Source organism: Pelodiscus sinensis, chromosome 3, assembly GCF_049634645.1.
Source record: "Pelodiscus sinensis isolate JC-2024 chromosome 3, ASM4963464v1, whole genome shotgun sequence".
Classification (NCBI taxonomy): Eukaryota; Metazoa; Chordata; order Testudines; family Trionychidae; genus Pelodiscus; species Pelodiscus sinensis.
The window spans coordinates 99,828,575-99,972,753 of record NC_134713.1 but is presented as its reverse complement, the minus strand read 5'-3'; positions in this window follow the sequence as shown (position 1 = coordinate 99,972,753).

The following is a 144,179-nucleotide window of genomic DNA, read 5'->3' as shown; positions in this document are numbered from 1 at the left end:
GGCCCACTACTTGTAATGAATCTAAGTGGTATAATCTAGTGCTGTATTCTTGTCAAATGCTGGGAGGAATTGCAAATTATAAGAAAATGTGTGTAAAGACCATTAATGATGGAGAAACTGTTTAAATTGTGGCTTTCCAAAATGGAGTCCAAAACTCCATTTTGTATTTAGAACTTTGCAGAGTTGCTTTTGCAGTTGAGTATGGCATCAAATGTGCAGGTAGAATGTTTGAGTTTAAACCTTAAGCTACCTGACAGTTAACTTGGCATAAGTATGAATATGCATGAGCATTCATATCAGCCAATCAAATCATACCACGCTGCAAGAGCATCTTTGTTATATCCAATCAATTTAAACCATCCTTGTCCTAATGAATATGTATGAACCTACCTTATATAAGGTGTGACCAAACGTCAGTTCGTGCTGGTTCCCGGACCTAGCTGGGGCCTGCAGCGTCGGGGCGTCGGGCTTAGGGATAGGCTTAGCTTAGGTTACAGAGAGAGTGAGTCATCCTTGTCCTAGGTGTATGAAAGAAGTCCTGTAGAGATATTCTTCTAGAGAAGCTAGCGGAAGGCTATGCTACCTCTATTTTATATAATATAGTATTTTTCTTGAGTCAGGCTGGCGGAAGGCCAGACCTCCTCAAATAGATTAGTTAGGTTAGTTAGTTTAGTATTTTAGATAGATTAGCTATCGTCCTCGAGTTTGTACAGCAGGTTGCGTCGGTCCACGCATGTCGGCCGTCATCGTGCTTGTTCGTCGGGCTCGTCGCGATTTAGATAAGGTTTTATTTTAGGATAGAATTAGAGTAGATAGAACAGAGTCATCAATCGCCTGATCCTGCTGCACCGAAGCACAGGAAGAGGATCCGGAGACCAGAGGCTTCATGGAAGGTGAACCGACTGTCACCGAACTCAACCGGCACTTCGAGGGATCACCTTGGCTGTTCCTCTCCTGCGGCTTCCAATTAGCCAAAGGATTGTAGGTCGCCAAGCGACAGGATCACCCAACAAGGGACGCCTGGAAGTTCCTCCCTGAAGGCTTTCAATTAGCCCAAAGGTCGTAGGTCGCCAGCATCGCATCAATCGGCTGCAGCGCCGCTGACTCTGTTGTAGGTATAGGGACCTTGAGGGACTTCCCCTCCTGGTTCATTTAATGTAAAGAGGGGACTGCCCCCTTGTGTGTTCATTAGAGGTATTGCTGTTAAAATTTCTGTGAAACAATATAGTCCTGTGGTTTCCAGTTTTAAACCAGACTTACGTTTTAATTTACGCGCCTTATAAACTAAGATCTGACACTCTCCGGTGAATAGATACGGAGTAGGGGGTCGTTACCTTAAGTACCATCCCTTGCGGATTGGTCAAGCTGTTAAATTAACCTTCGGAAGGTTGTCCTTAAGACATCCTTTCTAATTCTGTTGATATACAGGTAACATGTTCATCACCTTCAACAATGCACACAAGACTCCTTTTCCTCCCTCTCCAACCTATCATATCCAGTTCATCAATACACATATATTCTTCTCTGCTCTAAAGTCCTCTTCTCTGTCTCCTGTCTTCTCACTACTTCACTGACTCAGATTTTAGGCTCTTCTTTCTCCATTTTCCACACCCCTGGGGTATGACTACACTACAGCGCTAATTCGAACTAAGCTAGTTCGAATTAGTTAATTCAAACTAAGATAATTCGAATTAGCGCAGCTAGACTTAAAAACTAGTTCAAATTAGCGTTTTGCTAATTCGAACTAGCATGTCCACACAGAGTAGACCCTGAACTGGGGTTAAGGATGGCCGGAAGCAGTGCCGGCAGGGCATCAGATAAGGACTTAGAGCGTGGAGCTGCTGTCTCAGGCTAGCCGAGGGCTGTGCTTAAAGGGACCCGACCCCCACCCCGGACAGACAGTTCTCAGGGGTGCCCCACTTGCAAAGCAGTCCTGGCTTGGATTGCCCGGAGTACCCACACTGGGGGGCATCGGGTGGCTGGCTCGAGGCGGTCCAGGTGCAGGGTCTGCTGGCTGGGTGCTGGCAGGCTTGTATCTGGCACGGGCACCGTAGCCAGCCCGTGCCCCTTTAAGGGCTCCGGGGCCAGGAGGGGGACAATAGAGTTTCCCTGGTGTTGGCCAGAGTGGCCACCAGGGAAATCTGGGGAGGGCTAGCCTCCTACTAGTTCGAATTAAGGGGCTACACAGCCCTTAATTCGAACTAGTAAGTTCGAACTAGGCTTAGTCCTCGTACAATGAGGTTTACCTAGTTCGAACTAAGCGCTCCGCTAGTTCGAATTAACTTTGTAGTGTAGATATACCCCTGGGCTACGTCTACACTGGCCCCTTTTCCGGAAGGGGCATGTAAATTTCAGCAGTCGTCGTAGGGAAATCCGCGGGGGATTTAAATATCCCCCGCGGCATTTAAATAAAAATGTCCGCCGCTTTTTTCCGGCTTTTAAAAAAGCCGGAAAAGAGCGTCTAGACTGGCCCCGATCCTCCGGAAAAAGTGCCCTTTTCCGGAGGCTCTTATTCTTACTTTGAAGTAAGAATAAGAGCCTCCGGAAAAGGGCACTTTTTCCGGAGGATCGGGGCCAGTCTAGACGCTCTTTTCCGGCTTTTTTAAAAGCCGGAAAAAAGCGGCGGACATTTTTATTTAAATGCCGCGGGGGATATTTAAATCCCCCGCGGATTTCCCTACGACGACTGCTGAAATTTACATGCCCCTTCCGGAAAAGGGGCCAGTGTAGACGTAGCCCAGGGGTATATCTACACTACAAAGTTAATTCGAACTAGCGGAGCGCTTAGTTCGAACTAGGTAAACCTCATTGTACGAGGACATTATTCTTACTTTGAAGTAAGAATAAGAGCCTCCGGAAAAGGGCACTTTTTCCGGAGGATCGGGGCCAGTCTAGACGCTCTTTTCCGGCTTTTTTAAAAGCCGGAAAAAAGCGGCGGACATTTTTATTTAAATGCCGCGGGGGATATTTAAATCCCCCGCGGATTTCCCTACGACGACTGCTGAAATTTACATGCCCCTTCCGGAAAAGGGGCCAGTGTAGACGTAGCCCTGGAGTTCTTAACTCTTTCATCCACCAAAGGGTCTCCCCAGCCATGCTCAGAACTGATTCATCCTTTTCATCTGCTGCTTATTTTACTAAACATTTCACTTCATATGCACCTTATCCTCTTCCCTCTCCTGATGAAATTTATTCACTTGTCCTCTGCTCACACACTAAAGGGTAAACTCCTTGGAATAAGACTGTCTTTTTATAATTACATGCTTTCAGCATTTGGCACAACAAGGACCTGATTGGGGCCTCAAGGCACAACTGTAATATAAATATTTTTCTTATATAACAAGTTTTGAGAGTCATAGGATGGTGAAAGGCCAGAAGTCATGAGAATACAGCAATCTTTTTGAAAAAAGCCAGTGCTGGTTATGGAGCTTTTTACAGACTGCATCACATATCACTTATGGTACAAACAAGACTGCCATCCCTAGTTATCCCAGGCCTCTCTTTGAATGTCCTGTGTGTTGCTAACTCCCATAAGTTTCCCCCTAAGTATTTTTTTCCAGAGTGATAATTGTGGTTGGCCCATTTTCAGTGTTGTGCCAGCTGTCCAATGGTACACTTGCCATACCATAAGAGAAATTTAGGACTTCAATCAATTACCAGGTCCAGTCCTCTGCACTGAAGTAGGACTGCGCATTGTCTTGATAAGTGGTTTTCAATTTTTTTTTTCATTTTCAGACCCATAAAAAATTCAAATGGAGGTGCAGACACTTTTGGAAATCATAGTCTATGGACTCTCAGGTGTCTATAGACGAGAGGTTGAAAACAACTTATCTAAATCATCCCCAACATGTGCTTGTCTAACCTGTTCCTAGAAATCTCCAATGATGGAGATTCCACAACCTCACTCAATAATATGTTCCAGTGTTCAACATTTAGGAAGTTTTTTCTAACCTAAATCTCTCTGGCTACAGTTTAAGCCCATTACTTGTTGTCCTGGCCTCAGTGGATAAAGTGAATTATTTATCACTTTTTTATAGTAACCTTTTATGTACTTGAAGACTATAGGTCATGTTTTCTAGATATTTAATATTTTTGTTGCTCTCCTCTTGACTTTCTCCAATTTGTTCACCGCTTTCCTGAAGAGAGATGCCCAGAACTGAGTAGAATCATTCCTGAGTAGAGTGGAAGAATTATTTCTTGTGTCTTGCTTACAACACTCAGAAAGAGGTTTGCTTTTTTGGGAGAAGATTGCATAGTTAACTTACATTTAATTTGCGATCCAGTACAGTCTCTAGAATATCTGCAGAACTTCATCCTGAGCAGTCATTCCCTACTTCATAGTTTATTCTTTTCCAAGTCTAGTACTTCACATTTGTCCTTATTGAATTTCATTGTGTTTCTTTCAGACCATTTCTTCAGTTTTTTAGACCATTTTGAATTCTAATTTTGTCCTCTACAGTGCTCACAATCCCTCCCAGCTTGGTATCATCCACAAATTGCATAAGTGTACTCTTTCTGTCATTTTCCAACTCATTTATGAAGATTTTGAGTAGAACTGGACCTAGGACTGACCCCAGAGGACTCCACTCAAAAAACCCTTTCAGTTTGACTATGAATCATTAATAACTAGTCTTCAAGTACAGTTCTCTAACCTGTTGTGAATCTACTGCTTGTTATGCTGTCTACAAGTCTATTTCTACCCTGCATGGCTATTTCGGGATATTGGAGGTATCCCAAAATAGCTACCCTGCATCTACACAAGCTGCTCATTATTTCAAAATATTTTTTGAAATAATGGTCGCACTATTTCACCATCCCGGAAAACCTTGTTTCACAAGGGATAAGGAATGGCTTGAAATAGTGCGTTATTTTGAAATTTGGTGCTGAATAGATGCACCAAATTTCAAATTTCGAAACAGTTTCAAAAATAAGATACACAATTTGTGTCGCGCAAATTGCATATCAAATTTCGAACTAAGGGTGCAGTGTACATGCACCCTCAAGTTGGTGTGACATGCTTTGTTCTTAATCTGTGTTGACTGTTACTTATCACTTTATTATCTACAAAGTGCTTAAAAACTGAATGTTTGATTAGTTGTTCCATTATCATTCCAGGCAACAAAGTTAAGGACTGACCTACAATTTCCTGGGTTGTCCTTCCCCTTTTTATAAATAGATACTATATTTTTCTGTCTTCTGAGATCTCACCTATCCTTCATGGCTACGTCTAGACTACATCCCTTTTTCGGAAAAGGGATGTAAATTAGACGTATCGCAATTGCTAATGAAGCAGGGATTTAAATCTCCCACACTTCATTAGCATAAAAATGGCTGCCACTTTTTTTCAGCACAGAGCGTTGCTGGGCAAAAGCGCCAGTCTAGACGCTGATCTTTCGGAAAATAAAGCCTTTTCCAAAAGATCCCTTATCCCTCTTGAGGTTTTTTGCTCTCCCCTGGTTCCTTTCCAGTTTGGCCTAAAGTTAGAATGAAGAAATGGACACAGTCCAGCAGCTTAAATCTCACCTGTGCCAAGTTGAGTGGGACAATTGCCTATGATATCTTCCTTGTAGTAGTCTTGTTATTACATCCCAGAATGATATTAACTTTTTTCATACATGCATCTCACTATTAACTCATTTAATTTGTGGTATTCTCTAAACTCCGGATCATGTTCAGCAGTAGTGCCACTCATCCACAACAACAAAATGGAAAATGACTGGCTATGATTACCTCTTCCTAAGTGAAATACTTTGCATTTATCTTTATTGAATTTCATTTTGATGATTTCAAACCAAATCTCCAATTTGTCAAGGTAATTTTGAATTCTAATCCACTCCTCCAAAGTGCTAGCTACCCCTCTCTTCTTGGTGTTATTTGCAAATATTATAAACATTCTCCACTCCCTTCTCAAATTCATAAATGAAAAAAATTAAATTGTACCAAATCCACTATTGACACCTGCAAGACCCCACAAGATCCATCCACCCAGTTTGACAATGAACTATTGATAATTGTTCCTAAGTCTTTCAACCAATTGTGCATCCACCTTATATTAATTTCAACCAGACTATATTTCCCTAGTTTACATATGAAAATGTTATGAGATGCTATATAAAAAACCTTACTAACATCAGACTATATCACATTTACCACCAGGCCGGCAACCACTAGGTTAGTAACCATGTCAAAAAAGGACATTAGGTTGGTTTGGCATAATTTTTATTTGACGTAGACTATTCCTTGTCTTTATTATCCTTCAAGTGCTTAAAAATTGTTTTTTTAACAATAATTTGTTCCTTTATCTTTCCAGGTATTGAAGTTAGTAAAAATTGAAGGAAAATAGGCATTATATGCCTTAGAAATTTTGATATAATCAACTATTAGCTCTTCTTCCCCACTAATAGACAGCCTACACTTTTCCTCTTCCTTCTCTTAGTACTAATGTATTCATAGAACCAGTTCTTATTGTTTTTATGTCCCTTGCTAGATGTAATTCATTTTATGCCTTAACCTTTCTGATTTTTGTCCCTAAATGCTTGTGCTACTTCTATTCCCATTTAGCAATTCATCCATTTCCCTCCATTTTCTATAGTATTACTTTTAATTGTTCAGATAATTTAAAAAACTCCTGATGCAAAAATATTGGCCTCTTATCATTCTTCTGATGTGAGTCTTTCATATACATTGGGACAGCATTGCAATTGTGTCTTTAATACTGTCTCCTTAAGAAACTGCTTTCCTGTCCTCCTTTATCCCTTAAATTATCTTCCCTTTCAAAATCCATTGTTCTTATTCCTCTGTTCTCACTTGTCCCTTTTCTTTGAATCATGAAATATGTCCTTTCATGATCACTTTAATCCAAACAGCCTTCTTTCAGATTCATGACTAATTCCTCTGCTAGTCAGAACACTAAATACTATATTCCACAATAGTTCAAAGTCTCCCTTTGTCTGGTTATTCTGCAGGGTCTACTGCTCCCCTTTCAGCTCCATACTCAGACAGCCCCAAAATGAAACCAAAAGTAATGTTGGGAAACAGGGCCTTCAGCAGAGCCATTATGGAATCAGAGCTAGCAGTGGATTCCAAAGCAGTTTCAACCAAAGTGAAAGGTACAGCTGATCTGAAGTAGGCTGCCTGACTGGCTATATTGCCTTATTGGTTGGAAGTGCAAGCAGACTTCCTCTAAGCCCAGAAGCAACAGTTCTGAGGCAGCTTAAAAGTTTTGCCCATAACCATAGTTACTGGAACTAGAGGTACTGCTGCACTTCCTGGTTGAAGTCATTTCCATCATATACAGGGTGTATAGTTTGGTTCAATAGTTATGCAAATTATTCCAGCACTCCTGCCCATGACAGCCATACATAGCTCATATACCTGCTTGTTCCCTCCCATCCTCACCTCCAGTTCTACTCCTGCCTTACCTTACTTTAGATAACCTGGTTCTGATCTTTGGCTCTATTTCCTGATCTTTGGCTTCAGCTCTGGCATCTCACCCCTAGGCTCTGTCTCCTCTTCTTACCACTAGACCTCTCTCCTGCTCTGATCGTTAGACACAACTGCCCACATTCTAGTAAAGAGATAAGTGGCCCCTTTGTTTCTAAGACATGCTGCATTCTCACACTGAGGAACTAAGCAGTCTGTGTTACAGATCATTTTCCCTCTCCCTAATGGCTTTTCTAGGCCTTTTCAAGTGTATTCTGTCTGCATCCAGACCCTAAGCATTCTGGGAAATGGTTACCCAGAGGCCCTGGAGCCAGTATTGCTGTATTCCAGAGGACAAGATTTCTAGAGGCTCACTTCAGTGTTTGAGAAGCTAGCAAATTTCAAAGGGGTGGTATGTTACTTGCTATAAATACATTCCATTTAATACCTGTTTTCCTCAGGGATTTCCTTTAGAAAGCATTTAAAAACCTTCTAAACTACTGGATGATCTCCAGCTTTCACATCCTTGTGTTAAAGTGGAAAGAACACCTGAGTTGAAGATACATATATAAATAACATTTGTTGTGATTTAATGGAAACAAGTCCATTAAATATGTTATAATAATGTAAAAGGCTTTGAACACAAAATCAATTTAGCTAATCAAAAGAAGAACAAGAGGTGACTGGATTACAATGAGCAAGTACTTTCAGAAAGAGATACTAAAGGGTTCTTATATTTAGTAAAGAAATGTATAACAATGACCCATGGCTGGAAATAAAAACCAGACAAGTTTAAATTAGAAATCAGACACATTAAAAAATATTTGATGATTAAGCATTGAAACATGATGGATTCTCCATCTCTTGCTGTCTTCAGTCAAGACCACATATTTCTCTGGAAGATATGTTTTAGTCGAACATTAGTTATTGGATTGAATACAGGAGTACCAAGCTGAAAGTCTATGACCTATGTTGTACAGATGGTGAGCCTAGATGACATCATACACCCCACAGGTCTTAAAATCTACTAATATGAAAGATCTATTAAACAAAGGTCTCCTAGATACTTATGCAAAGCATCTGTACTTTTGATGAGCTCTCTCAAAACATCCTAAACAGAAAATTATAGAGGGAGTATCTGAACTTGGCATTAACAGTCAAGATGCCATTACAGGCATCTTTGGCCATGATGTGTCTGCTCTTTGTTTGAAAATATCCTTTACTGAAACTGTTTTTTTTTTTTTTAAGCATTCTGAGATGACCTGCTGTTACAATAAAGCTTTTTGGCTGGTTGATTTAAAATATAGGCTCCAGTTTCTAATTGAATAATATTCCAATGTCTACAAATGGAAATACACAGTTAATAGGCCTTCTATTCAATATGCCTGCCCCCTCAAAATGCACAAATACTTTCCATTCTCCAGTTTTAAATTATCTGTATCATCTCCATTTGTAGTTTCTTATAATTTAATTAACATAAAACAGAACAGCATAGACAAAGTATAATATTACCAGAGAGTTAATGCAAGAGAACTAACTAGGGGTATGTCTACACTACAAAGTTAATTAATTCGAACTAACAGCTATTAGTTTGAATTAACTTTGATAGGTGCTACACATACAAACCGCTAGTTTGAACTTAATTCGAACTAGCGGAGCGCTTAATTCGAACTAGGTAAACCTCATTCTACGAGGACTAACACCTAGTTCGAATTAAGCAGTTCGAATTAAGGGCTGTGTAGCCACTTAATTCAAACTAGTGGGAGGCTAGCCCTTCCCAGCTTGCCCTGGTGGCCACTTTGGGCACCACCAGGGAAACTCGTCTGCCCCCCTCCCGGTCCCGGAGCCCTTAAAGGGCCACGATCTGGCTACAGTCCCCGTGCCAGTTGCAAGCCTGCCAGCAGCCAGCCAGCAGTCCCTGCACCTGGCACGGCACGAGCCAGCCACCCACTGCCACCCAGCCCTCCGCCTCTTCCCGGGACCAGGCTGGCGGCTCCCAAGAGCCTGCCCGGGGCTGCAAGAGGTGGGTGACTGCCTGGTCTAGTGTGGACATCATGGCCCTCATCCACGACCTCAACACTAGGCACAGGAAAGTGGCCGTCTAGGGCAGGATAGCTGCCAGCCTGGCCATCCAGGATCAGGTGTGCAAGAAAATCAAGGTGGTCCAGTGAGACCCCCAACCCTGAGCCCTGAGCTTAGAACATAAAGCATAAGAACGGCCATACTGGGTCAGACCAAAGGTCCATCTAGCCCAGTAGCCTGTCTGCTGACAGCGGCCAACACTAGGTACCCTGGAGGGGATGGACCGAAGACAATGATAAAGCCATTTGTCTCGTGCCATCCATCTTCAGCCTTCCACAAACAGAGGCCAGGGACAACATTTCTACCCCCTGGCTAATAGCACTCCATAGAACCAACCTCCATGACTTTATCTAACTTCTCTTTAAACTCTGTTATAGTTCTAGCCTTCACAGCCTCCTGAGGCTAGGAGTTTCACAGGTTGACTATTTGCTTTGTGAAGAAGAACTTTCTGTTATTAGTTTGAAGCCTGCAACCCATTCATTTCATTTGGTGTCCTCTAGTCCTTCTATTATGGGAACTAATGAAGAACTTTTCTTTATGCACCCTCTCAACACCACTCATGATTTTATAGACCACTATCGTTTCCCCCCCCAGTCTCGTCTTTTCTAAGGTCCCTTTAAGCACAGCCCTCGGCTAGCCTGAGACAGCAGCTCCACGCTCTAAGTCCTAATCTGATGCGCTGCCGGCACTGCTTCTGGCCATCCTGAACCTCGGTTCAGGGTCCACTCAATGTGGACATGCTAGTTCGAATTAGCAAAATGCTAATTCGAACTAGTTTTTAGGTCTAGATGCACTAGTTCGAATTAGCTTAGTTCGAATTAACTAATTCGAATTAAGTTAGTTCGAATTAATGCTGTAGTGTAGACATCCCCTAGGAGACTCTGAATGCCATACTTTTACATTGCTATTTTGGAAGAAAGACATTTTACCAAAACCTTAAGAAATCTTGCACAATCCCTCTCCTCCACCATTCCCCCCACCCCAAGAAAAACCCCTCATTGTTATACTTAGTGTTTCTAAACAGTTAGAAAACAACAGCAGTATTTTAATATTTAAAAGTTAAAAGAAAATCTTGTAAAGTAAAATGAAAGACCTATGGGCCAACATTTTTATAATAGGAAGTATTTTAGAAGCCACTAAGCCAGAGGCCTAGAGCCAGTATCATTTTGAGTTACCCAACAATGTTTTTGTTACAAACCATTTTAGATTACTGAATCACATAACTAAAATGTACAGATCTTGTGGGCCAAATTACCCCCAAACATTCTGTTAACTGATTTGCATATTGAATTTGCAGTCAAATTATATTTGCAAATGCAATCTGATTAGTAAATGTTTGTTCAATTTGCATATACAAATACTGATGTGAATGTGCAAAGATTCAGGTATGCACGTTTTAGGCACATTAAGGCCCACCTTTGAAAAATACATTATTTTAATAATTCCTGTAAATTATATACTATATTTCATTATTTAGAAACACTGAAATTCTGGCTTCACTAAGACAATGCTAAAAATCCTAACAGAGCCAAAATGTCAGTCTTTATACTGTACATTGGAATTAATAATACCACAGTTACCTCCTTATTTGAGGGAATTTCACATATCTGAAGTATGAGTTTAAATTAGTTCCTCTAATATTCTTACATTTTTTAAATGAAACGTATATGTAAATATAAACAGAAATAGGTATAAGTGCTTAATGTTTTAATTATTGATAATACTCATTTTCTGTAATTATGACTAAGTTCTTCTGTCCAAGAAAAGAACATAAACAGCTTTGTTAAGAAAAAAGAAGGATATATAAAGCAACCATTAGCTACATTTCAGCTCACATAAGGCTCTGTCATCCTCTCTGTTTTGTTTTGTGTTTGAATGTGCAACTTTTTCTTAATTTAATACAGATACACTTTTGTCTTCCTATGAATTCTAGACAAATGTAGTTAATATGTCCATAGAAGACCATTCTTGAAACTGGAAGAGGAACAATGCACAATGCATCCCCTCCCCCCTCCTGAGTCATTTCAGAATCCCACAAAGGGCTGTTTTTGTTGTTTCTTTTTCTTCTGGGAGCAAGTAGCATCAGAAACGTTGCAAAAATGTCAGTTTTCATGAAATTTCTGAACTAGTTTTACAGACTTGACTGGCTTTCACAGCTCAGATATGCATTTACACTCAATATTTCTAATTTATATACTGAGTTAGTTTTCAGTGTTTGACATTCAGTTGCTCAATTACACAAAGGTTGGGTGCTGTTTTATTGTAACTAGAGAATTAGACCTTCTGCGGTCACCCTATCCGTATCATCAATTATTCTAATTTTCAAATAGGCCCTCATCCCAACACATTTTAGGCCTGTTTTAATGTAATATATTGCTGTCATTCTGTTGGATGTCAGCAATTCTGAATTCTCTCAAGAGATGTCTGTTCCTTCCTTTGAAGACCCAGGCAATTCCCACATCTCAGCTACTCCACTGAAATGTTCTCAAATAAGTGTCATGTTTTTCCTTCCTTAGAGACTGAATGAAGTTACATTAATTCATAACACAGGTGTAGGGATCAGATGGCTTGTTTAAGATTGTTAATGCTAGTGCTTCCCTTGAGAAACAGTTTTAAAACTGGCCCTAGGATTGTGGAACTATCAATGTCTCCTGGTTGCTGTCCTATTCCTTAATTCAGCGGCAGTTAGAGGAAGCTGAGTACATCTGAGGAGGGCAAATGAGAGTGGAACTGGTAGATCAACTGTTAGGTGGATCCTTTCATCCATAGTGGATAATTTATCTCCCTCCCTCATCCCCCATACATAAACCTACCCAGTCCGGGTAGTCATACTAAGTGTAGAGCTAAAGAGTGTTTGCATGTTTACATAATGTGAGATACAGAGGCGTTATGAAAATACAAAGGCTGTAAATAAGTAGATATTTTTCCAGGACTTATAATTACATTCTGATAATCAATATCTCTGTCCTATTATCTGTTGTTTATATTTATTAAAACTTTATAACTGTAAGCAGGTAAAGCATGAGCAGCTGCATTAAAATCTTCTCTGTAGCCTCTTCTCTTGCTATGAATGTGTCCAAGTCCAGGAGGGATCATCTCTGTGAGTCCTTGCTTTCTGTGTTTAGACAGTCAACAAGGATACTGAATACTGCAATTTTGGTAGTCATGTCTGTGATCAGGACATCTGTCCAGTCATAACTGGATGAAAACAGAAACTTCTCCTAATGGTCTTTGTGCAACTATCTGATTGTATTCACTTTCATTCACGGCAGACCAGGGTTAGATTCAAGCTAACAACCTAACAGGGAATTTTAAAAATCTGTTTAATAGTAATACATCTAGTTTAATCTAAACTTCTTCTTAAAATAAACCAATATCTGATTTACTGAGTTTTAATAAATAACAGGTATAAATTGTTACTATAAATAATAACACTGATTATCCTGTGTAATCAAACCCTTCACCTGCTGTGAGATGCACCATATTTATGCAGATCAGCTATAGGCCTTTCATCCATGAAATTATAGAATTTATAAAGAGATGGGCCATGATATATTTAGTGTACTGAAATTGCTTATTTATAAAAAAAAAAAAAAAAAAAAAGCTACCAGCAGGCCACTTTAAATAAATTCAGAAATCACTGTAGGGCATTTAGAAATGAATATTTTATATGGCATTTTTAAAAGATTATGAGCATTTCTTTGAATGGTAAAATTAATGGCTTATTTTCTGTTTAAAGTCATCCTGTGTAGATTCAGGATAACAGCAAATAAACTAATTACTGTATTTGGGTTTTAATTAGGAATATAATCATCTGCCTACCTACTGCTGCAATTTTCTAAAAATTATATTAGGAAAAAAGAAAAACCAACAATATTTCAAATGATTTTATTTACTCATGAAACAATTGTAGCAAAGTTAGACACGTAGGATCTATATACTTGCAACTAATTTCTAGCCAGTGTAAATTCTTTAAGGTCATTTGGTTTATTTTGTTTTGAGTCACATAGAATGATCTTCACACACTCTGGTAAGAAGTCTACTGTGGCAGTTTTAGATATCTATTTTGCCTATCTACCAAGCTCTCCTGCTTCTGTTCAAAGATATCCATATTTGTTATTTAGGGAACAATCCTTTCCTGGCAATAGGAAACACTAAAGGATGTAATAAAGGGATCTAAAACATACAGAACTCCCCATGACCTGAAGGTAAAATAGTTTCCTATTTATTTCCATAGATAGATGAGTGTGTGATTTCATAGCTTTTAATGAGCATCACCATTTATGTATAAATATTTCTCAGATTAATGTTATTAATAACAATGGTAAATCTTGGAGCAATTAATTTAAAGTACTCCTCAGAGACACACTTTTGTTTTACCTATTCCTATGATGATTATACAATTTGCCTGAAGCCTGTAGACAGAGCTTGCAGCAATGGAAAGTTCAAGGTCCCAAGCTAGTGTGTTATCTTCATTAAGGATGGCAAACCTAAAAAATAAGAGGTCCACCTAGGTGAAAGTTATCTTAAATTTAACCAAACTATTTGAAACTTCTGAGTCTGCAAAACCATCTTGACATTTCATAAAAATAGGCTCTTTTATGAGACTTCTAATAAATCGGTAGTCCAGAAAAGGATTGTTATTTTGGCACTTCTGCTTCTAGACCTAGCCAGGACCGAGATACACAGGAAAAACAAAACAAATGGAAATTATTAGAAATGTTTCAAATTCCAAGCAAGGTGCAGTTGAGCTTTAGTTCAAGATTTGGGAAAACGTATAAAGGTGATTTCTCTTTTATCTAAACTGGCTTATCTGACCCAACCTTCTTTTATTGAAATGAGTTTTTCAGATGTTTTCCCACACACAATCAAGCATTGTGTCATTCCATTAATGAGTAAAACCTATTTTTTCCCCTTTAACATTAACAATCATCACTCATTGGCAATCCCTCAATTTGAGTATAATGTCTACCACAAATTTACATATGGGCCCTGAGGTGACTCAGGAGTCTGATCCTGGAACCGTAATTCTGCCTGCAATCAGTACAGATGGCATTTTGAGGCAGGCCATCTGCCTGCTGGGAGAAGTTCTTTCTTTTTCCTTCCTTTTCTTTCTCTTTTCCGTGTTGAGGGCACGGTGCTTCTCCTCGAAGCAAGCCACTACCTGATTACAGATATGGTATCATTGGGGTTGATTGATGGCCCTCTCCTCCCAGCTTGTGATGTCCACATCAGTTTTCTTAAGATACAAACACACTGAAAGTGTAACTTTTCCTCTGACCACCATAGGATCTCTGCCAATGGGTGAGCTAAGTATAGAGGACATGTTTGGGAGGCAAGAGGCCTGGCATTCACATGCAATATCCAGCCCATTGAAGTTGTTGCATGAGGGTCATTGTTTCAATGCCTGTAACACTGGTTTCAGTGAGGATGTTGGGATTAGTACAGTGATCTTGCAACATGAGGCATCATTGATGCTACCTCTCTAAGCTCTTGAGGTGCTGCCACCCAGGTTTTGCTTCCACAGAGAAGTGTAGGAACAACAGATGTCTTGTAGACCTGGATCTTGATGTCTTGACAAAGTCACAGTCCGTAAAGACACATTGTAGCTAATTCCCAAAGGAAGTACTTGCACACTGGATCCTGTCCTGGACTTCTCTGTTGATTTTTGCATTTTGAGAAAGTTGGGTCTCAATGTAGCAAAAGTGCTCAACTGTCTCCAAAGTCTAACCCTGATGGTGTTTTGTGGTAGGTCATGTGCAAGGCCTGAAGCAGGTTGATGAAGTACTTTAGTTTTCTCATTATTGAGTGAGAGTTCAGTAAGCTCGTGTGATGAAATCCAGATTGGACTAAAGGTAATTCTCAGTGACAATGTTAGCAATAATTATACACTTATAGAATAATTAAAGAACAGCTATACATATAAGAGGCAGAAGGAAACCCAATATGCCTTGAACCATTGTTCTATCATTTCTGCATTACAGAGCAAGCCAATATGCTGCCATGATTCTTGAATGATGATGTGGATTTCACAGTGGATCTACTCAAAGCTGTTTCACCCAGATGACTCTTGAACTGCTATGACTTGCAGAGATTTCAGAATACCACAAACCCATGTTTAATACTGAATTTCATCTCTCATTTTGTTGCCCAATCACCCCATTTTTGTAAAATATCTTTGTAATTCTTTGCAAACAGTTTTGGATTTAACTATGTTCAGTAATTTAGCTTCATATGAAAATTTTACCACCTCACTGCTTACCGTGTTTTCAGATCATTTGAGTATTTTGAATAATATGGGTCCTTAAGGATCTCTGCTATTTATCACGTTCTATTGTGAAAGCTATTTTTTCTACCCTCAGTGTCCGATCTTTTAAGTAGTTACTTGTCCATGATAAAATCTTCCTTCTTATCCCATAAATGCTTTTTTTACCCACAGTACAGCTAGACTGCGGGAGGTTTTCAGGGTACCTCTGTTATCCCCAAAAAAGTCCGCCGCATCCAGGGAACACGTATGCTCTTCTGCTTTTTTTTTGCAGAATAGCAAACGCACTCTTTCAGAAGTCCCTGTATTCCTCATTCCACAAGGAAGAAGGGGCCTTTTGAAAGACGGGTTTCTTCCGAAATTTGGCCCGGTCTAGATGGGTCAAATTTCAGAAAAGCCTCTTCTGACAAAAGTATCAGAAAAAGATATGCAAATTGCAGAGCGCATTTGGTGTATCTTTTTCCGATAGATCCTCTCAGTCTAGCCGTACCTCTATAGTCTTTGATATGAGAGCTTGTCAAAGGCTTTCTGAAAGTCATAGAATATTATATAATCTTTGTCCACATGCTTGTTGACCTCCTCAAATAATTCTGATATCTTGGGGAGATATTTTTCCCTTTATAAATACATGTTGATCCCTCGCAAACATAATGGTCATCAGTGTGTCTGATAATTATGTACTCTACTATAGTTTCAACCTCATTTGCCTGGTACTTAGTTAGGCTTACTTGTATGTAGTGGCCAGGAGTAGCCATGGAGCATTTTTTGAACATTTGTGTTACAATAGCTATCCTCTAGTTCAGTGGTCGCCAACATTTTTATGCCCAAGATCACTTTCTGAATTTCAGGGAAACCAAAGCTCTACCCTGCCTCTAACCTGAGACTCTATCCCTTCCCTCGAAAACCTGCCCAACTCACTCCATCCCCTTTCTCTCTGTAGTTCACTCTCCCACACTCTTGCTTACTTTTACTGGGCTGGAGCAGAGGGTTGGGGTTCAGGAGGGGATGATGTCTCTGGGTCAGGACTGGTGCAGGTGCTTGGGATACAGGCAGGCCCACAGACAAGGGAGTAAAGGAGGCAGTTGCCCTGGGAATTTGCAATTTAAAAGGTCCCGGCTCCTGGCTGCTGCTGCCTTGGGTGCAGGAATGGTGGCAGCCAGAGCCCCAAGATCTTTACGGCATGCTCCAGGAAGCTCTCAGGGCTGGCCAGCCAGTAGGCTGGCCAGTAGGAGATCCAGCGTGACACATTCTGGGTGGTGCTGAGTGCTGGTCCAGTGCCTGCTCGGTGACCATTGCTCTAGCCACCTGGTATAGTGTCTGATTTAAGCAATACATTATGTAAAATAGTCAGCAATTCTGCAATTTCATATCCTATTTCCTTCAGAACTCTTCAATGAATACCATCTGGCCCTGCTAACTTTAATGTTTAATTTATCAATCTGTTCCAAAGCATCCTCTATTGACACCTCAATCTGGGACACTTTCTGAGCTGTCACCTAAAAATAATGACTCAAGCCTGGGAATCATCTTCACATTCTCTGCAGTAAAGACCAAGTAAAGAATTCAGTTAGCTTCTCCACAAGAGCCTTGTCTTCCTTGAGAGCTCCTTTAGTAGCCTGATAATTGAGTGGGCCCACTGATTGTTTGGCAGGCATCCTGCTTCTGATGTACTTTAAACAAATGCTGTTAGTTCTTCTGACTTGCTAGTTGTTCTTGCAGTCTTTTTGGGGGGCTGCCTAGTTATATTTTTACACCTGACCTGTCAGCATAAAAGCTTCTTTCTATTTTCCTCCATAAGATTTGACTTCTAGTTTTTAAAAGGATGCCTCTTTTACTCTGCTGCTAACAATGATGACAATTCTTTTTCTGGAGCAAAATGCAGGACAATGTAGCACTTTAAAGACTAACAAGATGGTTTATTAGATGATGAGCTTTCGTGGGCCAGACCCACTTCCTCAGATCAAATAGACAAATCAAATAATAGACTATTTGATCTGAGGAAGTGGGTCTGGCCCACGAAAGCTCATCATCTAATAAACCATCTTGTTAGTCTTTAAAGTGCTACATTGTCCTGCATTTTGCTTTAACTACCCCAGACTAACACGGCTACATTTCTATCACAATTCTTTTTCTGTTCCTTTTACTTTATTATTTGTAGTGTAGGTGTAGTTTTAAAATGGTTTCCATGCAGCTTGCAGGCATTTCATGGTTATGACAATTCTTTAAAATTTTTGTTTAACTAGTTTCCTCATTTTTGTGTAGTTCCCATTTTTGAAGTTAAATCCTGTTGTGGGGGTGGGAGGAGGTGAGGGTTATTTCTCCCCTCCTTCCCCCTTCCCCCCAAGGATGCTAATTTTAATTATATTATGGTTACTATTACTGAACTGTTCAACATTTTGGACAAATTCCGGTACTCTGCTCAGGAGTAAATAAAAAAAATGACTTTCCCTTTATGTGTTCCAGGCCCAGCTGCTCCAAGAAAAAGCCATTAACACTGGCTTGACAGTGTCGGAGCTTTTTCTCTGACCTACAGAATTAGTTGCTACAAATTGTTACACATTGTTCCTCAAAACAATGTTCACTGCCAACTGTAGTGAACCAATAAGAAGCAAACAAATTGTGCCAGAATGTACCCTTGTATCTACACCCTGCACATTATTGTAATAATCTTGGGATAAAGTATTCCTGGCAAGGCATTATTTGAAGACTCAGTGTTCTGGTCATTATTGTCCTAGTAAAATGTGCGGCATAATTGTATGAGAAATTATATGTGGGGTATCAGCACATGCTCCAAACTGAAATTGGTACACAGGTCTGTCTTTAAAAAGGAATATGCTCTGCTTAATTTACATGTAAACAGTAAAATAGTCATCAAGCACAATGGAAAACAAAGAGCCCACAGCTGAGGGAAAAAAACAGCAGGGAATGTCTTTCCACAAACTTTGTCTCCTAAGGTGGGGTTCATCTTGAATTGTTTTTTTCAAAAGGGGGACTGAAACTATAAAAAAGGATGAATAAATACTCCAAGGCACCCCCATCTCTTTTCCTGTCCATTGTAGTCATGGTACCTGTAGCAATCAAGGAAGCATTCTGCTGACCTAGAGGATTTGTCCAGTAAGACTACTGACAGCATATGGTGAAAAACTTCATCTGAATTTGTTAGTTTATTAAGCTAGGCAACAGTAGCATGTTAACTCCTGGGGAAAGGGAGATAGGAAGGGGAAGGAAGGAGGCAGTGGTAACTATTTATGACTTTCATGCCTCATTACTTTTATCTACTTAATATTTTTGTAGCTTATTAAGTGTGTCTAACCTAATGTGTTTAAACTGAAGTGTTTGGAAAACTCCATTTAGGGTTGCAAGCTGTGTTCATACTATTTCTATTAAATAATGGTCTTTATATATACTTTTATTGTATAGGAGAAGACTTGGCAAAACAAGTGTTAAATCTCTGGTGTAAAAATTTTAAGACTGGGAAAGCAGTGCAATCATCCTGCACTGTAGCCAAGGCTTGTGAGAGCCCACTACTCAACTGCTGAGAGAATCTCTCAATGATTTCTTAAGATACCTTTTAAGTGGCGGTCCTCCAGATTTACAACAGGAACTCCACTGACTTCAGTGGATTTATTCCTGATTTACACAGGACAATGAGGGCCCAGTTACTCCACCAATAACAATGGTAGAGATTGCATAAAACCAAAATCGAAAAAAATTAAGCAGAAGAAGAAAATAAAAAAGGAAAAGATGGTAGATACATATTATAGGGGGAAAGAAGTAGCAATAAGACAAAAAAGTAAAAGTTCTCTTAACCTGTAAGGGTATGTCTACACTACAAAGTTAATTCTATCTAACAGTCGTTAGTTCGAATTAACTTTAATAGGGGCTGCACATGCAAACTGCTATTTCAAATTTAATTCGAACTAGTGGAGCGCTTAATTTGAACTAGGTAAATCTCATTCTACGAGGAGTAACGCCTAGTTCGAATTAAGTAGTTTGAATTAAGGGCTGTGTAGCCACTTACTTCGAACTAGTTGGAGGCTAGCCCTCCCCAGGTTGCCCTGGTGGCCACTCTGGGCCAAACCAGGGAAATTCTTCTGCCCCCCCCTCCCAGCCCCAGAGCACTTAAAGGGGCACGGTCTGCCCACGGTGCCCGTGCCAGTTGCAAGCCTGTCAGCATCCAGTCAGCAGACCCTGCACCTGGTATGAGATGAGCCAGCCACCAACTGCCACCCAGCCCTCCACCTCTTCCCAGGACCAGGCTGGTGGCTCACGGGAGCCTGCCCGGGATCGCAAAAGACAGGCACCTGCCTGGTCTAGTGAGGAGATCATGGACCTTATCGAGGCTTGGAGGGAGGCCTCCAACGTCCATGATCTCCGCACTAGACACAGGAACACAGCCATCTATAGCCACATAGCTGCCAGCCTGGCCACCAGAGGCCACATGTGGATCCAGAAGCAGGTCCACTGCAAGGTTAAAGATCTGTGGCAGGTCTACTCCAGGGCCTCCCAGACAGGGGATGACCCGGAGGCATGCACTCATTACGAGGCCCTGGACCACATCCTGGGGGCTCATGCAGTCCATGCCCCCCAGATGGTGATTGACCCCGGGGCAGAGGGACCTGTCCCTGACACAGAGGAGGAGGAGGATGCCGAGAGCCAGGAGCCTGCAAGGAGCCTACCCAGGACCCCCGAGGCACCCCACAGAGCACATCGGCTGCATCATCCGATGCCGGGGAGGGCTTCACAAGTGAGTGCTATCATGATCCCCTTATCTGTATGGGGGCGGGGAGTAGGGCGAAAGGGAGCCCAGGAACCATGCGCCTGGGCATTGCCCACCATGGAACAGCAGCTGGGTGTCATGCAGGGGCCCTGGCCCATTCCCCACATGCCGACCTCGCCTTGCAGAGTGGGGCTGGGTTTCACCCACTGTGTCCCCAGGGAGAACTGACCACTGCTCTTGTTTCACCACAGCCGCAGCACCTGGGCCTGCAGGATGCACCACCCCGCCTGCAACAGCCACCCGCACCCAGGCCAGCAGGCGCACCCAGAACCTGGAGGACTACCAGTGGTGGCACCTGCAGCTACTGGAGCACCAGCTCCGCACCCAGGACCACTGGGTCCAGGAGATTCTGCGGCTGTGGCAGCGGAGCTTGAAGGCGCTGGAGGAGCAGGGCTGTGCCCTCCATGGCCACCTCCAGACCTTGGTGGTCAGGTTCCGGCCTCCTTCTGCTCCAGCCCCTGTGGCCGCCCCATCTCTCACTCCTCCTACCACCCCTGCTCCCACTCCCGCTTCCTCCGCACGCCCCCCATCACTCCTGCCCCACCCTCCACACCCACTCCCCCCCGACGCCCCCACACCCGCAGTGCTGTGAGACGGGAGACCCAGCAGGACCCACAACCCTGAGCTTCCCCTTCCCTTCTTCCCCTTCCTCCTCCTTCCTGCAGCAGGGGACAGGGTTCTGCAGCAGGGGACAGGGTGCCAGTGGGGACATAGTTCAGGGAGTGGGGACAGGAATGGGGACAGAGTTACCAACCCACACAGGCGCCTACCCTGGGGCCAAAACCCCTTCCCGCGGCGCAGCCCAGCCCGGACCAGCCAACTCCCTCCCCTCCCGTAGCGCGGCCAAACCCTGGGGCCGACCCTGGGCTCAACTCACCCCTCCAGTGCTGGCGGCACATGGAAGCCTCCACACTCCTCCTTCAGGGCCGACGCCCCCTTCCCCAGCATGCAACAAAGCTGTGGGAAGGGAGCAGCCCGTGCACTTCCGGAACCCCCGGAAGTGACGCGAGCTTCAGACAGGACTTCCGTCCACTCCGTGGGAAGCCGGCTTCTCGGGGGTGGGGGTGAAATTAGGGAGTGAGGTTGCCCGAATGCCTCGTGATTGACTGGTCGAGGCCTCACGATCGACCAGTCGGTGACCACGGCCCTAGGAGATGGTGCATACCACTTCCCGGGAGCTAGTTGCTGCCCTGGCATGCACCGGCTCCTGCCTATAACTCCACTCCCAGAAGCTGTCTTCCACCCCCACGCTGATATAGATGCAGCAGCATGAGTGGTGGTTGACTCCCCAGGAGTGGGACAGGTTTACACAGTTATATACTCACATTCCTAGCTGGAAAACATGTTGGGTGAGATGAGTTTCTTCAATGGTCCATTGTGAGTATGTAGTGTCCTTGATGGACCATCAACACATAGCTCTCTAGCTTTAATGTATATCTCTCTGTGGGATGTCATCTAGGAATACAAAAAAGGAAAAGAATGAAAGATACAAGTACACAGCCAAAATTCATAACTTCAGATATAAAGATGACACATGCATATAAAAAAGATCATACAAAGCAAATCATAACTTTTCCATTTATACTTTTCATGATTTAGTGCCAGATTTATGGAAACTATAACAATAGTAATAAGTGGTCACCTTTCTTATACACATCATCACAGCCTTGGCTAGCTATTATAAGCAACATTTCTTTGGAGTACTACACCTTCATTTTTGCTCTTCTTGCCTATATTACACACACATTTTGCAAGAAAACAGAGGTATTTTTAAGACCATTTAAAGAGATCAATATTCATCTTCATGGCTGTTCTTCAGTTACTTTGGAAAAATATTGCCATTTTCCTTGCTACAGTCTGTTGCATGGAAAGTCCCAACAAGGAAAGGTAGTGTTGCATATGAAAAATGTAAGTAATATAAGCAGTATGATGAACCATTAATAAACTTTGCAGAGTTCCTCCCTGTGTATCTGGAAAATATGTCATGACTGTATGATAGTTAAGATCTTAAAGGATTAGCTTAATGGTCTGTCACTTTATGTATTTTTTATTGCTGTTTGACCATTCAGTTTTTTCAAGTTATATAAAATTGCACTCAGCACGTGATATAGTTGTAAGCCCCACATTTTCATGTGTCTACAGTTGGTCTATTTCAGAAAGACATGGAAACTAAACTTAGCATATAAATAAGCAGCCCAAATGCAAATTAGCCTATATGTTATGGTCAAGGATTCTCACAATTGGCAAACATTTTGAGAGCTGCCCATCATACAAAGCCAATTTCACTTACATAAATGGAACAAGCAGCACAGACATTAATATATTTTAGGCCTATACAGATTTATCTTACTCAATTCACACACAGAGAGGCTAAAAATACACGTTAGGGTACAAGCATCTATCTTGTAGGAAGTGAGAAGTCTTTTATTGTCTTATGTAGATGAAGACTCTGTTTTTATTTAAAAGAAAAAGAAAAAGGGCCATGCTTAATAGGTAAGAAACAGTGCTGTAAGATTTCCATTTCATTTTGGATATTACTATAGAACTACTTAATGTTAATGCTATGTTTGTACAAAATCTCTTGATTTGTAACAGCTACATAATCGAAGTTCTTAGACTAACTTTTGGGAGGAGGGAGGCACAATTTTTTAAAAAACATTTCTTCCTCTTAAGTCCATTTGCAGCTTTGTTTAATTTTATTTTATTAGTATAACTTAGTATAATGTTATTTTAGTTCACCAAGATCTCACACTAGCTTTGGTCTTCAGAATTTACAGTATACATTCATGGAGGATAAGAACCACATCCCCTTCAAATACTGTAGCTGGTATTTGCAGGACTGGGAAAGCAATAGTATCCCCACTTCCCCTATGTAGCAGCCAAACAGCAACTCCACATATGTTCCTGCTGCCCCCTACCTATGTCTCAGTAGGCTTTCAATTAATGGATCTATGTAATTCATAGACTCACTGGCAAACTATAGTCCCACTTCCCTACCATGTACCCCATGCACTGTTAGCAGAAAAGTTGGCATGGAACATAAGAACATAAGAATGGCCGTACTGGGTCAGACCAAAGGTCCTTCTAGCCCAGTATCCTGTCTGCCAACAGTGGCCAGCACCAGATGCCACAGAGAGGGTGGATCGAAGACAATGATCAAGCGATTTGTCTCCTGCCATCTCTCTCCAGCCTCTGACAAACAGAGGCCAAGGACACCATTTTATCCCCTGGCTAATAGCCTTTTATGGACCTAACCTCCATGAAATGATCTAGCTTCTCTTTAAACTCTATGGCTACATCTACACTGGCCCCATAAAACGGAATAGTCATGCAAAGCAGGTAAGTCAGAATAGGGAAATCCGCGGGGGATTTAAATATCCCCCGTGGATTTAAATGTCATGTCCGCCGCTTTTTTTCCGGCTTGGGGAAAAGCTGAAAAAAGCGTCTAGACTGGCGCGATCCTCCGGAATAAAGCCCTTTTCCGGAGGATCTCTTATTTAGGAATAAGAGATCCTCCGGAAAAGGGCTTTATTCCGGAGGATCGCGCCAGTCTAGACGCTTTTTTCCGGCTTTTCCCCAAGCCGGAAAAAAAGCGGCGGACATGTTTATTTAAATCCGCAGGGGATATTTAAATCCCCCGCAGATTTCCCTATTCTGACTTACCTGCTTTGCATGACTATTCCGTTTTATAGGGCCAGTGTAGACGTAGCCTATTATAGTCCTAGCCTTCACAGCCTCCTCTGGCAAGGAGTTCCACAGGTTGACTACACACTGTGTGAAGAAGAACTTTCTTTTATTAGTTTTAAACCTACTACCTATTAATTTCATTTGGTGTCCTCTAGTTCATCTATTTAGGGAACTAATAAATAACTTTTCTTTATCGGCCCTCTCCACACCACTCATGATTTTATAGACCACCTCAGTCTCCTCTTTTCTAAACTGAAAAGTCCCAGTCGCTTTAACCTCTCCTCATATGGGACCCGTTCCAAACCCCTAATCATTTTAGTTGCCCTATTCTGAACCCTTTCCAAGACCAAAATATCTTTTTTGAGGTGAGGAGATCACATCTGTACACAGTATTCAAGATGTAGGCGTACCATAGTTTTATACAGGGGCAGTAAGATTTTCTGGGTCTTATTTTCTATCCCTTTCCTAATAATTCCTAGCATCCTATTTGCCTTTTTGACTGCTGCTGCACACTGTGTGGAAGTTTTCAAAGAACTGTCCATGATAACTCCAAAATCTCTTTCCTGATTTGTCGTAGCCAAATTAGTCCCCATCATACTGTACGTATAGTTGGGGTTATTTTTCCCGATGTGCATTAATTTACACTTATCCACATTAAATTTCATTTGCCATTTTGTTGCCCAATCACTCAGGGTATGTCTACACTACAAAGTTAATTCAAACAAACAGACGTTAGTTCGAATTAACTTTGATGGGGCAACACTAGCAATCCGCTAGTTCGAACTTAATTCGAACTAGCGGAGCGCTTAATTTGAACTAGGTAAACCTCATTCCACGAGGACTAACGCCTAGTTCAAATTAACTAGTTCGAATTAAGGGCTGTGTAGCCACTTAATTCGAAGTAGTGGGAGGCTAGCCCTCCCCAGCTTGCCCTGGTGGCCACTCTGGGAACCACCAGGGAAACTCTTCTGCCCCCCTCCCAGCCCCGGAGCCCTTAAAGGGGCATGGTCTGGCTACGGTGCCCATGCCAGGTGCAAGCCTGCCAGCACCCAGCCAGCAGACCCTGTACCTAGCACAGCTCGAGCCAGCCACCCACTGCTACCCAGCCCTCCGCCTCTTCCCAGGCCAGGCTGGCGGCTCCCGGGAGCCTGCCCGGGTCTGTAAGAGGCGGGCGCCTGCCTGGTCTAGTGCAGACATCGTGGACCTCATCCACGATCTCTGCACTAGGCACAGGAAAGTGGCCTTCTAGGGCAGGATAGCTGCCAGCCTGGCCACCCAGGAGCAGGTTTGCATGAAAATCAAGGTGGTCCAGTGAGACCCCCAACCCTGAGCCCTGAGCTTACAATGGCCATACTGGGTCAGACCAAATGTCCATCTAACCCAGTAGCATGTCTGTCAACAGTGGCCAACACTAGGTACCCTAGAGGGGATGGACCGAAGACAATGACAAAGCCATTTGTCTCGTGCCATCCATCTCCAGCCTTCCACAAACAGAGGACAGGGACACCATTTCTACCCCCTGGCTAATAGCACTCCATGGACCCAACCTCCATGACTTTATCTCATTTCTCTTTAAATTCTGTTCTAGTTCTAGCCTTCACAGCCTCCTGCAGCAAGGAGTTCCACAGGTTGACTATTTGCTTTGTGAAGAAGAACTTTCTGTTGTTAGTTTGAAGCCTGCTACCCATTCATTTCATTTGGTGTCCTCTAGTCCTTCTATTATGGGAACTAATGAAGAACTTTTCTTTATGCACCCTCTCCACACCACTCATGTTTTTATAGACCTCTAACATATCCCACCTCAGTCTCCTCTTTTCTAAGCTGAAAAGTCCCAGCCTCTTTAGCCGCTCTTCATATGGGACCTGTTCCAAACCCCTGATCATTTTAGTTGCCCTCCCCTCTCCCACCCTCTCTCTTCCCCTCTCCCACCTCCTTTTCTCAGTCTCCCCCAGTTTTGTTCAATAAAGAGAGTTTCTTTTTTTGAACACACGTGTCCTTTATTTTGTACATCAGGAAGGGAGGCTAGGGAGGGATAAGTGGAAGGAGGTGAGGGAGGAATGGGGTACGAGCCCCCGATGGGGAGGACTGGGCTGGCTCTGCGGGCTCCTCGGGGTAGAAGCTCTCCTGAAGCCCCTTGATTGACCCCCCCCCCACTTCCAGATGGCAGCCTGCGGCAAGTGCAGCCGGGTTGATGGCCAAGTGCTGTGATGTGCCGAATGTGGGCACTCAGGGTACTCCAAGCCAGCCCTGCTTTGCAAGTGGGGAACCCCTGAGAACTGTCTGTCCAGGGTGGGGGTCGGGATCCTTTAAGCACAGCTCTCGGCTAGCCTGAGACAGCAGCTCCATGCTCTAAGTCCTAATCTGATGCCCTGCCGGCACTGCTTCCGGCCATCCTTAACCTCAGTTCAGGGTCCACTCAGTTTGGACATGCTAGTTCGAATTAGCAAAATGCTAATTCGATCTAGTTTTTAAGTCTAGATGTGCTAATTCGAATTAGCTTAGTTCGAATTAACTAACTCGAACTAAGTTAGTTCGAATTAGTGCTGTAGTATAGACATACCCTCAGTTTGGTGAGATCTTCTTAGAGTCTCTCACCATCTGCTTCTGTTTTGACTATCCTAAACAGTTTTTTATCATCTGCAAACTTTACTACCTCACTGCTTACCCCTTTCTCCAGATCATTTATGAATAAGTTGAAAAGGATTGGTGCCAGGACTGACCCTTGGGAGACACCACTAGTTACCCCTCTCCAATCTGAAAATTTACCATTTATTCCTACCCTTTGTTTCCTGTCTTTTAACCAGTTCTCAATCCAAGAAATGACCTTCTCTCTTATCCCATGGCCATGTAATTTACACAAGAGTCTTTGGTGAGGGAACTTGTCAAAGACTTTCTGAAAATCCAGGTATACTATATCTACTGAATCCCCCTTATCCGCATGTTTGTTAACCCCTTCAAAGAACTCTAATAGATTAGTAAGACAGGATTTCCCTTTACAGAAACCATGTTGACTTTTGTCCAACAAATTATGTTCTTCTACATGCTTCACAATTTTATTATTTACTATTGTTTCGACTAATTTGCCCGGTACTGAAGTTAGACTTACTGGTCTGTAATTGCCAGGATCGCCTCTAGAGCCCTTTTTAAATATTGCTGTCACGTTGGCTACCTTCCAGTCATTAGGTACAGAAGCCGATTTAAAGGATAGGTTACAAACCACAGATAATAGCTCAGCAATTTCCCATTTGAGTTCTTTTAGAACCCTTGGATGAATGCCATCCGGTCCCGGAGATTTGTTAACATTAAATTTTTCAATTTGTTCCAAAACCTCCTCTAATGACACTTCAATCCGGGACAGTACCTCAGATTAATCACCCACAAAGGACAGTGCAGATTCAGGAATCTCCCCAACGTCCTCAGCCATGAAGACTGAAGCAAAGAAATCATTTAGTTTCTCCACAATGGCTTTATCGTCCTTGATTGCTCCTTTTATAACTCGATCATCTAGGGGACCCACAGGTTTTTTAGCAGCCTTCCTGCTTCTAATGTACTTAAAAAACATTTTGTTATTTCTTTTTGAGTTTTTGGCTAGCTGTTCCTCAAAATCTTTTTTTGCTTTTCTTATTACATGTTTACACTTGATTTGACAGTGTTTATATTCCTTTCTATTTATCTCACTAGGATTGGACTTCCACTTTTCTTAAAAGATACCTTTCTGTCCTTCACTGCTTCTTTTACATGGTGGTTAAGCCACGGTGACACTTTTTTAGGTCTCTTGCTAGGTTTTTTAATGTGGGGTATACACTTAAGTTGGGCCTCTATTATGGTGTCTTTAAAAAGTTTCCATGCAGCTTTCAGGGATTTGGCTCTAGTCACTGTGCCTTTTAATTTCTGTTTATCTAACCTCCTCATTTTTGTGTAATTCCCCTTTTTGAAATTAATTGCCAGGGCGCTGGACTGCTGAGGCGTTCTTCCACCACATGAATGTTGAATGTTATTATATTATGGTCACTATTCCCAAGCGGCCCTGTAACGGTTATTTCCTGGACCTGATCCTGAACTCCACTCAGGACAAGAATTGCCTCTCCCCTTGTGGGTTCCTGCACCAGTTGCTCCAAGAAGCAGTCATTTAAGCCATTGAGAAATTTTATCTCCGCTTCTCTTCTTGAGGTGACATGTATCCTCAATGTGGGGGTAATTAAAATCCCCCATTATTATAGAGTTCTCTATTTTGGTAGCCTCTCTAATCTCCCTCAGCATTTCAATGTCAGTATTGCTGTCCTGGTCAGGTGGTCGGTAATATATCCTACTGCTAATTTCTTATTATTGGAGCATGCAATTACTATCCGTAGCGATTCTATGGAACATGTTGATTCACTTAATATTTTTATTTCATTTGATTCTACATTATCTTTCACATACAGTGCCACTCCGCCACCTACCTGGCCTACTCTATCCTTTCTATATATTTTATAGCCCGGTATGATTGTGTCCCACAGATTTTCCTCATTCCACCAAGTTTCAGTGATGCCTATTATGTCAATCTCCTCATTTAATACGAGGTACTCTAGTTCACCCATCTTATTAGTCAGACTCCTAGCATTTGTGTACAAGCACTTTAAAAATTTGCCACTGGTTATCTGTCTGCCCTTCCCTGATGCATTGGATTCCTTTGTATGCGGTTGTTTGTCTGCTCTGGCCCATAGTTTGCCCTCTCCCCTCCTCTCTTTCTGACTACAGCTTAGAGAGTCTCTATCAATGGCTTCTCCTCTAAGAGAAGTCTCCCTCCAATTTACTTGTATCTCCGCACCAATCGGCTTCCCCCCATCTCTTAGTTTAAAAACTGCTCTACGGCCTTTTTAATGTTTAGTGCCAGCAGTCTGGTTCCATCCTGGTTTAGGTGGAGCCCATCCTTCCTGTATAGGCTCCCCCTCTCCCAAAAGTGTCCCCAGTTCCTAATAAATCTAAACCCCTCTTCCCTACACCATCGTCTCATCCACGCATTGAGACTCTGGAGCTCTGCCTGCCTACCTGGGCCTGCGCGTGGAACTAGAAGCATTTCCGAGAATGCCACCATAGAGGTCCTGGATTTCAGTCTCTTTCCTGGCAGCCTAAATTTGGCCTCCAGGACATCTCTCCTACCCTTCCCTATGTCATTGGTACCTACATGTAGCACAAACACCGGCTCCTCCCCAACACTACACATAAGTCTATCTAGATGCCTCGAGAGATCCGCAACCTTCACACCAGGCAGGCAAGTGACCATACGGTTCTCCCGGTCATCACAAACCCAAGTATCTATGTTTCTAATGATCGAATCACCCACTACCAACACCTGCATCTTCTTAACTGGCATTCCCTCCCCCTCAGAGGTATCCTCAGTGCGAGAGGATACAGCAACATCCTCTGTGAGGAGGGTCCCAACTACGGGATGGTTTCCCTCTACTCCCATTGAATGCTCTGTTCCCTTAAGACTTTCATCCTCCTTAAGAGCACTGCGGCTCTCAGACTGGAGGTGGGACAGTACTACAGTGTCCCGGAAAGTATCATCAACATAGCTCTCTACCTCCCTTAGCTCCTCCAGTTCAGCCACCCTGGCCTCCAAAACCCGAACTCAGTCTCTGAGGGTCAGGAGCTCCTTGCAACGGGTGCACACATACGCCACCCGCCCACAGGGCAGGTAATCATACATGTTACACTCAACGCAATAAACAGGATAGCCCCCACTCTGCTGCTGGGCTTCTGTCTCCATTTTTCTAATGAATAAGTTTAAGTATAAACTGGGATTCTTTTTAAATCTCTGGAGTATAGATTATTCTAAGAGTTATGTTTTAAAGAAGGTCAGAAGTCACTAGTGCCCTCTACACTCCCTCTCTAAACTCTCCTGTTAGCTGTTCCTGTTCGCAAACATCTTTGGCATACAGGGAGATGCAGATACACCCCTACTGAAGAACAGCCTAAATCCTCCCAGCGGAGTTGTGATGCTTGTCCTGTTTCTCAGGCTTCACATGTGTGCCAGGGACTTGAATTGGGATCCCACCCTTACCCAAGTCAAAAATAACCAGTAAAGGAGCCTTTCTGTCCAATTACTCAGAGCTAATGTTATAATTAGCAGAAAAGTCAAAGCTTCAAAAATGACTATATAATTGTTTCAAATATGTATTACATAAGTGACACACTGTAGGCAAGTGGGGTGGGAGAGCCATAACAAACTGTGCAATGTTCCTTTCATTTTCTCCCTTTGTTTATTGTAACACTCTGTTAACTGTACTTTGCCATTTATACAATCTCCTTTTGTACATGTTCCGATCCATTTTATACCTGGCTTCTGACTTTTTCAAAGACCTTATTACAGGTTGGCATTTTTGTTCATGTCTATTGGACATTGTTATGTTTCAGCCTATTTCTTGCAATTAGGGAGGTAAAAAAGAGTAGTCAAATAGTCAACTACTTGATAAGCCTAGGATTATTGGGTAGTCAAGTCTACTATTTGCATTTCCCCTCTCCTTGCTACCTCTCTATCAGAGCAGGAGCCAGTGCTTGCGAGCCTTTGGGATGTGCCGGAGGGAGGAGAAGGAACGAGCAGGGGAGAAGGTTGGCAGGGACTTGGGCTGGAACAGAGCAGACAAGGATGGAGCAAGGTTTGGACAGAGAGAAGGTCTGCTACATACATGGAACACACTGAGCAGTCACTTGGCTGCTGTTGCTACAGAGCTTACATGGTAATATGTTGGTTCTTTTGGTCAGAGAACACAGTCACTTACACAGGTTCAGCCAAGCTCATTGGGTTGCTAGTTAACCAAGTTGGAGACAGCTGAGTTCCTACATTCCAAATAGGACAAATTCTTCTTACATTAATTAGCACCTTATCCCATGAGTTGACCCACTGAAAACAATGAGCCTATTCAGGGCACGCATGTAAGGGTGGCCAATTTGATGTTAAATAAGGTCTGGGAGGGATAAGTGTTTGTGTTAGATGAATTTTATGGATACCAGTACTCCAGCTGCCACTGAGAAGATTGCTAGTCAAATATCTCTTGCTGTGTATTCATTACCACTGGGTGAGAAACATCTTTCAATTCATCTCATCATTGCCTCTCCAAATTCCATGTCACAATTAACTAAGTCCATTTGTCAGGTGGGCTTTTCAAGCTCCCGGGGCTCCAGAAATAATGTAGTCATTAAAAGTAGGCAAACGGTTGGGGGTGCAGAAGTATTTATGTCTGTCTTCTGGTAATGCACTTACAGTAGAAGAATAAAATGAGCACTGATAAGGAAGCTGGCAGATTGATTATAAATCCACAAAAATACACAGACAATGCAGTGAGGGTGCCAATAAGCTACAGTTTTGTTTCTATGTAAGATAAGCAAAGGGAGGATTTGTTTCAGTACTTAAATTATTGCAATGAAATGTCTAAGTAAGCCTAAGTAAAGAGGTGTTAAAGAAAAGCTTTCATGGTTGTTGTCATTTTGGCATGGCAAAATAATGTAATGAGTTCATGTTCAAGTATTTATAGGCTCTCCTTAGGGTATTAAACAATATATCTAAAATTCACAGCTAGTTCTCTGACCAAATTTACATGGCGTCTGATCCTAATTCATGTCTTCCATGTTGTAGAGAACAGGATACAGGTGGAGATTTGAAGTGAAAGTGCAGTTATTAATTTAATATAAAACATTTCAGAGGATTCAATATCTGGCAAGTATCATGGCCCCAAATCTCCATCACATCTGAGTTGTGTTCCGACTTAGAGAGGGGCAGTTGCAAGGGGTTGTCTTCAGCTCCCTAATTACAGGGCTCTCTGCCAGATGGTGAGTTTCCTTAGATCAGTGGATGGCTGATATAGAGGAATTCAGTTATACCACATACACCCACGTCTTTGCCCATGAAAGCTTATGCTCCTACGCTTCAGTTAGTCTATAAGGTACCACAGGACTCCTCGCCACTTTTGCACATACACCTTTCCACTCTCAGCGGCTACGTCTATACTGCAGGCTTTTTGCACAAGAACAGTCATTCTTGTGCAAAAACTTGCGGTGCGTCTACACTGTACGCATGTTCTTGCACAAGTAAATTTACAGTAAAGCATCGGAAGCTTCAAGGGGTAGCTGAGATAGTTTGTTACAGAAAAAAACAACAAATGGTTTGGTAGCACTTTATAGACTAACAAAACATGTAGATGGTATCATGAGCTTTCGCGGGCACAGCCCACTTCTTCAGATGACTGGAGTTATGAGTTTAGGATGTGTACACTCAAAATAAATAGGAGAGGGGAGGGATAGGGAAGAAAAATGGAGGGGAGTGGGAGACAGAGCATCAGTAAGTATCTGAAGATTGGGTAGTTAAACTGAAGCAGAATCAGTTTCAAAGGTATATTCATCTACCAGAACAGGAGGAGGGAAAAAGCTGAAGCTCAAGTGATAAGTAATTGAATGAACAGATTGGCTGCATCTAGATTGCATCCCTTTTTCGTAAAAGGGATGCAAATTAGACGTATCGCAATTGCTAATGAAGCGGGGATTTAAATCTCCCCTGCTTCATTAGCATAAAAATGGCTGCCGCTTTTTTCGGCATGGAGCTTTGCCAGAAAAAACGCCAGTCTAGACGTGGATCTTTCGGAAAATAAAGCCTTTTAAAATAAGGGCTAAGAGATCTTTCGGAAAAAGCTTTATTTTCCAAAAGATCCACATCTAGACTGGCGCTTTTTTCCGGCAAAGCTCCATGCCGAAAAAAAGAAGCAGCCATTTTTATGCTAATGAAGCGGGGGAGATTTAAATCCCCGCTTCATTAGCAATTGCGATACGTCTAATTTGCATCCCTTTTACGAAAAAGGGATGCAATCTAGATGTAGCCCAAGTGTATAATTATTACTATATTATGAAAGTGCATAGTGAGGTCTTCTCTGGCACACAGGTATATATATATATATATATATATATATATATATATATATAAAATTGTGAAATGTATATAGTACTAATACTATTTGAAGAAGTATGGATACCTACTGATATGTTTTAAAGTCTGTGGACAGGACAGAAGGCACAGATTTATCTGTATCTTATGTAAACTAAGCCTGGTGTAAACAAAACAATAGCAGCCCTATTTATATACACAGGGACGGAAAGCCCACAAGAAGAAAAAGCAACATGAGGTTAATCTGTCTCTTGAAACAACCTAATTCAACTTTGGGAGGAGTCCTGTAGCACCTTAGAAACTAACAATATGACTACGTCTACACTGGCATGATTATCCGGAAATACTTTTAACGGAAATGTTTTCCGTTAAAAGCATTTTCAGAAAAGCGCGTCTAGATTGGCAGGACGCTTTTCTGCAAAAGCACTTTCTGCGGAAAAGTGTCCATGGCGAATCTAGATGCGCTTTTCCGCAAAAAAGCCCCGATCGCCATTTTTGCAATCGTGGCTTTTTTGCGGAAAACAAATCTCTTCTGTCTACATTGGCCCTTTTGCGCAAAAGTTTTTCAGAAAAAGACTTTTGCCCGAACGAGAGCAGCATAGTATTTCCGCAAAAGCACTGACAATCTTACATGAGATAGTCAGTGCTTTTGTGGAAATTCAAGCGGCCAGTGTAGACAGCTGGCAAGTTATTCCGCAAAAGCAGATGATTTTGCGGAAAAACTTGCCAGTCTAGACACAGCCTATATGTATATATATGGTATCATGAGCATTCATAGGCAAAATCCACTCTCTCAATTTTGCCCATAAAAACTCATGATATGACTATATATTTGTGAATCCTAAGGTTCTATAGGACTACTCTTTTTTTTTAAGTTACAGACTAACATGGCAACCCCTCTGAGATTTTGGGAAATATAAACAAGAATAGAAACCACCTTTAACACTAGACAGACATAGCAGGCCAGAGCTTCTGCAAACTTAGAAAGACTCGTCTTTCAACCAATAGGAAGAGGTTCAAAGTCTCTGGAACTTGATACAAGCAAAGTCTGCTTACACAAAGATCTTTCTCTTTATTTCCACTAGGAAATAAAAGGGAAATCAGCCCCTTGTGCTTTTTGTGGAAGGTCTTGATTGAAATTCAACCATGGCTGTGAAGAAAATAAATGAGAGAGAAAACAGCTTGAACAAAGTGTGTACCTTGCTAAGTTAAGTTTTAGCATTTTAGATGCTTATTCAGTGAGGAGTCCTGTGGCAGTTTACAGACTAACTGAAGTGTTGGAGCATAAGCTTTCGTGGGCAAAGACCCATTTCGTCAGATGACATGCATCTGACGAAGTGTGTCTTTGCCTACGAAAGCTTATGTTAGTCTATAAGGTGCCACAGGACTCCTTGTTGCTTTTGCAGATTCAGACTAACACAGCTACCCCTCTGACACTAGATGCTTATTTGTACTTTAATTTGCTTGTAAATCTAACTATTCCTTTTACTTTGCATTAGGACATAGATTGTTCTATTTTTATTTTAAAAAAACCCCTCAGTGCTGGGTTTAAATGAGAGAGTATATTTATTCCAGTTAAGTTCATAAGCTGTGATATGGTTTGGGTCCCTAGAAAAAGAAAATCATATTTCTTTTAAGTGTCTAGAAGCAAGCTAGATATCACAGAGCACAATCTAGGGGAAAAAAATCTAGTACTTAGAGTGTGTTGAGGTCACCTTGAAAGCAGTGACCAAGGCTTGCAGAAACCAGAGTAAGGCTGTAGACAGGCTGCTAAGGCCAGAGCTGTTGAACCGGGGCTGGTTCCATTGACATACATTCAAAGCATGATCTGCACACTTGTAGGCTGGTTCTGAGCATCACAGCTTGGAAGCTATGGCAGCAAAGCACTGGAGGCACATAGGGTTAAGGGCCAAGTGGTGACAATCTCCTGCTGGTCTGGACTGCACGCAGACTGCACAAGATTGGCACCAGACAAGATTCCCCATACATGAGGGCTACGTCTAGACTACATCCCTTTTTCGGAAAAGGGATGTAAATTAGACGTATCGCAATTGCTAATGAAGTGGGGATTTAAATCTCCCTCGCTTCATTAGCATAAAAATGGCTGCCGCTTGTTTTAGGCACGGAGCTTTGCCGGAGAAAAGCGCCAGTCTAGACGCCGATCTTTCGGAAAATAAAGCTTTTTCCAAAAGATCCCTTATCCCTCTTGAAATAAGCGATAAGGGATCTTTTGGAAAAGGCTTTATTTTCCGAAAGATCAGCGTCTAGACTGGTGCTTTTCTCCAGCAAAGCTCCGTGCCAAAAAAAAGCGGCAGCCATTTTTATGCTAATGAAGCGCGGGAGATTTAAATCCCTGCTTCATTAGCAATTGCGATACGTCTAATTTACATCCCTTTTCCGAAAAAGGGATGTAGTCTAGACGTAGCCGAGGAGTAATTATCTGTGGATAGCTCTGGCCCACTTATGGCCTTACAAAAAAAGCTGAGCCTATGTATACAGTATATGTGTGTTGCCCAAGGTCCAGTGTTCTTCAGGAGCAGCCCTTGGAACTACAAGTTGTGGACTACAAACTGTGGCAGTTTGGGAGAACTTCCTGGTTCCTACTAGGATGTGCCCTCTGCTCTCCCAGCAGGGACTCAGCACTGACTGCAAGCAGAGAAGAAGCTGCTGAACTGTAATCCTGTTCTATATTCTTTACAGAATAAAGCTTGTTCTTGGCGGTTTGTCTGAAGTGAACACACACTGACACACAATGCAGCGCACACAAAGCAACCTCAGGCTTAGTCTCTCAGAGTTGTGTAAAAAGTCACAAGGCTTCCTCTATGTTGAATAATCTCATGCTGGGTTAGTGAACAGGAGGAGCTTCATGTGCATATACAAGTTCATACATAGAAAGTATATTGTGGTGTAGAGTAGCATAAAGACTTTATTAGGAGTCTTAAACACTAACACTCATGAGTAGGGAAATCACACACAAATTATGCAGCACTGTTGCCAGCAAGAGTAAGTCTCAGGTCCAACACTGGGTTCTCAAAGTACAAAGACATGCTACACAGGTATCTGTCAAACACAAGCAGTTTATTTCCTGACAGCTATCATCTGTGCCCCGTAACTAAAAGAACAACATGACAGGAAAAGTGGCATTTCTTACATCCTTTCTAGCCAAGGAACTAATTTTGGCTGTGGATAAAGTGGGAGACTGTCTCGGCTTCCGAGGTGCTGGTACCCAAAGCCCATTGGTGAGGTCCAAATTTCTGTGCTCTGGTGCAGCTTTAAATATGGGGTGTCTACCTGGTTTGTGGCAGTTTGGAAATTTTCAGTGGTTACTCATTGCTTGTTACATTATGGCTCAGCTGTACTGCTTGTCCTTTGACTTTGTTTACATGATCAGTACATTTAGGTAAACAAGATTGTCATGTTCCCGCCCTTATCTACAATTCGCTCTTGCTACAATGGCGTATGTTCCTAGAGGCTTGCTTCTGGCTCATCAGTAGTAGGGAAAGAGAGGAGGGATAATGGAAAAGGCGGGGGGATGCAGGCCTCACCACCCCTATACTTCACACGTACATAGTTCTTCCACAATTGACCCCTACAAGCACCTTCCAACCAATAGGAAAATAAATCCGGTCATTGTGTGGCTCTGTCACCCTCTTTGATTAGACCTTTGGTAGAATATTGCATCTGTACAGCTTTCACACCAACAGAGCTAAGTCTTTTAACCCAGTCAGTATAAGCTCCTACCTTTAGACCTAGAGATCTGGGGTTCAGTCCCCATCACCAGTTACAAATGGCATCACTTCTCTCTTTAAATGGCAGCTGTTTCAAGTTTTAGAATGTTAAAAGTTGCTAGTAATGAGGATTAATAGGAGGTGAGATTGTGAAAGGTGCATAATAAACGCAATTTATCTTGTGGTTCTATTATATGAACAACAGCTACATATGGTGTCTAATTCATGCATATTGTGAAGACTGCATGATATCTTTATATAAAAAAGCACACTTTAAAAGAAAACTATTTCAGCCTCTGAAACTTTGAAAGCTCTGATTTCACTGTACTTACTGGAAAATGAAGGGGAACACGCTTTCTTGATTTTTCTAAATAAAACCATTTTATTAACTAAGAAAATTAAAAATAAAATTTAAAATAACTTCACCTTCCATTTTTATTCTATTTTAAGAAAAGATGCCTTAATTATTTATGTTGAAAATAAGTCATTACGTCAATTTTGAGTTTTCAAACCTGGAACAGAATTATTTAGTTAAATGTTACACAGGTTGTAGCTCCACATTAAAGAATTTCCAGAATGTATTTTTATTGTACAGTGGGACTCTAATACAATATGCACTTTATATAACAAGCATGTATAACAAGCTTGCATTATAACATTGTGACTAAAGAGGCAAAAAACCATAGAGTCACAATCACTTTCAGCAGCATCCTACATAGGTTTAATTGTTTGGATCAGAGGGGGACAGAATATACAAAACATAACCATCCCAGGTACAATTTACACTATTTATTGGGCAGCCACCAAAGACCTTATGGCTGTTCAATACCCCTTGTGAAATGAAGTTGAATGAAGTCCAAGTTAAGTATTTTTTCCTAAACAATCACCATCATAATTGGCACTGATGGTGTTTGGCTGTTGGCTTTATCAGCATAGAGGCCAAGGACTGAGGGGGAGCGGAGATTGAGTTCTCTCATTTACAGAGATGGGGCCTTTCAAGGTCATTCTTACAGGATATTGGTGGGGTAGTGTAGAGAAGCTTGCCACCTGTCCTGTGAAGAAACAGATTACTTTAATTTCCAATGCCATCAATCTGACACCTTGTGAGGAGAAACCGTGGCTTTAAGAAGCACTGCCTTTATTGCAAGTGCCCTTAGCTAAACCTCAAGCTGAATTTGCCATACAAAAAATAATGTTTTCTAGAGAACAGACAAATTGTTCCAATCTCCAAAACTTCAACCCTTTCCTACTCACTGTTATACCACAAAGCCCTATTTAATCAACCCATCCAGGTAGCCCAAGAGAATGTTTAAGCTTTGAAGAGTGATCTGAAGGTCACTCAAAGACTCTGGTAAACCAAAGAATGTGGAAGCACAGTCCAAAGACAAGGACCCACCACTAACACCACCTGCTTTTCCCCCTCCTTTTTATATCCAAGAGGATTAGAACAGATATGAGAAACATGGCACAATGAAAGAAACTGATCACAACAGCTGTGACATGACACTGAGGTAACCAAACCAGGTAGCAGTTTTAGAAGTCAAAACATTAAGGCTGTGTCTACATTGGAAAGATTTTGCTGCCATAGTTCTTGCTGCCTGTCTACACTGGCCATGAGTTCTTGCACAAGAACACTGAAGTTCTAATGCATGAAATCAGTGCTTCTTGCACAAGAACTATGATGCTCCCGCTCAGGAATAAGCCCTCTTGTGCAACTGTTCTTGCGCAAGAGGCCAGTGTATACAGGCAAGATGAATTTCTTGCACAAGAAAGCCCTATGATTAAAATGGCCATCGGAGCTTTCTTGCGCAAGACAGCATCTACACTGGCATGGATGTCCTTGCGCAAAAGCACATCTCTTGTGCAAAGGCACATACCAGTGTAGACGCTCTCTTCTGGAAGAGTGTTTTCTCCCTTCCATGGTAATGAAGTCCCTTCTCTCTATCACTGCTAGGCAGTCTTCCTTCTCCTTGCCCCTTTAATGCCAGTCCCTCAGTAGCTGGTAAGGGGAACCCAGGCCCACCCTCTACTGTAGGTTCCAGTCCAGGGACCCTCAGGTAGCACTTCTGTATCTTCCTCTCTCAGCCCTCACTGCTCTTTCCCTGGATTGATTCCAGGCTCATCTAGCTTCCCTTTTCCTACTGAGCATACAAACTCCATGACCTTCTTCCTAGAGAATGACTCCCCCCTGCAATCTTTTGCCTATAGGGCCCACCTGCAGGGAGCTCTCTGGCTTTATACAGGCTCTGCCTGTTCCTGCACAGCTTGAACCTGTTTCCTACTAGCTCCTTGCACTTTCAGGTGCAGCCTGTGAAGATAATTGACCTGCCTGGCCACCTTAACCTCTTTCAATCTTGTGTGTGGTTACCCCATCACAGGCCAATTATTTTTCCCAATTTTTGTTACTTCTCCACTTTATCAAGCATTAGTTCACTGTAATCTGGAGCTCGCCTGAGATAATTATTCTCCAGGCAGATCCCAGTTTGAGTCAAATACTGAGTAAGTTGCTCAGCTGCATAGAGAAAAAATCAGATGAGATGGAGACATAGAACAGATATCATGTACTAAAGACACTGCTGTTTATGTACTGCCCCACAGTCTGAACAGGAGCAGTCCCAAAGCTGAACTTGTGGAACCCAACATAGGAGTGATCTTGAGACAATGGAATAAATGCCTCATATTACCCCACTAGCCAGAAAGCCCATCATAAGACGGGATTTTCAGGGCTCTTCTCCAGGTCAGTCTTCTCTCCTGAGCCTCCAGTCTCTCTCTCTCTCTCTCTCTCTCTCTCTCCTCCTCCTTCTGCCTCCCCCCCCTCAACTCTCCTCCACCTCCTGCCTCTCTCTTTGTCTCCCTCTTTCCCTTCTCCTCCCCCTCCTTCCTCTCACGTGGGGGACCCAAACGGCTGCTTGCTCCCCCATGGCGGCCTGGCTGAGCGGTGCAGAAGTCAGCCGAGTGCCACGGCGGGAGGGGAAGGGGGGCGGGATGGTGATGTACACCACCAGGGGGTGGGGCCTGTCCGTGTACATCACTGCCCTGACCCCTTCACGCCCCCCTTCACCTCCCGCCATGGCACTCAGCTGACCTCTGCACCGCTCAGCCAGGCCGCTGCGGGGGGAAAAGTGGCCGTTTGGGCTCTCACGCAGCAGCCTGGCTGAGTGGTGCAGAAGTCAGCCAAGCCCTGCGGCGGGACTTCTTCTTGGGCCCCACACTCTCTATGCAGCACGGGCCGCCCAGAGGGAACAGCCAGCATTTCAGCAACAGCACTGCCCAGAGGGAACAGCCAGCATTTTGGCATTACAGACTCACAGACACTGGGCTACTATATATATGATGAGGTAGCTGACAAAGCATCAAGTGATCCATGTAAGAATGATTCATCTACCCTGCTATGGAGACTGCAGGTTATCAACAACAAAGACAGTAATAGAGAATCAGCTTGGTGAATTTTATCCATTGCCAAAGGCAGATCTTCAACCAATATAGCCAGCACACTCTCCGCTTACAAGGCTTTAAATCAAACTGACTGGAATTCAGAAAGACCTGGAGGCCCAACATGTTGCCTGACTGCAAACTTCTGGATCAGAAGTGGGGAGCCTATGGCCCGTAGGCCAGATTTGGCCCCCAGCTTACATGGATCCAACCCATACTGAGGGTCAGGGCTTGCTCTTTAGCCCTGCAGCAAGTCTCTGATCCATGGTGCACACACCCTGTGGGACTGCAGTCTCTGAGCTTGTTGACAGCCAGGTCAGAGAGTTCTGGTTTTGTTTTGTTTTTGTGTTTTGCTTGTTGGGAACCAGGTCAGTGAGTTTTGCTTTGTTTTTTGCTCCTCACTTCCCCACTCCTGCTATATAGGCTCCTCCTTTGCACAGTTCCCAATAAACCTAAAACCCATCTCCCTGAAGCATTGGCTCATCCATGCACTGAGATTCTGCAGCTCTGCCTAACTGTGCTCTGTGTATAGAACTGGAAACATTTCAGAGAACGCTACCAGGGAGGGCTTGGCCTTTAATCTCTTACCTAACAGCAAAAATTTGGCATCCAGGTCCTCTCTACTATTTTCCTCTGTCAGGGGAGAGGCAATTTGGCTTGGGGCTTCCTCCTCCCCACAGTGGCATGAGCTGCCACTGGTACTCCAGCCACATGGGGGCACCATGACTGAATAATCAGTGTGACGGAGAAACTTCCAGCTTCACAGGTCCAAGCAACAGGCCAGATCTGAAAGCAGTTCTGCATGACTCTGAACACTGCAGAGAAGTGCTCTGTGCTGACACCACCGTGGTCACTCCCATTGGCAGGAATCAGTCAATGGGAGTGGCGGGGGCTGGTGCCTGCACAGTACACAGTAGCCATGCAAGACACTTCCAGCCTCCTCCCTCCGAGCTGACCCATTCCCTACTCACACTCTTCCAGACCCTGCACTCCCAACTTGCTCCTGCACTGTCCTCCAACTCAGATCCCACACCTTTTATTCAATGTCGTTGAGGACAACATAGTATCAACTCTAATCCATTGATAGAATGACCTAGTTGCAATGCAGTATTCTTCCCTGGAGCTCTTTTTTAAAATCAATTGCTCCTTTAGTCTAAATGAGCTGGGAATACATTGTGTCTACGCTGGCGCGATCTTGCGCCAAAGTGGCCGCTCTTGCGCAAAAGCTTGCTGCCTGTCTACACTGGCCGCGAGTTCTTGCACAAGTAAACTGACGTTCTACTGTGTAAAATCAGGGCTTCTTGTGCAAGAACTCTGATTCTCCCACTCAGGAATAAGCCCTCTAGTGCAAGAGCTCTTTCAGAAGAGGACAGTGTAGACAGGCAACATGAATTTCTTGTGCAAGAAAGCCCTAATGGCTATCAGAGTTTTCTTGCGCAAGAGAGCGTCTACAGTGGCATGGATGCTCTTGTGCAAAAGCACATCTCTTGAGCAAAAGCACATGCCAGTGTAGATGATCTCTTCTGGAAGAGTTTTTGCATAAGGACTCTTCCTCAAAAGAGTTTTTGCTCAAGATCATGCCAGTGTAGACGTAGCCTTATTTTACAAAGCATCTATAAGTAGTAATAAAATACAATGCATGCTCATATAGTAATTTAAGTACACTTCTAAATATTTACTAGTTCATTACACAATACAGTTGTCTCTACAATATAACAAATAATTTAAAACAAATTAGTATGCCACTCTCACAAAAGTATGGTTTCTTAAAGACAATATTGTAGAAAATGCAACTTATAGAACAAGAACATTTAATAGTAAAAAAAAAAGCCATTTAAGAAGGATCTATTTTGTTAGAAATACATTTTGCTTTAGTATGCACAAATGATATTAATTGAATGGAGTTTTAAATAGGCCGACATTCAATTGTATTTTACCTTCAGGGACAATAGGAATTTATTTTTTCTAATGAGCTGTATTCTGTTCATTTATATAAGATTCATTTTTGTTGCATGTAGCATTATTTTTCCTGTTTAGAAAATGTGTTTGTTTGAGAAATCTTTTCTTTTCTGAGACATTCTGTTAACTATATAAGATCATTTCTGAAGCACTTACAGTTGCTAATGATTTATAAGAAATATATAGTGTTTTCGGTGAGTCTTTTTAAAGTAAGCTATCTCATCCCTTACCTCAAGATTGTCTCCTCTGGTGTGCTCCATCTTGTGATGTAGTACTATCTGATCAATATTTATTTAGTGACACTACAGGAAAAAAAAGTCATAATATCAACAAATCTCATTTAGGCAAAGAGGTATTTCATAACTCCTGGAATACTATTTCCTGAAAACAAAAGACAATTTCAGTAGTTTGAATGCTGTCATTTAATATATGGAAATAATTGCTCCATGAAACTGGGCAGTTTAGCCTTCTCTGATGTGCCTCTGTACTAAACTTATTCTAAATTCCACTAGAATACAGGGCTCCCTTACTTTTTCAAATATAACTTTTCTTTGCTTCTGATCTTATCTAGAAAGAATGATTTGTTCCAAAGTTTGGATCTGATCCAAATTTCTACAAAGTTCAGGTGTTTTGAGAGCCAGAGGACTGTTTTGGCTTGGACCCATCTTTCATGTTATCTTTTAATGTTAATATTTATTATAATGCAGAAAACATACATGACTGGTGCCAAAACTAAAGTAAACAGAAGATAATCCTTTTCAGGGATGCAAGTTCATTATACATACTATTCAGATCAGTTCCATGTTTTTTAAACAGATAAGATGAAATTCTATATTAGTGACAGCCATGAATTACTGTTGGAACTTATAGGGTGTGTCTAGACTACAGGGTTTTGTCGACAAAAGTTGGCTTTTGTTGACAAAACTATACCTGCGTCTACACTATCGCCGCGTTCTGTCGACAGAATGTGGCAGTTTTGTCGTCAGCGGTAAACCTCATTTTATGAAGAATAACACCTTTTTTCATAAGTACTCTTTTGAAAAAAGGCGCTATTGCATGCAAACTGTGCTTTTTCGAAAGAGTGTCTAGACTCTCTTTCAAAAAAATGGCTTGCTTTGTTGACAATACTGATTGTAGTCTAGATGCTTTTTTTCAACAGAGGCTTTGTCGACAGTATCTGTCGACAAAGCCTCTGTCGAAAAAGGCGTGCAGTCTAGATGTAGCCCCAGTGAACAAGGATATTTGCTGAATTTTGAATCTGTTCAAACATTGTGGCTGTGTCTACACTGGCATGAATTTACGGAAATGCTTAAAACGGAATACTATTCCGTTTTCAGTTTTTCCGGAAAAGGAGCGTCTACTTTGGCAGGCTGCTTTTCCGGAAAAGCCCTTTTTCCGGAAAAGCGTCTGTGGCCAATGTAGACGCGCTTTTCCGGAAAAGACTACTGGGCTGTCTACACTGGCCCTTTTCCAGAACAGTGTTCCGGAATAAGGACTTATGTCCGAGCGGGAGCAGAATAGTTTTTCCGGAAGAGTGGCTGATTTTGTACAGTAGAGCGTCGTTGCTTTTCCAGAAATTCAAGGGCCAGTGTAGACAGCTCGCAGCTTATTCCGGAAAAGCGGCTGATTTTTCGGAATAAGTGGCCCAGTGTAGACACAACCTGTGGGTTTGAAATAAGGAACAGATCTCTAATATTTAGGGTACTGTATTCCCCTAGTCCCTAGCAGCTACCAGTTTATGTCTACTGATGCTAACAGTCCCCCAAATCATAAGTCTGTGCAGTCTAAATTGAGGCATGACCCTCCTCTTTTTTCTAAACAGTGCAGGAGAGAACACCCTGCTCTAGGTAAGAGAGAGGTGATTCCTCTGCACAACCCCATCTTGCTCAATTCCTATAGAAAAGTTGAGATACTCAAAGCCTCTGAGTGGGGTTTAATTCAGTATGTTTGTTTCATTTCTGCCCCCACAGCATTTAAAGGTACGGTGGAGTGCCCTAAGAGGTGTTTCCTTAATCTGCTGCTGGCAGATGGACTGAGGATGGATAAGAGGAGTAGCAGGTTACCAGATCTCAGAAAACCCTTTCTTTGCAGAGAGGGCCCCTTGCTTGTATACTTTGAAGAGAGTAGCTGGAGAGGAAATAGAGCACTCCAAGATGTTCCTGGGAGACAGCAAAAAGAGCAAGGGAAATGGTACTTCTCTACTCACTTCTCCTGGATGGAAGGAAGATAAAGCTTGGGATTCATAGATTCCAGGCCAGAAGGGACCATTGTGGTCATATCATCTGACCTGTATAACACAAGCCATAGAACTTCCCCAAAATAATTTCTTTTGAACTACAGCATAGTAACTTCCAAAAATTGCAATTTTGATTTAAAAATTGCCAATGACTGTGACTTCATCACAATCCTTGGTACACTATTCCAATTGTTCTGAGGGTATATTTCTAAAACATTTGCATATCACTAGCTGGTCCATGTAGACTTTGCTGGTGCACACAGAAGTTTAATGTAGTATGATTTCAAACAGCATTCCATTGAAATGTGCCAATAATGTATACATGGATCATACAGTACATTACCCTTCCCTTCCATGTAGGCAAACCTTAAATCCCACATCCTGAAGTTAATGGTATGTATTTCTGCCAATTGAGAGACCTAAATTTTAGTAACCCTGACTGATGACATGAAACTGTGACCATGAAGTAAATGTGAGTCTTTTGCTAACACTCCTGGGTGTAGCAACTTGAATACACACACACACACACACACACACACACACACACACACACACTTCTGACAGGGTCTAGGACACAGAGGCTAGTAGGAACTTGGACACAAGCCTTCAGTCTCTTTTTTTCAAAATCTGATTTTTACAAAGCCTCAGACACCAGGAGGTTCAACCAGATTTAGAACTGTTTCATGTTTTTCCAAGCTCTCTCTTCATACTTCTCTCGGCTTCCCCATCAAATATTCGACACAGCAGGCAGATCCTGGAAAAAACAACAATGTAACATTGGGCAACCAAATGCATCAAAGCCACCCACTGTCATTAAAAGCAACCTGGGTCTCATCCAGAACTAATATGTAGGCAAGTGCTGCCAGCCAGAAGCATCCATGAGGTGACCATTAGTCATTACAAAGGATATTCTGATCAGAATGATCAGAGAGTATAGTGAATTTCGGTATATGTTGATTATTGAACATGGTGGTGTCATTCAGAAATGTATTCCCATTAGCGCTATGCTTTTCAATAATCATACACGTCATTTGTCTCCCCTCATGAGAACAAATTCTCTCTATATTACATACACCCTAAAATTTCAAGACAAATTCAGTTAGGCATTCCCATAATAAATGCCATTAACCTCTAAGATGTCACTGTTTACTGTATTTGACAGACACTATATATAAATATGATGAAGTGCAACATTCCATCCACTGCATCTGCTGTTATGTAGGGCTGTTGGCTGCATTTTTTTTCTCTTATGTAATTGTAGCCCTCCTTTCTGGCTTTTTTCTCAAATAGTCTCAGAAAGTTATCACTTTCAGTGCTTCTGGCAGTCAGTAATAACACTGCAAAGCTTGGTTCTGGGAAAGCAGGCTAGTAGATGTGCATGTGCAGTTCCATAACCAGGAACCACAGAGTATGAGCAAATATTGTCTCACACCACAGAATGATAACTGCTACTCGTCACAACTTTATAAGGGAAATATGGCACTAGATAGAATGTAGCCATTGCCCAAAATGGCAATTGTCTCAATGTTTTCTCACCTCCAGCACCTGAATGACAGAAAACCAGGGTCAAGGCAAAGATGTGCTTACACCTTTTTGTATAGACTTTTGTGGAGAAGTCAGTTAATGGACAAAAGATAAAAGCTTGCTGAATGGTTGAAGCAGTAGCTTGGGGGTTGGGGGATGCTGGTGGCCTTTTCATATGAGGCAATTTTTTATGTCTTTGCATAATATATACTATAAGCTTTGCCATAAGTTTTTAGTGTAACTCTGTTCAATGGGCATGATCCCTCAACCATAATAATTTTCATGTAGTAAGTACAGGTTGAACCTCTCTAGTCCGGCATTCTCTGGTCCAGCAACATCCATGGTCCGGCATGATTTTAGTTTGCTGGATGTCCACTTATCATGGGTGTGGCCAAGTTTCTCATAAAATGTGTTTACAGCCACCAGTCTTGGCTTTCAATGTTGTGGGATGTTATTTAGCTCTAATTTACCTTTAAATGTCTTCTAAGAACCCAGGAAGTAGTGGAAGTGTTAGTAATGCTGCTAGTCAATATTGATCTCCCATAGTCCACCAAATTTTCAGGCTCAGTGCCAGACTGGAGAGGTTCAACCTGTATACGATTTAAATATCCTGAGATTCCTAAGAACTCTTACAAATATAAATTTAAACTGATGAGAATTTTAATTGCATACAAAATGCAGCGAACACTAGGATGACTCAGAAAAGTGCATATGGGCACACAGCAACCAATTTAGTACAGGAAGTTAAAACACTACCTTAACCAAGAGAAAATAAACACTTTTAGATCAGCAAAATGTAACTGCCACCCTGGGATGTAGTCAGAAGGGTATAAGAGGTTGTATTTGGGGAGTTCACTTCATGCTTAGCATCCTCCGCAGCCTAGTCATGCTTCACCTACTACTAAAGCAATGCTTTGGTTTTCATTTCTGGGTTCTAGTCCTTCCAAGTGTGTTATTATTTTGAGATATACTCAAAGTAAAAGTGGCTAAACATTCATGTTCCCTCCTCCCATTGTCCCCTGAACCAGTAAGAGAGCATGATAACAGCAAGAATTTGTAAAGAAAGGTGCAGTGAATACTAGCCCTCTGGAACGTTAAGCACCAAGAAGCACAGATTGATAACTCACCACAAATGACAGCCTGTAAGTCCATGTCTCCAGCTCCCACTACTATCACAACAGTTCTTTGACCCGTCAGGTTTTTCATCCAAAAGTTAATATTATTGCAAAGGTGAAAAGCATGTGAAATAATAGTGAATATTCCAGATTGATACAATTTAATATTGCAAAGGTGAAAAGCATGTGAAATAGTGAATATTACAGATTGGCAAAGTGATATGATAGACATGACTGGGTTTGAAAAGCTCCATTTGAACAACAAGAAGGAAGTGCTTTCAGTATTGTTATATTGCTCCACATTATTCATGGTGTAACTCCAATGACCTGGATAGCTTTACATTAAGGCTAAGTTTATTCTATTATATGTTAAGCCACGTTTGGGACTGGAAAATTGTTGGTGAGCTCTATGTGCTATGGTTGTGAAGAGTGTACTTTACAGAGTAACAAACAGAATCTCAAATGAATACTGGTCAGAGCTTTAAAATACCTACCTATTTTCTGCCCATTTCCGTATTTTGTGTCCAGATGGTCCCCTCTGGTAAAAATAATCACCACCACTGCCACAGCTTGTATGCCCCACATGTTTATACTGCCAAGCCATTTATCATTTTGCAGCTAATGATTGCCTTGAATCTCTGCATGCAGACACTTGTGACTCAGCTGCTCCATGTTAAGTGGCAGCGTCAGGACAGCATTGAGGACATTTTCAGACAAACCCAGCAACTGTCTGCATAAAAACTGGTTCAGTTTCAATAGATTTCTTGATGTGAATTACCAACAAACTATAACACATATTTACCAAGGAAAATCACTACGTGGCTGATGATCACTTGGTTGCCAAAAGCTTTGGATGCCCGATAAGATTGCCAATGAAGGACATAAACTGAGGGCTTGTCTACATGGTTACTTACTATAGAGCAAGCTGAGATGTAAATCTCCAGCTCTCCAGCTTGATGTGCACTAACTATCCATGTGGATCCAGCTGTTATGCGCTGGAAACTCTGAAGTGCACTTTGACCTACTGTTCTTTGGAAAAGCAGGAAGTAATGTGCTCTAAGGAACTTTCAGTGCACAGTAGCAAAGTCCACAGGGACAGTTAATGCATGGCATGCTGAAATACTGTAGATTTATAGTCCAGCCTGCCACCCAGTAAGTGTTCATGGAGACATGCCCTGAATATCCAGCCAATACACCATAAAGACCCAGTTAGCGAGAGGTTTGGGTGGTGCTTGGTCTTTGGGATTTTCCAGATTATGATACTCTACATACAGGGAATAAATGAAACTAGAACTGTATGGAATACAAAATCTAACTACAAAGAAGAAAAAATTCAAAGGGCAGAGATGGGGTAGGGTGAATTCATATTCATTCTTGCCATGAAACTGAAAAATTGCAGGAATATTTTAAAAGTCTCAGATGGGTAGCTGTGTTAGTCTGTAAACAAAAAAAAACCTTAAAAAATGAATGATTCTGCAGCACCTTAGAAACTAACAAAAAATGTAGATAGTATCATGAACTTTTGTGGGCACAACCTGTTTCATCTGAAGAAGTGAGTTGTGCCCACAAAAGCTCATGATACTCTCTACATTTTGTTTGTCTCTAAGGTGCTGCAGATGCTGATTGTTTTTAAGGAATATTTTAAAGAGTGTGAAAGAATAGTCCTCAAGAGTTTGGTCAAATTTCATAAAAATTAATAATCTGCTGGCTATAAAAATAGACATTTCTACTTTTTGGAGGCAGGGAGGAGAATGGGTAAAGAAGCAATGTGGCATTATAATAAACCTCTGTCTAATTGGTGTGCACCTCTCCCCCAGAATAAATTGAAGAGAAAGAACGGAGAGGAGCCAGATTCAGCATCTGGCCAATGGAGGGCTGCTTCCTTTGGGAAATTCAGTATTCCTGGAGCTAAAATTTCAGAGGCAAAAGTGGAAATAGCACAAAACATTAGTATGGGTTTCATCTAATTCCAGACTCTCATCTGAATCACTTTACAGAAAGACACCCAGATAATGGGAATAAGACAGCGGCCTATGCAACAGAAACTGAGATATAAACCTTCAGAGAAAGTGAAGAGGAAGAACTGTTCCTTATGGTAGAAAGTCTAGAGATGTCACCTGCCTGAGAAGAAAGGAGCAAAGAAGAGATTGTTCCATGAAGCAAAAGGATATCAGGTTGTCACCAATCTCTAGCTAACCCTGATAAAATAGGATGTCACTGATTGTTGTAATACATAGAATCATAGAACCATAGAGCTGGAAGAGACCTCAGAAGGTCATTAAGTCCATCCCCCTGCTCTAAGCAGGACCAATCCCAACTAAGTCAACCCAGCCAGGGCTTTGTCAAACCGAGATTTAAAAATCTCATAATTCTCTTTTAGATATTTGATTGTATTATTCATAAGCTAAGATGCAAGATCACTAGGTGCTCCATGCTCTAGCATTTACTCATCAGGAAGTATGGTCCTGTGGTTAGAGACCATATTTCAATTTCCTGTTCTATCAGGGTATGTCTACACTACCCCGCTAGTTCGAACTAGCGGAGTAATGTAGGCATACCGCAATTGCAAATGAAGCCCGGGATTTGAATTTCCCAGGCTTCATTTGCATAAGCAGGGAGCCGCCATTTTTAAATCCCCGCTCGTTCGAACCCCGTGCCGCGCGGCTACACGCGGCACGAACTAGGATTTTAGACTTTTACTGGATTTTAGACTTTTACTTCATTTGGTCTGAAATCGACAGGTGAACTGCCTGGAATATGCCCAGAAAGACAACAGAATATTGCCTACACCAAAAGCCCCAAAAGTACAAGAGGAGGTGATACTACAACCACAAACATTACAGAGACAAAAGACGATACTTTTTAATACAAATTGAAATTATAATAGCACTCACACAACCCAAAATTAAATAATGAATCCAGTCCCCAAAATCATGAAGTTATTTTTAAATTAAAATAGATTTTGTGTTCTTTTTATTTGCCTTTAGGGTACACTGATATCACATTTTCAAGCCTTTCTTCACAACTGTAATGATGAGACATTTCTTCAAAAAAAAAAAAAAAACACCACCAAACAAAACAGCCCCAGGATTTTCACATAATCACAGGATTCCAGGAGCTCAGGTTTGAACAAAAATACTAAATATTACAACATTTGTAATAAAATTGCAAGAACTGGCAACACTATGCACCTTTAAGAGCCTACAGTGCCAGTGAGGAATAAACCCTGGCCTACAGAAATGCCTTCTGCTGCTGCTCAGGAAAACGTTTGCCTCACCTATCTCCCGCCCCTTCCCTTAACAAAATTTATTCCTTACTTGTATCTTCCAGCTCAGAGTCAGGATCAATCACTAGCGTGATTAGCTGATTCTCTATACTCCCTGCTGGGCTTCTCCTGGGGTTGCCCCCTGGCTCTGCGGGCCCATAAGTTGTAGCAAGGCAGTCTTCCCCCTTATCAGTTTTAACTTCCTGTCTTCTGATTCACTATTACTCTCCCTCTATTACTCCACTTTGTTGATCCTTTGACCACATAAATCATTGTCAGGAAAAAGACAGAAATTATGGCCTTGCTCCTGGGCTGCTACCAAACAGACGAGTTACTGTGCACAAAAAAAAAAATACATTGCACCATCGTGGCAGGAAATATGGCCATGCTTGTTCTCAGCTTTGAGTGAACCTTGGCACCTCTAAACTCATCCTAAATTTTGCTAGTGATACCAGATATTCCAAAATGGAAGATTGAAAATGGATTAAGGGTATCTTGCTGACTAGTTCCTTTAAATGGTAAAGAAAGTATGAGAGGTTTTTTTTTTTACATCCTTTCTCATCATTTCATTTGATGGTATAAATGATAATTGAACCCAATTTATGTTGATACTAATATTATCTATAAAACAAATAATCACCTTATAGAGTAACTGAAACCTGAGATATTCCTCTCTCTAGCATCCCCATTCCACTTCTTACCTCATCCACAGTAACAAAAAGCTTGAAAACATGAAAGAATCTCTTGTTTACTGGTATCAGACGACTCTTTGCTTTGCTTTAGGCAGCGCCACAGTTAAGCAATCCAGCTATCCACAAATGTCTATTTGGAATGCATCTTCAGTACTAATGGAAAACTTGTCACAAGCAAGTCTGAAATGCTAAGAATGGTGAAAAACTGACATTCTTAAAGGTGAATATGAAGACATTTTCGTCAGATTCCACTGTGTCAACTTCTCTCACTGCTTCAGGTGCTGTCAGTTTTGACAGCACTGGTGATGACGAGGTGGGTGCTGACAGGTGAAGACAAGGGGCTAGAGCAAAAAAGAGAAAAATTCCAGATTTAAGTCTTGTGATATTACATTTTTGGCTCTGTGAACTCAAGTGTTTAGAACATGTGAATAAATAAACTCCAAGGTGAACTGCAATTCCTATACAGCAAACTCTGCATTACTGCACTCCATTCTGAGTATTAAACTAAATAATAACACTATATTAAAGATAACTATATAGACACTGATGTGATAGATGAAATATAACAGCATGGGTAGAAACTCCCTAATTTGGATAGATTACATGTCAGAGTAGCAATAATGTAAGATTTTAAGAAGAAATATTATGTGCGGTTACTTTTAGAATACAAATGGGAAGGAAAGATCCTGTAGGATTTGCTCATAATAAGCTCATGATATTATAAGGGTAATCTGCTAATTACTGTAGAAATAAAATCAGACACACTGAATTAAAATTGAAGCATAGAAATGAACACATGACATAAATAGATCTGTGTTTAGATAAATAAAGTCCTGCCCTTATTATGGCCAAATTTCTATTTGAAGAAGGACAGAAGTATGGGAAATTTCCTGTGTGGCAAAATTTTCTGTCCCACAATAATTATGGGACTTTGAAACTTTGTCACTATAAAAACTCGGACAAAAAGTCAATCTTGAAAAATATCATCACAATAATAGGAACTTTTTGATCAGTTCATTCATTCAGAGGCAATTTATTTCAATATCAACCTATACATAAATTTACTAGCATTTCTGAACAAAACCCAACTGAAAACCCAAACTCCATTTCTAAAATTGTTGAAACAAGACTTTTGATAATTTTAAAACTTTTTCTTCAAAAATATTTCAAATCAGGAGATTTATTGAAATAGACTCTTTCCCACAAATATTTTCTGTTTCGATGGGGAAAAAAAACCTCTTGTGGTTCTGATTTAAAAAAAAACTCTTATAGTTTTCACATTTAAAAAAACAAAACCTTGTAACAGGAAAATTCCAAACCACCTATATTGTACTAACATAAAAAAGCTTACTCAATCTGCCCATCTCAAGTGAATCAAGCAAGGTTGGTTTTAGGAAGGCTTGGTATTCACAATTACTATCCCATAATGATCACATCAGTTTGGTTTCATCCGGGTACAGCATAGAAACATAAAGTGAGAAATTATAAGGACAAATAGTAAGGAGAAAAAAATATAAGAACTTGCACTATAGTGTCTTTTTCCCCACTATTTTGCCATTAGACCTTATGCCCAAAGCATTCTAAGACAAAATAGTAGTTGCTTGTAAACAGATCAGCAGCAGCGCCAACACTGTCAAAGATATCTGGCATGAAAGTATTCAGATATGTATACTTAGGGTATTGTTAGCCCATCAGATGACAATTCTTTGTGTGTGGGCTCAGTCTAAGTTCTAACAGAGAATTTTCCATTTCTGATGGCACTTCTTAGTAATCTTTGACCATCACTGGGTTGAGGGCTTGAGCTATCAGCCACACCCTTGACCCTTAGGGTATGTCTACACTGCAGAGGAAGATCGAAACTGCCACTGTCGATCTTCCAGGTTTCCAATTAGCAGTCAAGTTAAGATAGCGAATTCAAACTTAGAGGGGCACTTCTGTCAACCCGGTAGCCTTAATTTCATGAGGAGTAAGGGAAGTTGAAGGGAGAGTGCTCTTCCTTTGACTTCCTGCAGTGTAGACAGTGCCAAAAGCTGAGTTAAGCTACTTCTACTTCAGCTATGTAATTAACATAGCTGAAGTTGTGTAGCTTAATTCAACTTTGTCCTGTAGTATAGACATACCTTACAGTCTGGTTCATTCAAAAGAGGATTGAGAGGTGACTTGATTACAATGTTTATCTTCCCTGGGAAAATGTACAGATTGGACCTCCCTGTTCCAGCACCCTCAGAACCTGACCAGTTTTGAACAAGGGGATTTGCCAGACCAGGGAAGGTCCCTTGGCACTGGCCTCCCAGACCTCTGCCCCTCCCAGCGTACCTCCCCTGTCTGCTACTGGCTTTTTGAAGCACGTACACAGCTCCTGCTCCCAGGCTCAGGATCTAGCCCAGCACCCCTGCCACAGGGCTCCAGCCCCAGCACCCCTGTCACTGGCCCAGTCAGGGCTCCCCAGGGCCAGAGCTCCCTAGCTGTGGCTGGGACTGGAGCTCCACAGCCACCAGGGCCAGAGCTCCCCACTGTGCCATCTGTCCCCCCATCACAGTGCTCCTGGCCAAGTTACCAGTCCCCCCCCCCCAGCAATGCTCCTGGCCCTGCCTGGCCCCTCCGCTCTCAGTCCCTGTCCCTGAGCTCTGTGTTCCAGGAACATCCATTGTCCTGCCAGACCATGGATGTTGCCAGATCAGAGAGTCCCAGTTTAGTGAGGTACAACCTGTACTGGATACTAAAGGGTTTTTTAATCTATCAGAAAAAGGCGTTGCAAGAATCAATTGCTATAAGCGAAAGCCAAACAAATTCTAATGAGAAATTAGGCACAATTTTTAAGGGCAGCTGTGTAACTATTGGAACAAACTACCTTGAGAAAGGGCGTCTTCTCTGTCTCTTGGTGTCTTCAAATCAAGGCGGGATGCCTTTCAGGAAGACATGCTTTAGTCATACACAAGTTATTGAACAAAGCAAAGGAATAACTGGATGAATTTTAATTGCATATGATATCCAGGAAGTCAAACTATATGATCTAATGGCCCACTCTGGCCCTATTATGAATATATAATCTCATTCTGGCCTTACTATAAATATATAATCTCATCTTCCAAATCTGTATTGCCATCATAGCACCTATCTCTTCCCACAAGTGGGAGATGTATTTGTTCTGAGTAGATGAACTTATATGACCTCAGTTGTTCATATCTGCCACGAATCAAATGGAGTCAATCAAATGGAGTCATGTTGACACTTCGATGGAAGAAATTCAAGCACTACCTACATCCTGAAGAAAGTGCAACTGGTGAGTTAGTTAGTGTCATTTCTTCCTCTAAGGCAACATGTCCTTGCTTATCCTAGCAATGAGGCAATTAGACTACCCTACAGAGCAGATAAAATTGTTTTCTCCTGGACACCATGCAGAAACTATATTCTACACCGGAGGTTACATTCTCTATCAGGAAATAAAATATATGGCTCTAGATATTGAAGTTAAAATCTACTTGGAGATATGAAATAGTTGTATTCTGAGTGTAGTATTCATTTAAGAATTACATTCAGAAATAATAACAAGGAGTTCCGTGACACCTTAAAGACTAACAATTTTATTTGGGCATAAGCTTTCATAGGCTGGAATCCACTTCTTCAGATGTGTTAAGTGAAATCTTCTGTTTGCATATATACACATGCAAAGATGGGGGGCCCAGTGCTGAGGGTGCCAGTTAAATCAAGGTGTATGTGGCCCATTCCCAACTGTTGTTAGGAAGGTCAGAATACCAAAAGGGGAGAAATTACTTTTTATAGTGAGTTAACCACCCCCAGTCTTTTTTTCAGACCCATTTTGATAGTGTTAAGTGCGCGTATGAATTCCAGCTCTGCAGTTTCATGTTGCAATCTGTTTTTGAAAGTTTTGTTGTTGTTGTTGAAGTGTGATAGGAGGGATAATGCCCTTTCATAGTCATCCCAGACATTCAGTTAATTGAGTTGCCTATGAAGGGTTAAATCCAATAACAGTGGGCATCCAGAAAGTGTTGGCAAGGAGTGGGAAAACCAATGGGAAGAGAGTGAGAAATCTGAATTGAAAACAGGTTCTGCTGCTTTCAGTTGTTTGTGTGTGTTCAGAGCAAGAGCTGGGAGAAAGATGAAGTAAGTGCTGCAAGCCAGACATAGAATTTTCAGCAATATTCATATCTAGAAAGGATGGAACCATGGAATAAAAGGTATGAGTAGACAGGGAATGTTTAATTGTTTAATGTGATCAGGTTTTTTTTCTTTGTTTTGGGGTTTAATTAAACTCCTCTGTGCTGAGCCCATGTGCCTCACCTCCCCATTCACTGTAACTAAAACTAAATCCCAGGGGAACATTTCTTTGTGCTTTAATCTTTTTTCTTTTCTTTTTTTTAGTTTTTCTGTAACACCTAGCAACCAAGTATGCTTTGCCAAGTATGTCTTCTTTGTTTTGTTAATAAAATCACCTTTTGTAAGACTATGATCTGATTCCTGTGTCCTAGAAAGCAGGAGGTTCTGTGTGCATATGCCTGAGATTGAAGGTCAGCTATCACAAAATTACAACTTGTTTTCAAGCTCTTCCCTGAGGAAAGGTTAAAGATCTTGGGATAACCTCTTAGGAAGAAATTCCCAAGTGCGTCTTCCTGGGTTCAGAAAGGGGTTATTAAATTTGGGTGGTGGCAGTGTACCACCCCCAGTAAGAGAATCTGTGACCATGGGGAGATTTTAAACAGGAGCCTTTAATGACAAGGCGTTTTTAGGTCTCTTGAAAGCCCCTACCTTCTACACTCAAAGTGCCAGCCTGGGGAACAACTTACACATGAAGTATAGCAACCTTTAGGTCTGTTATTGAGTGTCCAGGGAGGTTTAAGTGCTCCCCTATTAGTTTTTGAATGTTACTATTCTTGGTGTCTCATTTGTGTCCACATATTCTTTTGCATAGAGAAAGTCTGGTTTGGCCAATATACATGACAGAGGGGCATTGCTGGCACATGATGGCATATTTCGCCTTGGCAGATGGGCAGATGAATGAGCCCCTGATGGAATGGCTGATGTTCTTAGGTCCTATAATGGTGTCACTAGGGTAGATGTGTGAACAGAGTTGGCAATGGGGTTTGTTGCAGGATCATTTTCTCTGGGTTAGTTTTTCTGTTGTGTAGTGTATAGTTGGTAGTGAGTATTTGTTCCAGGTTGGGGGGCTGTCTGTAAGTGAGGACTGGTCTGCCCCCCAAGGTCTGTGAGACGTTAGTTCGAATTAACTTTGATAGGCGCTACACATACAAACCGCTAGTTCGAACTTAATTCGAACTAGCGGAGCGCTTAATTCGAACTAGGTAAACCTTCTTCTACGAGGACTAATGCCTAGTTTGAATTAAGCAGTTTGAATTAAGGGCTGTGTAGCCACTTAATTCAAACTAGTGGGAGGCTAGCCCTCCCCAGCTTTCCCTGGCCACTCTGGGCACCACCAGGGAAACTCGTCTGCCCCTCTCCCGGCCCCGGAGTCCTTAAAGGGGCACGGTCTGGCTACGGTGCCCGTGCCAGATGCAAGTCTGCCAGCACCCAGCCAGCAGACCCTGTACCTGGCATGACATGAACCAGCTACCCGCTGCCACTCAGCCCTGCGCCGCTTCCTGGGACCAGGCTGGCAGCTCCCGGGAGCATGCCCAGGTCCGCAAGAGGTGGGCGCCCACCTGGTCTAGTGCGGAGATTGTGGACCTCATCCACGACGTTCGCAGTGGGAACAGGAAAGTGGCCGTCTAGGGCAGGATAGCTACCAGCCTGGCCACCCAGGATCAGGTTTGCATGAAAATCAAGGTGGTCCAGTGAGACTCCCGACCCTGTGCCCTGAGCTTAGAATGGCTGTACTGGGTCAGACCAAAGGTCCATCTAGCCCAATAGCCTGTCTGCCGACAGCGGCCAACACTAGGTACTCTGGAGGGGATGGACCGAAGACAATGACCAAGCCACTTGTCTCGTGCCATCCATCTCCAGCCATCCACAAACAGAGGGCAGGGACACCATTTCTACCCCCAGGCTAATAGCACTCCATGGACCCAACCTCCATGACTTTATCTCACTTCTCTTTAAATTCTGTTCTAGTTCTAGCCTTCACAGCCTCCTGCAGCAAGGATTTCCACAGGTTGACTATTTTCTTTGTGAAGAAGAACTTTCTCTTATTAGTTTGAAGCCTGCTACCCATTCATTTCAGTTGGTGTCCTCTAGTCCTTCTATTATGGGAACTAATGAAGAACTTTTCTTTATGCACCCTTTCCACACCACTCATGCTTTTATAGACCTCTCTCATATCCCCCCTCAGTCTCCTCTTTTCTAAGCTGAGAAGTCCCAGTCTCATTAGCGTCTTTTCATATGGGACCTGTTCCAAACCCCTGATCATTTTAGTTGCCCTCCCCTCTCCCACCCTCTCTCTTCCCCTCTCCCACCTCCTTTTCCCAGTCTCCCCGAGTTTTGTTCAATAAAGAGAGTTTCTATTTTTGAACAGACGTGTCCTTTATTTTGTACATCAGGAAGGGGGGCTAGGGAGGGGTAAGTGGAAGGAGGTGAGGGAGGAATGGGGTACGTGCCCCCGATGGTGAGGACTGGGGTGGCTTTGCGGGCTCCTCGGGGTGGAAGCTCTCCTGCATGGCAGTTTGTGGCAAGTGCAACTGGGCTGATGTGCCGAGCATGGGCACTCAGGGCACTCCAAGCCAGGATTGCTTTGCTGTCCCTCATCGAGTTAGACAAGCAAGCGGGGAACCCCTGAGAACTGTCTGTCCGGGGTGGGAGTTGGGTCCCTTTAAGCACAGCCCTCGGCTAGCCTGAGACATTCCTCAGTCCTAATCTGATGCCCTGCTGGCACTGCTTCCAGCCATCCTTAACCTCAGTTCAGGGTCCACTCAGTGTGGACATGCTAGTTCAAATTAGCAAAATGCTAATTCGAACTAGTTTTTAAGCCTAGATGCACTAATTCAAATTAGCTTAGTTTGAATTAACTAATTCGATCTAAGTTAGTTCGAATGAGTGCTGTAGTGTAGACATACCCCAAGAGAGGTAATGGCTAAGGAACCTGGATTCTAAAGTGGGTTCTTTCAAGTGACCGTTGAGAGAGGAATACTGGTGCAGTTGCGCTGAACTGAAACATCAGCACACACTAAATCAATAGAAAAATGCTGATTTACACCAGCTGAGTATCTTGCTCCAACATTTTGCCTTACAAACAGATAAGAGCACCATCTGCCCATGCTCACGACTACTAGAATTTTCTCAAATTTGTTCAGTCTCGTTGCTTGTGTCATATTAGCAACAACAATCAAAAATGTATTTCAGCGAATTTTGAAATTTCATACCAGAATTTTGTCACAAAGGCCAAATAACTCAATAATTCACAGGCAAACAGAAGTGTGCTTTAGAGTTTTTAATAAAATAGGTGACTTTCAGAATAACATATCCATCAGTAAATGTGAAATACTGTAGTAGATTAAAAGCTGAACTGCAACAATGTAGCTTCATTGACATCAATGCACTTATGCCAATTCATAACAGCTAGGATCTGACTCATAATCTTTAGATCTTCATACAAATGATCCACTTTTTAACCTTTATTTTATGGATTTTCAAATCAGGCAAAATGTTTGTTCAAGCAACTTCAGTGAATTTACAGTACACTCTGTACGCTCTTCAGCTCTGCATTTAAGTGGCTCTCTTAATAGTAATGGTCCTAAAGCTCCTTAAGGAGAACCTGAAAGCCTTTTTAGACTTTCTTTTCTAACTAGTCCTTTTAGAGAGCTTAAACAACAATTACCAAAGTAAATTCAAGGTGACCCTTCTTCTGCCCATCTTTTTTTTATGTTTTGTTCTACTATCATCTTGTGTTCTCTATTCATGGATATTGAGGAGAAGATTTTAGAGACTTCCCTTCTCCTCCTCCCCAGAGGATTCTCAGGAGCAGAGAGACCTTTTTACTTTCATTACTTTCTATTAATGATCAGATTAACGTGAGTGATGATTCTGCATTTTATGATTTTGTCATAAACTACACCAAACACTAGCTGTTTTTCAACCAATAGTATGCATGGATCTAACATTATTAATCAGTGACATAATGAACTGGTGATACCTACTGTAGTAGCAGCTTAGCTAATATGATGACAAAACAGATAGAGGCTCTTTTGCAAAGTACTGAAGAACATTCTTAGCGATCACCATTAATAGAATTTAGGAATTTCTTTGAAATTATGCACCATGCTTCAGTGCTTTACAAAATGGAGATGGTTTGTTAAATCAGAGCCAGATTTGTGTTTGTTTTAATCAATAAAAAGGGGGTGCTTGTGCATAGGTGACAATTCTGCCTACTAACAAAGCTCTTTCATAGCCTTTTTATGAGCAGCTTTGCCCTTCTTGGTTTTAGTTCAAGTTCCAACAAATCAGGTAAACTGCTAATCTCCCACTATTCTGTTTTCAACAAGTAAGTGTCTAATGAGTGTACACAGTAGTTTTAGCTTTATAGTGATATTCCTAATAGTTGTTGTTCCTCATCACAACTAGACACACCATTTTATGTACATGACAAAATGCCAAAACATTATGTTGATTAGTGCCCTAATAAAGACCTAAAATAGATGAGAGAGTGAGAAGTATCTGGGGCTGCAAACTTCCACAGATGACTGTTCCAGATATGTTGAATTTCCACCAGAAAAACAGCAAGAGGAGTTGTAACAATGGGCCAGTCCAGAGATATTAGGCCCAAGTTGAGCATGGGCTGTTACTTTCACAATAACTGGGTATATGTCTCAAGAGGGGGTCACATCCATCCCACCCAGGGAGTGGATATGCATATATATGTAGACACATACTGATAAACTTCAAAAAGACTGTGTGGATATGAACATACACAAGCTTGTACATTTTTATTCTCTTTGTATGTGAAAGAGAGTCTTTTTTACCACATATGTTTAAAAACAGTTTCTGAACAGACACTAAATAAGATTAATAATATATTTCCAACAAGAATTACTTATTCTTGTCATATTTAACCAGAAAAAAATTGGAGGTCTTTTTTGACACCTGGCACTCAAAGATTTCCTGGATTAAGTAGAAACTCTGAAGATGAAAATGCTATGTTTAACAGATTTTCAAGTCAGTAGGCTGTTGCTTACTATTTTAAGACTTGAATCCTCAAAAGAAGCCTCTAATAGTTTCTTGTTGAACAGTGACAAGGTACAATGACAGGTAATTAATATTAATATTTTCAAGGCTACTCAAATGTGGGGATAATATACCCAAAGGCTACATCTAGACTGGCAAAAGTTTTTCTGTTAAAAGCATTTGCGGAAAAGAGTGTCTAGATCGTGATGGACGCTTTTGCGCAAAAGCACGTTTTGTGGAAAAGCGTCCGTGCCAATCTAGATGCGGTTTTGCTCAAGAAAGCCCCGATTGCGCAAAACACTCCTTAGCTGTCTACACTGGCCCTCTTGCGCAAATACATTTGCGCAAGAGGGCTTTTTCCCCGAACGGGAGCAGCATAGTATTTGTGCAAGAACACTGACAATCTTACATCGGATTGTCAGTGTTCTTGCGTAAATTCAAGCGGCCAGTGTATTGTCAAGTTACACTGTCAAGTTTTTCCGCAAAAGTGGCTGCTATTGTGGAAAAACTTGCCAGTCTAGATGCAGCCTTTAAAGAGATTAGGATATTGAGCTCCTTGAACTCTAAATATCTCATTTTATGAACTCTATTGTTCATTTATGACTAAAGACATCTTTCCCTAGTTAAGATATTCAATAAAAATTTTTACAGAATTTAAAAAAGGGCAGAAATATTCTATAACTATTTTTCACTTATCAACAACATTTTTAATGTTCTGGAATTTGGAAAATAGAGATGGGTCTGAACTCTGCCTGCTACTTCCCTACCCTCTCCCCCAGAAAATCATGATTTTGAACATCCCAAAATGTGGAGCAAGTTTTCAGTAGATTTGGTATTGAAATTGGGGCTAGGTGAAAAAATCTCATACTTCAGTCCAGATTAAAAACTCCTCCAGTTCCTTGTTTAGTTCAGGCCCACTTGCTCAAAAGAATTTAGAGTGAGATACTTTAAGGTGACATAGCATTGAGATATCAATGAGCTACTGTTAGCTAGGCCAGTAAATAAAGCAGGGCTTCACATCAGGTAATCACTTGCTAATTTATAGAAAAATAATACAATTACAAGAGAAATAGCAGCTTTTCCACTGGCAGAGGTTAAAGCGTTGGAGAAATGTGTTGCATACCTAGAAGATAACAAACAGGGAGAAATGTACTTGTGAATTTTATTGCCTCATTTCCTAGAGACAGGGAATCCCCAGAAGAGGAGTTTAGTCTATTGACAGACTAAACAGACAGCAGTCGCCAGAAAATGTTGGCACCATGTAAATATATACTGCATTATGCATCCTTTCTCCAATAGTAAACAGTATCTGTTTATTGAAGCATGTGGAGTACTTTACCCATACCCCACAACCACTGAGATGCAGAAGTTTTCCCATAAACTCAGAAACTGCCTAGTATGTTCTGGAATCTGTTCCTGATTCCCTGGCACTTCCATCTCCAGCTTTCCTCCACTCCTATCGCTGCCCTGGTCCACACTAGGGAGTTATTTTGAAATAACCCTCCTTATTTTGAAATAATATGGGAGCGGACACACTGCCAAGCCCATTATTTCAAAATAATGGGCTGGTTATTTCAAAAACCGTACTCCTGCTTTCCTCGAGGAATAAGCTTATTCTGAAATACATATTTCAGGAGTTATTACTTCAAATTAAGTTATTTTGAAATTATTTCCTGGTATAGATATGTCCTCTTTTTCCTGTTCTTCTCTCTCATCTCCTGTTCCCCCCTCACACATGTAACCATTCTCAAAAATCCGACTATTCTCCCCACATCTCACCAAGATTTCCCATCAAATGATATGGGTTTGGACCCATTTATCTGTCCTCCTCCTCATCCTGCGTACCATGATGGTACTGCACTGAAATGATCACTATGGATATGTCTACACTAGCCCCCTAGTTCAAACTAGAGTGGCTAATGTAAGCATTTGAACTTGCAAATGAAGCCCGGGATTTAAATATTCCGGGCTTCATTTGCATTCCTGGGCGGGCACCATTTTTAAATCCCCTTAGTTTGAACTGACTGCCTGCGGCTACACGCGGCGGTCAGAAGTTAATCTGAACTAAGTCCTTAGTTTGGATTAACTGTTACTCCTCCTGCAATGATTTAAAAATGGCGCCCACCGAGGAACATGCAAATGAAGCCCGGGATAGTTAAACCCTGGGCTTCATTTGCAAGTTCGAATGCCTACATTAGCCACTCTAGTTCAAACTAGGGGGCTAGTGTAGACATACCCTATGGTATTAAACCATGCATCTATAGTGTTCCTTTTCAACCACATAATTAATTATCCTCTAAATTTTACAGAATCATTAGAGGATTTAATGATATAATTCCCACTAAAGTTGATGAGAGTCATGGAATTAAACATAGAAGTACCCCATTGAAAATGTATAAAGAGGAACTATGGTACATTAAATTCAGATCTGAGTGGAGAATACTGCACTGGACTGGGCTATGTTGAAAATGTCTACATTTCCTCATCCTCCCCCAAACTAACTATACCCTTGTACCACTCCTGAAAGCAGGAAAATGTGTTTTGAAAACAAAGAATCAGCTAAACACCATGCAAAGAGATGGACAGGAGTATGAGTAGCAGAAAAGCCACATTCTCAAAACAGGCTCTTCAGTGTTGCTACACATTTCTGGAGGAGTCAATGAGTAGGAAAATGGAAAGAATAGTAACAAATAAGATCGAACATATGTAATGTCCCTGCTCCCCCCAACCATACAAAGAGAGCTGGTATTCCACAGGTTTGCATTTTGCAGAAGAGCAGTCTGGCCATTCCTAACCCATGTAACTACTGTACACCAAAAATAGCTTTCCACAGACACAGTAAGGATGTTGTCTTGCTGCTCTTCACAATTATGACTGACTGTAATAATGTTTTCCCTTTCAGTAATATAATCTTACTTAATGGCTGCTTCCCTTAGTATTCTGTTTATGGAAAGGATATTTAATTATATGCCTGGTTTATCATTCCTTATATTAATTATATCTAGAGGTCATGTGCTAGCATATTTAATAGTTAATGTTTTGAAAATAAATTAAAATACATAATTTAAGGGTAACTAATTTTCAGATATTACAGAAGGATTACAGAAACAATTATGTAGTATACTGAAAGACTAGATGACTCATGGATGGCTAAATGGACAGAGTCTCCCACTTCTGTATTACCACTTCAAATCCAGCCCAGATTACTCAGTACCAAATAGAACAAGTCCTATTTTTAGTTGCAGTTATCAAGTTAATTTTAGCTGGGATTATCAAAAGAGCCCAGAAATGCTTCATGTCTTTAGGGCCCTTTGAAAAATCCCTTTTATAAATCTGTTCATAAAACATTCATAAAGAGTAGAAATCTGGTACCACTGAAGACAATGGTAATTTTGCGATTTACTTTAGTGGGATTGGGATTTCAACAAAACGTTATTAATTTTGTTAATAATTGTTCAATGAACGGTTTCTGAAAAGAGTTTTCATCCTAGGGATTGTTTCTAAACTCTTTATCATTTTTCTTAATTGCTCACGCTATTATATTTGTTTCATGATTGGATTCAATATTTGTAAGAAGCAGGAAAAGGATGAAGGCAAAAAAGTCTAATTGGTGCAAGAGTAACTGTGAAGTACACTTATGGCGAAGCAGATTCTCTTCTTTTCAGGTGCTCCGCTGCTGAAAGCTACTCTGGCTCTGCTATGGTCTGTCTCCTATTGTGACTCAGCCATAAAGTCAGACTATGGTTTCATGTCTGCCCCTTTCAGGGTACATAAAAAAATATGACAAAAGATAATCCGTAAGACAGTCAAGGGTCTCCAAGCCTCCGCTAAGCCAAAGACTCAGGAAGGCATAGCTTCTGGGCCTTTTCTTCTCTAGACTCCCCAAATCAAGCATATACACCTTCTGACCTGCCTAGAGATAGACAAGGGGATTCCGGACCCAGCTTCTTCACTGGCTTCAATCTGGGTTCCTGTGATGGGCAGCAAAAATCTTTCTACACCCCAAGGCTACGTCTACACTGGCATGATTTTCCGAAAATGCTTTTAACGAAAAAGTTTTCCGTTAAAAGCATTTTCGGAAAAGCGCGTCTAGATTGGCAGAATGCTTTTCCGCAAAAGCACTTTTTGCGGAAAAGCGTCCATGGCCAATCTAGACATGCTTTTCTGCAAAAAAGCCCCGATCGCCATTTTCGCGATCGGGGCTTTTTTGTGGAAAACAGTACTATGCTGTCTACACTGGCCCTTTTGCCCGAACGGGAGCAGCATAGTATTTCCGGAAAAGCACTGATGATTTTACATGAGATTGTCAGTGCTTTTCCAGAAATTCAAGCGGCCAGTGTAGACAGCTGGCAAGTTTTTCCGGAAAAGCTGCTGATTTTCCGGAAAAACTTGCCAGTCTAGACACAGCTCAACTGTACCGCTGCTTCCCTGCAGTGCTTTCCATCAGCCCTTTTCTTCTAAAATGGAAGGTGAAGGCACTAAACAAACAAACAAAAAATCAAAAGTAAATCTCAGAACTTTTGAGGATCCAGAGTCTTTTTTTCCTTAGTGGATCCAGTAGAGTTCCCTACAGTCAGAGGCCCTAAGCAGTTGGCCCTGCCTCAGTGCTCCTCCTGAAGAACTGAATGTAGGCCTATTTGTCTCTGCTGGATGCCTGCTACTAAGTTGTTCTCATGGAAATTTCTCCTTCATCCTGTGTATACTTTGTAACCACAAAGGGGTGGGGTTGTCTTAGCCCAAAATGGATTTTTAACCCCTTTCTTTCCAGTGCAGTGTTTGTACACCCTAGGGATGTGTGTATTGATATTCATATGAATAGATATTCTCCAAACTTTTTAATAATTATGAGGATAATGTGAATCGTAGTCTAGTAGCTTTACAGTAGTCTCATACTGTTGTTTTTTTCAAAGCACCTGCCAACAATGAAATGACCACAGTATTGATTTTGTCAACACAACTCATCACACTAAAGAAGAAACCCACGTTGACTTCCTGTGTTTCAATATTAATATTGCCAAACTTACAGTGAGTATTAGGTCATCTAGTTTATGGCTGAAATCAAATCTGGTGGATACTAGTGTTGTCTTCAGCAGACTAAGATACTGACCTGCTTGCAGTGGCTGATTTTTATTTCATGGCGCAAATGATTATTGGGAAGTGCTTTAAAAGCTCTGCGTTTGCTATGCAGCTCTCTGCTAAGAAAGAAAAAGTTTATTGGAATATTTACTGTCCTTACAATTGCCATAACAATCCAGTATTCAAGGAAGGCTCAGAATTTTAAACACTTTCAGATGCTTCAAAAAATAGGATATATAGGCGGTTATATCTCATACTATCCTTACCTAACTGACACCAAGCATTGTGTTGATCATGTGTAACTTTTCTTTAGGGCATTACATACTGTATAATTTTGTCACTTGTGAACTAATATATCTGAATATGCTTTATAAAAATGGAGGAGGAAAGAGATCCAGGAATGTGTTACCTGGGGCCAAAATATAATTGGTACTTTGGGTTAAGATAAAATGGAAACTGGTTTTACTTCTGGGTATACAGCCAGAGGGAAATACTGCTGACACCAACTGGCCTTCAGTTCCTGGATTCTTTGAATACAGCATTGTGTTAAATTCCTACCTCATTAAATCAGCTGTTTAGCTCTACTTGGTTCTACTGCTGCAGTTCTCATCCACATCTACTGTGTTGTCTGTAAAACCTTCTAAGGCAACCAAGATGCCTAAACTATGAGGTATAGCATAATACAAAAGTCAGGCCAGCACATTCTTGACTACTTAAGTAAATTTCTCTATTCTTTACTGATCAAAATGAACACTTGTTCAGTAGCTAGATTTTTTTTAACTGTAGTGTTGGTCTCACAGGCAGCAAGTAGCTTGTCCAAAAGTTCAAATAGCAATAAAAGGAAGTTTTGGAGCTTATGCAGGAAAATCTCACTTTCTGGCATCAATAAAGTAATTAACCCTACAAACTTGGGAAACCAGGATTTAAAATGCTATTATTTCTTTATTAAAGAAGTATGCTGGTGAAAGATACTATACTGACAGTACTGGAGATCTCCTTTGATATTTAGGGCAAATGCCAATTGGATAGGCAGCAGCAAAAATATCCCTACACAGCATTGGTGCTATTGTGCGTCTGTCCTTGTTAGGAAGGAGTGACTGTAAGAATGAGGGTCCATTTTTGTCTACATATACATAAATTCCCTTTGAAAAAACAGTGCCTGTTAATGAGTTCTGTGGTGTTGGTGACTGCTGTGCACTAAAAGCTGATTATGTCCACGTAAAGGAGCTCCCCATAAAAATCTACCAAACCATCCTATTGATCTCCTTCAAATCCTTCCTAAAAACTCACTTCCTGACACAAAACACAGATAATAACTGGTGATAAGGAATGTCACAGCACGTTCATCACACTCATCCCACTGTTACCATGTGTTGCCCCCATCTGTTTGCTGTATCCTGATATATCTTCTACTTTCCCTGTAAACTCTTTGGGGGCATCTTTTTGTTATGGAGTGCCTAGCACAATGGGATTTTGATTGAGGCCTCTTGATTGGGGCTTTGGAGTTTTACTATCATGAATATAATGAATAATAAGTCCAACAAATCATTTTTATATGACACTGAACTGCTGTAAGATAGGAATTGTTGGTCACCATTGTCATAATTTAGACTGCTCACAAAAAAATGAAAGCTTTTATATCCAGTGATGTACTGAAGGGAACCCTTAAGATACCATTGCTAAATATCTGCTACATTAATGGGTAGATTTGGAGCAGTCTTTCTTCTCTCCTTTGAAGTACATAAATGTGCTAAATATTGCTAGATCATTAATGTCAAGGATGGGGTTTTTTTATCCCTGGATTTCATATAGAACTTTTTCTCCTCTTTTCATTATATAAGGTTGCATCATCAAGTATTTTCTGAAAGATCTTCAACCTCTTGCCCAATCAAGTGAATACATTGCAAAATCTGCATCGTCCTCAATGTACTTCAGAAGTACACTCAATATAAGCATGTCAGGAGGTGCTTCCTCCTTCTTTGGTTATTAGAGAGCATTTCTGTTTGTATGCAAAAGAAAAGGACAACATTTCACACCCTTCACTGCTTGTCTACAAGTACATCCTCCTGGTATGAGCTCTATTACAGGCTAATGGGATTGATTTTTGTTGGTACCCATGGTAAAAAGACTGGCAGCATATCACTGCAAATATCCCATTATGGCTCCCTTCAGGCTGCTTTCTAAACCCTAGTTCCTAACATACACAAATCCTATGTTCCTACATTAAAATATGTACAACTTAATGCTAATAAAAGTTTGAAAAGTATATAAACCCTCATGCTTCAGCTACACAGTAGTTTCTATTAAGAATTAGGGTGAAACCTTCATAGGCCACAGGTTTTATCACATCTGAGTACTCTGCGGTTTCTTGCACCTTTCTCTTGAAGCATCTATTGCGGGCCACTGCTAAAGACAAGTTACTAGACTGGCTGGACCACAGGTCTGATCCAGTATGGTAACTCTTCTGTTTTTATGTACTGCACATTATTGCAGCAGGAATAACATGCTCAAATGGCAAGAACCCAAAACTAGAGTGGTAGTCTGAGAGGCTGAGCTTCAATTCCTTACCTCCCACAAACATCCTGTGAGATTCCTGAGCAAATCGTTCAGGCGTGTCTGTCCCTCAGATTCCCATCTATAAAACAAATAAAAGCACTTCTTTACCTCATAGGGATATTGTACACTATTTAGATACTATAAGCATGAGGCTATTTAAGTACCTTAAATTCATAGGCCCAGATCCACAAACTTCAAAAGGAGGAACACCATGACCTCCCTTACATGCTTTATCTCAGTAGTTAGGATACTCACCTGGGATATGAGAAACCCTTCTTCCACCACCTCCCCTGTCTGATGTAGAAAAGGGATATGCAATGTGGGTCTTAATCCCATAAGAAATTAAAGGTTGTGAAGGACTATCAAATATTGGAGTTGTGAAACTACTGTGTAAGCAGGGGCTGAACAACTGCTTGCTATCAGCCAGCTAAAAGGAGAGAGCTGCCCTAGGTGTAGGTATGCTCGCTCAAATGGGTTAGCTGTTGATATGTAAATATAGCTCATGCTAGGCTGGGGAAGGAATCGGAGGTGTAGTTATGTAAATCCAATTCAGCCAGGGCTGATGGAGGATCAGTTGTTAGAATGGAATGTGATGTATTATAACTAATTTAGGCTATTGTGGGGGTCACAAATCATGGTACCCCCCCTAAATCTGGGAACTGTAAACTATGAGACCAGTGCTTGCAGGAGAGACACCATCATTGTAAGAGGTCTCAGAGGAGCAAGCCTTCTCATTCCAGAGTTGAATGAATGGAGTTGGGGGGAAAGGGGTTGAGTCAGCTGGCTTCATGCCTACCAGGTGTGAGCTGTAAGACTGGTTCAACCTGCCTTTTCCCCTTTGGTCTAAGGATAGACCTAAAGCAGACTCCATCAGGAGTCTTTTTGCTAGTCCAGTGGAAGCTGGAATCTCTTGCCAGCCTAGATAGTGGCTAAAGAGTTGATATCACTAAGGGCATGTCTAGACTACATGGCTCCATCGACGGAGGCTTACAGGATCTGATGGCAAAGGGTTCTGGGGTTGGCTGATCCCCGTCTAGACTACCGCATTGTGCTGACAATCAGCTGATCAGCACAGAGCGGTGGCCATTTTGATGTAAATGAAGCGGCGATTATTTAAATCACCGCTTCATTTCCCTTTGCTGAGTACACTCATCTACATGGCTCCGTTGACGGAGCCATGTAGTCTAGACACACTCTAAGAGCTGAAGTCACTGGTTTGGCCTGGAGCCAGACCCATTGCAGCCAGCAGAGAGGCTGGCGGGAATGACCAGCGAGCGGATGGTAGGAGCGGTGGGCAGAGAGGCTGGCGGGAATGACCAGCGAGCGGATGGTAGGAGCGGTGGCAGGCGAAGCAAGCAGACCACAGGAGCAGCTCAAAGGTGGCATGGCCTCAGGCTCAATGAGTGGAGTCATCAGGGTGATGTATCAGGGTCCACACTGACTGGAAAAGAGCTGTAAGTGGGGCATTTGAAGTGGGGTATGGAGGAAGTTTGGGTAAGTGAATGGAACCCTTACATTGTTGGACTGGTGAGCCTGAGGGACAAAGGACATTGCTCAATACCTTGGAGCTGGGATGGTTACTCGTGGGGGGTTATGAACTCTGTTTGTGGTATTTTCCCAAGTTAGTGCCATGTGATTTCTCTCTCTCTTTCATTAAAAGTTTATTTTCCACACACAGACTCTGTGCTTGAGAGTAGGGAAGCATTGCCTCTCAGAGGCACCCAGGGGTGTGTGAATTTCCCAGGCTACTGGGTGCGGGCTCGAGTCAGTTCTGTATGAGATGGACTCCTATCTATTGAACCCGGTCATACATTTTGGGGGTTCATCCAGGATCACTGGGTCAGTACCCCTCGCAAGCATGTGTTGAATGATTTGCTAAGTGGGAAATAGTTCTGTTGTGTATTTGAGGAAATTACTGTTTGTATCATGGCTAATCTGTTGGGTTTGTTGGCCCTGGCTCAGCAGCCTCTAGCTCAGGGGCAGCAGCCTCAGCCAATGACTGGGCGGAAGCCCTGGGGCAGACATTGGAAATATGTGCGCTATCCCGTGCTATGACCAGGTCCTACTGTAAGTTGCCCTGCCAGTTTATGAGTTCTTTTGTTCTTTTGTCCTTTTGTTATGGGAGCACAAGGACCAAGATGCTGCCTTATTCCTGCAAACAGTCATGAAGAAGGAAGGTTCTTTGTAATCTTCCTGCACATGTGCACTCTTGCACATGCAAAAAAAGGAGGTGCATACCACTACTTCTACTTCCCCTTTTGAAGCAGCAAACTTGGTCTTTAAGGTCCATCTCGTTTCCTCTGATAGTAGCCAATACCAGATGCTTAACAAAAAGATGTAAGCAACCCTTAGTAGGCTGATCTTGCTGTGGAGTATGTGGGATAGAACGTACATGTGTTCATGTCCTATTGTAATACTTTTTTGTCATGTCCTGTCTTTTAATGCATCATCTGAGAACTCATAATTTGCTGGTCGATATTATCCTGATAAAATATGTGTGGAACATTGTATATAAACTTGTAAGATTTCCTTGTATAATGTTTTAACAACATCCAACATGTTTCAAATCCCAGAGCCCATCCCAAACTGAAGTTGGCAAACAGGTTTGTCCTAAATGAAGAAATGTGTGCTCTGCTTAATTTGCATTCCCCATCTTGCAGGAAGAGAAGTATAAAAAGCTCAAACATGTTAGAAAAAGTCAGCAGAGAAAATCCTTCCACATAGTCTCTTTGCCTTCTAGTGCTCAGCTGGAAATGTTTATCAAGAAAGGGACTGAAACTATCAAAAAGGAATGATAACATACCGCTCTCTTTTCCCCTCTCCATTGCATTCACTGCACCTGAAGCAACAAAGAAAGCATTTGCTGGACTCTGGAGGAGGGGTCTTGACCTACAGTGCTTGGTTAGTCAGACATTTGAAAGCACACAGTGAGAAATTACCTGAATCAGATATAGTTTAAAATAGGTTTCAGTCAGGGCATGTCTACACTAGGAAATTATTTTGAAATAACTAAATTCAAATAACTCCCCAAAAAACTATTTCTAAATAAGCTTATTCCCCAAGGAAAGCAGGAGTACAGCTATTGAAGTAACCAGCCTGTTATTTAAAAAAAAATAGGATTGGTAGTATGGCCGCTCTGCTTATTATTTCAAAAAAAGGGTGTTATTCTGAAATAACTTTCTAGTGTAGACTAGGGCTAAGTGTCTTTTCTTTATTTTCTTGTAATCATTTCTGACTCTTATGCCTCATTACTTGCACTCTCTTAAAATCTCTTTGTAATTAATAAACTTGCTTTACTGTTTTATCTAATTCACTGTGTTTACATTGAAGTGTCTGAGTAATTATTTGAAATAATAAGCTGGCCTATTATTTAAATAATAACTGACTTAAAATATTTTTTACTGTCTAGGAGAGGACTGAGTAATACAGAACATACATTTTGAGAGGAAAATCTAAGAGTAGATGTGCAACGGGGTTACCCTGCAGTATAACCAAGGCAGATGAGAGCTAGAGTATAACGCAAGTGTGGCTGGCAGATTGAAGTTATACACAGACATTTAGGCTGTGGCTTGCATGCTGGAAGGCTTTTTGTGATCAGCCCAGATAAAAGCTACTTTAGCAAGGCATTGTAAGGCACCACAGTTGCTGGGGAAAGTGATGCATCTGCTCATTAGTCTGGATAGTACCTAGTTGTGAAGGTTGTGATTTGTCATGATATCAGGAACCAGGGAAAGAGGATGGAAGAGAAGCCAGAGATATTAAAAAAATGGATGGAGACACAAACTTCCATCCAATATATTTTTAAGAAAATGAGAATGGAGGGAGGAGGAAGAGAATTAGGAGAGTCAGAAGAAAATGAAAGATAAAAAGGAAACAAGGGAGAAGTATTTATAATTTGTAATAAAATAAGTAGCAAAGGGAGAGTGAGAGTGAAACAAACTTTATCTTTGAGTAGGTCATGTTGCCACTATCAAGACATTGGAAGTTTGACTCAGCACTTTTAACACTGAAAGTCACTTTAAATGAATCTCCAAAGGAAAATGAGAGAATCTCAGACAGCGGAGAAGGCAGAGGAAGACAGAAGGGGAGAAAAAGAAGTAAGGAAACCAAGCTCATTTAATTAAGGGGGAAAATCAGGCTGATACACGGGCATAAACCAAAATTTCTTAGTAAAAAAAGATATAATGGTTGTCAAGAACCATTGAGTGGGAAGTTAAACATGTATATTTTCTTCTATGTGAAAATGTCCTCATTTTGGTGCCATTATCAGACCTTTAACATGTCTTATATGGCATTTGTGAACTATTATTATTATTATTATTTACAACTATGTATTTTTTTAAAAAGGTCATTTGATAACACTGCTCTGCAGCCAAAATGCTTCTTAAATAAATGTAGTCAAAGTTTACTAATTCTGGGTCACTGAGAATGAAAATGATGCTTAAAATTGTTCATTGGGTCTAGTTTTCAAGATATGCTATTGGGTCAGTATATATGACCCTTTACTTGCGAATGGCGGAGGATAAGTGAGTTATAAAGGGAAGGGATCTCAATTTAAACCAGAAATTACTAAAATACATCTTTGACTGGATCTATGAATAAATCTATGACTGGGTTTGGACAGTACTTGCTTTTTAGGCAAAACAATGAATGATGCAATCTGAAGCTGGTATTGCATCATACATGATATGAATTGCATCATGTTATTCCTAGAAGTCATGGATGTTTTGCTGCATAATGGCAATGTTTTGCCATCAATTCCAGTTGGTCATTGTCAGCCGACGGTCAGGGCAGTGTGTGTGTGTATGTTTCCGAGAAAAGGTTTAACATCCGTGTCTTTACTGCTAGGACCGGTGTCCCGTCGCAGAGGGTGGCTAGCAGGCCAACAGACGCCCCGTTATATAGGAAGAACTTATTACACCTTAGATTTTAGCTGCTAGAACACAGGGGTTCCTTCGCAGCGGGCAGCCTAGGAAAGGCTGAAAAGGTGCCCCAACGGATCATGTCACCTGGGAGTGACACAGATCCAAACGCCCAAGCTCTCCCTATGTCTGTCCCTTTATGACCGGCTGAAGTTCTTTTAAATTGTGCTTGGTTCTATTACAGCAACTGAAGGAGTCAGATTAAAGCTTAAATAGTTACAGGTTTATTAAAAGACTTATAAAAGCATATGGTTACAATGGCTATTGCTCTCTTTCTTAACTGTTAACAAATACAGATTTTAAAAATGGTTACAAAGAAAATAAAGATAGAAAATAGAAATAATGGTACCAAGTGACAGCTTAATCTTTAAAGAGCTCTAACATTATGTATATATATACTTAAGCAAAGGACCACATCCAGGTACAATTTTTATCCCTTTCTGTGCCTCTCGACTCCAGCGTTTCAGGCCAGAGCTGGTCTCTCAATTCCTAGGAAAGACGAATACGACCACTGGAACCTTGGGAGATCAAACACCTAACCCGACCAGCAGATAGATGGTAGATTGACACTCAGAGAAAATGTGCTGCTGGACCCATCTATATACCCCTGGGGGCCCGTATCCTCTTTCTTATCTAAGATGCCGAATTGTACTGGTCCGTTTTGTGGCACCAGTTCTTACAAGCAAGTTTCAAGTTAATTTACACTTGCAAGAGAGATAACTTAATTGTGAGTACTAGACATTTTTTTTACTGGGCGAGAGATTCCTCCCCCTGCGGACGGCTGAGTGTTCGTATCAAAAACCTGTAGTTGTCTGCCTTGTTGTTTCCGAGAAAATTTATTGCCAGTAACTGGAAGGCTTTCCATGCCGTCTTTTCCTTGCCACGTAGTGCATGGTCAAATGCATCATCTCGAAGAAGTTCTCAAATCTGAGGACCAACAAAGACACCTTCCTTTATCTTAGCTTCACTTAACCTTGGAAATTTTCCACGGAAGTACTTGAAAGCTGCTTGTGTTTTGTTCATGGCCTTGACAAAGTTCTTCATCAGACCCAGTTAGATGTGTAAGGGTGGTAACAAAATCTTCCTCGATTCAACAAGTGGTGGATGCTGAACACTTTTCCTCTCAGGCTCCAATGACTGTCGGAGTGGCCAATCTATCTTGATGTAGTGGGAATCTCTTGCACGACTATCTCATTCGCAGTGAAAACAGCAGTACTTTGTGTATCCAATCTGCAGACCAAGCAAGGGAGCAGCAACCTTCAAATTGCCACAAAGCTGCCACTGATGTTGGTCATAGTTTATGCACCTCAAAAGTTGTTTCATGTTGTCATAGGTTTCCTTCATATGGACTGTATGACTGTAGCCAGACAGGAACCCCCCCTTGTAACATCCATTTTTGCTTGCCTGGAGCATGCAGGGCACACATAGCAGAAGGCCCAGGCTGCTGTGACCATGAATGGCTGTAAACAGAGATACGCCAATTGCTGACCAAGAGGCTGCCAAGGTGTGTCCTTGACTTAACCTCCTCAAGGCATACAAAAGCCTTGGTTGCAACATGTCACTAAAGATACATTTTTTGCACTCTCATCTAGATTTTTTTCCCCCGAACTGTGGAGCAGTGAGCGACGAGCACGGCGAGCGATTTCAGCAGGACATTGCAACAATGAAGAAACGCTATCAGGGCAAATGTAGCCCATCAATGCTTGCAGACTATTGCTGGACAGTGACAAGAGATGCTCCATTTAATGAATACAAGAGACAAGACAAGAAACGCCGAGTAGACACTGAATAGGACTAAACTATGTACATAATAGTTTTTTGCCTTTTGTTTCATAATAAATTTTATTTATATAACCATTTTTCTGATTTTTAAAGTGTTACATAAACAGGACAGGTGAAATATTATCATGTAAAGCAACCATAAACACATGAAAAGACCTAGGTTTACAATTTATGATTAAAACTCTACTATCTACACAATATACATAGACGTAAAATGTAAAAACTTACATATCTTGGAAACAGTAGCCAATCAGTTGTTTTAATTGTCATATTTGAATTCAGCACATCAAAATACATAATAAATAGCACATTTTATCTCTGAAGCAGACAACTTCTAAAAAATTGTAGACCAGCGTAACTCCCAAAAAGAGAAGTATAAACAGAAAGATAGTACATTAAAAGCATACCACTTTGTACTCCTATAGTGACTTTCATCAAAAAATCTCACAGTAATTTTAAAATGGTTATTATTTAGTTTTTATGATGAGGAAGCTGAGGGGCAGAAAGATTGAACATTTGTACTTTCCAACATGTATACAAACATTACATACACCTGGGCATGTTTAGAACCTTGGAAAGTCAGACTATTTTTTAGGTGTCAACATTTATCTCCACATCATAAAGTATAAAGCTTTAATCATTTTGTGCCTCAGCCACCTCATCTGAAAAGCAGAACAATACCCATTCTCAATGCTGACTTCAGTCCCTACAAAAATCAGGTTGTGTCTAAGTGATTTATCTTTGGTCACTCAGCAGACATGGGACTAGAATTCGAGTCCTATTTTCTAACCACAAGACTTCAAGGTTCAGAAAAGGTTAGCTTTTCCTTTGCTCTAGATATACACTGTACCCCTATACTAACTGGCTCTGCTCAGCACCAAAAGCAAGAATGTTGTAGTACTGTACCAAAAGATCCTATTTCAGCTCCGATATTTGTAACCTAACTAGAAACTATTAATGCCAGAAACCCATTGCCCAGCTGGATAGAATAGCTAGAAATATGTCCAATAATAAAGATAAAGCCTGTTTTCTTGAAGTGCTAGATAAAATTCCAAGTTTAGGATAAATATCTACACTAAGGTTCCATACCCTTTCTTGGAAGATCAAGCTTCTATCACCATACATGCTTTATCACAATCTGCTTGTCATGGAGGTGGTGAGGGAAATCTTATTCAAGGTGATAGTGAAGGCCCATTACAAACAGCTGTAAAAGTTGGACAAAGAATTCAGTTAAATTGTATAAAACATGCATGCTAGTTTTAAAAGTGAAATGTGGTAGCATTTGGTATATATCTTTTCTTGCTAAGCCTTCCCTGAATCCAAGCATTTGGAGGGACTGTTCCTTGAGTAAAACACCTAACTGTTGCTCTCTTTCTTTCCTATGATGCCTGTGTTGCTACTGACCATCATGATTTTCATTTGTCCAGCTCTTGGGGTCCATACATGTAAAAGCTGGTAAACCTATCAAGAAAGAAATCTTCTACCTTAATTTATTTTACAGCATCTTCCATATTAGATTAATGATACACAAATCCTTGCTAGAAAACACAAAGTGTAACTACCAAATTGGCCATACACTTTCTCAACAAGTTCTGTGCAAATGGGCGAATGCAAGACTATTGACAGAGGTTTCCCATCGTCAGTCACTTCTGATATGCTCAATCTCAACAATTCTGATATGCTCGATTTCCTATCTAAAAATTATTCCCAATTTGTAGTTGCTGATGAAGCTTCACCCAATACTTGATTGCTGTCATCATCAGAGTACAGAGTTTTGAATAGACCATGGGAGATACTGTTGCAAAAAGTTAAACACAATCAAGGGGCAGTAAAACTGAAGCTGTCTGCAACAAGCCTTTCAGACCAGCCTCTGCTTTTCATGAGTAGCTGCAGCAAAGATCACATACACATCAATGTGGCAACAAATACTCAACAAGCCCATAAATGTTTGATTTCTGCTTGGAGGTTCTCATTCTTGAATCCCAGAAACTTCATGTCCTGTTTCAATGTGATTATATATGATTCTTATGGAATGCAAATATTTTATCAAGGGGACACAAAAAGCTCTGTGACCATTTAAACTCATTCACCAAAATCCTAGTACATTGACGAAGAGAGATACAGCCTGCCTCAATTTGATCCTGACAGAAAGAAAGATCAGTTTGAAAACATTTGGTGGATTGTCTTTCCCTCTATTGATCTATTAAAGTATCACTGATGGTATCCCAAGATATTTAAAAGAAAGGCTGATAGATGACCTTGCAAGCATGATGCCCAGACATAACATAGTCTGCTACACTAGAGGAAAACCTTGATGTCTGAAAGATATTGTCTCTCTACTTGCAACTCTAGCAATTCTGTTTCTTCCTCTTCCTCCAACTGTCTGTCAGAAGTTGACTATTGAGGCTATCATAAGATGTACCTGAAAATATGTCCCATGGCAAGCAGGACAGCTTTGTTATGTTAAAAATGTAATTGAATGGCTAGCATATATTGGGGACAAATATGAAATTCCTTTACTTGGCATCCCCCCAAAGAGAATTTTAATTATAACTGCTTTCAAATAAGGAGGTATTCTCCTGTTGATGTTGAATACTGAAAATGTACAACAGCTGAAACTTGTGAAGGTGAAAAGAGCCATTTCATCAAGATGCCACCATGTCCGCTTCTCCTGATCCTTCACATTCTGATGTCAGTTCTGACAAGCTTAGTAATGAATAGTGTGGGTGTCCGTTGACAGCGAAATATGAGGGGCTGAGACAGATGAAGAAAAATTCAAGTAGGAAACTATCTTCTAGGATGAGTTCTGACATTACTGGTTTCACTGACTTAGGGTTAGTAAATAATTTGATAAAATCTAAAATGCAAAACTCACCATAGTTCTGTGATGGGCTTTATAAAACTTACGCTGGTGATGAAATGGTTAAACAGCTGCTGTGGACAAGGTTTTCCCTCAGGTCAGGGGCTTAAAAGCAGGAAGTTCCCAGTATTTGCTAGGCAGCTCTGCGAGAGAACACATGATGGCTCCACAGCTCCCAAGAGAAGCCCTCAGGACAACTGCCTGCAGCAGGGCTATTCATCAGCTTATTTACCCATAGGCTTGCTAGCTTTCAGATTGTGAAACACTGAATACCCTATTCCTCCACCCTTCCCCTTCTCTTAGGCCTCACCTCTTCTCTGAGTCCCTGCCCCTGCTCACTCCATTCCCCTTCCTCCATTATTTGCTCTTCCCCACCATCAACCAGGCTGGCCCAGATGGCTGGGATGTTGGAGGGAGGTGAGGAATCCAATTGGGGTAGCAGGATCTGGTGTGGGGCCAGTGATGAGGGGTTTGGGGTTCAGGAAGGGGCTCTAGGCTAGGACCAAGGGGTTTGGTATATGGCAAGGATACAGTCTCCAGGAAGGAGTTTAGGTGCAGAAGGGGTATTGAGCTGGGTAAACAGTTTATCTAGAAAGGAGATACTGAACAGCAATGGCTCGCAGCTGCACTAGTGAGAAGGCACAACAGTTAACCAAGTCCCTATGTCCCTACACCTTTGTGAAGATAGGACTGTGAGGGCACCAGACTTAAATTAATTACGCTTACCCACCAGGTTATAGCTTTAGAAGTGCTTCAGAAATCCCAATATTGTCAGGAATTCTGGCATGAGCCGTTTTGTGAGGATGGCTGGTTTTGTGATTAAGGGACTAGCTTGGGAGTCAGGAGTTAGGAGATGGGATTCAATACCTGGCTTTTATACAGAATTTCTATGAAATAGCAGGCAAATCACTTAAAATCTGTTTGTCTCAGTTACCCATCAGCAACTTTGGGATAATAGAACTTCCCTACTTTGTAGGAGTGTTTTGAGGAACAAATTCATATTGATAAGAGTGGGATTCTTGGGTGGGACTCTTGAATAGGTATAGGTATCGAGACCTGGCTCTACAAAGGGATTTAGAGCCTAAATTCTAAGCATCTAAAAAATCAAGAGAAAAAAAGTTGATCCCCATTGTAGGGCCTCCCTATACAATGTATAGGGAAATATAGGCAACTGAAAATGTGATCCACAAAATCCTGAATACTAGGCAAAAAGGCACTTATGTTAGCCAACAAGAGCTATCAACTAGAGCAGGGGTCTCCAAACTACGGCCCGGGGGCCGGATGCGGCCCGCGAGGCCCTCTCATCCGGCCCGTGGAGACCTTTTTGGATTCAAAGGCAGAAGAAGTGAGATTGTTTCAAAACCCATTTGAAGCAGATGTGGCCAGTTGCCCAGATGAACTGCAGCTGGAAGTCATTGAGTTGCAAGCAAATGACCTCCTTAGGGACAAGTTCAAAATAGGACTGGTGGGTTTTTACCAGTTTTTGCCCAAGGAAGACTTTCCTAATGTCAAAAGTTTTGCATCAAGGTACCTTTCAATCTTTGCAACAACATACCTGTGTGAACAAACATTTTCAAGAATGAAATACGTGAAGAACAATTTGAGAACAAACTTGTCCGATGATAATCTCAGGTCACTGTTGATGTTAGGGACAACAAATCTAAAGCCAGAAATGTCTGCTATTTTGGCATCCAGGAAACAATTTCACCATTCACACTAATACAGGTGTTCATGTGTAGTGTATGAATGTGTTATTAAATAATAACTGAATAAAATAATATTAAATACATAATTAAAAACAACATCCATGTTTTGATTGTTTTTTATTTGGACCTCAAGTGTGTAGTCGGCCCCCGAACTGCTGTTTGATAGTTAATGCGGCCCTCGGGCTGAAAAGTTTGGAGACCCCTGAACTAGAGGATACTGCTATAATCTTCCCCTTAAAGGAGATAGCCACCTAACTCCAAGCAGCAGGAAAATGACTCTCTCTGTTTCTGATCTCCAACCAGGAATCTGTCTCTGACAATTATGTGGTTAGGTGCCTAAGTTTTCCTTGTTTGCTTTCAAGGGCAATGGCATTGCAATGGCTGGAAAATGAGAGGCAGTGCAGGGGAGGAAAGCTAATTTCCGTGTTGTTGTTTTTTTCCAGTAAACATCTAAAAATGGAACCTGGAAAACAGAAAAATGGAAATTCTCAAGTCATAATGATAAGATCAGTCTTTTATTTTAATCAATATGATGACCAAATCCAAAACAATAATTTAATCCTGGTGCTTCACCATGATGTTGTCAAAGAAAAAAATATATCAGGGCCAAAAGATTATATATTTTTATCTCATCTAGTCTTCAGTCAGACTAGTCTTATGAGAAATTGTTCACTAATGTGAGCAAGAAGTTCAATTCTGGCTCTAAAAGAAGTTATTTCAAATATAACAATAAAGCCAGCACTCTCCTGCCTACCAGCAAAAGGGCTTGATTCTATGAAGTCTTGATCGCATGCAAAATCTATAGTGCCGACAGAAGAGAGCTTTAAATATAAATCATCACTTACCTAAAAGTTTCTAAATGTGTCTAATAAAGATTGCCTAAATGTATAACACATGCACAGACAGGAACCAAAACCTATATCACCATTAATATTTTATGTGTCTCACCTGCTCATGTGGTGTATTATGACTTCCAAATGTAAATAATTCTCAGACGTACATTTATATTTAGGGTTTACATTTTGTATTTTGGAGGGGGGTTACATTAAGTGCAGCTAGGGTTCCTGGTGTGAAAGATTCCCATGTTTGCAGTTTCCTGCTCTCCTGGTCTCTTTAGGAGTCCTCTTTCGGAGTGCTCATTTTCTTTTATGAGGCTTTAATAGGCTTTAAATGTGGTACTGAATAATTATAATGCCACAAAATAGTCAAGTAAAAGGCAGAGTAGTTCCTAAATGTTTGCAAATAATCTACAGGTTGTGGAATGAGAAACTAGCAGGTCAATTTTTTGAATCTCTGAGGGTAGTAGGAAATGTATTATGTTTTCTAAGACAGCTGGTTTAATGTAATTTCTATATATTTTGAGGTAGAGGGAAACTTGTATAAAAGTTTTGTCCAACTTGTAAAGTTTGGCTTGCTTCTCCCAGTTGGTGTCCTGTAGAACCACAGGTTTTATATATTTGCCTGGAGAGCAAGCTTTACAAGTTCCATGTTCCCATGCTTCATCCACCACATTACATATTTTAACAGTTCTGTAATGCTCTGGATATTTTATTACGTAGTGCTTTAAATTAAGGTTCCCAAATACATATTAAAGATTCCATAAGACACTTACACTGCACTTTTGAAAGCCACCTAGGGGATTTTTGGATGCTCAATTTCCATTAAAATTAATGGGAATTAGGTGTTCAAATCCCATAGGCATCTTTCAAAACCCCAGCCTCATTGTATACTAAATAAATACTCATTGTTAAGGAAGACATTTATTGAGGTTTAGCAACTTCATTGCAATCAGATGTAAAATGCTGGATCCTCTAGAGTGCAGTGGGATTACTTTAATGGAATAGGAATAGAGGGAAGGGTAAGTCTATTGTAGTGTTTTCTTAAGCTGCCACAGAGAAGCGGCTTTGTTGAGTTTGCTCATAGAGGCCTCCCAAAATGTAAATACCAATAATTCAGCAGTGCAGTGGATCCTAGATTATGATTTGGGTTGCATGCTTAGGGATTAAAACTTTGCGTGGAGCTCTAAACATGCTACCTAACTCTAAATATATAAAAAAGATGCAAATTACAGTTCACCAGAGGTGAAATCTAGGGCCTGTATCAGTGGGGAGTTTTGTCATCAGTAGACCAGAATTTCACTGCAAGTACTCAAATGCTTTACTAAATGGTGATGAGCTAAAACATGTGGTTAAGTGCTTTGCTGACTCTAAGCCATACATTTGTTATACCCAGTTTCCTTTAAACCTCAGTTAACAAGATTTTAACCATCATCTGCTGTCTAAATAAAATAAAATTAGTTACTGTTCATTTTAATTTCTTAGATGCTCAATCTTTATTGAAGATATAAACAAATTAGGTTAACAAGACAGTTTTTGTCCCAAAAAACACGAAAGATGCATGCATTTAAAAAAATACTCTATCATACGTGTACCTGACTTGTTTGTGTTATGTACTATTTAGATTACTGGTTTGTGTGTTAAATATGAGCAAGGTAAATATCAAGGGATATATACATGTTCAGTATGATTGTATTATATTAAGTTAGAGTCTAAAAGGCATTTATTTAGGAGAATATATTGAGAATGGTTCATGATTATAATGTGCATAATAGGAAGCACAGAAAGTAAACATTCAAATGAGTTCAAAGGAACATAAACACATTGCCTCAAAAAAATTCTTCAAGACACCTCTTCAAATTCCAAACAACCTGAAACCTTTAACACACTTAAACATATATTAGGGAAAATAATAATTATGGCCAGGGTACAATACCTATTCTAAACCCTTGAAACTTTGCCTTATAACTTTTAAAAATTACTCACAGTCTTTCCGGAAACACTGGTTTATGTGTTAGTTATGTATCAGATAGCAAATACCTGACCTTGTAAAGAACTGGCACATAGGAAGTCTGGACGAGCAGTCACGATTGAATGGCATCCACAAGTCAAGGATGGCAATAAGGCAGTAGTCAGTGAACAGGGACTGGAGCAATTGCTAGAGCCAAAGGTCAGATAAGCAATGGATACGCAAGAGCTAGGATTCAAAGCCAGAAATAGCAGTCGGTTGGCAAAAGCCAAGGTCAAAACTAGCAATCACAAAGCAAGGTTCAATTTAGCATCACAACAGGCCAAAAATCTGTGTGGTTGCCCAGATAACTTCCTGGGCCACGCTCCAGGGCTAAATAGTATGCATGCAAGTTTCTGCCACTCTGGGCCCTTTGGGTGGTTCTTCTTGCAGCACCAAATCTCCACATTGACATATGGATGTAACCCCATATGATTTAGTGGCAATGTTAGTTATTCAAGGCTCAGCAGACCCATGGTCTAATCTGGAAGATCCTAACAGACCAGGGTCAGATCAATTGCCACCAGTAAGGATATTTAATACCAAAGGATAAAAGTGGGAGTCAATTTTTTTCCTTCACACTAGTGATTATAATCTCTATAATATACCAAATTCTGTATTTCAGCAGCAATGATTGGACAACCTCATTTATATATTAATTTTTTTATATAGTGTGCCCTCACATATCCCATTGTGCCTGTGTGAAATGTAAAAATGTACACAGAAAGAATGTCTCAGAGTGTAATAGAGTCTATGCATGGAAAACTGTACAGTATATAGAAATCATTCAACAACATAGAATGGATACAGAGGCAGAAGCATCTTGAGTTTATGCACAACAGACTTACCTATCTTATTAAATACCTAAACTAAAAACTCACAATATATCCTTTGTGGAATAAATTGAACAGGCTCTTTCTCCCCCCCCCCCCCCCCATTTTTTTAGCATATCCTTATCAAAAAGCTATCAAAAGCTCTGCAGCACTTCTCAATAATCAACACACTCTCCTGGAACAGATATTCGACATTCATGGAGATATTCGACATTCAGTGACTTCTCCAAGGATAGTGTGTTCCTAGTTGCCAATGTTTATTTCTGCTCTTTCCTTAACTTGAATTTTTTTTTACCTCCCTATGAATATTTTAGAATTTCATCTGCTTTCATTTCTGTATGGGTCTTAATACAGCAAGGTCCAGTATAATACCTCATTTTATTACTAATTAATAAGCTCCAAAATCATGTTGCCCAGAGATACAGCTAAGGGCCTGACATCAAGAAACAATGCAACACAACTTTATTTGCTGTAATATATACCATTTGAACTGTCCACCCTAATTTTAGACTGAAAAAACAAGGATAATTTTGAAGACCAAACAAAAGGAAATGTTTTGGAAGTTTATCATTTTAGACAAGTGATAGGAGTTCAAGAAATCACCCACACTTTTTACCCTGGACATGAAACTACCTTTAGACTTGGTGCAAGCACAGTATAATCCTTTTACAGATTTGTTTAGTAAGCAAGTTATATGAAGGCATCTGTCTCGCTGAAGCATTGCTAGGTTATACTTTATTACTTTTCATGTGGAAGAGATTAGTCTAAAATGGAAGTATAAGAGCCTATCATTCAAACCTCATAGAACATAACAAGAATGAAGGGTAATATTTTCAAAAGTACTTAAGAGACTTTAAAACCTAGATCCCACTTGGTAAGTGATTTAGGCACTTGAAAATCTGAGTCTGTTCAGTTTTTAGAGATTTAAGCCCCTACATACCTGTGTCACTTTTGAAAATAGGATAAAGGAGTTTGTCACTTTGGTGCTTTTGAACATTTGAATACAAAGGCGTGACCAAGTTATAAAATGTAAATATCTACAGTTAATCATAAAAATAAGGTGTGCTGAGTACCTATCAGCATCAACAAAAGATCTATCATAATTGTAATGTCAACATTGTATTTCTAATGGCATAGTATTATTATGTAACACATTGCTAAGTATCTATTATGTGTCCCTTACATGAACCATCCCCATTACAGCTTTAAACTTGCATGCCTAGCTCTATAATCAAGCTGTAGAGACTTATGCAGGGGCTTGTTCAGCTTAAAACTTCTGTGGGCCTCAGATGCTCATGACATTCATCTGTATAGTGTAAGTATGTTTACCATCTGGTCAGCATGTGCAATGTGTCTCCGGAGAATATGGGTCTGTATCAGTTCTCTTGAGAGTCAGTCTTTACCTCAATCTTTAGCAACTCAGAGTTATATCTCAGAAGATTGCTGATACTATTTACCTGTGTATTAGCATATGATACTTGATATCAATGTGCAATTGATAATCAATGTGCTTGATTAAAATACCTCTATAGATACTATCCCATTTATTTCATTATTAAACTTTTAAATAACATATTTGTATAAAATAATATCAAAATCCAACAAAATACAAATATTGAACCAAATAGCATTCAGTAATATATTTTGCATTTAATTCCATCATATTATATGTCCAAATCTGACAATGCACTGTAATTTCTTTCTATACTATATATGAATTATATCTTAGATGAGATGGGCTCCACCTAAACCAGGGTGGAACCAGACTGCTGGCACTAAACATTAGAAGGCCGTAGAGCAGTTTTTAAACTAAGAGATGGGGGAAAGCCGATTGGTGCAGAGATGCACGTAAATCATAGGGAGACTTCTCTTAGAGGAGAATCCATTGATAGAGATTCTCTAAGCTGTAGTTGGAAAGAGAGGAGGGGAGAGGGCAAACCATGGGCCAGAGCTGACAAACAACCGCATACAAAGGAATCCGATGCATCAGGGAACGGCAGACAAATAACCAGTGGCAAATTTTTAAAGTGCTTGTACACAAATGCTAGGAGTCTGACTAATAAGATGGGTGAACTAGAGTACCTAGTATTAAATGAGGAGATAGACATAATAGGCATCACTGAAACCTGGTGGAATGAGGAAAATCTGTGGGACACAATCATACCGGGATATAAAATATATAGAAAGGATAGAGCAGGCCGGGTGGGTGGCGGAGTGACACTGTATGTGAAAGATAATGTAGAATCCAATGAAATAAAAATATTAAGTGAATCAACATGTTCTATAGAATTGCTATGGATAGAAATTCCATGCTCCAATAATAAGAAATTAGCAATAGGGATATATTACTGACCACCTGACCAGGACAGCGATTCTGACATAGAAATGCTGAGGGAGATTAGAGAGGCTACCAAAATAAAGAACTCTATAATAATGGGGGATTTTAATTACCCCCATATTGACTGGATACATGTCACCTCAGGAAGAGAAGCGGAGATAAAATTTCTCAATGGCTTAAATGACTGCTTCTTGGAGCAGCTAGTGCAGGAACCCACAAGGGGAGAGGCAATTCTCGATTTAGTCCTGAGTGGAGTGCAGGATCAGGTCCAGGATATAACCGTTACAGGACCGCTTGGGAATAGTGACCAAAATATAATAACATTCAACATTCCTGTGGTGGGAAGAACACCTCAGCAGTCCAGCACCCTGGCATTTAATTTCAAAAAGGGGAATTACGCAAAAATGAGGAGGTTAGTTAAACAGAAATTGAAAGGCACAGTGACAAGAGCCAAATTCCTGAAAGCTGCATGGAAACTTTTTAAAGACACCATAATAGAGGCCCAACTTAAATGTATACCCCAAATTAAAAAACATAGCAAGAGACCTAAAAAAGAGTCACCGTGGCTTAACCACCATGTAAAAGAAGCAGTGAGGGACAAAAAGGTATCTTTTAAGAAGTGGAAGTCCAATCCTAGTGAGATAAATAGAAAGGAACATAAATACTGTCAAATCAAGTGTAAACATGTTATAAGAAAAGCAAAAAAAGATTTTGAGGAACAGCTAGCCAAAAACTCAAAAAGAAATAACAAAATGTTTTTTAAGTACATTAGAAGCAGGAAGCCTGCTAAAAAGCCTGTGGGTCCCCTAGATGAATGGGACCAATCCTTTTCAACTTATTCATAAATGATCTGGAGAAAGGGGTAAGCAGTGAGGTAGTAAAGTTTGCAGATGATACCAAACTGTTTAGGATAGTCAAGACAGAAGCAGACTGTGAGGGACTCCAAGAAGATCTCACCAAACTGAGTGATTGGGCAACAAAATGGCAAATGAAATTTAATGTGGATAAGTGTAAAGTAATGCATATCGGGAAAAATAACCCCAACTATATGTACAGTATGATGGGGGCTAATTTGGCTACGACAAATCAGGAAAGAGATCTTGGAGTTATCGTGGACAGTTCTCTGAAAACTTCCACACGGAGTGCAGCGGCGGTCAAAAAGGCAAATAGGATGCTAGGAATTATTAGGAAAGGGATAGAAAATAAGACCCAGAATATCTTACTGCCCCTGTATAAAACTATGGTATGCCCACATCTTGAATACTGTGTACAGATGTGGTCTCCTCACCTCAAAAAAGATATTTTGGCCTTGGAAAGGGTTCAGAAAAGGGCAACTAAAATGATTAGGGGTTTGGAACTGGTCCCATATGAGGAGAGGTTAAAGCGACTGGGACTTTTCAGTTTAGAAAAGAGGAGACTGAGGGGGGATATGATAGAGGTCTATAAAATCATGAGTGGTGGAGAGAGGGCTGATAAAGAAAAGTTATTTATTAGTTCCCTAAATAGAAGAACTAGAGGACACCAAATGAAATTAATGGGTAGCAGGTTTAAAACTAATAAAAGAAAGTTCTTCTTCACACAGCGTGTTGTCAACCTGTGGAACTCCTTGCCAGAGGAGGCGGTGAAGGCTAGGACTAGAATAGAGTTTAAAGAGAAGCTGGATAAATTCATGGAGGTTAGGTCCATAAAAGGCTATTAGCCAGGGGATAAAATGGTATCCTTGGCCTCTGTTTGTCAGAGGCTGGAGAGGGATGGCAGAAGACAAATCGCTTGATCATTGTCTTCGGTCCACCCTCTCTGGGGCACCTGGTGCTGGCCACTGTCGGCAGACAGGATACTGGGCTAGATGGACCTTTGGTCTGACCCAGAACGGCCATTCTTATGTTCTTATGTTCTTATTATATTTTTGAGCGCAGACATATTATCACTGGACTTCACTGATGGAGAATTGTATTGATTATACAGGACATTGTTGGAATGAGGAATCTGGAGAGGATTTTCAAATTTATCACTTCCCAGCTGGGTTTTCAAATTTATCACTTCTGAGGATTTTCCTCGGAGATTTTTCATTCTCAATGCACATCTCTATATGCATCCTTCTCTTACAGGATCAGTACTACAAAACTTAATCCTTCAAACATTACAGAGATCAACTTCAATAGGATTACTCATGGTAGTATGCACTCTACTTGGAATTAGCTTAACTTTGTGGGGCAATGTACCTGTGAGATAATTCATCCACTACACCCAACTTCATAATTAGGGTTATAGTTGTTTAGTGAATCCTTCTGTGGCAAATGTTTAAAAAGAACAATGCCTCTAAGGAAAACTGGAGCAGTAAATAAGTAGTCTTATAAGTAGATGGTCATAGCCATATATGTTTTGATATGATGGCTGCCTATTGAATTTTTCAAAAGCACCTAGGTACTTAATTACTGATGCCTAGGTGCTTTTGAAAATCCCATTAGGTGCCAGCCTACATCTTTCGTTATTAAAATATCTAGCACCAGAATTCTTGCTTGTTAGGGAGAAAAAGCAGCCTTAATGAACTCTGGGTTTTGTATTTATAAACTTTGGTAAAAGCAGATTTAGTGGTAATAAAGGTGTTAGTTTGGTAACATGGAAGGATGACACATCCAGTTATTCACAAACCAGATAAAAGCAATGGCATCAATTCTATCCTATACCAGACCACAATATCTCCTCAGCCCTGACTTGCAGACATCCCATGTAAGTGTCAGAGGGTGATTAAATCTATATGCCCATTTAGACTCTTTTTTTTGAGATTGCTAGTAATAGTGCCAGTTACTGCCCACAATAAGAGTAATTTTTGTGATATGGCCATTTATCCACAAGGATTTGAACTGATTTTATCAAACTTATTTCACATAAATTACTCAACATCTCTCAGATGGTAACAATATTTGATCACTGCTGACTTACAATGATACCCATCATGTTCTTCTGATGCTGTTGTACATATCTTTCTGCACCATTGCTGCCTCTGTTTTCAGTCTTGTGTGTGAAGCATGAAACAAAAAACACACAACAAAACAAAATCACACATATGAGTGCACAGATGTAGGAGGAAAGCAGATCAGATCCTTTCTTAATTAGAGAGGAATCAATTGTTCTGCCAATACCATGCCAATCAGCCAAAGGGGAAGAAAGCATCTAATTAGTAAGATGAATTATTTGTTCTGTTTAGTGATGGGAGAGAAGACAAAAGAAATAACACAGACAGACATGGATTGGAAAGCAGGGAGACATAAGATTTTTAAACATCATTAACAGGGTAATGCCAATAAGTGGTCTTGAATTCACTAAAATATATCCACGTATATGGCCAATTCAGCTGTGACATATGTGGATTAACTTCACTTCAATTAAAAAAATGGTACACTAAAAGTTTAGTAAAATAACTCCGAGTCATTCCCAAGCATCCTAGGTAGCCTTTTATATAAGAAATGAAATAAAAACTGAGTTGCTCTCTTAATAGGCAAAAAACAAAACAAAACGTTATTTTCATCCAATGCATAAAAGCAAGCTTCTGGGAAAAGTTGCTAAGGAAGGGAGTACAGAAGTGACAGTCACAACCCTATGGCTCACCTGAATACAACAAGTAGACAAGGTTGGCTCCTCCCTGAGAGGCCAGGAAGAGGAAGGCAAGAAATGAGAGCATAGATCTAGCCTGTCACTTCACCAGCCAACAGCTTTGCACATGGTGTGCACATGGCAGTGGCCACACTCCTCCTGCAACAAGACAAATTCATCCCTGGAATAGCTGCCCCAAAGTCAGTGGAATTACACCAGAGATTAATTGAACCTAATGTCTCATGGAGATCCTGTAGGTGGCTACAGAATGTCATCACCTTCAAAACAGGCCAGTGCCTTACAGCACCTAAAATAAGCTTGTTGCCAATTCTCACAACTTTACCACTAGTTTGCCAGAGTTTGGTGTTTTTCTTAAGGGCGCAGATTCTGGAGGCAAGAGATTACCTAAGAATCTCAATTTTTTGTAAGGAAGTTTCTAGTCCTTATGTTTATGGTGAAAAACATAAAAATGTGAATCAAGTGTACCCTGAAAAAAACAGAGGACAGATAAAAAGATAAACAAGTTGTATTGTGATAAAAATAAAACATTCATGGTTTTTTACAGCCTGACGTATGATTCTTCAGCACATAGGGTTGGCAATAATGTAAAAAGATATGTAACTCCACTGTATATTGTGGAATTAATGGTGCTAGGCTGACATATATCAGTAATAACATAAATACTTACATGTTCTTTGGTTTTACAGTTTATCAAATTTATTGTATCTTAATGCATACTCATATTGTATAAGTGACCAGTTATCCTGTGGGGCATATAATCTACCCTAAAGGGATCATTTCATAGTATATCAGTAGAAAAAAAATCCTATGGCTTTTATGATAGAGCAGTAAAACAAATATTAGCTGCGCTAAAAGAAAACCATTGCTCAACAAATTCACCATACTGTGCATCCGTTATACAATAACGTTGCAGTGTCTAAGTTCATATGCTTTGGGAATTCCACTCACAGATAATTGGTAGAATCTGCCCTGTAATATAGAAGACTACTCTCTTGTTAGCTAGCATGATTTTTAATAATTCTAATTTCATTCCTTTTATTTACATAGCTCCACAGCAGAGTACTAGGCATTTTACAGACAAGTTTGATGTGCAACAGGCCTCAGCTCTGTCAAATGTGGAGAATAAGGTCCTGAACCTGCATGCAGCCTAACTTTATTCACTCAAAGAGTCTCATGGAACTCAGTGGGGCTATTCACATATGTTAAGCCAAGCAAATGTGCATGTTTCCATGCCTGGGACCTCCTGCAACTGCATCTATGTATTATAGATTGACCCCAGAGCCCAAGGGGTGGCAAATGCAGTATCAGAGGATAAATTCTCAGTCCTGCAAAACATGTGTGTGAGAGTAACTCAAATACATTTCAGTAAATTTTGTCAGTTATTTTAATGTGTGTTTTGTGGGATCTGGCCCCACACAGTACAAAAGACAAAAGGACAGAGAGGGTGGAGGAAGAAAAAACATTCCAAGAGATGTTTTTACAACACGTCTCTTGTCTTTTAGGTAGTTTATAGCCCTCTCACATATATTTATTTTTCTTTGCTTATTTTTTAAGCCTTGACTTATTTTCCTTTTTTGCCTTTATTTTATGTAACTCTTGTCTATTTTGCATTTCTAATCTGTAGCTATTTGATTATTTTCATTTTGATTACTATAATAAAAGCTAAATACATTATTTGTCTCTTGCAGCCTTTTTGCTCTTGTTGTTCTTTAACTAAGTAACCTTTTCCAAGTCTTCAACTGACCTATGCCCTGGTTTTTCAATGAAGACAGACCTGGGGATCTACATTAAAATTTGGGGGCTCTGGGTGGATACAGGACCTGTACACATCTCATTGCAGCATATGGTGCAAAATGCCAAGACTCTGTCTGAAAAAGTTAATACCACCCATTTGAGAAAAAATATTAGCCAAAAAGTTTTAATTTAATATTCAGTGCACTGGACTGGGACCCTGGAGATATAGGTTCAAAATCCAAGCTGTGCCACAGATTTCCTGTTTACCGCTGGGCAAGCTACTTAATCTCAGTCTCACAATTTGCCATCAACAAAATCAGGATAATAATGCTTCCTTTCTTGCACCTTTTGTCTGTCTTATCCCAGTGGTAAACTCTTTAGGTCATCAATTGCCTCTGACAATGTATATGTACACTTGCCTTCCACAGGGCGGCTCCAGTCTCCATTTGGGCCTCCAGTTGCTTCTTTACTACAAACAGTAATTTATAAAAAATGAGCCAATGATCACCCACAATAATTTCAACTGTCTCCTACTTTTGAGAGTAGAAGCAGGATGACAGGAGTCTCAGTTCGTTCAGTTTAATCTCGAATGAGATTAAATCTTGCAATGAAGCAGAACTGTACTGAAATGCAGTGTTGCCAGGTAATCAAAAATCATGAATTAGGCACCCAAAAACCATACATTTCTCTTTAAATCTTCAGGTTATATTTAAAAACAATTTGTGGGTTCTCTCCTCCTACCCTCTAGCTTTTGTGCACTTACAGGTCACTTTTTTCATGTTTTCTCCATAGGAGGGCTGACAGATTTGCCAGGCCCCTGGGCAAGGTGGCTCTGCACTCCCAGAAGGGGTAGGACCTCAGACAAAAAGAGCAGGGCTGGAGGCAGACAGCCCTCAGAGCCATGTGGACCTTGCCTAGCAGCAACCCTCCCACCACAGCCAACCTTCAGTGCCTGCCAACAGAAGGAACAAATGGGGCAGTTATTTACAAGGCTCTGGGCTTCTGCTGCTGGTGGTGTCACAGTAGCAGTGGCAGCCAGAAGTGCCAGACCCTTTTGAATTGCCTGGCCCTCGGACAACTGCTCCCATTATCTCCCCACCACCACCATCCCTATCGGTGACCCTGTTTCTCCACAGCCACAAAAACTAGAAACATACTCTCTTTTTTAATGAAAGCTAACATTTTCATATAACCACTGCCCTCTGAGATCAGATACCGCGAGGATCTATCCAGTGACAGCATAGGAAATGCTAGCACTTTGAGTGTGCACAATGGCAGCAGGGCATCCCAGGGCTAGCTAGCATTTCATGCAAATTAATTTTAATGGCTCAAATCCCACATGCTTTGTTCAGGGTGAACTACATTCATCCTGCACCTTTATTGATTTAAAGCCCTTTATTGCCCCTGTATTAGACAGTTTCACAGTCCTTGGCCTGGCTTCTAACTCCCTCTCAGATTTGACACCCCTTTGTCCTCCCTTTCTCAGGTGATTCTGACTCCAGTTTAACCTTTGCATGGTTTCTTCCTCTCTCTCTCTGGCTATGAATCTAAGCATGATTATGATCGTAATGCTACTCTGGGCTCCAACCATTAGGTCAGACTGTCCATGTATGAGCCTTGCTAAGATGTGCCCTGAATGCATGGCAGCCTAGTGTGCTGTAGATTTACATCTCAACTTGTGCACTATGTGTCCATAAGGAGCAGTCCTGCAGCATATGATATTTTTAGAGTAAGAAAAATAATGTTTTCAATATAATCTACATAACACAAACAGGAAAGTCTGCAACTCTGCATAATAAGAGTATGATTTTTTTTAAAAAGTCATAACTCAGTCAAAGAATTATGTAGCTTGCATTCTCTTAAGGCGTGTAATTTGTTCGCCAAGTATGGGCAATATTTTGTCTTGCAATCAGTAAACAGTTGCTCTTTAGAATTATTCAGACTGATGTTTATTTTTACAACCTATTACTCAGCAGAGCCTTAGTTTGATGAAATAAACCATGAATTCCAATAGCAAATGTGTCTACAAACTGACAAAACATTATATTTGATCCAGTGTGACAAATGAACTAAGGAATTGTGTAACGCAGCTCACTGGAACAATTGTGGTGTTAACTAATCAGTTGCTATCAGTTCAATGAGAGAATTTTCTCTTTTGATTACAGTTTATAGAGAGTGTCAGATTTCAAGAAAATTATGTCTACAGCATGGTCTGACTTAATAGAAAAAAAATCTTTAGTCTGTGGTAGCTAAGGGGCTGTTACTGCAGATTCCTCTTTCTCGGGGGAGGAATGGCTATGGATTCCTTTAGTTCATTAGAAATGTCAAATATGTAATCAACTCAGCAGTGAGAGCTGGATTGCTGAGCAAGAAGGGTGGGTATTTTAAAATTAATTTAATCAGAGATTTAACAAACAAGATGTTCTTTCTAGGGCAGGACAGCTTTGTTGTAATTAGACAGAGTACAAACCAGAAAAATTAACTTGGCAGATAAAGTAGTAACTAAAAACCCGACTTCGGTTACATAACCGCAGTTTCTAAATTTAACAAATTATTTGACTGGACACTTAGAGGCCTCCCTGGGGGAAAATGCTTCAGATGTCCATTTCTTCATGTATCAAAACCAGGAACCTCCGAACTACCCTTTAAAGTCTGAACAGACCTACACTACCAGTCATGAGGCATCTATAGATTCTCTGTGTAACAAGAGACAAGAACAGAAGAATGGTCAGACCACTGATCCATGAGGCCATACTTGGTGAGACCAATGATGTATCAAGCCTAGCATCTTGTCTTCTGACAGTAGCTACTGTCAGATACTTCAGAAGGGGTTAACAGAACAGGGAAATGTATTGAGTCATCCCTCCCCCGTTATCCAGTCTCAGCTTCTGGCAGTCAGCAGTTTAAGAACACCAAATGCAAGAGTCTTTGATGGACCTGTAATATAAGTTAAATATACAATAAATATTTATGTTAAATAACTGCTAAATTAATTCCTTATAATTTATGTGACAAGAAATATCTTGACTCGTATTTGTGAAAATACCACAGCACTCTACAGTATTCTCCCCAAAACAGTGCAGCTTCACCATTGTAAAGTATAGTGCTTTACACCATTACCATAGAATACAGTAGTGCTTTTTTTAAAGGGAACAGATCACCTACATATGTTTTTAGATGAGAATTGTCAAAATAAACATTAAGAAACAGGAAAGCAAACCATCCAGAATTCTGAACAACATAACTTTGAAAGAAATGCTGAAAGTTGGAGTGTATCTGTATCCAAATTAGTCTAGTAAGAGGAGGGCCTGAAACATAAACCCGGTATCAAAGGCCTAGTATAAGGTCTGAGGCAAAGGTTACAATGGTCAAGAATTTGCCAATATCAAATAAAACTGAATCTGGGAGCAAAAGGCAGGCCCTGCTCACAGAAGTTGACAAGAACACGGCTGATATTACAGAAACAATCATACCTAAGAGATACTAGGCACAGGCTGTAAGCACATTCCAGAGGGATTGTAATAGAACACCTTGTGAAGAAACATCTTGATACCAACACACACTGCACAGATAACACCCCACAGATAACAGGAACATACTGACCCAGGTTCAGGACAGGGTCTAAACTGACAGCAAGATAGGTAGTGATTAAACCCCCATGTAATGTGTGGATCTAGGTAACGTCAGAGGGTGGCAACTTGATGTCAGGAGCAATGCGTAACTTGTTTATACCTGTGTATAAAAGTGTATAAAGTGTACCCTAAAGAGTTATCTTTGTCCAACCGAGGGGACAGTGTCTCATTCCTGGCACTGACTGAGTTGTGTCCATTGTCAAAGGAACAAATTCTTAGCCTACCTGTAACATCTGATCTGGGGAAGCTATTATTGTGCTTCATTTACAATAAACTTGGCTTGGTGCCTTCGATCCTTAAATCAGTGATCTTTGGGGGCTCTCTCAGAGTCTGCTGTGGTGGTCAACACAATACACAGAGGAGCATACATATGCAATGGAATGGTATGGTAGTCATCACTGATGGAGTGGAGACCTGTCAGGACACCCTATGTGTTACACCTGACTAATACAATTAGCATCACTGTCTAGCATTCTGTGAATACACACAATGAAGAGAATATCTAAGTTGTTTGAGCTGTGCAAGTTCATTAAAATATAGGTACTAAAACAGTTAACCTGTGTGCGTGGTTCTCAGAACGTAGGTGTATGAGGGCTATCCTATGAGTTACTTACAAATTTGGTAAATATTATAAGCCCACTGTTAGGCAGCAGTAGAAAAATTCTGATTAGCAAAGATACTGCCAACAAACCATGCACAGAAGTATAGCTTCAGAGGATTACATCTTAAAAATATGACAGCTCCCAAGCATACTGAAGGTCAAACTATAATAGAACTTGTTTTAAAGTCCCACAGTAAGTAGCACTGTAAGTAGCATTCCAAAGAGACAGCTTTGTCCAGTACAAAAGGCAATAGACTGAAACTCAGAAGAATTGGTTATTTCCTAGTTCAGCTACTAATCGGCTGTGTGATCTTGAGTAAGTCACTTTCCCTTCTTGCTCCGTTTTTTCTCTTCTCATGATTTGTTCCCCTTGCCTATTAACTTGTGTAGTATTTAGGGCAGAGAATGTCTCTCGTGAGGGGTATGTCTAACTACAGAGAAGATTGAAGCTGACACTGTCGATCTTCCAGACTATTTGTTATTTTTTATGTTTACTTATATTAAAGTCAAAGAGAACATTTTTCACAAATAAAAATTGATATATGCTGAAGCCTCTGAGAATTTAAGAATCAAGAATCAACTTTAAACATACGAAAAGAAAACCCTCTATGAACTAAGAAGTGATATTTGGAAATGTAGGACTAAACCTCTATGTTTTTTTTACTGTCTCAATATCAAGACTATTTGGTGCCCAGTATTCTATTTAAGTGTGAAAGAGTGCTTAGTTTTGATCAGTTAACAGAAATAGTGTCCCTAATCCAACTTCCACTTAAATTCAGGGTCAGTTCCTTTACTTTGTAATTCATTGACCACACAGAACATTAGCACATTCTTTTTAGTGCTGATATACTGTTGAACTTCACAGATCATAGGAATCTGGAGAGTTTACTGACAAGACCCATATGAGTTACACTCCAAGCCTACAAGTAGATCATTATCTTTGCCTCACAAAATCTTCATGAGATTTACGGAGACACAAATACACTGTGTGCATAAATCACTATAAAACCATGGCTTCTGGAAAAGGTAAAATGTAATGTCCCTTCCTTCTTCTTCCTGGAATGAGAAAATATGTTTTTGCTAACACTGCCATTGATTCCTTCTTTCCTCTTGCTTTCTGAATATTTTTTTCAGAACTTCCAGAGAAATGAGAAATCAATTATTTGTCCATTTCTAGCTAAGGCTCCCAAGTGTCACTTACATGGTGCCAAGGGGCCATTACTCAGCCACAGATACAGAGAAAAGAATTTGCATGTTAAAGGTGAGGGTAGCCCTGTGCTAGTACAGCTGTTAGCAATATTCTAAAATTCAAATAATAATAATTAAGCTTAGGCAATTTACAATGATCAAATTTCAATCATCTATCTATAGATCTATAAAAGTTTTTCTGTGGGCCAACAGAATGATGTCATCACATAACTCTGGCATCCCACAGACTCTGCCCTCACATGGCCTCCCTGCCCCAGACATTGTTTGGGGGGGGGAGGGAGTCGAGGCTGGAGCACCGGGCAGGTGTCAGCCCAAGCACTCATGGCCCTGGCCCGAGGTAGTTGTTCCCACTCGGTCCTGGAGTGTTAGGGCCCCCGCCATCTCCTGGCCTGGTCTTGGCCCTTCTGCAGCAGCTGGGAGGGGGGGAGCTGAGAGGCCAGGGCTGGCTATGACTGGGAAGAGGGACATTGAGGCTGAGAGGCCCTGGGGGGGGACCAGGACTGGCTGCGACTGGGGAGTGAAGTGGGGGAGTGAGAGGCCAGAGCTGCGATTGGGATGAGGGCACAGGGAGGCCAGGGACAGACAGCTGCAACCAGGGAGAGGGGTCAGTGGCCCAAGCAGCTGGAGCTGGCTGTGCCTGGGGAAGGGAGTGGGGGAACCCCAGCACAGGGGAGAGCCAAGAGGCCAGAGCTAGCACGGCCCCCAGCCCTCCCTTCCTAGGCAGCTGGGGGGGACCCAAGAGGCCAGGGCTGTGGCCAGGGTAGGGGATGGGGGGCTAAGGGGCCAGAGCTGTGATTGAGGAACGGGGTTGGAGGCCCAGGAAACTGGGGCTGTCTGCGACTGGTGATGGGGGTGGGGGATCCAGGGGAGGCTGAGAGGTTCTGGTACAGACCCGGCCCTTCCCGGTGGCCAGGGGGCAAGCTGGCCTTGCCTATTGTCCCCCTCCTCTGAGGCAGGGTCTGGTGCAGCCCCCAGCCCTGGCCGCTGGGTGGTACGAGAAGCCAGGCCTGGTGGAGCCACAGCCCTACCCAGCAGCTGTGGGGAGAGCCAGGCTTACCTACTCCAGGGACTGGTGCGGCCCCAGCAGTCGGAGGGGCTGAGAGGCCGGGGTTGACATGGACCCAGCCCTCCATGGCAACTGGGGCGGGGTTAAAGGCTGGGGCTCCTATTCCCCCCTCAACAGGGAGGTTGGCAAGCATAGCAAGCAGGGGGCACCATCCCCAGTACAAATATGCAACTTAATAAACAGGTAATGTAGAGAGAAGGGATGTGTAGCCATTTACTTTTAAGGGGTTGGCTCCAATCCAGGCTTGGTATCTAACAAGTTAAAATGACCCTCCAACATTATTTTGTAGCTCATAGGAAGATAACCAGTGGTTGCAAGCCAGTTCACAAAAGACAGGTTGCAGCAACTCAAGAAAAGAGAATACAACCACAATGGGCACCTCTGTTGGGAGTTTGAGCAGAAGAACGAAAGACTGAATGAGACGAGTATACGTGATTTTCTTACCCCTAGAGAGAGATCAAGGTTAGTGTGGTTTGAGATAAATGGGCAGAGCATTGGAGGAAGCTTGTACTACTTATGCCTATGTTATACTTTAGCTGTGAATAAACAGAGATCTTCTATTTTCAAAGCTGTCAAACTTACACCCTTCACAAACTGAAAAATAAAAAGAACTATTGCTCAGTTTTCCCCAGGTCTCCTGCTGTGACAGTGAATGTTGTTAGTCACATGCTCACTCTTCAGATCAAAATCAGATGGTACAGTAAACTGGATTTAAACTTTGACCCTAAGTTTCATTCTGGTGCACATTTTTTGCTCAGTAAAAGAAAATAAAGATTTCACTGGTAACAAGTGCCTTTCACTCACCACAAAACTCATTAATGGATCGTTGACCCCCCACCTCAAATATTTGTGCACAGTGTGAATCTTCTCCCATAGCCCCAGTTGTAAATGGAATTTGATAATGAATTTGTTTTCAAGATTCCGATATTTCAGTTAGTGCCCGTTTCCTTTTAGAGCAAAAATCATAAGGAACTAGAGAAAAAGAAATTGATGGACCTGTCTGGCTACTATAAGGAACAAAATGACTGCTGTGTAGTGTCACAGCTAATAATGCTGCAGATTCAACTGAGAAGCATTGAAATAATACTCCAACAGGAATCTTTCATGTCTAACTTCATGTGTCAGCGACCCCAAGCTATGAGCTCTTTCTGTGATTCTCTGAGCTAAGTATTTCCAGCTACAGTAGTTTAAATACACAGAAGAAGAAAAAACAACTAAGACTAAGCTACAATGAACCATCTAGAAAGACCATGTAGCTGGTACAATGGAGCAGGGAATACTGGCTACGTTGCACAGCTGCAAACAGGTTGGTGCAATTTTGGTTTGGTTTTCTAAAATGGCGGATTTCATATCTTGAATCATATATTTGAATGAACAATAAAAGCAACGTGGAACGTACATGCGCAAACCATATTCTAAACTCATACAATATGTTCCTTGCAGCCAAAGAGGAATTCCTATGAGTTCCTAGCTTCTAACAAAATGCGACTTCCTTTTGTTATTATTATTAATATTTAATATTTATATTGTAATGGAGTGTTCAAAATGAAGTTTTATTGTAACAGAGGTTTCCGAAACTCCACCAGGGATCAGCACTTATTCCGTTATTACTCATAATTGTGTTGGACTTCATAAATAAGCAAGTCCAAATAGAAGGTGGCATTAAGCAGCATTAAGTTGATCTATGTGGACCATATTGTGCTAATGGCAGATAGTGAGGAAGATTTGGTTCACACAAATGTCTGGAACAGGTAACTAACAACCAATGACTTCAAAATGAGTAAAGAAAAAGCTAAAATCCTGTGGGTGGCTCACCAAGAACCAAGATAAATGAATAACATCAATGGTCAGAACCTAACTGAGATTTTTACATTTAAGTACATTTGGGGCTGGTTAATGGCATGTGGGTAAATCAGCACAGAACTGTAAGCAAGGCTGCTAAGCGTGGGAGAAGCCTGATAGAGTGATTTAGGGTAAATGAATGCCCAAACTCCTTAATGGACAATTATAAAAAATCATTGTGAGACATACTCTTCTGTATGGAGTAGAGACAGGGTATGTCTACAATACAGTGCTAATTCGAACTAACTTAGTTTGAATTAGTTAATTCGAACTAAGCTAATTCGAACTAACGGATCCAGACTAAAAAACTAGTTCGAATTAGCGTTTTGCTAATTCGAACTAGCATGTCCACATTAAGTGGACCCTGAACCGGGGTTAAGAATGACCGGAAGCAGTGCCGGCAGGGCATCGGATGAGGACTTAGAGCGTGGAGCTGCTGCCTCAGGCTAGTCGAGGGCTGTGCTTAAAGGGACCCGACCCCCACCCCGGACAGACAGTTCTCAGGGGTGCCCCGCTTGCAAAGCAGTCCTGGCTTGGATTGCCCGGAGTACCCACACTGGGCACATCACAGCATTCGGCCATCAGACCGGCTGCACTTGCCGCAGGCTGCCATCTGGAGAGAGGGGGCAATTGGGAGGCTGCAGGAGAGCTTCCACCCCCAGAAGCCCGCAGAGCCAGCCCAGTCCTCCCCATTGGGGGCTCGTACCCCATTCATCCCTCACCTCCTTCCACTTACCCTTCCCTAGCCCCCCTTCCTGATGTACAAAATAAAGAAAATGTGTGGTCAAAAATAGAATCTCTCTTTATTGAACAAAACTCGGGGAGACTGGGAAAAGGAGGTGGGAGAGGGGAAGAGAGAGGGTGGGAGAGGGGAGGGCAACTAAAATGATCAGACATTTGGTACAGGTCCCATATGAAGAGAGGCTAAAGAGACTGGGACTTTTCAGTTTAGAAAAGAGGAGACTGAGGGGAGATAGGATAGAGGTCTTTAAAAGCATGAGTGGGGTGGAGAGGGTGCATCGAGAAAAGTTCTTCATTAGTTCCCATAATAGAAGGACTAGAGGACACCAAAAGAAAGGAATGGGTAGCAGGCTTCAAACTAGTAACAGAAAGTTGTTCTTCACAAAGCAAAGAGTCAACCTGTGGAACTCCTTGCTGCAGGAGGCTGTGAAGGCTAGAACTAGAACAGAGTTTAAAGAGAAGTGAGATAAAGTGATGGAGGTTGGGTCCATGGAGTGGTATTAGCTGGGGGGTAGGAGTGGTGTCCCTGCCCAAAGTTTGTGGAAGGCTGGAGAGGAAGACAAATGGCTTGGTTACTGTCCATCCCCTCCAGGGTCCCTAGGGTTGGCCGCTGTCGGCAGACAGGCTACTGGGCTAGATGGACCTTTGGTCTGACCCAGGACGGCCATTGTAAGCTCAGGGCTCAGGGTCGGTGGTCTCAGTGGACCACCTTGATTTTCATGCACACCTGCTCCTGGGTGGCCAGTCTGGCAGCTCTCCTGCCCTAGATGGCCACTTTCCTGTGCCTAGTGCGGAGATCGTGGATGAGGTCCACGATGTCCACACTAGACCAGGCGGGTGCCCGCCTCTTGCGGTCCTGGGCAAGCTCCCGGGAGCCGCCAGCCTGGTCCTGGGAAGAAGGGAAGGGCTGGGGGGCATTGGGTGGCTGGCTCGAGCCGTGCCAGGTGCAGGGTCTGCTGGCCGGGTGCTGGCAGGCTTGCACCTGGCACTGGCACCGTAGCCAGCCCGTACCCCTTTAAGGGGTCCGGGGCCAGGAGGGGGACAATAGAGTTTCCCTGGTGTTGGCCAGAGTGGCCACCAGGGAATGCTGGGGAGGGTTAGCCTCCCACTAGTTTGAATTAAGGGGCTACACACCCCTTAATTCGAACTAGTAATTTCGAACTAGGCTTAGTCCTCGTGGAATGAGGTTTACCTAGTTCGAACTAAGCGCTCCGCTAGTTCGAATTAAGTTCGAACTAGCGGAGCGCTAGTGTAGCGCCTATCAAAGTTAATTCGAACTAACGTCCATTAATTCGAATTAACTTTGTAGTTTAGACATACCCACAGAGAGGTACTTGAGAAGGCTTGAAACTGTTGAAATGAGATATGTAAAACACTACGAAAGGGGACATTACTCGTCCAGACATGGAAAGATGTCATCAAGAGTGAGACATATGTGGTATCACACAGAAGATGCGAGAGAGAAGGCTGAGATAATATGGGCAGTTACAAAGGGGGAGGAAGGGAATCCTGTTAAGAAGCCACTTGAGTCTAGAGTTTGTGAGCCAAAGGAGTACTCAAGGACAATGAGGTCAATGCTGAGAAACAAATGAGTTCCTTGCTTTGGTCTTTATGGCTGAGGATGTTGGGGAAATTCCCAAACCTAAGCCATTCTTTTTAGGTGACAAATCTGAGGAATTGTCCCAGATAGAGGTGTCATTAGAAATGGTTTTGGAACAAATTGATAAACTTAACAGTAACAAGTCCCCAGGACCAAATGGCACTCACCTAAGAGTTCTGAAAATAATCAAATGTAAAATTGCAGAACTATTAACTGTGGTTTGTAACCTAACTGTTAAATCAGCTTCTGTACCTAATGACTGGAAGATAGCTAATGTTATGCCAATATTTAAAAAGGGTTTTAGAGGTGATCCTGGCAATTAGAGACCAGTAAGTCTAACATCAATACTGAGCAAATTAGTTGAAACTAAAGTAAAGAATACAATTGTCAAACACACAGATGAACATTATTTGTTGGTGAAAAAGTCAACATGGTTTATTTAAAATGAAATCATTCATTACAAATCTACTAGAGTTCTTTGAGGGGGGTCAACAAACATGTGGACTAGAGAGATCCAGTAGATATAGTGTACTTAGGTTTCCAGAAAGCCTTTGACAAGGTTCCTCTCCAAAGGATCTTAAGTAAGTTGTCATGGGATAAGAGGGAAGGTCCTCTCATGGATTGATAACTGGTTAAAAGACATGAAAGAAAGGTTAGGAATAAAAGGTAAGTTTTCAGAATAGAGAGAGGTAACTAGTGGTATCCCCCAAGTGTCCATACTGGGACCAATCCTATTGAACCTATTTATAAATGATCTGGAAAAAGGAGTAAACAGTGAGGTGGCAAACTTTGCAGATGATACTAAACTGCTCAAGATAGTTAAGACCAAAGCAGACTGTGAAGAGATTCAAAAATATCTCACAAAACTAATCAATTGGGCAACAAAATGGCAAATGACATTTAATGTTGATAATTATAAAGTAATGCACATTGGAAAAAATAATCCCAACTATACACACTATATCATGGGGACTAATTTAGCTATTATTACTCAAGAGAGAGATCTTGGAGTCATTGTGGATAGTTCTCTGAAAACATCTATTCAATGTGTAGAGGTAGAATGTTAGGAATCATTTAAAAAGGGATAGAAAATAAGACAAAGAGTATCTTATTGCCCCTATATAAAACCATGATACGCCCACATCTTGAATACAGCGTACAGATGTGGTCGCCTCATCTCAAAAAAGATATATTGGCACTGGAAAAGGTTCAGAAAAGGGCAACTAAAATGATTAAGGGTTTGGAATGGGTCCCATATGAAGAAAGGTTAAAGCGACTGGGACTTTTCAGTTTAGAAAAGAGAAGACTGAGGGGGGATATGATAGAGGTATATAAAATCATGAGTGGTGTGGAGAGGGCAGATAAAGAAAAGTTATTTATTAGTTCCCATAATAGGAGAACTAGAGGACACCAAATGAAATTAATGGGTAGCAAGCTTAAAACAAACAAAAGGAAGGTTTTTTCACACAGTGCGTAGTCAACTTGTGGAACTCCTTTCCAGAAGAGATTGTGAAGACCAGGACTTTAACAGGATTCAAGAAAGAACTAGATAAATTCATAGAGGTTAGGCCCATCAATGGCAATTAGCCAGAATGGATGGGAATGGTGTCCCTACTCTCTGTCAGAGGCTGAGAATGGGTGATAGGAGAGGGATTATTTGAAGATTCCCTGTTCTGTTCACTCCCTCTGGAGCCTTTGATCTGACTCTATGACTGTTCTTATGTTTTTATGTTTTTTATGGGTGTATCAAGAAGACACTTGAGAAAATGGATAAACTGTGTACTGGAGGAAGAAGTAGATATGGAATGAGTGCTAGACTGGCAAAACAACTGATCCAGCAACCCAACTCTAACTAGTTGGGATGAAGAAGCTGGAAAAAAAATACAATAGAACCTGAAGGCCACAATCAAGGGTCAGACACCCATTAAATTATGATAGTTCTTTGAAAAGAGCATTTATTTTTCATGTATTCATCCAGAATCAGCAAAATAAGCAGTAGCACTTAACTGCAACTCCAATGCTTGATTATCTTCTTAATGCTTTTTTTTCTACCTACTAAAAATTCAGATCTAGCACTAAAATCCCATAAAAAGCCATATATTAGCCATACAGATTAGCCTCTTTTTCACAAATCAATGCCGTTTTGCTGAACAGGTGTTTTGTTAAGTGCACACTGTTAATTGTATTGGAAGCTCATAGGGTATCCTATTTTTGGCTGTCAGCTATTTTGCAATTAATCAAAATTGAATCTGCCTTTTGGAAAGATTTGGCTGGAGTTCAAACAGCTAGAATCAACAAGTCTGAGGGGAGGGTTTTTCATCATTATTGTTCACTGACATTTTTTTAAATCTTTGTTGCAGCCAAGTGGCACCATGTTGAGATGTGCTACTTATTCCACTGGCTAAGGAAGGCCAATTTGTTCCTTTGTTGAAGTTTGACTCCGTAAGGAAGGAAAGTGACTGCCAAGTACTAATACCTTGCTAAGAAAAGGCCAGGGCCGAAGCCTACTGAGGTTAATGGGATTCATCACAATGACTTCAGTGGACTTTGTATCAAGCCTTAAATTCTGAGTATTATCATCACTGTGAAGGAGAATAGAAATCCAGACCTTTGTATATGGTTGTTACAATTGGTGTAATGGTCCATGTTGTAAAGTATTGTATATGCTTATAGCATCTGATTAACTGATTCATATACTACAGAATAAAGTTTGCTGAAAGCAATCACTATGCCCTCAATATGCACATTTCACTAAGCCATTGCCATGCCTGGCGATAGCGGCCCCTGACCTGTGGCCGGAGAATTGTGGAAGAATCTTTTCTGGAGCTAGAAAGAAACCAGGAGAGGAGTAGTCCATCAATCACATCCATCAGTATATTCAAAACTGTTCTAAGGATACCAGCTTAAATATCATGTTTTGCCTACAAACTTAGATACAAACAGTATCTATTATTTCTGTCAGTCGTATTGATTAAAGAAAAATAATTTTGGTCTATTTTTCCACTTGTTTACTATGTGTTTTTGACAATAACTTGTATATCATGTAGAGACTTTGATATTCCTCTCAATGGGAATATTCACACGCATAAAATCTTTGAAGCATCGGAGCCTTACTCGCTTTTCCCTGTTACTTTTAGTAGGTCCTTCAACATGGGAGAGAAAAACATTTTTAACATAAGACAATGTAACTAGAAAAATTGGTGGATGACTCGGAGGCAGTGATAATTCATTCTCTTTCTCTCTTCTCTCCATCTATATTTACTTGACTGTATTTCAGCTTGATGTTATGTATTTGATCATTTTTTGCCAATGGGATATAACATCCACTTTTTATTTTTAAAAGCACAGCAGAATACAGTCCAGAAAGTTGCTACTTGGACTCAGCTGAAGTTCCATTGTCACAAAGTGGGTGGTAATATGTCATTAGAAAAGCTCTGCTCTTATTAATGTTTGTATAGATCCAAACGTCCATTAGATTCTGTGGAATTATATCACAGTTACAATGGTGTAAATCTACTCTGTCAACACTATTTGTTTAATCCCCTATTTACTTGTTATTGCTTAAGAGGTTTGTCATATTTATTGCCTCAAACTTTATAAATACAGGTTTCTCAGAGAAATACTATTCTGTCACTGCTGGAAAAAATTAAAATTCTATTCACACCGCTTCTTTTATCATTAGAGGATTACATTGTACAATTTCAGCAAGAGGGCACTTAATCAGAAATGAACTTTGTCTAGTTAAAAAATGTTTGTTTTTCAGCTTTTGTTATATATAATTGCACTATTTTTACAGAGTAAAAAAAGGCTTATTTGTGTAGCACAGTGATTACCACCACATATTGCAGCACTGAATTAAACTTTATTATTTTTAAAATTGTTAAAGAAAGAACAGATAATAACAATTGCTGTTTTCCAGATGGTTATTAGTAAACCTTTACCTTAGAAGAACTGCGTTTTGATTAAGTGATTAGAAGAGAAAAATAGCAGGTCTACCTGCATTGACACACCTATCCAGCTCATTCTTTGTAAGTATTAGGGGAAAGGATCTGCGCTCAGTGATTTTAAACTGAATCTGGATGCAACACAGGTCATGTTGTTCATATTCCCAGTTTAGTAGTTTCCTGGGTTCCCTTACAGCTCTCTCAGCCTCAGTGTGCCTGTGTGTAGAAAACCTCAGTTAATCCTCCAGCCACAGCCCTGGGTGCTTTATAACCTCAGACAGCAAATTAATTGATCTCAGGTGGGTAGGCTGATCTGCTGCTAAGCAGTCCCTTCAAGATCTTTCTTCTCCTTTCACTGAGTTTGCTCTGTCTCTCCCTACATCACACAATTATCTGGGCTCTAAGCTTTTGAAACAAGTTTTAACAATGTCAAACCTGAGCCATTATAGGCTCAAATAACAAATTAAACCCATATGTAATAAAAATTATTACTAAAAGTTACAGTTTTGATTAAACCAAATCAAACTGATATACATTAGCTGCATATACAGTTAGCATGCTCAGAGCCAAACTTCCAAAACCATTATATTATCTCAAGTACTAGTCATTTAACCAGATTTCAGGTATGTGAATCAGCCTCATATTATTGGAATGAATATTTCAGAGAGTTATGGTTGGATAAATCTTTTAACTTCTCAATGAAACCATTATATGGCAGAATTTAGTTATGTGTTCACTAATCCATGCTAGGGCAATGCATGTGTGGATATTAGAGAAATGCTACAGATGCAAGTTGAGAAACTTCTTGTCTCCAGAGTGTTGAAGGGCTAGGAAAGAATACTATTCAGGCAACAGTCTCTACTTGTGATTTGTCTTTATTTTTTTGGTAGATCTAATTGGTGATCAATTGCTCTTCTACCCAGTACAACCACACGCAGATACTTACTGATTCCCTCTGTCTCCCACCCTCCTCCTTTTTTTCTCTCCTCTCTCCCCTACCCCTCTCCTATTTATTTTGGGTCTGCACATCCTAAACTCATAACTCCAGTCATCTGAAGAAATGGGCTGTGCCTACAAAAGCTCATGATACCATCTACATGTTTTGTTAGTCTATGAAGTGCTACCAGACCATTTGTTATTTCTTTCAAAAGTCAGTAACTGTCATATTGTCACTATACCAGTAAATCCTGTGAAGATTAATGATAGTCAGCTCCAAAAAAGCTTTGATTTGGTAATAACTATAGTATGTTTAGCAGAGTATACATGGACAGAACATTAACTACAAAGATCAACAAACCCAAATTCTTCCTTAAACTTTGGGAATGGGATCCAGAGTGAGAAGTAAAGCTAACATTAGTATCACTGTGCTCATGGCCTCACATTGCAACAACATATAGTATAGCGTTTCGATGGAATAGGGTCAGTTTGTATGCATCCACTATCCCTTCTGAACTATCCTTCTTGCCCTCCTGCCTCCTACACCCTTATAATTACTTTCAAGTGGTATTTGAGCCATCATTTATTTCTATGGTTGTCTATTATATTATATATATGCATTATTATTTTTAGAAAATAAATATCCTTGGTAAGTTAAAAAAAAGAGGGGGAGTCCAGAAACAATTCTTCAATTGCTTCATGAGGAAATTTATTTCAGTTCTGAGAAATGCTCACTCCTTTGATAAAGCGACGAGGAGTCCTGTGGCACCTTATAGACTAACTGAAGTGTAGGAGCATAAGCTTATGCTCCTACACTTCAGTTAGTCTATAAGGTGCCACAGGACTCCTCGTCGCTTTTGCAGATTCAGACTAACACGGCTACCCCTCTGACCTTTGATAAAATACATGAAGTTCTGTTCTTCACTTTTTCCTAGTAAATATACTGTATATCATATTTATAGTGATTTTGTCATTAATATTCTAATATATCAATGAAAGTCTTTTGTTAACATTTTTCATCTTTTCTTTTCATTATTTCCATAGGTTCAATTTACTTTAGTGAGTGCTTTGAGATTTATGCTTTAGTGAACATTTTAACCTTTGATCTCACTGATCACATTCACGATTTTACCACAAACAACACTGCATTAAAAGATTATCATATCCTGTTAACATATCTAAATCTAATAATTCAAGACTAATCAAACTATCTGACAAAAAATATGGCCAGTCAAAACAGTCATGGAATGGTGCTAGCAAAAGTACTAAAATGAAAAAAAATAGTTAATGTTTATCTTATCAGATTTTGTAAGATGAATAATTACTTGAGTATCTAGGAGCCTATCATTCAGAAAACATCAAGAGACAATTGTGGATACATTTTGTTTGAAAAGATATCAGACAGCTAAATTTTAAGTCTGTATCTACTGTGGACATCTGACAGCTCCTTATACCCTAGTATTATCTTTAGTTCCATATATTTTTTCCCCAATTTCTTTCTCCCTTCTCTACTCCTTTCATTCACAGTATATCTTTATTAGTTATGTGCTCTGAGGATCTCTGGGTCATTTTTCCATTCAGTTTTCTATTGGGTTTTCTTTCCTCCGTCCTTTTTTCTTTTTTTTTTTTAACCCTACAAATGTGAAGGAAAAATATTGGAATCTATGTCAAACATTCAAACCCCATTATACCCAGATGGGGTTGAAATTAAGTGAAATGAGTTCTTCTTCTCTGCTGTGAGCAAATGTACTGGCCTATGTCTAGACTTCAAGCCCCTTTCGAAAGAGGCTCTTTCGAAAGATACTTTCGAAAGAGCCTCTTTCGAAAGAGAGCGTCTAGACTGCACGCGGAACTTTCGAAAAAGCAAGCCGCTTTTTCGAAAGAAAGCACCCAGTGAGTCTGGATGCTCTCTTTCGAAGAAGCCCTATTTACATTCAAGAACGCCTTCTTTTGAAAGAGCACTTTCGAAAGAAGGCGTTCTTCCTCGTGAAATGAGGTTTACCGCCGTCGAAAGAAAAGCCGCGTTCTTTCGATTTAATTTCGAAAGAACGCAGCTGCAGTCTAGACGCAGGTGAAGTTTTTTCGGAAAAAGGTTACTTTTTCCGAAAAAACCCCTGAGTCTGGACACAGCCCTGCACTGATGTCATTTGTTTTAATAAATTACATCCCATACTGGAAAGTAGAAACTTCTGTTTTCTCAGCACAAGATAAAAGGTAAGATACAGCAATTGTACCTCACATTTAGCCAACCCGGATGTGGCTGTCTCAGATTCAGCAGGTAAGGATTTATAATTCCCAAAGCCTCCTTTGTGCTGGTGCAATTTCTGATATGTTGATTTTGAGATAAGGGTTTTGAAAGAGAGAAAACATTACAATTCTTTGTTCAAGTTGCATAGAATTCCAGCCTGCTACTGAGTTTTCTGGGAGGACAGCTCACTTCCTTTAATCCTACTGCTTAGTGCAGTCACTTCAACTCCTATTTTTATGTGAATTTTTGTTATAACAGGATATTAAATGTTTCTACTGTGTGTGTGTGTGTGTGCAAGTATTTGATAGAATGATTTTTTGGGGTACCAACATTCTTGCCAGTTTCCTTACATAACACAAACAATTCGAAATCCTTCCAAGTAGGTTGAGGTTGGACCTGAATCTACTTATTATCAGCAGTGAAAGGAAGTTAAATTTCTTACAGGGACTGTCCTATTGCAACCAGGGTCCCTGCCAGCTCTTTAAATAGTTCCCTGTTGGCTTTTGCGGCAATTCAGCCAGTTCTTGTCAGAGCTGCACACTCAGGAACACCCCTTTACTTTAATCTCTTCTTATTACTGTAGAAGTAGGCCTCACTTTGGTACATGTTCACTTAAATCCTCACTGAAGTTATTTATTTAGTCTAGGTGTACACTACAACGAAAAGTCAAAAAAAGATACGCAAACTGCAAACCACAATTTGTGTAACTTTTTCGACTTTTCTTTCAAAAGAGGCCTTTCCGAAATTTGGCCCATCTATACAGGGCCAAATTTTGGAAAAACCTCCTCTTTCAACAAATCCTTTCTTCCTCATAAAATGAGGATTACAGGAATGGGGAAAGAATGTATCCGTTTTTTGGAAATTGTTCCAGTATCCTGGAAAAGCTCTGCAGTCTAGACATAGCCTTATTAAAGGTGGCAGGGCCTGGTCAACAAAAACCCACCAAAGAACAGAGCAAAGATACTGAAGCAAATTATTAAACTATCAATTTGTAAGCACCAGGAAGGTAACAGAAAACAGCTAGCACAAATTTGTCACAAATAATCATGTTAAACCAACCTAATTACCTGTTTTTGACATGGTTTCTGGCCTAGTAGATAAGGGGGAAGGAATAGATGTGATCTGTCTTAATTTTAGTAAGGCTTCTAAAACAGTCCTACATGACACTCCCATAAGAAAACTAAGGAAATGTGGTCTGAATGAAATTAGTATAAGATGGGTGCACACCTGTTTGAAAGACTGTACTCAGAGTAGTTGTTATCAGTGGTGCTGTGTCAATCTGAGAGGACATATCTATTGGGGTTCTGGTTCTGATACTTTTCAATATTTTCATTAAATATTTTGATAATGGATTGGACAGCATACTTATAAAATTTGCAGATCACACCACACTGGGAGGGGTTGCAAGTACTTTTGGAGGACAGGATTAGAATTCAAAATGATCTTAAATTGGATAATTCATCAAGATAAATTCAATACAAACAAGTGCAAACAAAGTGCTTCATTTAGAAAGGAAAAAGCAAATGCAGAACTACAAAATAGGAAATAATTGACAGGGTCAACTAACTGAAAGGAAACAGAGTGTTATAGAGCAGTGGTCTCCAACCTTTTTACACCGAAGATCATTTTTTAAATGACAGAACAAGCCGAGATCTACCACCCCGCCCCTTCCTGTTAGCCCTGCTCTCTCTAGTCTCCTCCTCTCCATCACTTGCTATCCCCAACCCTTATACTGCTGCTTTTTCCCCCAATTCTTCTGTAGGAAGAGGTTTTTCCAACATTTGTCCTGGACCAAATGTCAGAAAAACCCCTTCTTTTGGAAGCCTCCTTATTCCTTGTGGAAAGAGGAATATAGGGGTGACCAAAAGATCATATTTACTCTTCCACTAAAAGAAGCGGAAGAACAAATGCATCCCTGGATGCAGAAGTGTTTTTCTGGGATATCTCCGGAATCCTGAAAAACTCCTGCAGTCTAGTCGTAACCTCGCTGGGTTGAGACAGGATGGCTACGTCTACACTGGCCATAATTTCCTGAAAAGCCATGCAAATCAGGTAAGTCAGGATAGGGAAATCCGCGGGGGATTTAAATATCCCCCACGGATTTAAATAAACATGTCCGCCGCTTTTTTTCCGGCTTGGGGAAAAGCCGAAAAAAAAGCGTCTAGACTGGCGCGATCCTCCGGAATAAAGCCCTTTTCCGGAGGATCTCTTATTCCTACTTTTTTTCCTACTTTGAAGTAGGAATAAGAGATCCTCCGGAAAAGGGCTTTATTCCGGAGGATCGCGCCAGTCTAGATGCTTTTTTTCCGGCTTTTCCCCAAGCCGGAAAAAAAGCGGCGGACATGTTTATTTAAATCCGCGGATTTCCCTATCCTGACTTACCTGATTTGCATGGCTTTTCCGGAAATTGTGGCCAGTGTAGACGTAGCCGATGTGTAGGCTCTGGGGTGGGAATGAGGGATTTGGGTGTGGGAAGGAGTGAGAGGTGCAAACTCTGGGAGGAAATCTGGATGCAGGAGAAGGTGGATAAAGGGACACTGTCGGGGTGGAGGTTCCAGGCCGGGCAGTGTTGGGGTCAGATGTAGGGTTAGGGTACTAAGTAAGCCACAGACTTCTGCATGTGAGGGTTCAGGAATTTGGGTTAGGGTATGTGAGGGGCTCAGGGTAGGGGGTTCCAGTGTATGGTAGGCTCAGATGTAGGGTCTGGGGGGAAGGGGAGTGCAGGAGAGTTATGATGCTGTGGCCAGATGGGGGTTTGGCCCCAATTTAAGGTCTGTTGGCCAAGCTTCATTTTTAAATAAAATACTATGTCAAACAAAAAGTTTCTGCATTGTCTTTATTTCTGAGAAGGGCGGGAAACCTGTTTTGAGTCACGGGGGTCACTGATACAAGAAATTCAGTTGGGGCCACACAAGTGAGATGCAAAAAACTCCTCCTCCAAACCCTCCCCTCAAGCTTTACTAATGTGGCCCCAACTGTGTTGGTGGGAACAGAGGACATAGTACTGAGGAAGGGTGCTAGTGGGTGCTTTGGCAGGGGACAGGGTGCCAGTGGGGACAGAGTTCTGCGGCTGGGATTAGGGGACAGGGAACAGGGTGCTGGGAGGGCAGAGGACAGGGTTCTGCAGCTGAGGACAGGGTGCCAGTGAGGACAGAGTTCTGTGGCTCTGGACAGGGGAATGGGGACAGAGTTCGGGGAATGGGAACAGAGTTCTGTAGCTGGGGACAGGAGAGTGGGAACAGAGTTCTGTGAGTGGGGACGGGAATGGGGACAGAGTTCTGTAACTCGGGACGGGAGTGAGGACAGGAGTAGGGACAGAGTTCTGGGAGTGGGTACAGAGTTCTGTGGCTGGGGAGAAGGAATTGGGCAGAGGAGAGGGAACTGGGAAGTGGGGACAGGGGAGAGGGAAGTGGGGACAGGGGGTGGGGTGTGAGTGGAGGCAGAGAGTGGAGGCAGAGAGAAAACCCTATGTGTGCCTGCTCTGGGGCTGAAACACCGCCTCCCCCCCCCCCCACATGGTGCGGGGAAACCCCGTGTATGCCTGCTCCGGGGCCGAAACACCTTTCTTCCCGCCACACCCTGCGTCACAGGGGAACCCTGCGCTCTCCTGCCCCAGGGCTGACTCACCCCTCCTGGCCCGGTGCAGGGAAGTCTCCATGCTCCTCCTCCAGGGCTGATGCCCCCTCCCTCAGCGTACCTGGCAGAGCAGCCAGCGCACTTCCGGAACCCCCGGAACTGGTGCTAAGCTGTGGGACTTCTATCCACCCACAGGAAGCTGGTACTACTTTCATTTTCGCTGGAGGTAGGTAGTGGGGCTTCTCAGGGGTGAGAGGTAAATGGGGGTGGAGGACCCAGATGTCTCGCGATTGACTGGTTGAGGCCTTGTGATCGACCAGTCGATCATGATCGACCTGTTGGTGACCACGGTTATAGAGGATGACAAACTGAATATGAGTCAACAATGCGATGCAGCTGCAAAAAAGCCTAATATAATTCTGGGGCGTATTAGCAAGAATATTGTATGTAAGACCTAGTGGGTAATTGTCCCAAAGGTGAGGCCTCAGTTTGAGTACTATGTTCAATTCTGGGTGCTAAACTTCAGGAAAGATGTGGACAGATTGGCCGGAGTCTACAGGAAAGCAACAAAAATAATAAAAGATTTAGAAAACCTGACCTTTGAGGACATTAAAAAAAACCCTCAGTGTATTCAGTCTTGAGAAAAGAAGATTAAAGAAGAAGCCTGATAAGAGTTTTCAAATACATTAAGAGCTATTGTGAAGAGGATGGGGATCAGTTGTTCTCCAGATCCATTGAAGGTGGAACCAGAAATAACGGGCTTAAACTGCAGAAAGGGAGATTTAGATTAAATATAGGGAAAACTCTCTGGTATCAAGCTTCCAAGGTAATGAGCTTCCAAGGAAGGCTGTGGAATCCACATCATTGGAGGTTTTTAAGAACATATTGGACAATCACCTGTCAGGGCGGTCTAAGTTTATTTGGACCTACAACAGAGCAGGGAGCTGGATTCGATGACTTGTCAAGATCCCTTTGGGCCCTATGTTTCTATGATGTCCCTGAACCCGGGGGGGGAGGTGGGAGAAGGATTGTCATAAAACTTGACTATTTCTGTCTATTGTGAAGTCTGTTGTGCTGGACAATTTATTTATAGAATAATGGAAAAGCAAAGCTCAACTGATAGGAGTTGAGTGCTTGACAGTAGCAGATACAGTCAATATTCTAGCCATGAACAAACTGTCAAAATTCAGCTAAAATAAGGATGGCCTGAATTGTACTTTGTCATAGGCTGAGCTTTGCAAAGGGGCCTAAGGGAATTATGTTCCTGGCTCTCATTAATTTCCAATGGGGTTTGTGAGTCTAATTTTCTTAAGCTCCCTTGAGAAATCTCAGCATAGTGAAAACATTGATGAGGTCACACAATCACAGTAAATTTCATTGTAATCTTTTTCCTCCACCCTCAGGTAAACAACTACCTTAGCTTTATTCTTTCCTTTTTTTAAAATTTAATTCGGGGATGATCTCCTCCAAGATATTAAGATGCTTAATGTTCATTGATTTCCTTGGGAGTGAGGCACCTATCCGTGTTTGAGGAAGGGGGATGGATATATTCTCATTTGTGCAGGATTTGAAATTGTTTCCCAAGCTACAATTACACTCAAAGAAGTTTTATTTCATGCTTCTTTTGCACTTCATTGTAACCATATAATAATTGGTGACAAAAATGAAATTGCAACTACAGATCCCAGAATCTTAAAGCCTTATCCACGCTGGCAAGTTACAGTGCAGCAAATCCACTCCCAGCACAGTAACTTCTGTGGTGTACAAACTGGCAGGGCACTAGTGGACACTAAATTCAGAGTTGCTGCACTCGAGATAAACCACCTCAATGAGAGTTGTCTAGCTTTCTGCACAGTGACTGCAGTATTGGGGTGCCTGAGTGGAGGCCATGGTCTGCAACAGCACTGTGACTGGTTTCCAATACTTCTCCCACAATGTCTGTCCTTGCCTCTTTGGCCACAATTTCAAGTCTACTGCCTTGCCCTCATGTGATCAACCCTCAGCCCCCCCATTTACATTCCTTGGGAATTTTGGAAGTCTTTTCCCTATTTGCTAGGTGATATGTGGTGTGTACTCAGAACATCTTTCCTCCATGAACCAGGTGATCTCCTACTTGCCAAGTTGCTGGATCTCATCAGTGTTTGGAATGAGGAGTCTATCTAGTTCCAGCTGTGCTCCAGCCATAGGAATTATTATACCTATGGGAAGATATGAAGCTGCATGACTGAAAGGGGGCATGACTGGGATGCACTGCAGTGCAGGGACAAAGTGAAGGAGCTGCAATGGTGTTTTGCCCACAACCTGCCAATCCTACAAAGAGCTGGATGACATTCTTGGTGACAACCCTATCTCTGCACTGGAGACCCCAGTGAACACTTCAGGAGCTCAGGGGCCATCACGGAGTGGACTGAGCCAGAAGGAGAAAATCCTGGATAAGGGTGCAGAGGGGGAGGGCAATCCAGAGCCAGACAATGGCTTAGCATCCCCAGATGCATGTGGACAGGAGCTATTTCCTCCCTGGAGTGGGTGAGCCAGTCACAGCAATCAGAGGTTCGGGGAAGAGCAAGCAGCAAAGGATGTGCCAGGCTTTGATTTTGGGAAGCACTGAAGTGAGTTACTGGGGGTAAGCTTGGGTCTGTTGTGCTGCTACTACCACCAACACAGGACTGGTCAGATGTGGAACAAGTTATTGATGGTAACATTCCCACACCATTGTGCCATAAGGAGTGGAGAATGACTGTTGCTGCACGAAAGGGCCAGAATGGAAGCTGCAATCTAGCAGAAGATCCTCCCTTGCTTCCCTGCTCTCTCTCAGCAGCAAGGTATCTTCCACGATGTACACAGCCTGTGGAAAATTTGTGGAAATTACTGATTATCGGGCCCCCTTCCAGTGTTGGAGTTCCCTTAGACTCAAATGCCCAGACTGGAGTAAGGCCCTGCAACAATGAATTCTCCTAGCCTAGTGGTTAACTCACCATTTTGAGGGTCTTATGTGTGCTCCCTGGGTCAGTCAATTAGTGATAGGAATGTGAACAGTGCTTGTGATTAAAATGGGTCATGTCAATGCTCTATCTAGTGTTAACAATGTTGCATTTTGACTTAACAGATGCAACCTCGGGATCCCCAGCCCGCATTGTTATTGCTGGCTGAACAGCTGTGAAGGGCAGGGAAGTGGCCTCAGAAAAGGAAAGCAGACCTGTTGTGTGATGTTATGCTGCAGGCTGCCACTGAAAATAAAGAATTGAAAGATGTGGAGGAACAGTGAGAGGAAGGAATGGTGGGAGAATGCTGAGTGCCGGAACAAAGCCATGGAGCCATTCTGCAGTGCCAAGCTTATATACTTCCAGAGCTTCTAGCACTGCAGATGGAGCAGCTCTGTGACCACATCGCTCTACAGAGAGTGTCCCAAAACTGTTTTCCATGAATCTCCATGTGACTGCCAACACATTTTGGCCATCATCCTTTCCCCAATCAGCACCAACTGCACTACACTGATAGATCCTGAATTCAAATTACTTCGTTATTCCTGGAACATCTTTTGGTTAGCTACTGGCTTTCTTATGTCCCAGTCAGAACCTTCTGATGCATACAGTGCCATAGAACCTTCAGAATTCCATTTTATGACTTACCCCCGTGCAACCAAACTTTTCTAGGTAGGCCCTGACATTTAGTTCATCTGGGAAGAATCACTGAGGAACTGGAGATTTTAGTACTTATAAAGACTAAGTAATAACCATTTTTATTTCCCCCCCCCCCCCCCGCCTTTTTTTTTTTTTTTTTTTGGCAAGTGTCTATTGGTGGCCCTGGGTATAGTAATTAGAAAACACAGAGCAGGACTGACACAGTTTTCTTGTACAGAGAAACCTTTGCTTTTACTACACCCTGAAAGCAAGACAAGGTCTATTAAAATGACATTAAGGGCTGAGTTGCCAGCTTGAATTAGAGAAAAGGTTTCAAACAACTGAAAAACAAAAATAAGGATAGATTAATGGACTGATAGAATGCACAAGAAGGAGTAAGAACTAGAATAAACATCTTCCTAGATTAGCTAAATTTTCTCTCCATTCTCCATCACTCTCCCCACCCAGTTTAATTATTTTCAATATGCGTTCGTATTATAGACGCAGATCATTACACAGGCTTCTTTGAAAGAACATATTGTCAACTGAAGAAAAAACATACTGTTCAGTAGATAATCTTTGTCTATGACAAAGTATTTAATGCTCCTCAGTTAAAAATAAAACCTAAAACCTTTATTCAGTGGTTTGGGCTTCTTAGAAGGGTTTTATTTGATGCTGAGACATTCATAAGCTCCAAGAAAATATAGTTGCCCCCCACCATGTGATTTTTCTATATTGCTACTCTACTTCCATTTTCATTTTCAATAGTCATTCTCCAGTTTTATAATTTTATTGCAAGATATTTGTTTTCTTATGAGTGAATGTTTATAGCGCTTATGTTCTCCTCACAATCAATATCAATAAATCTCAGCAGTAAAGATGAAGAAAACAACCAAATCAACTAAATATATATTTGCAACCCTTGATTTCCTCCATTCCCCCATTTCAAAGGTTTCAAAGATTACTAGGCTATCATTTTTCACAAGACCTTAAAACTCTGGAGGAGCTCCCATCACCACCTGAAAGGACAGTTATACATTTTCAATCTGTTGCAAATAATTGTGTGGAAAAACTCATTCCATTGCTTCCAGACACAATTCAATCAGTGTAATGATTTTTGAGAAAGCGGGAACTATATTCACATTTCATTCATGTAAAGAATGAGATAATAGAGGACTTTCATGGTGGATGAGCACCCTGAAGGTACTGCAGTTTGCAGCAGCATACCTAAGGCCTTGCTGGGTTCATTGCATAAAGAAAAATCTCTCTTAATTTGTACTTTTCCCTCAGGCTTCAAATGCATTTTTTTTAAATGGACAGAAGCAGGAACTGAAGGGATTTGCACCCCAATGAGACTCTCCCTTTTGAATGACAGCTTTGCTGCTTTGGGAAAACTTACCATAATTCTTGTGTTTCTCTAATGAGGTAAAATTGATGTAAACTGCAGCTACCTGGGCCCTTGTCACCAAGCTTGGATAATTATTTCCCAATAATAAAAGCATACTGTTTTCCTTTTTCATTCTCTGTGTCCATTACCTTTGTTATTTTAGCTTTAATCAAAACTCTATAATCACAGAGTTCAGAAGCAAATCAGTTTTAAGCCAGTGCACTGCAGATCCACTCATTTGACAAATATGAGCATTCCTTTGCTGTCTTATACTACACTGTTGTAGTCAGGCTCTCTTTTCTTATAATAGAGAAGGTAGCCTCAACTTGAATTAAGGTTGAAGGCACTGTCCATAACAATCCCCTCTTCAGTTGTTTATAGCTTTCTCACATAAATTCCTGCCAGTCTGAAGCTGTCCATGTTTGCTCTGAGAGGCAATTTAGTTTAGAAAGTGTATGTCAAAATATGTTTAATAAATAAATAAATATATTGATGGGAAATCTTGGAGACGTTAACATTAAAAATGGCTAAACAGAAATCGTTCTGACTTGGCTTATTTTATAAATCTCACTATTGCTAATTAATTATATTTAATGCTAGTGGTGATGACGGTGAAATGGGATCTAAACTACTTAATTGGCATAATAACTATACTAAAATCAATAGAGTAGTATAGAGAAATCTTTCTAGTGTTCTCTCTAATATGGAGCATGAAACACCTATGCTGTGTAAACTGTTAGCTTCTGATGTATTTCTAGGTGCAATTCAAATTGTTAATTTTAAACTGAGTAATCTCATATGTTTTGAATGCTGCTATGAAAGCATTGTATCTCTCCCCCGTGCTACATTCCAGTCACTGAGATTTACATTATTTGTTGTTATTATATACAAGAACTGTTAAAATTTAAGTTCCTTTAAGTATAATCTTCATAAGCTGTAGAGCCATGTTGCCAAAAGCTTTGGCCAAAAGGGCTAATGTGATCCTTGGATGATCTTGAGAAAACAGTAGTGAGGTGAGTTTAACTCTGTATTTGGTGGTAGTGTGACTACTTAATGATCATTGTCTGTCATTAAGAAAAGATGTTGATATAGAAGAGTAATGTGAATGACTAAAGGATTAGAACAGGCATATTATAGAGCAGGGGTGGTGAACCTAAGGCCCCCAGCTTGCCTGGATGCAGCCCATGGGGCTCAGGGCTCCCCCCCAGCATTGGGGAGCCTGTGCTGGCACTCCCGCCCCTGTTGTCCTCCCACCAACTGATTTTTCTGTGGGTCAGCAGCCCCCAACCCACAAAAGGGTCCCCATCCCTGTCAGAGAGAAGGGCCCAAGGATCTAGATTCACAACAGTGCTTGGACTCCTAATTTACACTGAAATCAATGGAAGCGTGGAAGCTTCCGGAAAAGCTATGCTGCGTCCAAGGAATGCATCTGCTTTTTCAGAACAGATTCCAAAAAAGTGGACACATTCTTTCAGCATCCCTATATTCCTCATTGTATGAGGAAGAAGGAATGTGTCAAAAGAGGAGGTTTTTCTGAAATCTGGCCCCGTGTAGATGGGCCACATTTCAGAAAAGTCTCTTCCGAAAAAAAAAGCGGAAAAAGATACACAAATTGCAATTCTCAATTTGCGTATTTTTTTCAGACTTTTCTTTGCAGTCTAGAGATAGCCTAAGAAGGCTACACCAAATTCCAGCAATGAATTTCAGCTGCGAGATGAAGTTCTGCATAAATACTGCAATGATGATGTTATTGGTTTTAACTGACAATACTGAAATACCATTGTAAGACTGAGCAGCAGCTTTTCTTGTTAAACTCAAAATACCACAATGTGCTTGACAATGTGCTTCACTTATGGGCATCAAGCAAAAGGTGGCTGAGGTAAAAAAAAGAGGCTGTAGGTTTGAATTTGAATTTAAAACTATTCATTTCCTTAGAGAACATTTTCTGAAGTGATTCTTTCAGTAGCTTGTGGGTTTGATGTAGGCTGAAATCTTAGGCAAATTTACTTCAACGGACTTAAATAATTAAATTAAGGGACTTTTCCAGCTAATATAGTTCTTATAGATAGATTTGTAGTGATATGAACATGGGACTTTAGAATCTTCACTTAGTTCTGGAATGAAACATTCCCTTACTCACCTCTAAACTGTTTGCAAGCAGACAAGATCTGCCTCGTGTATAACTGGCTTCTCATTTTGCTTGCCTCTGGGACAGAGCCCCTCACAGAAAGTTGGTCGCATTCTTACAGTATTATTCTTCTGTCCAAAACTCTCCATGAAGCTTAATGGTTGTAACTGAGGCAAATTAACAGTGTGCCCCATTGTTTTCCTTATTGATTAGGTTTGTGCTAAAATTAAATAACTGGTTATCCATACCCTTTGCTTAGCTGAGGGAGCAAAAACTCTGAATAATCTTTTAATGGATTAAAAGGACCTTTAATGGATTTAAAAAAATTGTCTGCAAAATATAGTATCACATCCCTAAAGTTAAATCATGTTAATTTATAGTTGAATTACAAGACACTGATGATTTTTTTAGCAATTTTTGGATGAATTATTTGGTGTGCAACAACCTAAGTAGTATATAAAATCACGTCCTCCGTTCCCATAGAGTTGTCTTTTCTGACAGTCTGGTGGCTGAGGAGTGCGTGGTTTGGAGGAAGGTTTTCCCCACTAGCTTGACAGCACATACATTTATTGAATTTATTTATTCCAGGTTGAATCCACTCCTGTGTGGAAGGCTTAAGAGAAGCATACATCATGCTCACAAACTTGGTAGTAAATGGAGATTCCACACAGCTAAACACATAACCCTCTAAAGCTTGAGTTAAAGAATCAAGTCCAATGTCTGGACTCACATTCACTTTAGAATGAGTACAGAGGAGACAACACACTGAATAGATACTGTGCTGGTTCCCTGGATAGTAATCCTCAGTCTTTTTCCTGAAGGGGAGGTTTAGGATTAGGGAAGGAATTCAGCTATTTCTAAGCTTTTTATAGCTCTCTAGGGTTTTTTAGTTGCAGTAAAAATCAAGCTTGTTTTCATTTTCACTTTGTGTTTACATATAATCATCTAGAAGTTGAGATGGGTACACCTTATGGAATAATTAATAAAAATTAGGAAAGTTACTTTAACTGAAGTGTTTGGGAAGTGGGTTTCTGAAAGTTTTAGATTTTAAAGTGCCATTGATGCCTCATGGAAAAAAAATCTGGCTTGTTTACCACATTTTCTGGTTTATTTTCTTCTTTCACTTTATATTAGTTGGGATATTTACATGAAAACATAGCCTTTTTCCTTAAGAGCTCATCTGCTGCTTATTCTCTTGCTGAAGTCAAAATAATCCTATGTTTGTGACTTTGTTATCACCTCTACAGAAACAGTTGTGAAATCATAAACAGAGGATTATGGCTTCAAGTAGAAAAGAAGTAGCGGGAGCTGATGAACTCTTAAAAGTAAATATTTCCAGTAAGAACAACATGGAACAAAACACAAGAATCAGAACTGAAGCACCAATAGGTCTTTCAGAGACAATAATGGTGGTTAAAATAATTTTTTAGTAATATAGACGTACTGATAGTATCAATTATTATTATTCTTTATTCTGCTCCAATTTTTTTATAGCTGTCTCCACTGATATAATCCAGGCTTGGTCTACCTCTAAAGAAACTCTTTTGGCTTCATAAGCCATTCCTTGCCTTTTAGAGTTAGATCCAGAGTTTAAAGTTTTTTTAGACACTCTAAGGATGAAATTTGACACTGAATGGAAGCTGTAAAGTCTCACTATAGCCAACTCAAGCAATATTTGTTAATTGTGTGGCAAGCCCCTGCTCCTGGAGGCAAATGATTACATGAGAATCTCATTTACAGTGTGTGTATAAATATATATAAAATGTTTCTAGCTCAGCTGGTTGTAGCTCAGCTGGTTGTAGAAAAAAAAGCTTGAAAATATGCTCCAATTGCACCTTGAATTCTCAAAAGGAAAAAAAAAGAACCTATTTTTTATTTTAAATAAATCCCATGATTTTGTGAGACTTGGCTAATCAATTTAAGATTGGCAATGCTAAAGTCTATGCACCACTAGGGACCTCCAGGGTCCCTGGGGTTGGCCGCTGTCGGCAGACAGGCTACTGGGCTAGATGGACCTTTGGTCTGACCCAGGACAGCCATTGTAAGCTCAGGGCTCAGGGTCGGGGGTCTCAGTGGACCACCTTGATATTCATGCACACCTGCTCCTGGGTGGCCAGGCTGGCAGCTCTCCTGCCCTAGACGGCCACTTTCCTGTGCCTAGTGCGGAGGTCGTGGACGATGTCCACGATGTCCGCACTAGCCCAGGCGGGTGCCCACGTCTTGCGGTTCCGGGCAAGCTCCCGGGAGCCACCAGCCTGGTCCCGGGAAGAGGGGGAGGACTTAGGGGCATCAGGTGGGTGGCTCGATCCGTGCCAGGTGCAGGGTCTGCTGGCTGGGTGCTGGCAGGCTTGCACCTGGCACGGGCACTGTAGCCAGCCCGTGCCCCTTTAAGAGGTCTGGGGCTGGGAGGGGGGCAGACGAGTTTCCCTGGTGTTGGCCAGAGTGGCCACCAAGGAAACCCTGGGGAGGGCTAGCCTCCCATTAGTTTGAATTAAGGGGCTACACACCCCTTAATTCAAACTAGCTAGTTTGAAAACTAGGCTTAATCCTCGTAAAATGAGGTTTTCCTAGTTCAAACTAAGCGCTCCGCTAGTTCGAATTAAATTCGAACTAGCGGAGTGCTAGTGTAGCGCCTATTAAAGTTAGTTCGAACTAACGTCCGTTAGTTCGAACTACCTTTGTAGTGTAGACATACCCTTGAAGAAGAAGATTCCTGGGTACTCATCCAGCTCTGTCAGTCTGTTTCTTCATTTCCGCAGGTGGGTATTTAAGTTTTAAGAATGCCTGATAAAGATCTTGTAGGTGTTTGTCTGTTGTTGGGATTGGAGCAAATCTGGTTGTATCTTAGGGTCTGGCTATAAATAATCAATCATGTGATGTGTCTTGGCTGAAAGCCAGACACGTGTAGGTAAGAATAGCTGTCAGTAGGTTTCCAGGATAGGGTGGTGTGTTAATGTGTTCATCATGTAATTGTAGTGTAGTGTCAAGGAAGTGAATCTCTTGTGTGGACTGATCCAACCTAAGATTGATGGTGGGGTAAAAATTGTTGAAATCCCCAGGGAGTTCTTCAAGGGCCTCCTTCCTGTGGGTCCATATGATGATGAAAATGTCATCACTGTAGCATAAGTTGAGTACGGGTGCTAGGGGATGAGATATGAGGAAACGTCGTTCGAGGTCTTCCAGAAATTTTCATTTGGTAGAATTTGGTGTCAACATTAGCAAAATTACTTTGAGTAACTCCCATACATACAAGTTTTACTTTTTCATGTTCATTATGGTTCCAGTTACTAAAATCAGAAGTTTGAAATCAAATGAGCTAAGTTCAGTGTGCTTTTAGCATAGATAGCCTTAACTTCGAGTCAAATGTGTACATGTATGCACCAAAAAAGTTCATTTTCAACCTATAGTTACCATGGGTGCACACAAATTATCTATTTTCACCCCAAAATTGGCAATTTAAGATTGTAGGTGTTCTTTTTTCAGTAGTTTATTTTAATTTGAGACCTTGAGATGTTATCAACTAAAGATAGAAAAGTTCTTGGCACCATGCAAGCACATAAGAAGAACCCTAACGAGCCTGCAGTCTAACTAGACAAAATAATAGGGAGATGAATATAAGCATAAGGAAATGAAGAGACTTGACTAAAGACATGCAAAGTAGCTGTGGCAGAGTTATAAAACAAGAAAATGGGCCTTTTGAGTGTTAGGGTACGTCTAGACTACATGCCGCTGGCGACAGAGGCCTGTAGATTAGGGTACCAGACATAGTAAAATGAAGCGGCGATTTAAATAATCGCCGCTTCATTTAAATTTACATGGCTGCCGCGCTGAGCCGACAAACAACTGATCAGCTGTTTGTCGGCTCAACGCAGCAGCCATGTAAATTTAAATGAAGCGGCGATTATTTAAATCGCCGCTTCATTTTACTATGTCGGGTAGCCTAATCTACATGCCTCTGGCGACAGAGGCATGTAGTCTAGACATACCCTTAGTTTCATATCCCATTCACTGAAATGTGCTGCTTCTAATATTTATACATGGAATACAAGTTCCTATATGCAGGCTGAAAGCTTATTGGAGGTAATTCATCAATCTTGGGGGGCCTCAGTAAGCCAAATTTCTTTTAATTCTTCCTAGGAAGGGTTTGAGAACCCGTTGACCAAAAAGCTCCTGTCTGTTTTCTGGATCAGAAGGAAGGCTGGAAGTCAGAGTTAAATTTAGGTTGTTTATCCAAAGTTCTCTTCTTTTTTCCCTTCCTTTTCTTTTTTATGTTGGTCTCTGGAGAATCTGGTTTGAGTTTGTATAGCCAAGCCTCTACAGGTTATGGTACTTCTCCCAAGATATTGAAGTCTGTGGTCATTCTCCACCATGGAATTACATACAATCCCTGGCCAATAATGATAAACAAATTTAACAGAATAATATCTCCCAAAGATATCAGCATAACAGTCACAATAAGAATTAATTCTTATATTGTTAGTAGATCTCAAAGGGCTTTACAAAGGAAGTCAAGAAACAATGACAAAGATAAGATTCTACCAGAAAAAAATATCAAAGGTCCTTAAGAAAACAACGGGAGAGCTACTTACTCAGAAATGTTCCAGACAGGCTTGCAAGTTAATATTTCCTATGCCTAAGCCAAAGATCTGTTATTGTTGGTAAAGAGGGGCACTGTAGCCCAAAGATCTGTATTAGCCTCAACTCCAAGCTTGGAGCCCCGTCCCACACAGAAACCTTGCATTTCTTCCCTCTCCCCGCAGATGTGCAGCCCCAGCTGGAATCCTCACACCACAACTCCCTGGGACAGTCTCGGAGAAGGGGCATGACTGGGGCAGGGCTTTAGGAATGTTGCAGGTCAAAGATTTTCTGCAAAAAGAAGGTTGGCATCCCTATTCTGGAAATACCTGCTTCACAGTGGACATGCTCAGAGGCATAACCCAGCTATTAGCACAGGCATTCGGTGACATAATACCTATTGGTACTGTGTGCCTGTACCTTTCTTTTTTAACGTGGTTTGAGTGAAAGCTCTTCAATTGTTCAATTGTGAAGCGCACCCACATGGTTTTTCCATTGTCAAACAATTCTAACAGATCTATTTTTGAACAGTGATACAAGAAAAATAGCTGGAAGTTTGAAACCTTGCATTTGCGCAGTCATTCTCTAGGAACAGTTCTTTCTTTAGTGGATTGAAGGTAAACATTTAAGATATTACCAACAAATAAAAAATTGATCCCGGGCATACTTTGTGCAGCATCTGCTCTGATTTTAGTATTTCTTAATGAATTACAGCCACTTCACCACCACCACATATTTCATTTTTCCTCACCCATCTATCAGAAAATCAGTCAGCCTGCACAATGCACCACATGGTCTTGGAGCAAAATATAGTCTTCAGATTGTATCTTTTTATAGTTCTGGTAGGTTCCAGATACTGTAGCATAGTGATAGTGTTTAATGAACATTGAGACTAGATTTAATAGACTAGCAGGGAGAGGGCCAGCTGCTCTCACTCTGCAGCTGGAACAATTAACAAAAGGAGGTTGAAACAGTCTCACTGAAACACAGGAAAATATCTGCCTTAACTTTTGGACAGGTGAAAAATCTGAAAATAATTATTGATTCCACTCTTATTTTCTCTCAACAATTTTTGCTACAATAATCTGCAAGAGTTATACTTTTGTGTGTGCATGTTTCTTTCTTTGTCTACTGTGGAGATATAGCCAGCATAATGTGAACTGATACGCTACTTCCCTGTTAACCCAGCCTAATGGCTCCAGCCAAGCAATAGCAATAGCAAATGTGGGACTTCATCCCTCCACATTCCTTGCACCTTGATCTACTCTGAAGAGCAGAGCACAATTAAGATGATTTAATTGCCATCATTTTGGATCAGAGGCAATCTATTTTCTTCCCCTTGCTTTCAAAAGCAGCAAGCAAAAAAGAAAGGGAATTAAATGCCTGAATGCAATTCAACTCAGGGATTGCACAGTTAATATTCAAAAAAAGGTCAGCAAATGGGAAAAGTTAAAATTCCAGACCTCAGCTGAGTATCAACATAGCACCAGTGGGAACTACATCAAAATTTATACAAGATGAGGCCGTGATTCACTGTTCTAACAGCAATGGTCTTTGCCATTAATAAAATGAGCATTTACCCAAAGTTATTGCAAAGCAATGGATTTTTTTTTGTTCTAATCCTAGAGAAATATTAGGATGCTGACTTTCTAAAGAACAAGAACCAGAGCAGCAATGCTTCTTCAAGATCATTACCTATTTCAACCCCTACTGCAAGTGATGCACTTAGGCATAAGAACATGATGCTCCTACAAAGGAGATTCAATCTAAAGTTTAAGTCCAGAGACTATAGTTTGTTAAAGTAATGGAATGCCAGGTACACGTCTTTGTATCTCTCTATTGATGACTAAGAAATGCAGTAGAGGTTTCTTTTGATCTAGTGAAAATGCCCAAGTAGCTCACAGTAAAACGCCATGCAGGTTCTGATCCATTTCAATGGTCTCCAAGCAGAAACTAATGTATACTATGATTCCTATAAAAATAAAGTGTTTTCCCAGAGATCTCACTTTTATTCAGTTATTGCAACAGGGATGGGCAAAATATGGTCCATGGGATAGATCTATCCTGGCCCAACAAGACCCTCTGATGGGCTCTCTGGCTTCCACACCCCCATATTCAACTCAGAGCAGCCAGCTACGGGAGCCATGCACGCCCATTGGTGATTGGGGACTCTGCACACTGCCTCCACCTCAGCTCAATTTTGCAGCTCCAGTTGGCTGGAAGTCAGCCAATGGAAGCTGCCTGGGCCATGAATGCAGAGATGCAAATGCTGGCCATAGGAGTTTGCTGCTTTGAGTGGTGTATGGGGGCATGACAGTCAGGGAGCCTATCAGAGGGTCCCACTGGGCTGTTGGCTGGGAGCCACCATTAGTAAGCATCTCCCAACCATAACCTGCACATAGCAATTCCTTCCTTCCCTCCCCCCAATTCCCAGCCTAAACCCTCTATACCTCCTCCTGGACCTCTCCCCCAAGTCACAACATCCTCCCTAACCCCCCATCCCTCCACACCTCTCCTCCAGGTCAGAATCCTCTCCTGCATCCAAACTCTCTTCCAGAAACTATACCTTCTCATGAACCCCAGTCCCTTACTCCAGGTCACCCCTCCCCCCGACCTATGTCACAACCCAAACCCAACCTCCAACACCCCTGACCCTGGTCACAACTCTTTTCTAGATCCTGCACCCCAATTACCTATTGCAAGTTCTCTTTTTCATCCCAGACCATTAACAAATAAAAGCACAGAGCTTGACCACTTATCAAATTCATAGAGTGGCCCTCATCAAAAGTTATTGCCTATCCTTGTATTATGAAATATGTAATCCTGCTTCAGTGCAAGGGGGATAATCTAGATGACTTCTTAAGGGTCCTTCAGGCCCTAGATTTTTATGATCTTATAGATCAGGTCGTAGTTTAAGATCCTCTTAACATCTACGCAATATAATCTAGCCTCACCTGAAAGTGAAATGGCCTGAAAGAAAAAAGTTGGATTAATTTCAAAGGGTATGTCTACACTACCCCCCTAGTTCGAACTAGGGGGGTAATGTATGCATACCGAACTTGCTAATGAAGCCCGGGATTTGAATTTCCCGGGCTTCATTAGCATAAAGCCGGCTCCGCCATTTTTAAAAGCCGGCTTGTTCGAACCCCGTACCGCGCGGCTACACGCGGCACGGGCTAGATAGTTCGAACTATGTAGCCATTCCGATCTATCTGTACGCCTCGTGGAATGAGGTGTACAGATAGATCGGAATGGCTACATAGTTCGAACTATCTAGCCCGTGCCGCGTGTAGCCGCGCGGTACGGGGTTCGAACAAGCCGGCTTTTAAAAATGGCGGAGCCGGCTTTATGCTAATGAAGCCCGGGAAATTCAAATCCCGGGCTTCATTAGCAAGTTTGGTATGCATACGTTAGCCCCCTAGTTCGAACTAGGGGGGTAGTGTAGACATACCCAAAAGAAGTTCAGCTACTGTCTCCTGATGAGCCTCAATAAGGTTATGTCTATACTAGCCCCCTAGTTCGAACTAGGAATCCTAATGTTGGCATTCGAAGTTGCAAATGAAGCCCGAGATTTAAATATCCCAGGCTTTATTTGCATCTTCCCGTTCGGGCGCCATTTTTAAATCCCCTTAGTTCGAACTAACTGCCCGCGACTACACGCGGCAGTCAAACGTTAACTCGAACTAAGTCCTTAGTTCGAGTTAACTGTTACACCTCATTCCGCAGACTAAGGACTTAGTTTGAGTTAACTTTTGACTGCCGCATGTAGTCGCGGGCAGTTAGTTCAAACTAAGGGGATTTAAAAATGGTGCCCGAACGGGAAGATGCAAATAAAGCCTGGGATATTTAAATCCCAGATTTCATTTGCAACTTCGAATGCCTACATTAGCCTCCCTACTTCGAACTAGGGGGCTAGTACAGACCTACCCTAAGAGACAGACAAGAGGCAAGATTTTGGGCTTGACAGGATTTGGCCTGATCTGATATGGCAACCCCTATAATTCCATCTGTCTAAATGGTTTGTTTCTAGTTTTATTTACATTTATTAAGTTCTGTGGTTTGTTTGTGTGTTTGTACAATGGAGCCAGATTCACACATGGATTCTTGCATTTTTGGTCTACATTTTTTAGAAAACCTTCCAGCGCTGACAGTGCAAAACTGCCAGTGCAGTTGTCTAACTTGCTGATTTTGAATCAGATTATAAGGCATCTAAATGGCTGCAATTATGCTTTCAACTTTTCACCATAATTTAACTGTGAGATATAGTATTACACAATGAAATATAAATAGATATGCTGAACATGAGCGCTTTAATATCATTAGACCTGATTTGCACTCCCTTATGCCCATTTTATATAGGTGTAACACCATTGACTTCCTCACTGGAATTATTTGCCATTTACACCTTGCTCAAGAGGAGAATCAACCCATTGTCACTGTGGATACAGATGAAGGTCCAAAGGAGGAGGCTCAAGGGGACATAAAGTTATTAATCTGACTAAACATGGAGGAGTAACAAACAGAAGGTCTCCCCAGGTAGAACTGCTAACTCTTCAATCTCTGATTTTGGTAACCTCTAATGCTGGTGAAAAACAAGAACAGTGGAATACAGTATAAAGCTGATGTATACATTTCTTTCACACAGATAAAAAATTGACACTCCATGCAGGAGACAGGTAAGCATTAATTTTATTATTAGACAAGAAAGAGAGGTAAACAAAGGGAGGGACTTGTTTTGTACTGCGTTACTGATGCATGACTGGATAAACAGCTCCATATCTTAAGAATAACAAACAAATAAATAAAAGTACTGCAAGATAGAGTCAATTTTAAACAGGACACAGAAAATTTGCACTTAGATCTATTTATCTGTCATTCCTGCAGTACATCACTAGTCAACTCGGGCAGACACATAGGGAAATCAAAGAAACAAATTTACAGTATATAATCTCAATTCCTTAACTATCTTTGTTCTTATTCTTTTTCCAGGAAAAGGCTTCAGGTATTCTATCATGTTCAGCCCTTTTTAAGCCTGGAATAGCTTATATGCTTCTGACAGCCTGGCTAAATACCAGGTTACCAGGAGGGGAACCCACTTAATTGCCTGGATTCTGGCATTGGCAAATAGTTTCTATACCGAAAGCTGGACTAGTTCACATCTGTGGCTGTCAGATTTCTGGCTTGCAAATGAAGAAATCAGCTGTTCCTGTTCCCTAAAGAGTACTCAGGGGTTCCAAACCTCATGCATAAAGCCACGCCATACCATCTAATTTCCATATAGAATACAAATAACGTTTCCTTAATAAGAATTGCTATAAATTTCTGTACAAAATATTTTCAACCCTTTATGCATGCAAGACGTAGTAGTAGTCCACTTTAGTTATATAAAATAAAACTGGATTTTAAAATTCAAATGACTTTAGTTTTTACCATAAATTCATTGTGCTTTAAGCAACATGTTTTCTCTTCATCAGATAAAATCCATTTACCCAAACACATAGTCCATGGCGGTGTATGTGCACATGCATAAAACTGTAGTCTTAGTCAGCTGTTACATTTGTTGGGCTGCATCACCCCCATGCCAGTTCTTGCCAATCACAAACCCATAATATTTTTGTGCTCAGCTACCTAAATGGCAATATGGGGGGGAAGGGCTGGTTACTTAAAAATAGTTAGAAAAATGAAGGCACATTTCTTAAGTCCAAACCATCTCAGTGTAATTCTCCAAAACTGGAAACCAGTTTAAATTTGGGACTAAGGTCACTCTTAGTGACCTACACCTACTTGCATTCATTTACTCTAAATGCCCTCTTTATTTAAACATGGACTTCTAGCAGCCCTAACTTTTTTCTTTATAGAAAACAGGAAGGATGGATGTGTACAAAGTTCTCTTTCTCTTTTTTTTTTAGAATGTGACATGAATTCTCCCTTTATAAATCACTGTAGGGCTACCTGAAAAAAAGACAGTTGGAACAGAGCTGAGTAAAGAGTGCTGTTAAAGAAAATAGCACTGCCTGCTTTGCCCTTCTGTATATAAATGTTATTACAGACCGAAAAACTACATTCAAAGAAGGGCATGGTTATAAAATCAAGCTCTCAAAACTAGGCAATTCCATAATTCACATTCTATCTTATAATTTTACATTGCGGCTTATGACCATACTATCAGAGCACCTTCCACATAAAATCTATCTCAATATCAAAGTCCTTACCAGACTTCATGGAGTCTGTCACATTTCCCTCTTTTGGGGACAAAATTCTGCCTATACTATCTTAGTTCAGTCCTCTTGTGCATAAGCAATATGCTACAATATTTAAGTATCTGTTCACATACTCTTTTCTCACCTACTTGCCTCATCCAGTGCACAGATAAATGGTGCTCATTTAATCAGTAGCTATGCTATATTTATTTTATCCATATCTTCAGGTGTGGCATTAGGGCTATTTAATGCTCCGCGTCTGCACTAAATAAAATACTATTAATATTTTATAGACTTTTCTGTGGCATTTGTCATCACAATATCTGAGTACCTCACAAATAATAAATACATTTATCTTTACAGTTGGAGGACTGAGTCAATGAGAGACCCAAATTGTAAAGGGTCTCATTAATTTTGGATGCCCAACTAGAGGCCTAATTTTTTCATAATACTTGGTATTTGCATAGCAGTTTACACATTCAAAGAAAAACATCCCTGGACTTCAATTGCAGTTGTGAGCACTTAGAATTTCTACTAATGTTAGGCACCCAAAAATGAGCAATGCACAGTTAGTGGCCAGCTGTGAACAGTTTGGTTTAAGTGACTTTACCAACATCACACGGGAACTCTGTGGCTAGCTTATCAATATACACAGCACGTTTAAAGGGAAACAGCATAAACATTTTCATCTAGGGGCACTGTAATATAAGTTTATTTCCAATCCATAGCTACAGGATTTAATAGCTTGATCCTGTATTTCCCTGCACCTTTGTAGACATTTTACTCCTATTTGGCATGGTGTAAATATCTGCACATGCTCTAAGACAGGGATTCTCAAACTTCATTGCACTGTGACCCCCTTCTGATAACAAAAATTACTACATGATGTGACGTAGTGGGGGGTAACTTGCTAACTCACTGGCCACTGTCTGCAGCACCACCGAGCAAGACAGGTGATGAGTCATTATGCAAAGGGATCTCTCATCCTGTCTGACCAGCTAACCCCCATGGAGAGGAACAAAGGAAGGGGGATGCTGCCCTGGCTGGGGGGCAGGGCTGGAGGAGAGTTAGTTTAGTTCCTGTCTGGAAAGCAGGGGAGAAGGAGCTGGGGAGGGGGGCTGGGACTCCCCCATCTCAAGGGGGCACTGAGGCCTCTTAGCCCCAGTTCCTGTAACCAGATTACATCTGTGCTGTGCTATATCCTGGAGAAGCAATAAACTACCTCCATTCTACCGGCTGGTGGAGTCTGTTCATGCCATTTCGGGGTGCAGGAGAGGGGGACCCCAACGCGCCGTCACACATGACCCCAAGCAAGGAGACTGAAGCATGAGCCTGCCTAAGCTCTACCACCTGGCCAAGGAGGAAGGGAGCCAAATCCCAAAGGTTCAACCCTGGGTGGGGGCTGTAACATAAGCCCTACTACATGGAGCTGAATCTAAACCCTGAGTCCCTTTGCCCCTGACCGAAGCCCTGGGGTTTTGGCTACAGGCATTGGGGGAGGAGGGGTTAGTTGGGTTTCAGCTCCAGGCCCCAGCAAATCTAATGCCGGGCCTGTCAATCCCATTCAAATGAAGTTGAAACCCACAGTTTGAGAGCCTCTGGTCTAGGGTAATGGAGAATCAGGCACTAGGTATTTATCTAGGTATCAAATATAGGACAGTTCAGGATAATGGGAAGAAAGACATCGGTCCTGCAATTACTTATGCAAGTGCTTTAGCCTTTCTACTATAATTAGTCCCATTGAAATCAGTGGTAGCTAAGTACATGCATAAACTTTTGCAAAATTGGGGCCTAACATGTCAAGAGCAAAGGAGTTAGTTCTGCAGAGCTTTGGGATTGTATATATACACAAATTTTAAGTTGTCCAGATGTTTATGCAATTTAAGATATATACAGGGTAGAATTGTCAGATGCACACACAATTCTCTTAATTCTGCTTCCACTGAATTAAAAGGGAGTTACCCCACAAACTTCACTGGGAGCACAGCCAGGCCAAAGCTAAGAGCTTCTGAAAATTATACTACGACTAGTTTGGTATAAGAAAATTATAATCATGAGTAACACCTTTTAGAAATTAAAGGGAGACTGTCTATCCATCTTTTAAAGTCAACAAAACTTATTTTGCAACAGAAAAAGCTTTTGTCAGACATCTTTTCTTTGTTCCTTGACATAAATTGAATATAGATGGCATGAATGGCCTTTTTAAATAGTTACAGTGTATAATTGGGACACACCATGTTCTAAAGGCCAGTTGGAATTTGTCCCCCTGTTGCTAGAAGGATTAACACATCTCCAGCTATGGACTCATATGTGATATTGCCAACTCTAAGAGTTTCATCAAGACTCTGGGGCTTTTGGGATGGGGTTTTCATTTGTCTCATGTAGGGTGACCAAATGTCACAATTTTATGGGGACAGTCCCAATATTCAAAGCTTTGTCTTACCTAATCCCCACCCAGACCCATCCTGATTGTTCACGCTAGCTAGCTGGTAATCATAGTCTCATGAAAACATGAAGAAAGGCCCAAAATGCATGGAATTTCCTTTTATTCAAAAGAAATTACTGCTAATGGGGCTAAAGCCAGCAAGATGGTCACAATTTTTCCTACAGAATAACCTGTATGTGCATGTGAGACTGCTTTAATAAGGTTGGCTGCTACCTCACTATTTCCAAGGAGTCTGATCTGAAGCCAGGTTGGCTGCCATTCGATGGTCCAGGAGTTTAGGTAACGCACAGGGACTGAGGAATACTAGAACTCTGCGGAAGACATTGTGAAAGGTGGCTAGGGAATAGAAAGGGGAAACAGTGTAGTGAGAGGTAGAGGACAGGAGGAAGGTTTAGGAGTTACACAGTGGTACAAGACACAGGAAGAAGGGGTAGGGAGGGGAGTCCAGAAATGGCATCAGAACAGGTTTTGGTATTGGGATGCTGAGCTGTGTCCCGCCCCCCCCCCCCCCCTTTAGATCAGTCCACACCCCTCTTTGCCCCCTAGAGCTGGGGCCAGCAGCCAGGAACACACCAGTGACTAGTACTCCAGGCCCAGGTAGGACCCTGCATGTGGGGACCAGCAGCGAAGCCCTTGTGCATGGGGCTGGTAGCTGAACAGGACCCTGGAGTCAAGCTGGGTGCTGAGCCAGCATCCAAGTAAGAGCGAGCCCAGCAACCAGGACTCTGGGAATTACAGCTCAGGGCCAACAGCTGGGACTCCTAACTCCAGGAGCACAAGTCCAGGACACCAAAATCCTGGAGTGCTGCAGTACACCCGACACTCCTATTCCCTGCCTATGGAGTCCAGAGCAGAGGGTGGCAGAGCAGTGCAGTGGAGATGTGGGATCCAGAACAGGGGGGAGGCCGGGATGGGGAGAGGAGTTGCGCAGTCATAGGCAGAGAGTGGAAGGGAGGGTGTCAGAGCAGAGTTGCTTCTTGTATAAGCTAAACCAATCCTATGTTATTTCTACTATGACCTAATCAGTGACAAATGATTGTAGGACTGTTGTTTGAGAATGTTGATTAGTTTCATTTTTAGCAATATTTGAATTTTATGTAGATATACAGACACCAAGGTTTTTAAAGACCTTCTCTTTATACATGCAGTATGAGTAATGCATATAGTATAATGTAATATATTACATTACTGATTATATTACTATAAACTGCAGTGAGTAATCTCTTTGTAATGTCCCTTAGTGAGCTCTAACATAGCACTGTTTCAAATAGGAGCACATTAAAGTTCACTGGGGAATCTTTAGTGTGCCACAGAAGGGTCTACACAGACCAATTAATGTACAACACATTAGTGCACATTAGAAGTCGCACCCCAAAAGGTCTACATTACTGCTCCATGTGGACAAAGGCTTTAGATACAAGTTATTTCCAGTGTTTTTCCAGTGTTTATTGAATAAAGAGCACTTTCAATATTTTTTTGCATCAGAGCCATTTATTGGTTAAAGCTAAAAATTAGCTCTAATGACGGATATAATTTTCAAGTTCTGTTTTATATATTTACTTGAAGATTTACCCGGCATTGGTGAGGTCCTTCAAGGCAGGGGGTGGGGGATGCAGGAGTCAGGGAAGGGGCTTGGGGTGTGCGAGACTCAGGGCAGGGGACAGAGGATATTGTGGGTACTTAGGGCAGGGAGTGGGGGTGTAGGAGTCAGGGCAGGTGACTGGAAGGTGGAGGGGGTCAGGGCAGAGGGTGGTGGGGTTAAAGTCAGTACAGGAGGTAGAGGCTTACTAGTGCTGTCCATAGTGGCAAAAGTGGTGCTGATCCAACAGCGGCTTCTCCTGGGAGGGAGGGGGAAGGGAAGGGCTGCACTGGCAGTCCCTGAGGTCAGTGGCTCCTCATGGTGGGGGGAGGGCTGGGATTGGGCTGCCCAGCCTCCTGACCAGAGGGCATATGACTCCTCACAGGAGAAGAGCTGGGGTTGAGCTGCCTGGCAGCTCCTTACGAGAGGTCTAGGTGGGAAGGGGGGAGTCCAGGACTGTGCTGCCTGGCATCCCCAGACAGCTGGTAGATCATTGGTGGGACAGTCTGGGGCTACTGTCTGCCTTCTGTCCAGCAGGGCTCCTCCTCCCTCTTCTGGTGCTGCGGCCAAGGGCTGGAGGGGAGGGTTTGGGGCAGTAGAACCACTTTCTTGGACTGGTGGCCAGTAATATGGTAAGCCCTGGCCTCAGTTGATCATTCTCTTCCTGGTGAGTCTGCCTCCCCTGTGATCACAATGCATAACAACTGTATCCCAGTGGTCACTGACAAGTATAACTGTCCCTCCTTTCAGACCCCTCCCTTTTCATGTTATGGAAAACAATTGAATTCCAGGCACATTCCATTTTCCTGGCACAACCAAATACTGACCTTGCTTTAAGTTAGGAGAAGAGGAAGCTGTGTACCACATTTGGTGGTCTTAGCTCTTACCATGTAGGAGGAGTTCTCGAAGAAATGGACTCACAGACAGCCTGATGGATTCATAGACAGACACAGCACAAACTCTCTAAAATATAGATATATATCTAACATATGTTTTGACCATGGTCTTGTGGTCATCTTCTGATATATAACTGCTCCACTCAAACCTAGAAAATAACATTTTTTACAAGTGTGAATAATATACATTTCTTAGATGAGCGATTCTCAAATTATAGACCATAAAGCCCTTCTTTAAGCACAGAAAATAAGCTAAGGAGAGAGACAATCAAGGCAGTAATAGGGGGAGTTCCATCCATTCCTATTTTAGGGGTGAAGAGATGATAAGTGGAGTTGGAGTCTCTTTCTGAGCAGGCAGGGAGAGGTATGCATTTTTATGTGCATTAAAGGTTGACTGTCCAGTCTGAAATTCTCACACACATGCTGGCAAAGCAGGAGAGGGGGAAGAGATAAAAGGTCAAAATACAGATTAAAAGCATGATTTGACTGGGGTTTTTAATTACATCATTTTGAGGTCAAGCTCATGAGTTTATGCTGATTTTCATTTTCCATCTCTTGAGGGAGTCCAACTCACTTTTGGTGTCTTGAGGTCAGTAATATTACATATGGTCCTGATTTACTGTCCAGATGTGTTAACATAGGCTCATCACAGATAGCAATGTCAGGAAGAAATCTATTACTGTCACCTTCACACTAAAAGCAATAAGGTTGGTGGGAATTTTCTAAATTTCAAAATTGATGACATTTCAAGCTTAAAAATTCTGAACAAACAAGCAGGAAGCATTTTGACCATTGTCTTGTGGTCCTTTTTTTCCTCTCCTATTTTTTTCAACCATCTGACTGATTTTCATTTTTAATTTAAAAAAAAATCACAAGAACTTTTGGGGGGAAAAATGTGCATGGCATTTTCCCATCTCCTACCCTGCTGTTTGAGTTAACTTTGACTTTCTCCTCAACATATCTAAACATACTGATGTTCTTTGACTCTGAAAAAAACATGCAGAAAATGGTTTCTTTCTCATGAGTCCAAAAATGCACCTCATCTATTTACTACAATAAATGTAACTGAAGAAGAGGGAAATGGAGCTCTAAAAAATGTGACATAAGAATATTATTGTATAAGCTATGTACTATAGTGTCAGATATACAAACAAATAGCATATATTGAATACCGACCCCATTGCATTTTAATCATGCAACTAACTTTGGTTTATGGATGGGAGAGGGGGGGGTCAAGATTCATATCATGCACACTACTTAGGTTATCTTTAGCTATCATTGGTAACCAATTTCTCTACCTTTAGCACATTTTAGTCTGAAAACAAACCATTAGAAGTTAGTTGTCTGTCCCTTTATTTCTCATAACTTGACAGAATGAAGAAAATGAAAAACAGAGAGAATGCCTGTCTTTTCCCCTTGCTCCTTTTCTTTTTCAATTTCTTCTATAAAAGAAAAAATGAAAGCCCAATAAATATAGCTGAGGGAATGATGCCTGTGTTGTTGCTACACTGCACATATTCTTATAGCCTTCTAAATCGTAAAATGTTAACAGCAAAACTAAATCTTGACATGTTGATAGCTAAAACCATACTGCAATATGGCACATCAATTGCCTGTTATGTTTTTGAGGACCAAAAAATATTCTCTTCTGTACCATTAACATAAATCAAACTGGTTAAATCACTTTAATACTCCAGGTGCCTTATTTTTTTTTCAGATGGCACAGTGGTTGATGTCAATTTGGGGGGATGGGGAAGGAGGGAAAGGGAAATCATATAGCCCGTAGATTTGCAGAGGGGTTACGCACACAAATCAAGCTCAATCAGTTTGTCAGATGAGCATTTCACATTAAACAAAATAATAACCTGTCATAAGACTTTAAACAGTTGCTTTTTTGCCAGGTTTCAAGAGAGCAATAGAGGGCTGAAACTATTGTACCACAGCTGTGTTTCTTAAACTAAAAGCAAACTGTTTTAAAGGCTTTCATCAGATAGGTCCTTGCCAGATGTGGATTCTAACAGTGTTATGCAAAAGGAAAAGTACCAGCTTTTCCCAAACCTCAGAACGGATGAATTATAGCTTGCAAAAAATAAAAATAAAAACGCTAATGGTGGGATGTTAGAAAATTACTGCAGGTAGGTAATGTTCCTGTTTCCATAGACATATCTATTAAAGTAAAAAAACCCCATAATGTCCAATTGACATATGTCATGTTTTGGATGTTTGGAGGGCTAAACTGCATGCCTCTAGACCTCAGCATCCTCCCTACTAGCCACTAGTAGCCAATTTCACTCAAAGCAGCTCTATCCACTCTCCAATAAATATTTCAGTCCCTGAAGATGGCAGCAGCCCATGCTTGGAATTCCTCTATTTAGAGATGGAATAGAGCTCATAAAACCTCAAGGTTTGTCAGGGAGAATGTATTTCTTATGAGAAATTCTGTTTCATTGGCTGCATCAACTTCAGATTAACAGGACTGTAAACTGATGGTAATTATTTCTGAAGTGTATAGTCCACCTGATGCACACTCTTATATAGGGGACAGCAGCTGTGTTGTAATAGCCTGCCAATTGAGAGAGCTCTGGGTTTGGTTCTGCCTCTGAATCTGTGTGATCATGGACACGTTGGCTATATATAGACTGCAGGATTCTTTTGGAAGAAGCTCTTCCAGAAAAGATCTTCCGGAAAAACCTCTTCCGAAAGCGAGCATCCACGCACAGCAAAAGCGCGTCGAAAAAAGCGTTCTGCTTTTTCGAAAGATAGTGTCCACATTGATTAGATGCTATCTCACATAAGTTGTGATTACTATGGAATGAGTGTGTTTTTTCCTGAAGGCCTCTTCTTTCGAAAAAAAGCCCCACTTCCCTATCCACACATGCCTTTTTCTGAAAGAGCTCTTTCGGAAAAAGGCTTCTTCCTCGCAGAAAGAGGTTTACCGTTGTCAGAAAGAATGCAATTGCAGTACGGTCATAAGTGTAGTTTTTCTGAAAAAAACGGCCGTTTTATTGGAAAAACTCTGCAGTGTGGACATACCCTTTGTTTAACCTGCATGCTTCACTTACTTCCATCTGTACAATGGTGCTTGATATCTACCAACTTTGCAAATCTCTTTAAAAAACTATGGATGGAAGTGCACTGTATGTGTACAAAGAATTATCAAATTCATTCTCATTTAACCAGTAGTTTGATCGTGATGTATTGTATGGTCAAGACCAGCATGTAAAAACTACAATGCCAAATACAGTAGACTTCTGATAATCCAGAATCTTTGAGACCTAGGTGGTGCCAGATTATCGGATATGGCGGATTATCAGGAGGTACTATAAAATGGTTATATATATACTGTATACACTGTATCTAAAGTGTTTTTAACCTTTTTATTTTACATACGGTATACAGTATATTGTAATGTTTTAGTTTTTTTAAAACTTTTTTACCCCTTCTCGCTCGGTTCAGCTGCTGCTGCTGCTGCTGCCGCCTTGTGACTCGTTTTTTGCCAAAGCTCACTCACTAGGCTCTTGCCATTTTGATGCCGGACTATTGGGAGTGCCGTACAATTGGATGCCAGACTATTGGAGTTTTACTGTACTTCTATGAAATTAGTTCAATGGCAAAACTCCCAATGCTCAATTGCACAGGACCCTACCCTTAATTAGCATAATACTTCATGTCTGTATTTGCTACAGCATAACAGTCTAAGCAGGTGAGGTAAAATCTTTTAAATGAACTTCTGTTGGTGAAAAAGACTAGCTTTCAAGCTACACAAAACTCTTCTTCAGTGTTATCATTGTGTTTTATACATTTAACGTATTTCATATTTTAAGTAGGATTCTCTTTATCAATTTCACAGTGACTCAGTATAATTTTTATACAATATGATGTGGGGATACCCTCATTTAGAATGGAAGAGTCCTTAATGCCATTTAGCTCAATTTACTTAAATGAATAAAACTAAACCAAATAAAAAGCACGTTAATTCTGAATAGCCGCATCCACACAGGATTTAATGGGGTTCTATTCTAGATAGCAGGGGTAGTCACTAGATGGGCCAGCTCCAGATAGCCAGATCCTTTTTAATGGTTGTGGACATCTTATTTATTCATTGTCATTATGGGGGTTGTATTATTATTTTCTCTGGGGTCCAGATATTGACTATAATGACCAAGAAATTGTCAAAAAATAGATAGTCCTGCAATTCAGGCTGTCCTCACTACAAGTCCAAGATAAGTCCAAGTTTTTTGGAATGTATAGCGAAACAACTTAAAGCAGGGAACTTTTTTCCTGAGGCTGGCTTCCATTTGTGCAATTTGTTAGGGGTTTTCTGTTTTGGGATTTTTTGCACAACCTAAGAGTGGGGAATGGGAGAACTTATAATGCATCAGTTCCTATAAGCATCAACAACTTTAATGCGGAATGGATGTATACTGGGGCGACTTATAGTGGAGACGCCTTGTATAGCTTTTTGTACCATTTTCATCACCATAGTATCAGACACACACACACATACATATATGATAATATGAACATTAAAGCACAGATCGGTTGTTCTCTGATCCTGGGAAAGAAGATGATAATGTGGAATGGATGGTATTATTTTGGTAAGCGGTGTTGTGTTCATTTGTTTGTGTTAAATAGATATGTTGCAAGATGTTTATCTTAGAGAAGGCAAAGACAAAAAAAAAGTCTTACACACAGAGTGTGAAGTGGTGAGTTTTATGATTCTCCTTAGTACCTTTCAGAAATCATTCCACTCTCTTGGACCACCCCACAGGAAAGGTTTTATCTCCTGTGTAATTGAGCTTTATTCCCATTGTTGAGAGGTCTACTGTGTCAGAGGACTCTGTTGTTTATCAAGGTCTTAATCTTTGTTATCCTGGAGCTTTAGACTCCCTTTTAGGTATGCTAGGCCCAGGACATGGAAGGGAGGGATTCAAAGATAAGGACCAGGATCTTAAACTTGATTTGAAATTCTAAGGAATGCCAGTGTGCAGAGTGCAGGATAGGTGTGATGTACCCATGGTACCTGTGTTCCTGAGGAAATCTGTCAAGTATCAGAGGGGTAGCCGTGTTAGTCTGAATCTGCAAAAGCGGCGAGGAGGCCTGTGGCACCTTATAGACTAACTGAAGTGTTGGAGCATAAGCTTTCGTGGGCAAAGACCCACTTCAGTCTTTGCCCACGAAAGCTTATGCTCCAACACTTCAGTTAGTCTATAAGGTGCCACAGGACTCCTCGCCGTTTTTGAGGAAATCTGCTACAGCATTTTGTATTAGCTACAGTTTCCTAAGTGCTGGAGGTTTCATGTCCAGATTTATTTCTTTTCTGTAAGCCAACCAAGAAGTGATGAAAGTATGAATCAGGGGCTTCCAAAGTGGGGACTATCATATAGTCCTGGGTAGTTCACCATCACAAGCAGAAATTTGAGGGTAGAGGGGAACTGAGGTAATACCAGGAGCTCTGTGAATCCAGGTCAGTTTCCCCACATAGGCTGAGTAACAGCCCATGCCCTCCAGGCTTAGGCAGGTATAATCCAGCAGGTGCCAGGTACCACAGTGACTATTTAGGATGGCACCCAGCCTGCTGCACCCAAGGAGAGGAACTGCCTCCACTGTGCCAGTTAGGGACTGAGTGCATGGCTGGGCCCAGCAGCACCCCACTCCCAGCCATAGACCCTCTCTGTTGCTTGCACTATATATACCCTTCCTGGCACATAGGCCATAGCTACTCCTTGCTTGCACCTGAGATCGTGACTGTACTACTTTTTTTCCTGCCTGCCCTCCGAGTAGGCTGAAAAGCTGAAAGTTACATGACATTACATGTATAGTGTTATAGTTCATATTTAATCATTAACATTAATAATTATCCTCATGAGGATTCAGTCTGTCTGGTAGGTATGGACCAACTGTTGATGTGAACCCTCAATCAAAGGAGACTGCACCAAATCTGCAAACTTCTCACTATACTTTCCTCTACCCACTGGCATCACCTGTTTTGAATTGGTGTAGCTTCAACAACTCTTTATCAATGAACTAATCTCAGCTAAGCAATGGGCCAACTTTGTGGTAGCAGCATGGTCATCCATGGTGAAGGACAGTGAGAGCTGTATCTCAACTACACATCATTGGCACTTGAATTCATGTTATATGTAGATGTTGAAAAGGACTAGAGAGAGAATTGACAAGTGGGGTGTCTAGCAACCCAGGTGCAGTTTTTCATTGCTACATTTTAGTTGCAAGGATCCCAACTGAAGCAGAGTTAGCAAAATTGGTGACCAGTTGTGATACTTTTTGGTGCATCCAGGACTGACAGTATGTCTACACTTCAGAGTTTTGTTGGAAAAATGGCTGTTTTTCTGACAAAACCTGAGGAACTGCAATTGTGTTCTTGAGCTCTTTCGCAAAAAGGCATGTGTGGATGGGGAAGAGGGAGTTTTTGGAAGAAGAGGAAAGAAGAAAAAGAATCACAGGTGCCCTGGTGGCCATTCCATCCATAGCAATCACAGCTTACATGCGAGAAAGCATCCATTCAGTCTGGACGCTCTCTTTCGAAAAAGCAGATCGCTTTTTCAATACACTTTTGCAGTATGGATGCTCTATTTCAGAAGAAGTTTTTTTGGAAGATCGCTTCTGAAAAAAGCTTCTTCTGAAAGAAGCTTGTAGTCTAGACGTAACCTGAGCCCCTTGTGACCACCTGCCTCTAGCAAGAAGGACTCTTGATAATGGCAAATAGATATTAAGCCCCTATCACTAACTACCTTTCAATCACTCAAGCACTCTCCTCCAGGCAATGCCCTGTCTTTATAATGCCAGGTTAACAAGATGTTTATGCCATTCTGAATTCCCTTTAAGCATTTCTCTTTGATATCCAGTCCGTAACACTGTCTAGTCACAGAAACCCCACATCTTCAGCCTACAAAGGGCCTTGTGCCCCAATTTACCACTTTTACATTAAGCCATCACACCCGTATAACACAAAGCACTTGTCATGAAACAAAGAAAGGTTTATTTAAGAAAGATTAGAGATTCCACTGCAAACAAGAGAGTGATGGAAACAAAGGGTTACAAGACAAGACAAAAATGCAAACTAGGCCTAACAATTAATAGTCATCTTTCCTATATTATATAAAGTCGTTTCCTTCCTACCCACCCCAAAAAGCTGTCTATTGCTGAGCTAGTTGGTTACACACGAACTAAGATTCATTCCTCATAGAAAGAATGGAATGAATTCAGGGAATGGCTCCAGAGTGCCTCTCCCCAGTCTATGTTATTAGAAAACAATCTTTCTTCATTATTTACAGGCAGGTCTGCTGTCATAGTCCTTTTTTACCTCCAGCTGGTCTCAATTGTTTGTAGTTGTCTTTGATAGTTTTCCATTGACTGTTCTGTGATCAGGCAATGGTAAACAATTGAGCCTTACATTTCATCACACACTAACTAATATTACTCCTTGGTGATTTCTTTTAACTGTAAAACTACAAGAGTGTAAGTTGCACATTGCTCCTTAAATATTACCTGTAAACACATCATACCATGATTGTGAACAGCACAGTAAGGTGCAAGGTTTCAATAGAGGCCTTACAGGTTACTCTTTATGGACAAATGTCCTATATTTAATGTAATGAGTTTGTCAGGTCTGACTCAAGAGCTATTTGCAAAGAACAGAATGCCCTTTGCCCAGGGGCATAGTGTGTCATGCCAGTTCAAAGTTGTATGACTACAAAGGTGAATGAATATAGATAAAGAGGTAACTTACTTTAGAAATGTGCTGTTTTCTGTAAGGAATTAGAATTTTTATTTTTGCATCCCCGAACTCCCTTTTGCTCAATGAGAGAAGGTGAAGAAAGCCAAGGGAGGAGAGTCTGTTCTAGATTTGATTTTGATAAATAGGGAAGGACTGATTGAGAATTTGAGAGCTGCTCGGGTGAAAAGGTTCGTGAAATAATACATCAGTTATTTTAAGGAATGATAGGAGGGAAAATAGCACTGTAAAGACAATGGCTTTCAAGAAGGCAGAACTTAGCAAATTCAGGAAGCTGGTAGATATGATCCCACAATAACCAAGTCTAAGGAGAAAAACAATTTGAAAAACTTGGCAGTTTTTCATAGAGACATTATTAAGAGCACAAAAGCAAACTATCCTGCTCATAGGAAATATGGCAAAATACTACCCTGGCTTAAGCAGAAGATCTTCAATACCCTGAAATTAAACAGACAAAAAGAGTTCTACAAAAAGTGGAAACTGGGTCGAATTAGAAAGATTGAATATAAACACACACCACAAATACGGGAGAGGAGCGTTGTGGAATCTCCATCTGTGGAGATATTTAAGAGTAGGTTAGGTAAATGTCTATCAGAGATGGTCTAGACAGTATTTGGCCCTGCCATGAGGGCAGGGGACTGGACTCAATGACCTCTCGAGGTCCCTTCCAGTTCTACTATTCTATGATTCTATAATTAAAGGCCAAAGCACAAAACTAGATTAAACAAGCTAGAATCAAGGGTAACAAGAAAATACATCAGAAGCAAGAGGGAGACCAAGGATAGGGTAGGCCCATTACTCAATGGAAAGTGTGTGTGTGTGGGGGGGGGGGACGACAACAATAACAGAAAATGTGGAAATGGCAGAAGTGCTAAATGACTAGCCAGAAGCTGGGAATGGATGACTGGCATTACCTGTTCTGTTCATTCCTTCTGAAGCACCTGGCATTGGCCACTGTTAGAAGACAGAATACTGGATTAGATGGATCTTTGGCCTGACCCAGTATGGCTGTTCTTACCTTCTTAGTACTAAAAGAATATACAAAAAGACAAGAGAATGCTGAGCAGTCAAAACATTATTTACCAACCAAAGCCTAAATTCTCTTGGAAAGATTTTTGTCACTTTCAGTGTTTTCATGCTCCACAGAGAAGCAAAGCTGAAGAGCCCTTTGCAAACCTAACTGTTGAAAGCCCCTTGATTTCAAGGATGAGTTATTTGTATAAATGTATAAATATTGCAAACAATCTTAGAGATCTTGTTGACTGAAATATTTGCCAGCGTGGTTTCACTGCAGACCTTGTCTTCATATATCTCTAATCGCTGTGACTAGTTACAAAAGAGACCTAAGGCTAAGCCTGTCACTTCATAAGATTAACATATTAAAAAGGTAAACAAATGCAGAGCTACAGAACTCAAAGATGAGGTTTACATTTTGGTATTAATAATGGGGAGATTTTCAAAAGTACAAATAGGAGTTGAATGATTAAACAATAGGAATTGGGCACCTCAGTGTCATTTGAGCCTTTGAAAATCTCCTCCAATGGCAATAGAATCAACTATGGTAATATTAGAAGTATGCATAAAAATGGCTTAACTATTATTAATCCATTGAGTGTATCTGTAAGCAATTTAACTATAATAAAACTCATGTGGTATTAATGTCAGATGTCATGTGTACTTAAAGATTAGGGATCCCAA